At 39.3% G+C, this 144,179-nt stretch overlaps 2 protein-coding genes across 2 annotated transcripts; both read left to right on the top strand.

Moving 5' to 3' along the window:
* The first annotated feature begins 21,461 nt into the window (after nucleotides 1-21,461).
* slitrk3a (SLIT and NTRK-like family, member 3a) lies at nucleotides 21,462-25,363 on the top strand. Its single transcript, XM_063004418.1, has one exon. The coding sequence runs from the start codon at nucleotides 21,483-21,485 to the stop codon at nucleotides 24,099-24,101; it is 2,619 nt and encodes an 872-aa protein (XP_062860488.1). The 5' UTR covers nucleotides 21,462-21,482; the 3' UTR covers nucleotides 24,102-25,363.
* Nucleotides 25,364-56,556: 31,193 nt separating this feature from the next.
* Nucleotides 56,557-139,005, top strand: si (sucrase-isomaltase). Its single transcript, XM_063004399.1, has 47 exons — nucleotides 56,557-56,677; nucleotides 63,723-63,802; nucleotides 64,280-64,400; nucleotides 65,413-65,522; nucleotides 66,553-66,704; nucleotides 73,027-73,198; nucleotides 73,907-74,006; nucleotides 74,718-74,830; nucleotides 75,595-75,720; nucleotides 82,262-82,393; nucleotides 82,578-82,694; nucleotides 84,826-84,939; nucleotides 86,583-86,667; nucleotides 87,226-87,343; nucleotides 87,620-87,791; nucleotides 88,544-88,660; nucleotides 88,799-88,953; nucleotides 89,869-89,953; nucleotides 94,220-94,276; nucleotides 100,630-100,754; nucleotides 103,584-103,672; nucleotides 105,056-105,105; nucleotides 106,377-106,550; nucleotides 107,438-107,587; nucleotides 108,543-108,746; nucleotides 109,488-109,642; nucleotides 110,553-110,721; nucleotides 111,058-111,154; nucleotides 111,271-111,383; nucleotides 111,985-112,110; nucleotides 114,394-114,522; nucleotides 114,822-114,935; nucleotides 115,053-115,115; nucleotides 115,392-115,508; nucleotides 117,096-117,186; nucleotides 118,804-118,942; nucleotides 120,330-120,463; nucleotides 120,804-120,838; nucleotides 122,108-122,224; nucleotides 131,951-132,099; nucleotides 133,888-133,972; nucleotides 135,917-135,973; nucleotides 136,322-136,446; nucleotides 137,155-137,243; nucleotides 137,380-137,429; nucleotides 138,495-138,662; nucleotides 138,783-139,005. The coding sequence occupies exons 1-47, from the start codon at nucleotides 56,557-56,559 to the stop codon at nucleotides 138,849-138,851; spliced, it is 5,430 nt and encodes a 1,809-aa protein (XP_062860469.1). The 3' UTR covers nucleotides 138,852-139,005.
* Nucleotides 139,006-144,179: the final 5,174 nt, after the last annotated feature.

The following is a 144,179-nucleotide window of genomic DNA, read 5'->3' as shown; positions in this document are numbered from 1 at the left end:
CTTCTAACCTTCCGTCGATATTTTGCTGATTGCTTCGTGTAGCTGGATGGTTCAGAACAATACGCAGAAAAACACATTACGTTCACTTGTGCTTATCCAGATGTAAGAAATCCCACTTCTTTGATGGCTTTCTTCTGGGGATCTTCGTCTCCATTAGCTTCCTGGGACTTCATGCACCGCTGTGTTGGCTTATAGCTCAACTCGATCTGAAATATCTGTTCAACAGGGGAAATCAGCAGCAGCGTGCGTGATCTGCATTACTTTCATCCAAGTATTTACTTGCAAGACACTCATTATCACTGTCTGTACGCACTGCTGCTTTTTATTGTGTAGTTTGAATGCATATGTGCCTAAAGTTCCCTTAAGAATTATTGGCACCCCTAGTAAAGATGAGTAAAATGGTTATAAGAAAAATCCAACCTTTTATTAAGATACAAAAAAATCATATATATACACCGATCAGGCACAACACTCACTGTTTTATCAGCTCCACTTACCATATAGAAGCACTTTGTAGTTCTACAATTACTGACTGTAGTCCATCTGTTTCTCTACATGCTTTGTAAGCCCACTTTCACCCTGTTCTTCAATGGTCAGGACCCCCACAGGACCACCACAGAGCAGGTATTATTTAGGTGGTGGATCATTCTCAGCACTGCAGTGACACTGACATGGTGGTGGTGTGTTAGTGTATGTTGTGCTGGTATGAGTGGATAAGACACAGCAGCGCTGCTGGAGTTTTTAAACACCTCACTGTCACTGGTGGACTGAGAATAGTCCACCAACCAAATATATCCAGTCAACAGCTCCCCATGGGCAGCGTCCTGTGACCACTGAGGAAGGTGTAGAAGATGACCAACTCAAACAGCAGCAACAGATGAGCGATCGTCTCTGACTTTACATCTACAAGGTGGACCAACTAGGTAGGAGTGTCTAATAGAGTGAACAATCAGTGGACACAATATTTAAAAACTCCAGCAGCGCTGCTGTGTCTGATCTACTCATATCAGCACAACACACACTAACACACCACCACCATGTCAGTGTCACTGCAGTGCTGAGAATGACCCACCACCTAAATAATACCTGCTCTGTGGTGGTCCTGTGGGGGTCCTGACCATTGAAGAACAGGGTGAAAACAGGCTAAAAACGTATGTACAGAAACAGATGGACTACAGTCAGTAATTGTAGAACTACAAAGTGCTCCTATATGGTAAGTGGAGCTGATAACATAAACAGTGAGTGTAGAAACAAGGAGGTGATTTTAATGAACTTGTAATCAGTAACACCTATTCAAAACAAATGACTACTGTTTCTGTCATGAATGTAACCAAAATGTGTAAAACATGACGTTAAAATGCTAATATATAAATAAAGAAATAAACCCCATAGAAAACATAAGGGCGAGCTAAAAAGGAGAGAACCACAAGAGAGGATCTTGGACCCTCGCGGATCTGGAATGATTCTTTAAAGAAGTATTTTGTTCAGTTCAGTTTGTGTCAGAAGCTTTAAGGTGGCTATTAAATGATGATGATTCAAATGAAAAGAGCTAAGGCTGTAATGTACAGTAAATGTACAAGATTTTTTAAGTGGTGCCAGAGCCACAGTGACCCTGACCGTAATAAAGTGGTTAGTGCAAAAGAATGAATGGTAACAATGAAACAGAATTTGGTTAAGTAATGCTGAAGCAGATGTGTGAGGATCCATAAGTTGTAGAGTTTATTATAAAGTTTATTTTAGAGTTTAATAAGTTCTGCAGATTTCACTTTTTGTCTCTCACTTTGCTTTCCTTTTTCTCTGAACCAACATTTCCCTTGTTGAACCACTAGCAGTGACATACATGACATGACCTTGTCAGGTTAAAACCTCCTTCCTGTCTCTTCTAGTCTCGACTGACTGATGGTTGAAAGTAAGCATCAGCACTCAGACTCAGGAGGAATCATGGGAAAAGGCTCAGGAGGAATCATGGGAAAGAGAAGGTGATCTAGCTGAAATTGAAATTGAGTGCTGGTAAATCCAGGTCTCTCACCCCGGAGGAGAAAGCACGAGGAGTGTATTTTGGGAGGATTCTCATTTTCTGCTCTGTAATTTACTCTCATGCTCCCTTCTCAGCTCAGCACTGGTGTGTCACATCACCCCGGGATTTCTCTTCACAACCGATTACAAAATGAGTAAAACATTCATCTCCTAACCATAAATATTGAGTCTTCATCTCTGTAAAAATGAAATACATACAAACACAAGCATTAACAGCATTTAGAACATCAGAACATCTTCCTTCTGGTTCTGATTTATAATAATAATAATTATAATAATAATTAGGATAACTGCCTTGCCCCCAGTGATTTTGGGAAAATGGGACTTGCTGCACTGGTAAAACACTCATTCTTTGATTTTACCACCACTTAATCCTTTGATGGTCACAGTGGGTCCAATTCATCAGCCAAAAGGTAGGAAACACCCTAGACAGGTCGCCAGTCCAGCACAACACACACACACACGCATGCACACACACACACACACACACATACACAAACATTTACATCTACAGCGATTTTAGTATGACTGTGTGTCATTGAACTGTTGGAGGAAATCGGAGCACCTGCAAGAAACCCACACAGACAAGGGGAGCAATCAACACAGAAAGGATCTAAATTGTTCCACCTGGGAATAGAACTCAGGACCTTCTTGCTGTGAGGCGACTGTGCTACCCATGCTGGTAAAACATGAAAATGAAAAATAAAATTAAATGAAGAAAAATAAAATTAATAATAATAATAAGGATAATAACAATAATAATAACAATAATGACAATAATAATAATAATAATAATAATCAAATTCCATAATTTCGTTTTTTATTGGATTTTTAATGTATTCAATTAATTTCCCTATAACTGTATTGTTTTACTTAAATTTTACTCGTTTGTTTTTATATTCTATTTTTGTCTTTGAAAAACTGCAGTGTAACTGCCTAATAATAATAATAATAATAATAATAATAATATTAATAATAATAATAATAACAATAATAATAATAATAATAACAACAACAACAACAACAACAACAATAATAATAATAATAATAATAATAACACTACTACTACTACTAGTACTACTACTACTAATAATAATAATAATAACACTACTACTACTACTACTACTACTACTACTAATAATAATAATAATAATAACACTAATAATAATAATAATAATAACACTACCACTACTACTACTCTTACTACTAGTCATAATAATAATAATAATAATAATAATAATAATAATAATAATATTAATAATAATAATACTAGTAATAATAATAATAATAATAATAATAATAATAATAATAATAATAATAACACTACTACTACTACTACTACTACTACTACTACTACTAATAATAATAATAATAATAATAATAATAATGATTGAAGATTAACAATAGATATTTTACCCTCGATTAGTGTTTTCCAACCAAACCTATATTTCTATGTTTTTACCTGTATCTGAATATTAACCTGTATTTTATTTTGACTTTATTTAGCTTTAATCTAATGCTAACTTTGCACAGAAAAAGTTTTTTTTTCTCCCAAAACTGAAGCTCAAAGTTATTTTGCACAAATAAGTGCAGAATAAAAACAATTAAGTTTCCTAATAATATTTGAAGTCTAAATGAATTATTTATTGTGACCTTAATAAATTAGCTATATTTCAAAGAAAACAAATCTGGCATATGCTGGGTGCATCTGTGTGTGTGTGTGTGTGTGTGTGTGTGTGTGTGTGTGTGTTATAAAGCACTCGAGGGCAAATCAGACTCGATAGAATTGATGGCTGTTTCTCTAATTTCCCACTAGGAAAATCTAACAGAAGGGGTTGTGTTACTTGAACGCTCAGCAGCCCAGTGTAACACAAAATTACACACACGCACACACACACACACACACACACACACACACACACACACACACACACACAGTAACAGCAGCTGTAAAGACTAGCGGTTAGTCTTTAGCGTTACTGCCTCTTGTGTTGCTGTCTTTACGGTTGGCCTGGTGTAACTGTTTCTTGTTCTTGGCCAGAGAAAAACTCAACCATTAACCACTGATCAGTCAGTGATGGAATGAAAAGGTTAATAATAAGTTTCTTGACATTTTATTTACAACCCCAAATCAGAAAAAGTTGGTACAGTATGGAGTTTTTTACATTTACTTTGACTTTTATTTGATTGCAGACACGTCTTAAGATGTGCAACAGCCTCCGATCCCAGAGAAGTTGACGCCACTTCTGGACATGGTTAACAATAAGCTTCTATTTTGCACAGTAAAGTTTTAAGTGGCATTTGTGCATGTAACTCTGTATTGTAGTTCAGCTTAAGCTTGCTCCCTTGGCCTTTACGCACTGAAATTCCTCCCGATTCCTTGAATGGTTAAATGATATTATGCACTGTAGAGGGAGAAATATGCAAATCCCTTCCAGTCTTTCTTTGAGGTTCATTGTTTTTAAACATTTCAATAAATTTCTCATGCATTTGTTGATAAACTGGAGATCTTCTGATTAGTTTATTCATTGGTGTAACTGTCCCTAGTTTTACTGGCTTTGGAGTTATTCTTTGGTGTAACTGCCCCTGGTCTCACTGAATTTGAAATTATTATTTGGTGTAACTGCCCCTAGTTTCACTGTCTTTGGAGTTATTCTTTGGTGTAACTGCCCCTGGTCCTACTGGCTTTGGAGTTATTCTTCGGTGTAACTGCCCCTAGTTTTACTGTCTTTGGAGTTATTCTTCGGTGTAACTGCCCCTAGTTTCACTGGCTTTGGAGTTATTCTTTGGTGCAACTGTCCCTAGTTTTACTAACATTGGAGTTATTATTTGGTGTAACTGCTCTCGGTCCTACTGGCTTTGGAGTTATTCTTCAGTGTAACTGCCCCTGGTCTCACTGGCGTTGGATTTATTATTGTATGTAACTGCCCCTAGTTTTACTGGCTTTGGAGTCATTTTTTTATATAACTGCCCCTGGTCCTACTTGTTCTGAAGTTATTCTTTGGTATATCTGCTCATAGTCTTAATGGCTTTGGAGTTAATCTTTGGTGTAACTGCCCCTAGTTTTACTGATTTTTGGAGTTATTCTTTATTGTAACTGCCCCTAATTTTACTGACTTTGTACTTATTATTCTGTGTTACTGTGTTTCTGAGTTATTTTGGTGTAACTGCCCCAAATTTGCCCCACGATATTAGCTGCTTGATTCTAAAAGCCCTAACAATCACCACACACACACACACACACACACACACACATCAGATAAAAGGTAAGAAATACTGAGACATTAACATCGTTGTACTTTTAGGGCAGATGTGTCATTCATTAATCATGATGAACGACTGAGGCTGCCATCGGCACTCTGATCTACACAATTAGCACGTGATAGATGTGCTGCATCCGTTATGTTTGTGTAAACGCAGTAACAAGGTCATTACATTCTAAATATGTCTGAAAATACCAGTGTAAAGGATGTGTGTTTATCCACAGCTGTTTAACCTGCTGTACCTGTGAAATTTCACACATTAAATACGTATTTTATCTGAGCAGTATTATTAGCAGTAGTATTGATTGCTAATGGCTAAAGCAAATGCTAGCCACACACACACTCACTGCTGCTTATCCTAATCAGGGTCACTGGGGGTGATGGAGCCTATACCAGCTCTCAATGGGCACAAGGCACACAAAAAACACCCTGGACAGGGCGCCAGTCCATTGCAGGGCAGATTTACACCTTAACACACACACACACACACACACACACACACCTAAGGACAATGTAGTAGCTCTAATTAACCTGTCTGTATGTCTTTAGACTGTGGTAAGAAACCATAGCTCCAAGAGAAAATCCAGATGGACACAGGGAGAACATGCAAACTCTAGACCGCCCCATCCAGGACCTTCTTGATGTGAGGCGACAGTGCTACCCACCATGCCACTGTGTTAAATGTACAGTGGATTCAGAAAGCATTAAGACCCCTGGCTGTGGGACTCCAGATCGTGGTCAGGTGCATCCTGTTTGCTTTAAAGATCCCTGACTCGTGTCCAGAAGTCACATGTTACAAGCCATGGAGTCATGTGATCTCTGTGATTTAACTGTGTGTATATGTGTGAACATGTGTGTGCGTGACCCTGCAGGCATGATTCTACATATTCATATCAGTGTGTGTGTGTGTGTGTGTGTGTGTGAGACCCAGACTTGCAACATCATTATGATGCAGCAGGGTGAAAAGTCCGACAAGGGTCAAAGGCACCATATGCTAAGAGTCGCCAGGGAATTGTGGGTAGTTTCATGACTTTTATGATAACCAAGGTTCAACAAAAAGAGTCATAAATAATGAAATCAATTTTTAGATGGTGGAAATAAAAAGAACCAATAATAAGAATGATGCTAATGAAATAACACTAAATATAAATAGGGTGGCACAGTGGGTAGCACTGTTGCCCCACAACAAGAAGGTCCTGGGTTCGATTCCCAGTTCTCCCCGTGTTTGTGTGGGTTTCCTCCAGGAGTAAGGTAAATACCAAAATTACACCTAGATGTCTGTGTGTGTGTGTGTGTGTGTGTGTGTGTGTGTGCCCTGTGATGGACTGTCCAGGATGTTTCTGTGTGCCTTGTGCCCACTGATAGCTGGGATAGGCTCCAGCACCCCCTGCGACCCAGACTAGGACAAGTGGCTTTTAAAATGAGTATGTGAGTAAACACTATGTCCAAGAGGTCCACTGTGGTTTAAAATGTACATATACACTGATCAGCCCTAACATTAAAACCACCTCCTTGTTTCTACACTCACTGTCCATGTTATCAGCTCCACTTACCATATAGAAGCACTTTGTAGTTCTACAATTACTGACTGTAGTCCATCTGTTTCTCTACATATCTTTTTAACCTGCTTTCACACTGTTCTATAATGGTCAGGACCCCCACAGGACCACCACAGAGCAGGTATTATTTAGGTGGTGGATCATTCTCAGCACTGCAGTGACACTGATATGGTGGTGGTGTGTTAGTGTGTGTTGTGCTGGTATGAGTGGATAAGACACAGCAGAACTGATGGAGTTTTTAAACACCTCACTGTCACTGCTGGATTAAGAATAGTCCACCAACCAAAAATATATCCAGCCAACAGAGCCCCGTAGGCACCATCCCGTGACCACTGATGAAGGTCTAGAAGATTGACCAACTCAAACAGCAGCAATAGATGAGTGACCGTCTCTGACTTTACATCTACAAGGACATCCACTTATACCAGCACAACACACACTAACACACCACCACCAAGTCAGTGTCACTGCAGTGCTGAGAATGATCCACCACCTAAATAATACATGCTCTTTGGTGGTCCTGGGAGAGTCCTGACCATTGAAGAACAGGGTGAAAGGGGGCTAACAAAGTATGCAGAGAAATAGATGGACTACAGTCAGTAATTGTAGAACTACAAAGTGGTATATGGTAAGTGGAGCTGATAAAATAGACAGTAAGTGTAGAAACAAGGAGGTGGTTTTAATGTTATGGCTGATCAGTGTATATACAACAATGGTCATGTGATGGTCTGTTCCATTGTGCTGTAAGCAAATTTTTCTGGTGGTTAGATGTAATCCAGTTTATTTGGTAATCAGTGGTTAAAATGTTCCAGATTTCTGGCAGATTTTTAAGAAGCAGACCCGAAAGATCAAAGACAATCATTTGTCTTTGATGTGCAGATGCCATTTGATCCTTTTTTATTTTTATTTGCTGTTGCGTCAGGGTACTTCTGGGTCAAACCGGCATCCAGTGGTTGCAAAATGCATACAGTTAAAAGTAAAAGCAGAAGATGAGGCTCACTTGACTGCGGACGGTGTAACTTATGTTCTAACAGCTTGTCCAAAACATCACTGCTTACTGATTCATGTACTGAACATACTGTATATAAGTAACATATCTTTAAACTGCGCTTAAATTGTGCAAAATTCCTATATGCTAGTCCAACACCCCGGACAGTTCTAGCCTTGGATTTGGGTCTCAGCAATGCTACCAGCCTGGCCAGACTCTCAGCACAAATAAGGACATGTCTGAGGGGGGAAAGGTTGGATAGAATTCCTCCTTATTGCCTCTGCAACAGCCATTCTTGCAGTGTGGTTTAGGCATGGCACGAGTAGTGGAGGAACCCATTGCACTCTTTACACACAGTGAGTAAACCCAAGAATCAATCGCAGATCCCCACGTTGGCATCATGTCCTCTGTACCAGCTATATGGCTTGAAGTATGTGGACATGTGATCATTCATTACTGTACTAATAGAATAAACATGCCACAAAAGGGTTAAGTCCTGTATGTGCTCAAGTCCTATATGCTAGTCCAGCGCCCCAAGCAGTTCTAGCCTTGGGTTTGGGTCTCAGTAGTGCTACCAGCCTGGCCAGACTCTCAGCAGAAATAAGGACATGTCTGAGGAAGGGAAGATTGCTCCTCATTGCCACTGCAGTGTGGCTTTGGTGCGGCACAAGTAGTGGAGGAACACATTGCACTCCTCACACACAGTGACCAAAGGCAGGAATCAATCCCAGATCTCCATGTTGGTATCATGTCCTCTGTACCAGCTATATGGCTTGAAGTACGTGGACATGTGACCATTCATTACTGTACTAATAGAATAAACATGCCATGAAACTGCGCCCAAGTCCTATATGCTAGTCCAGCACCCTAGACAGTTCTAGCCTTGGGTTCGAGTCTCAGCAGTGCTACCAGCCTGGCCAGACTCTCAGCACAAATAAGGACATGTCTGAGGGAGGAAAGGTTGGATAGAGTTCTCCTCATTGCCTCTGCAACAGCCCTTCCTGCAGTTGCACGTCTCACACACAGTGACCAAAGGCAGAAATTAATCCCAGATCTCCATGTTGGTACCATGTTCTTTGTACCAGCTGTTCCACAGTGCCACCTTAAAACTGGCACATATAGCATTCTGCCAATCAAGGTACACTATATGGTTTGAAGTATGTGGACATGTGACCCTAGATTGTTGGACATTCTCAACTATTTTTGGCTTAAACAGTCTCTATCCCAGGTGGAGCGGTTTGGGTACTTTCTGTGTGGAGTTTGCATGTTCTCCCAGTGTCTGTGCGGGTTTCCTCCGGGAGCGCCAGTTTCCTCCCACAGCCCAAATACGTGCATGTGGGATGAATTGGAGATACAAAAACTGAATGTATTCACAGGATTTTGGAGTGTGAGTGTGGACATTTCTTCAAGGTCAGACCTTAATGTTGGACAGTAAGGCCTGGCTGGCAACTGACATGTCAGTTCATTCCAAAGATGAAGAGTACAGTCATGCTGGAACAGAAAAGGGCCTTCCCTAAACTCTTGGAACAATCTCGGAAGCATATAATTGATTTTTCAATCATTGGTTTAATACACCTGTTTTTTTTTCCACATCTATTTAGCCAGAACGTGTAGGATTGAGTATGTGAGGGAATTCCTCACCCGACATGAGGAATTTCCTTCTCTTTCAGCTTTCATTCATGCCATTAAAGTGTCAGCACATTTACTCACAGGACAGTCAGATGGAAGGTTGTCGGTTTGTATTTTTACTCAATGTCACACACACCAAAAGTATTGCGGCGCATTTCTGCTCTGATCGCTTCAGCACACTGCATTTCTCTTTAATGTGGGAGAAGATGAATGACGCAATGGCAAGTTTTCACCCAGCAATAACAACAAGGACAGAAGCCCTGCTGATACCGGCTTACACACACAGGTACAGTGTGTATACGTGTGTGTGTGTGTGTGTGTGCTTCATGACCTCTAGCTAGTCCATCTGTTGTCACGCATGGCTTTACATCAGAGATGATTCCTCTCCTTCTTGGTTGCACATCAGTAAGATGAACAGCTTGGTGGAGGGTAGCTCATCAATATGTTTTCACTTGCTTCCTGACGGGTGCATTTACATACATCACACCAAACCCCACCTAACTTCACCCCGTCACTCACTCCGGCCAGCATTAAAAAAACTCAGGGCACATTCACATGAGAAGAGGCAAAACCTCACCTTTTGTGCTGATTATGTCATCGTTTTTCCACGTTGAGTTTCCAATTTTTGCACTTGCTGCAGCGCTCAAAGTTCAAATGACTCGGACTCGACTCATGACTCGCAAAAAAATGACTCATAAACAACAAGAGTCAGCATCAGCATGTGTTAACATTAGTTACGTGTGACAATTATATACAGTGGGGAAAAAAGTATTGAACAGATCAACATTTTTCTCAGTAAATATATTTCTGATGGGACTATTGACATGAAATTTTCACCAGATGTTGGTAACAACCCAAGTAATCCACACATATAAAGCAGTCAAAACAAATAAGTCCAAAAATTTAGTTATGTGTAATAAAGTGAAATGACACAGGGAAAAAGTATTGAACACGCTTACTGAAATTTATTTAATATTTAGTAGAAAAGCCTTTGTTGGTAATGACAGCTTTAAGACGCCTTCTGTATAGAGAAACTAGTTGCATGCATTGTTCAGGTGTGATTTTGGCCCATTCTTCCACACAATCTGTCTTCAGATCATGAAGGTTCCGGGGGCCTCTTCTATGAACTCTGATTTTCAGTTCTTTCCATAGATTTTCAATTGGATTCAAGTCGGGTGATTGACTGGGCCATTCTAGCAGCTTTATTTTCTTTCTCTGAAACCACTTGAGAGTTTCCTTGGCTGTGTGTTTGGGATCATTGTCTTGCTGAAATGTCCACCCTCGTTTCATCTTCAGCATCCTGGTAGATGGCAGCAAATTCTTATCAAGAATATCTCTGTACATTTCTCCATTCATCCTTTCTTCAGTTACATAAAGTCTACCAGTACCATATGCTGAGAAACAGCCCCACACCATGATGTTCCCACCTCCAAACTTCACTGTTGGTATGGTGTTTTTGGGGTGATGTGCAGTGCCTTTTCTCCTCCAAACATGGTGTGTGCTATGACAACCAAAGAGTTCAATTTTGATCTCATCTGACTAGACTATATTCTCCCAGTATTTTTTAGGCTTGTCCAAATGTTGTGCAGCAAACTTTAAACGAGCTTCATTATGCTTTTTCTTCAGTAATGGAGTCTTGCGCGGTGAGCGTGCATAAAGGCCATGGCGGTTGAGTGCATTACTTATACTTTTCTTTGAAACAACTGTACCTGCTAAGTTCAGGTCTTTCTGAAGCTCTCCGCGAGTGGTCCTTGGCTCTTGGACAACTCTTCTGATTATTCTTTTGACTCCTCTGTCAGAAATCTTGTGAGGAGCACCTGGTCGTGGCCGGTTTATGGTGAAATGATGTTTTTTCCACTTCCGGATAATGGCCCCAACGGTGCTCACAGGAACATTCAGAAGTTTAGAAATACGTCTGTAACCAATACCATCGGTATGTTTTGCAACAATAAGGTTGCAAAGGTCTTGAGAGAGCTCTTTGCTTTTACCCATCACGAGATGCTTCTTGTGTGACACCTTGGTAATAAGAAACCTTTTTGTAGGCCATCAATTAGGACTAAACCAGCTGATATTAATTTGCACTTATAGGGGCAGGATAGCTTTCTAAATACTGACAGATTTCAGCTGGTGTTTTGGCTTTCCATGCCTTTTTGCACCTCCTTTTCTTCATGTGTTTAATACTTTTTCCCTGTGTCATTTCACTTTATTACACATAACTTAATTTTTGGACTTATTTGTTTTGACTGCTTTATATGTGTGTATTACTTGGGTTGTTACCAACATCTGGTGAAAATTTCATGTCATTAGAAATACATTTACTGAGAAAAATGTTGATTTGTTCAATACTTATTTTCCCCGCTGTATATCTTTCAACCCATCCGCAACACACGCAATGGGTTGTTACAGCCAGCTTTCGACGTAGTGATGAAGCATCGCTCACTTAAAATAGTGGAATACCCTACATAGTGCACTTCACAGGAACAACTGGGTGAATGGCGCTAATGGTTGAAAGAGCGCTTTCTGAACCAATCAGACCTTCTGATTGTAATTGTTAGTAAGAAATGCTGTTATTTGCATTTATTCAGTTTGCGTCACACAGATGATTGTCAATGAAACACTTGATCGGCTTTCTAAAAAGTTCGTGTTTTACCTCACAACCGGGAAAAGTTTGGAGGTTTGTAATTATAAGCACATTTACAACATAACATTCCTATATAGCCTAGTGGTTAAGGTACTGGACTAGTAATCTGAAGGTCGCTGGTTCAAGCTCTACCACTGCCAGGTTGCTGTTGTTGGGCCCTTGAGCAAGGCCCTTAACCCTCAATTGCTCAGACTGTATACAGTATCTGTAATGTAAGCCGCTTTAGATAAAGGCTTCTGCTAAATGCTTCTGCTAAATGCCTAAAATGTAAATGTAAATATTCCTAATTGGACACTGTTATAAATTTAATAGCATCTGAAAGAACATAAGCTAAGGTAAGCAGTGGTAATGATTTTTTTTTTGCTGTGTTTTGGATTTTGGCTGCTGTGCCGTGATTTATTGCTTGCTTTTGTTTTGCAATAAAAAACTAAACGTATCAGTTTAAGCTTTTAACTGGTACCTTCTTGTTATGGAAATTACATTCATTTGCACAATGACAAGGAAAGTAAAGACATGAAGTAAAACGACAAAATACAGAACTCTAGTCTAAGGACCCGTTACTTGACTCAAACTCTAACCTAAAGACTTGTGACTTGACTCAGACTCTAGCCCAAAGACTCGTGACTTGACTCTGACTGTAGTCTAAAGACTTGTGACTTGACTCGAACTCTAGCCTAAAGACTTATTACTGGACTCGGACTCTAGTCTAAAGACTCGTGACTTGACTTGGACTCTAGCCTAAAGACTCGGGACTTGACTCTGACTCTAGTCTAAAGACTCGGGACTTGACTCTGACTCTAGTCTAAAGAGTCGTAATTTGACTTGGACTCTAGCCTAAAGACTCGTGACTTGACTCTGACTCTAGTCTAAAGACTCGTGACTTGACTTGGACTCTAGTCTAAAGACTTGTGACTTGACTCTGACTTTAGCCTAAAGACTCGTGACTTGACTCAGACTCTAGCCTAAAGACTTGTGACTTGACTCTGACTCTAGTCTAAAGACTCGGGACTTGACTTGGACTCTAGCCTAAAGACTCGTGACCTGACTTGGACTCTAGTCTAAAGACTCGGGACTTGACTCTGACTCTAGTCTAAATACTCGTGATATGACTTGGACTCGTATTTTGTGACTTGTGAACAAAGCGGCGTTTTGCTCGTTGTATCTTTGCAACCTGTGCTAAATGCTTTCTCAATATTTACATTTAAATATTACATCTACATTTAAAGTCAAAAGTTTACACACACCCAAAGAAGACTTTGCTATCGTGTGATTTCACCCATTTCTGCAACTGTTTATTTTCTGTAATGATGATGATGATGATGTCTGAACACACTTCTAATCACCCTTAATGATGATGAAAAAATGTTTCTTAGGAATGAATGATCAAATCAAAAGTTAAAATATCTCATTTATGTCCTGTGAAGCTCCAAATTATGGACAGGTGGATCCCATTTGCTTAGATTATCCTTGAGACGTGTCTAGTGCACAACCGGAATCAGCTGCTGCAGTCTGAATCATTGGGAATAGGTTTTTCAGGACAAGAACAGGATGAAGCGTGAAGTCCATGGAACTGTCTAGATCTCCATGATCAAATTGCGGCAAGGTGTATAAACCAAAATGTAACGCTTTAAGTGTTTCTGGGAACCCTCTTGAACCCTCCTAGAAGCTGTACAAAGTTGAATCAGTTTATCTGGACACAAGTTTGTTTTAGAGATATGTTTCGTCACTCATCCAAGTCTGAGCTGGTGGTAAATACCCCAACCTTATATGCAGACGATTTGCGTAACGACCGATCACCACCCATTGCATAACAATGAAACCAGTGATCAGGTCCACATGCAAATCACAGTGACCATTAATTACAATGGCCATGTGTGCCTCCTAGAAGCTGTTTGTCTGGCAAAATTTGACATTTGAGCAATAATAGTTGTTCCAGGAGGTGAAAACACACTGTGGTCACTCTGTAGGAGATTATTTGCAGAAATAGGAGAAAGCTGTGGATGGCCAACCATCTCTGCAGCCTCAATAACAGAGTAGCAAGATGGAACCCACTTCTAAATAAGTGCTCACTTGGAGGACTTGATTCCCTGGACAAAATCAATCAGTACTGATACCAAAATACTTCAGTCTTGTACTCACACCGCTACTCTTCAAGCAGAGTAATGAACCCTATACAATGACCACATAAAATCCTCATTTCTGATTGGCTAACAGTTGTGGAATAATGTTATTATTATCTTACATTTACATTTTTAGCATTTAGCAGACACTTATCCAAAGTGACTTACAGTAAAGTGACAACATACTGTTTAAGCAAGGGGTTAAGGGCCCTGCTCAAGGGTCCAACAGTGACAGCCTGGCAGTGGCAGGGCTTGAACCAGTGACCTTTTGATACTAGTCCAGGACCTTAACTAGATAGATGGACGGATGGACAGATAGACAGACAGACAGATAGATAGACAGATAAAGAGACAGGCAGACAGACAGACAGATAGACAGACAGACAGATAGACAGACAAATATAGACAAACAGATAGACAGACAGACAGATGATAGATAGACAGACAGACATATAGATGAAAGATAGACAGACAGATAGAGAGACAGACAGATGAAAGATAGACAGACAGATACACAGACAGACAGACAGACAGACAGACAGACATATAGACAGATAGATAGATAGATAGATAGATAGATAGATAGACAGACAGACAGACAGACAGACAGACAGACAGACAGACAGACAGACAGACAGACAGAAAGATAAAAGATAGACAGACAGATAGACAGACAGATAGATAAATAGATAGTCAGTCAGACAGACAGACAGACAGACAGATAGAGAGATAGATAGAGAGACAGATATATAGACAGACGGACGGACGGACAGACAGACAAATAGATAGATGGATAGATACTTTATTGATCCCAAAGGAAAGTAAAGACTACTAGGATAAAACCACTAGGATAAAACCTTATTATTTTATAACAGGACAGCTTATTGTCTTATTAGCCTATTATTAGTCTTATTAGATATAGATTTCATATAATCACTTTGTGATGGTTGGCTGCTGAGTAAAGGCACATGACAGCCCACTTGGAGGACTTGATTTCCTGGTCTAATGAGAAACTGGATGGTAACCCCCTTCTTCCAAACATAGTCAAACCATAGCCAAGCCATCGTCTGTGTGGACGTCCGCCCGGCTTATAGCACAGCTGAGATTGGAACCGGGATCTCAACAGCTGGGGGCTAGTGTAACTGACCACACTATATCAAATAGCTTGTTATTTACAGCATCGAGCTACCATGTCCATACATGTCAATGTCTGAATGTAAAAGTAGTAAAAACACTTAAATAGATTATATCTCTAAAAGTTTGTGAGTTTTCAGTAAAGATGTGTTGAGATTTTAAGAAAAGCCTCTTTATTTTAGGTTCAGCTGTGAGATTGGTGTGTGTAGGAGTTTAACGATGGAGAAAACACCAGCTACTCATCATGCAGGTCTCTGTTTGGTGTGAATTTTACCCACACAATGATACCCACTGAGACTGGGCTACCTGCCATATCAAGGCATGGCTTCAATGGTGCCATCACACCCACACAACATATTATTTTGGAGAGCTTCTTCACCTAAAGACACATTGCTGATGCTATAAGTTGACTAAATCCACAGCGCCCGAGTGCTTATTTTAGACGAACGGGTGGAGGAACGTAACTTCTTGACGCAGGTAAAATTAGATTCTGTTCCAGCTCCACAGTTAGTCAGGTCACGAAATCCGAGTCCACTGCCAATAGCTCTTTTTATTCTCTTAAATATCAAATTCTATTTTCTTTTAATTTTTTTAGTTCAGACTTTTTATGCCTCAGCCCTGTCCATTTTTCTTCTTGTCAGTTTTCAGTTTTTAATTGTATTTTTTACATAAATCTCTTTTTCATTTTTATTCCTCTGGTATGAAGTATGTAGACACGTGATCATAAGCCAGTGTGTCTGCAGACATTCATACCCATTCAGTTAAAGGAGCATTATTGAGGTCAGGAGGTGATTTTGGATGTAAAAGTCTGTCTTACAAGTCACAGTCTATTTAAATTGATACATTAGTTGATTGATTTGTGAATGGACAAATAGATTGGAGGTAATTAGTTAAATAATTAATTTATTATTCTATTGCTTTTTTGGTTCATTGATTAATTAATTGATTGTTTATTACTCATAGCTGATCAATATATTGATTTTTTTTTCTATTTATTGATGCATTTTCTCCCAATTTAGTGTAGTCAATTTGTCTTCCGCTGCTGGGGGATCCCTGATCGCAGTCGAAGTGGGTATATTGCTGCCAATCAGGGTCCTTACACAGAGTTTGAAGACCCCACCCACATAGTCCGGTCACCCCGCCCTAGCAGAACCATGCTGCAGGCACTGCCAATTATGCCTGCTAGATGGTGCCAGCCAACTGCTGGCAACGGCAAGTTTCGAACCGAGGAGTTCAGAATCTCGGCGCTGGTGTGCTAGCGGAATATCCCGCTGTCACCTGGGAGCCAATATATTGGTTATTAGATAGACAGACAGTCAGACAGACAGACAGAGATAGATAGATAGATAGATAGATAGATAGATAGATAGATAGATAGATAGATAGATAGATAGATAGATAGATAGATAGATAGATAGATAGACAGACGAGATGTTGGACGAGAAGGCCTGGCTCACAGTCTCCGCTCTAATTCATCTCAAAAGTGTTCTATCGGGTTGAGGTCAGGACTCTGAGCAGGCCAGTCAAGTTCTTCAAACTTGCTCATCCATGTCTTTATGGACCTTGCTTTGTGCACTGGTGAGCAGTCATGTTGGAACAGGAAGGGGCCATCCCCAAACTGTTCCCACAAAGTTGGGAGCATGAAATTGTCCAAAATCTCTTGGTATGCTGAAGCATTAAGAGTTCCTTTCACTGAAACTAAGGGGCCGAGCCCAACTCCTAAAAAACAACCCAAGACCATAATCCACCCTCCACCAAACTTTAGACTTGGCACAATGCAGTCAGACAAGTACCGTTCTCCTGGCAACCGCCAAATCCAGACTCATCCATCGGATTGTCAGACGGAGAAGCGTGATTCGTCACTCCAGAGCACACGTCTCCACTGCTCTAGAGACCAGTGATGGAGTGCTTTACACCACTGCATCCGACGCTTTGCATTGAGCTTGGTGATGTAGGCTTGGATGCGGCTGCTCGGTCATGGAAACCCATTCCATGAAGCTCTCTACACACTGTTCTTGAGCTAATCTGAAGGCCACATGAAGTTTGGAGGGTCTGTAGTGATTGACTCTTCAGAAAATTGGCGACCTCTGCGCACTATGCGCCTCAGCATCCACTGACCCGCTCTGTCATTTTACGTGGCCTAACACTTCATGGCTGAGTTGCTGTTGTTCCCAATCGCTTCCACTTTGTTATAATACCACTGACAGTCGACTGTGGAATATTTAGTAGCAAGGAAATTTCACGACTGGACTTGTTGCAGAGGTGGCATCCTATCACGGTACCACGCTGGAATTCACTGAGCTCCTGAGAGCGACCCATTCTTTCACTAATGTTTGTAGAAGCAGTCTGCATGCCGAGGTGCTTGGTTTTATACACATGTGGCCATGGAAGTGATTGGAACACCTGAATTCAATGATTTGGATGGGTGAGTGAATACTTTTGGCAAAATGGTGTAGATAGATAGTAAACAGAAATCAGGCATTTCTGACTGTTAAAAAGTTATTTTTTAGCAGACTTTTTCACCGGACTGTAGAGAACATCATGGACAGGAGAAGCACTGATGGAGAAACAGTGATGGAGGACGTGAAGAACAGTAAGGCCTGAGAAGAGTGTACTTTAAGTAGAGATTGATGGACATGTTCTTGTTATTTTCTGTACCTAAGCGAGTTCAGGACCACTGATAGAGGAAGAAACTTTGAAACATTTCATGAGGAAATGAGAGAAAAATCCTGTGGAAGAGTCAGTAACATCTTCCCTCCCAAAGCTCTTTTATTCTCCAGAGGACCAAAACCTTAAAAATAGAGAGAGAGACAAAAATCCATCAGTACTGACAGTGAAATAGTTCAGTCGTTTACTTACACTGCTAAAAGCTGTAAAGTGATGACCACACAAAATCCTCATTTCTGATTGGCTGGCAGGTGTGGATTTATTATTATTATTATTATTATTATTATTATTATTATTATTATTAATTATTATTATTATTATTATTATTATTATTATTATTACTATTATTACTATTAATAAATTATTAATAATAATATTATTATTAATTTATTTTCACTTCACAAAATTTGTTAGGGATATATGAAACCAAAGAAAAGACAGAACTGCATTAAGAAATATAAATAAATAAATAAATAAATATAATGATAATAAATAATAACAATAATGATGAAATAATAATATTAATATCCATTATAAAAATAATAATAATAATAATTATTATTATTATTATTATTATTATTATTATTATTATTATTATTTTACTATTATCATTACTATTATTCATTATTTATTTATTTATTTATGTATTTTCACTTTCATTATTTTACATTTTTTTATTTAATTTGGGAGGGATATATAAAACCAAAGCACAGACAGAACTGCAATAAGAAATATATATATTAAGAAATAAATAATAACAACAATGACAAAATAATAATAATAATAATAATTATTATTATTATTATTATTAGTAGTAGTAGTAGTATTGCTGTAATAATAATAATAATAATTATTATTATTATTATTTATTATTATTGTTATTATTTATTATTATTATTATTATATATATTTTTTTTTATTATTTTTTTTTATTTTTTTTTTACTTTCATTATTTTACAAAATTTGGGAGGGATATATGAAACTAAAGAACAGACAGAACTGCATTTAGAAATATAAATAAATAAATAAATAAATAAATACACATAATAATAGTAAACAATAACAACAATAACAAAATAATAATAATAATAATATTAATAATAATAATAATTTTAAAACAATAATAATTGTTATTATTATTATTATTAATATTATTGCTGTATCCTTTTCATCTAAAGCACCATGATAACTGATTTGTGTGTGAGTGTGTGTGTGTGTGTGTGTGTGTAGATGTGAGAGAGCATGAGTTGTAGATCTTGGCCGCCCACTACAGGACGAGTTTAGTACAATAAAGAGCTGCTGCTGAATAGAGATCAGTGTGGAGACAGAGAACCTTTCATAAGTTCAGGCTGCTGCAGCGAGATCGAACCCAGACCCAGAGAGAGAGAGAGAGAAGGATAGAGAGAGAGAGAGAATGCATGAGTGAGAGAGTGAACAAGAGATGCTGCGGGAGACAGAGACTAACAGAGGTTAAGAGAGCATGAGGCAGAGTGTGTATGATAAAGAGAGAGAGAGAGAGAGGAAGGGAGAGAGTAGACGCGAGAATGCAAGAGAGAGAGAGCGTGTACAAGAGAGAATGATTGAAAGAGAGAGCATGTGTGTGAGGGAGTAAAAGAGAGAAAGCCAAAAGAGAAAGAGCACGAAACAGCGCGAGAGAGAGAGAGAGAGAGAAAGAGAGAGAGAGAGAGGTTGAGCATTCCCTCCTCCTACCTTTATTTGCTCGTCCTCCCTCCCGCCTGCTTTCCTTCAAGCCCATTTCACAGCGAGATCTTTCAGCGAGCCGACGTAGCGCATCCTCTCCGTACCGCTCAACACCGTAGCAATGCTGCTCTGGCACTACGTATCCAAGTCGACCTGCGTCTCCGTTTCCTCCGCATCACACCTGCAGCCATAAAGCAGAATCGCAGGGGAAGAGTGTAACCACCGGAGCTTTTATTCCAATCACGTCTTCACTTTGCCTTGTTTGCCTGGGACGACCAAGGAGAAATCAGCACCATGTTAAAGACTCAGAGATCGAAAAAATTTTAAACTCTTTTTCGCCCGGTTCTCGCGCTGACGCTTTTAATCTGCATTCGGGAAAAAAAGAAAAGAGGTGAGAGCTCGCCGAACTCGACGGATGTGGGAGGACGGACTGTCTCGGACCCGTTTTTGGTCTCGAATTCCTCCGTTTGTGATCGGGAACCTGCTCTGTGCTTATTGATCTGTGCCTGATCTAATCTCATCCGGACCGAAAACAAATCAAGAAAAGCTTTTATTTCCATCCCGGCGCTGGCTGAGACGCTGAATATGGAGATATCCGACAGTTTGTGGACTCAATGAAGATTTGTTTTCATTTTTGTTGCAGTGCATGTCTTCATCCAGTCCCCAGCCGCCGGAGCGCCAGTCTCCGCCTCCGTCAAGGCGCAGGAGATGTAAACTTGGAGCCTGTTGAGAAAATCCCAAGTAGGTACCTGCTGCACTGATAATATACTCGGTTATATCTTGTGAATTCTTTAAAGCCTAAGGTTTGGGTTTTTTGGCATAGGATGCGCCTGGTACAATGTGTCCTATTCATCAAAGGCTTTCCAATGAAGTCTTTCATCCGTTCCTTTCATCCAAAGTCGACGAGGAGTGAGGGGGGACCTTGACGCACGCTAGCGTTTAGGACTTGTCGGCTTCCAGCTCCCTCGGCTCACAGACTCCGGCGGTAGATGTGTCGAGAGCTAATCATGTGTGTTCAGTGTGTGGAAAAACAAAGAGACTTGGCTATGCTAGGCTGATCTAATTAAAGATTGACTATCTTTGAGAGGTCATGGTGGTTTGTTTTGGAAATGTCCTGTCCTTGTATTAGACTAGCATTAAAAATAGTTTTCTGTCTAAAATGAGGTTACAGAATGAGGTTTTTATAAATCAAAGCCCAGCAAGATGCATTAAGTTGACAAATGTCTGGTTCATCCCACTAGCCTTGAATCTGTATGGATTTTCATTTGGGTTTATGTGTGTGTGTGTGTGTGTGTGTGTGTGTGTGTGTAGGTGGATGGAGGGGTGGAGGGCTGGATAAGAACTAGATAAATTAGGGGAGACTAGATGAGAGCCGCTGTCTGATCTGATTGACGCAAAAAGCAACATGATTAATTGGACTGCAGGCTGACGGTGCTATGAAAAAATGCAACGTCACTGACAAGCCTAACGATGCAGGCGACCTTCCAGAAAATCTAACCATATGGGATAAATATGGGTGTGTACTTTATTTTGGCAAACCTGAACACCAAGAAAAATGTGCCTTGAATTATTTATGGTCTGAATTGCACTTCTGTGGATGCTGTGGTTGCTGTCAAGGGTTCTGAAACTGTCAAGAAATCCTACGAGTGTCCGAACACTTTAAGCACTAATTCGTCTCTCTGTTTTCATTCCAGTGCTGTGAAGTGGCTGTCTGCCGTAACTTCATCGGGTCCTGGAGGAAGGATGCTGTGGGTAACCCTGCTAAGCACAATAGCTTTAGGGTGGACTACGCCGATCCCACTGCTGGACGAGTCTGAGGAAATCGACGAGCCTTGCTTCGACCCCTGCGACTGCGAAGTCAAGGAGGGCGTCTTTCACGTGCACTGCGACAGCAAAGGATTTACAAATGTCAGCCAGGTCTCCCAGTCGTGGACGAGACCGTTCAAGCTCAACCTGCAGAGGAACTCTATGCGCAAGCTATATTTTAATAGCTTCTTGCACCTCAACAATGCTGTGTCACTCAACCTGGGCAACAATGCACTGCAGGACATTCATGCCGGCGCCTTTAATGGGTTGACTATTTTGAAAAAGCTCTTTCTGCACGAGAACAAGTTGGAGGTGTTCCGGAACGACACCTTCCTCGGACTCGAGAGCCTCGAGTACCTTCAGGCAGACTACAATGTCATCAAGAGGATAGAGAGCGGTGCTTTCCGTTACCTGCACAAACTCAGAGTGCTTATTTTGAATGACAATTTAATACCCACGCTACCCAATTTCTTATTCAGGTCGGTGTCCTTGACGCACCTTGATTTGCGAGGCAATCGGTTAAAGACTCTACCGTACAAGGGGACGTTGGAATACGTAGGTCGTAGTTTAATGGAGATCCAGCTGGAGGAGAACCCGTGGAACTGTGTTTGTGAGATTGTACAGCTCAAAACCTGGCTGGAGAGAATACCCTACACCGCCCTGGTGGGCGACATCACATGCGAGTATCCGTTTCACTTACACGGCAAGGATCTCCGTGAGATTAAGCGGAGTGAACTTTGCCCCTTGCTGTCCGAGGCTGAAATCGAGGCTAAACTTGGCATCCCGAGGATTCCGTTTAATAGCGAGAACACATGGCCCACCAAGCCGTCATCCATGTTGTCATCGTTCCACAACACTGCCTCCTCGGTGGAATACCGAGAGAAGCACGTCAAACCAACGAAGCGACCGAGACCCACGAAAACACCGCCGACGCCACGAAGCATCTATCCCGGTCCCAACCACCCTCCTGTTCCTGGCTACCAAACACGTCCACCTATTCCAATCATCTGCCCAACTGGGTGTATGTGCAATTTACACATCAATAACCTTGGACTTACCGTCAACTGCAAAGAAAAGGGATTCCACAACATCTCAGAGCTCCTGCCACGTCCGCTAAATGCCAAAAAACTTTATCTTAGTGGAAATCTGATTCAAAAAATCTACCGCTCAGATTTCTGGAACTTTTCCAGCCTGGATTTACTCCATTTGGGTAATAATCGAATATCATACGTTCAAGAAGGTGCCTTCGTCAACCTTCCTAATTTAAAAAGTTTGTATTTAAATGGTAACGATATTGAAAGGCTGACTCCGGGCATGTTTCGTGGTCTGCAGATGCTCAGTTACTTATATCTAGAGTACAATGTCATTCGGGAGATCCAGCCAGCTGCTTTCAGTCTGATTCCCAACCTGCAGCTGGTTTTCCTAAACGATAACCTGCTCCGTACCCTTCCTACCGATGCTTTCGCGGGCACCTCCTTGTCTCGGCTGAACCTGCGCAACAACTACTTTCTGTACCTACCCGTGACTGGAGTCCTGGAGCACCTGGACTCCATCGTTCAGATCGACCTGCATCAGAACCCGTGGGAATGCTCCTGCGACATCGTCCCTCTCAAGCAGTGGATCGAGAAGCTGAGCTCCGTCATCATGGTCGGGGAGGTCATCTGCAAGACACCAGAGTTTGCTTTCGGGAAGGATCTTCGCAACCTGGACCTTGAGGTCATCTGTCCCGAGATGAAATTCGCAGCCTCTCCTGGCCTTGACAGTGACGTCACTTCGACCAGTGACTCCGGATTAGGATACGCACCCTCTTCAGGAGCTGTTCCCCTGTCAGTACTAATCCTAAGTCTTTTGATCTTGTTCATATCTTCTGTGTTCGTAGCTGCTGGATTATTTGCGTTTGTACTGAGAAGGAGGAAGGGACTGCCCTTTAAAAAGCGCCAGGAGGGCGTGGATCTCACCGGGATCCAGATGCAGTGCAGGATATTTGAGGAACAACAAGCTTCCTCTCCGGAGAAACCTGCCACCGGGCACGTCTACGAGTACATCCCACATCCGGTTACTCAAATGTGCAACAATCCCATTTATAAACCTCGAGAAGGTGAGATCGATGGAGAACGTTTTGTAGAGACCAAGGAGAACAGCAGTAATTATCGAACTCTGATGGAAAAGGAGAAGGAATGGACGATGGCCGTGTCCAATTCTCAACTCAACACCATTGTGACAGCGAACCAAACTGACAACGTGGCCGGATTTCACGAGAACGGCGTTCTTTGCCCAACGATCATCGACAGCCAGAGGCCTACACCGACCGTCGGGTTCGTAGACTGCCTTTATGGAACCGTTCCAAAATTGAAGGACATGCATGTCGCGCATGCGCACCCTCCAGGAATGCAATACCCCGATTTGCAGCAAGACGCCAGGTTGAAAGAAACTCTGCTATTCACCGGGGGTAAGGGATTTCCCGAGCAGTCCCAGAACGAGTACCTTGAGTTAAGGGCCAAACTTCAGACCAAGCCGGATTACCTCGAAGTCTTTGAGAAATCGTATCGGTTCTGATGATGGAGAGTAAGCTCACTTCCATACTTAGCGTCAAAAAAAGCATGATAAATATCAAAATAAATATATATCTATACATATATCACACATTTCCTTCAAAACGCTTTGGAGGAAAGGCCATACTCAGATATTCAATGAAGTGCCTTTTTTTCAGAGTAGCCAGCAATGACCCTTATTTTTATACGGAACAGATTTGTTTGTGCTTCGGAAGATCTGGAAATCTGAAGATCGGCACGGTCTTTTCGTGGCTTCTCGGATATTTTCCAGACAGCCTGGCACAGCTCGTAGTTGGAGTTTGCCGCATGCATCCAACGGCAGGGGTGGGTACTGTCGAGAATACCAGATCAATCCACTTGATAGAGATACTGTGCAACATATTTCTGTTCGGTGGTTTATTTATTTTATATATTTCCAAAAACGGACGTCCTCTCGGAAAGACGCACCTAAAGGAAAAAAAGGAAAAAAAATATTTGTGAATATATGAAGCTCATAACAAGATATTTTATGAAATTTAATGCACTTTCTTAAGACAAAACCTGTCTCTGGATATTACCACTAACGGCTTTGTAGGAAGCACTTTTAATGTTTTCTCTCTCACACGAAGATTTGAAAAGATAAAGTGTGCATATATTTATTCTGTAATTTCAGTGAGAATTTAATTGTAAAGGTAATGTAAAATCTATGTATAGTGATTATGCGTCTGGTATAGCCTTCTTAATAAAACCAAGGGTTGTGTCGACCCTCTTAAATTAAATAAAAAAGGGTACCAATCAATAACTGTTTGTCAGGTATGCAAGTGGTGTTGTGCTCCCACGATGGCATAGAATCCGCTGATGGTTTTTGCTCCTATGATCTGCAAAGCAAATGAGTAAATGCCTGTAAACCTGCTGAGGTCTGCCACTTTGCATTAAATAAACCTCCTTCTGCTGCTGTACGATGCAAAAAACAGACCTGACATGGTTTAATCTGGTAAAACTTCTGCACTTTATTCATATTCCAGTATAAAACTGTAACTAATGTTTAAATACAGAGTAGATGTGGATCACACCAAGGAACTCACCAAGGCTCACGTAGCCTCTCAGATGGTAAATACAGCTGAACTCGGGCTGTCAAAGCTTTTAGCAATCGACGGTACTTGTCACTACAAATTCTGTCCACAGGAGGGCAACAGCAAGACAGTCTAGAAACCTGTTCAGACAAGCGGCTGCCAAAAATAGATACTCGATTATCTGAGTGAGAAATAAAACAAAAAATGAAACTTTCTTTCTTTTTAATCTTATTTTATCAGTTCTGGATGGATCCCATGAAGGAGTGGGAGCTCAGTTTGGTGTATTGATATCTGAAGGATTAAAATGTACACGTGTATTAAATCTGAGAGCAGCACAGTTCTGAAATAAAAACACTTTCAGGGATTTTATATTCTGGTCTCTGGATGAAGCAGTGATGCCTTGTGGTGCAAAATATTGATGAATGAATTTGTTTTGCTTTAGTAGAGCTTGTGTAAAAGTGGTGTATCAAAAAATTTACTGTCAAAAAAACGTCTTCTATTTTTTTTCGTATCTTTTTTTATCACTAAACTATAATTTTGTGGCAAAAAATTAATAAATTTAAATAAATAAACAAATTATTAATTACTGTTAATTGATTAATTAATTAATGACCAATAATTCAAAATAATAATGACAAATTATTATTATTTCTTTTTAGTTTATGTTCTTTTTTCTGTTCTCTTTATACTTTGTTATTTTTTTCCTTCTTTTTTTCTTTTTATTTATTTCTCATTTTATTTAATTATTGTATTTATTTATTTTTTATTTTATTTTTTTATTCCCCATGATAATCACTGAATGATTCCTTTACAGATATGATTTGAAAATATGTTTTTGCTGATGCTTTAATACCTAAAATTTGTCACATTTCTGATTGATTTCAGCTCACAGTTCAAAATACAACTGATATTTTTAAATACTTAATTTGTAGCTCTTATTTTTAAATCGGAACAGAATATTCAGCGCTGTTTTTTTTTTTTTTTTGGAGCTTGGAACTTCTCTCATCTTGCTCATCTCGTACATCTTGTACATGCATTTATTGGCCATTTCATGAGCTACACCTTCCTACAATTACCAACTGTTTCTCTGTACAATTCATCACCAGACCATCTTGACTTGCATAGGACTGACTGACCAGAGATTATGTTGGTCAGAAATGATTCTCCTCCCAGTCTGTTATTATCTTTTTAAAGTCACTGATGTGCAGAAAATGATCTAAAATAACCCAAATAATATAAAGTTAGGCTTGGCAATGCTAGAGAGGGGGGTCAAAGTGTACATTACAACATATTGGCTGCAGTTGGTAATTGTATATACGCACACCATGCATCTATGTGGTAGATGTGGCTCATAACATGGCCAGTAAATGTGTGTACAAGATGGGTGAACCTGAAAAAGTAGCCAAGTGTACAGTATGTCAGTGAGTGTGAATCAGTATGTTTATACGTATAAGTTAAGTGTATATCAGTAAGTGTATATCAGTAAGCAAATGTAAGTAAGCGTAAATCGGTAAGCGTACATTGGTAAGTGTATATCGCTGAGTGTATATCGGTGAGTGTAAATCAGTGAGTGTATATCAGTGGGCAAAAATTGGCGAGTGTATATCAGTATGTGTATATCGGTGAGCATATATATCGGTGAGTGTACATTGGTGAGTGTATATCGGTAAGCGTATATCGGTGAGTGTATATCGGTGAGTGTATATTGGTGAATGTATATCGGTGAGCATATATATTGGTGAGTGTATATTGGTGAGTGTATATCGGTGAGTGTATATCGGTGAGCGTATATCGGTAAGCGTATATCGGTGAGTGTATATCGGTGAGTGTATATTGGTAAGTGTATATCGGTGAGTGTATATCGGTAAGCGTATATCGGTGAGTGTATATCGGTAAGCGTATATCGGTAAGCGTATATTAGTGAGTTTATATCGGTGAGTGTATATCGGTGAGCGTATATCGGTGAGTGTATATCAGTAAGCGTATATCGGTGAGTGTATATTGGTGAGTGTATATCGGTGAGCGTATATCGGTGAGCGTATATCGGTGAGTGTATATCGGTAAGCGTATATCGGTGAGTGTATATCGGTGAGTGTATATTGGTAAGTGTATATTGGTGAGTGTAAATTGGTGAGTGTATAAAGTAAATTGGTGAGTTTAAATCGGTGACAGTAAATCAGTAAGAGTATTTAGGTAAGTGTATATCGGTAAGTGAATATTGGTGAGTGTATATTGGTAAGTGTATATCGGTGAGAGTATATCGGTAAGCGTATATCGGTGAGTGTATATCGGTAAGCGTATATCGGTGAGTGTATATCGGTGAGTGTATATTGGTAAGTGTATATTGGTGAGTGTAAATTGGTGAGTGTATAGAGTAAATTGGTGAGTGTAAATCGGTGACAGTAAATCGGTAAGAGTATTTACAGTAGGTAAGTGTATATCGGTAAGTGTATATTGGTGAGTGTATATCGGTGAGTGTATATCAGTGAGAGTAAATATCGGTGAGTGTAAATCGGTGAGTGTAAATAGGTGACTATAACAGTAAGTGTATATAGGTGAGTGTAAACTGATGAGTGTATATTGGTGAGTGTAAATCAGTGAGAGTATATCGGTGAGTGTATATCGGCAAGTGTATATTGGTGAGTGTAAATTGGTGAGTGTAAATTGGTGAGTGTAAATTGGTGAGTGTATATCGGTGAGAGTAAATTGGTAAGTGTAAATTGATGAGAGTAAATCGGTGAGTGTATAGTGTAAATCGGTGGGTGTAAATCGGTGATTGTATATCGCTGTGTAAATTGGTGAGCGTACAAAGTAAATCGGTGAGTGTATATTGGTGAGTGTATGCAGTAAATTTGTGAGAGTAAATCGGTGAGTGTATAAATGCCAAAAATGTAAAATGTAAATTGGTAAGTGTATGTTGGTGAGTGCAAATTGTTGAGTGTATAGAGTAAATTGCTAAGTGTATATCAGTGGTTAGAGTATAGAATAAATCGGTGAGTGTGTAGAGTCAATCGGTGAGTGTATATCGGTATATCGGTTAGTGTATAGAATAAATCGGTGAGTGTATATCGGTATATCAGTTAGTGTATAGAATAAATCGGTGAGTGTATATCGGCATATCGGTTAGTGTATAGAATAAATCGGTAAGTGTATATCGGTATATCGGTTAGTGTATAGAATAAATCGGTAAGTGTATATCGGTATATCGGTTAGTGTATAGAATACATCGGTAAGTGTATATCGGTATATCGGTTAGTGTATAGAATAAATCGGTGAGTGTATATTGGTTAGTGTATAGAATAAATCGGTGAGTGTATATTGGTTAGTGTATAGAATAAATCGGTAAGTGTATATCGGTATATCGGTTAGTGTATAGAATAAATCGGTGAGTGTATATTGGTTAGTGTATAGAATAAATCGGTGAGTGTATATTGGTTAGTGTATAGAATAAATCGGTGAGTGTATATTGGTTAGTGTATAGAATAAATCGGTGAGTGTGTAGAGTCAATCCGTGAGTGTAAATCAGTACGTTTATATTGGTGAGTTTATATCAGTAAGTTTATATCGGTAATTGTATATCAGTGATTGTATATCAGTGAATTTGTGTCTATTTTAGGCACTGATGTCGGATGAGAAGGCCTGGCTTTTAATCAGTGTCCAATTTATCCTAAAAGTGTTCAGTAGGGTCAGGGATGAGGTCAGTGCACATCACTAGGGATTCTCTTCACCAAACTTATTAAACCATGTCTTTATGTACCTCACGTTGTGCACATGGAACAGAACAGAGCCTTTCCCTGGTGCTGGTGCTACAAAACTGGAAGCGTATAATTAATTTTTGCTATGAATAGTTTTATTGTAGTTACTTTGGGTTAAAAATGGATTTGTTTTTTAATCCTGAAGACATTTACATTCTGAATGTGAGGATCGAGATTCATTAATGTATCTGCTGCTTTAATCTGGCTCTTATTTAAAATTCAAGCTTTTAAATCTGATAGCTCTGAGGTTGAGAAGATTGATTAGTAATAAGAAGGTCATTGTTTTGCCTCTGTTGGGCCCCTAAAAAATGTCCTTAACCCTTAATCCTACTGAACTATCACTATAGCTGCCAACACATACAGTATAATTTGAGATGAGTATGAGGAATTACTTCCAAATTCTTTAGGGTAAAAAAGGCCCTTTTTTTTAAACGAAGACGTGTGTAATGTGTAACATACCTGCCATTCCCACTCATGGACGTGGTTAAAGCTAATTGTAGTACTACTGAGAAGAGTCAGCATTCCTTGTGCCAAGTGTTATTCCAAGTGTTATCAGCTTCACCTGGGCTAATTACACCAGTGGCCTTGATCAGGGCAGAGTCTCATCCCTTTCCTCAGACCCAGTCAGTAAACAATTTCAGTGGAGCCATCTCTTTTGTTTTCTCAGCTTTTCTCAGGATTTCTATGCTAGCCAGTGGAACTTTTTGAGGTTTTGGGTTGCAGCTTGCCGGTGGATTGAGTAGCTGGCTAAGTCCATTGCTTTATTTCGAGTGTTTTCCTTTGCTTTTATGCTTGATTCTTTCCAGTTGCTTTGTTTGTTTTCTCTTTTGGGCTTATGCATGTTCCTTAAGGTCTGTAAAATGCCGGGCATGGGCACTCTAATGAGGTTCCAGCCCTCACTTCAACCTCATTCACAGAGTTTCTGTTCTTAGTAATTATAATGTTCCTATGTTTCCTGGTAAAGATTGGGCACTTGGGTTCATTTAATTATCAGTCGATATTATTAAAGTCATTGAGTAACATCTAGCACACTCTCCTACTTAGAATCTTAAAAAAGAAAAAAATATATGACCTTGCTTGCTTGTAAAGCCTCGGAGCCTGGAGGAAATGCTAACTCACACCTCACGCTGCTTTCAAGGTCACGTTTGCTGTCTTTTATAGAACACATTGATTAATTATTTCTTCAAGTGTGTGTTTATAGATGGAGATTATTTTTTGCTCATTATCAGATCCCAGGCTGAACACCAGAAATGTAATACTAACATGACTATTGGGATTGTGCTCATCTGACATTTTGTTTAGTAAAGTAGCAGGCTGGGATGACACCAAAAAAGCTTGTAAACTGCTGCCGTTCCTGAGCCCTTGTTGAACGCCCCAGTTTAAAAACAAAAAGTATTAAAATAGAGTGATAGCCGCTCAGCTGAGATGGTTTTTCTCAAGACTTTGAAGTATGTCTGTGAGAATTTATGCCTAGTCAGATTGTAGAGCATTCATATGTCTTGGCAATGATGTTGGTCAAGAAAGTCTCAGTTGATGTTCCATTTCATTCCAAAGCTGTTCTGTGGGGCTGAAGTCATATGTATAGTAAAATTATATAATATATAATTAATTTATAACCCCTGTGAGCAGTCAAAGTGGTTGAAACACAATCATTAAAAATACTATACCAGTACTGGTAACACTATATATATGGGTGGAAATTATTTTTTGCTATATGACCAGTACGGTCCTGTATTTAAACCTGGATCAGATCCCAGGCTGAACACTATAAATGTAATACTAACATGACTATTGGGATTGTGCTCATGTCATCTGACATGTTGTTTAGTACAGTAGTAGGCTGGGATGAAACCAAAAAAGCTTGTAAGCTGCTGCCGTTTTTGAGCTCCTAATCTTAGAACTACTGCGTCTTATTAGCACGTCTTACACCGTGTTGCTCTTGCTGGATGTCCCAGTTCAAAAACCTACAGTATTAAAGTAGAGTGACAGCCGATCTCCCAAGAAATTTAAAGTATGCCTGTGAGAATTTATGCCTATTCAAATTGTAGAGCATTCATATGTCTTGGCAATGATGTTGGTCGAGAAAACCTCAGTTGATGTTTCATTTCATTCCAAAGTTGTTCTGTGGGGCTGAGATCATATATAATATAATTTTATACTATATAATTAATTTATAACCCCTGTTAAAACATGTGGTTAAAACATATCTATTAAAAAAAAAATGAAGGGGTGTCCCAATGCTGTTAATACTGTATGTATATACCGATCAGGCATAACATTATGACCACCTTCCTAATATTGTGTTCGTCCCTCTTTTGCTGCCAAAACAGCCCTGCAACTGTGATGCACAGTGTATTCTGACACCTTTCTATCAGAACCAGCATTAACTTCATCAGTTTGAGCTACAGTAGCTCGTCTGTTGGATCGGACCACACGAGCCAGCCTTCTCTCTCCACGTGCATCAATGAGCCTGAGCCACTCATGACCCTGTCGCCGGTTTACCACTCTTCCTTCCTTGGACCACTTTTGATAGATACTGACAACTGCAGACCGGGAACACCCCACAAGAGCTGCAGTTTTGGAGATGCTCTGACCCAGTCATCTAGCCATCACAATGAGTGTATACAGTATATATATACATACACTGTATCACAAAAGTGAGTACACCCCTCACATTTCTGCAAATATTTTATTATATCTTTTCATGGGACGGCACTATAGACATGAAACTTGGATATAATTTAGAGTAGTCAGTGTACAACTTGTATAGCAGTATAGATTTAGTGTATTCTGAAAATAACTCAACACACAGCCATTAATGTCTAAATGGCTGGCAACATAAGTGAGTACACCCCACAGTGAACATGTCCAAATTGTGCCCAAAGTGTAAATATTTTGTGTGACCACCATTATTATCCAGCACTGCCTTAACCCTCCTGGGCATGGAATTCACCAGAGCTGCACAGGTTGCTACTGGAATCCTCTTCCACTCCTCCATGATGACATCACGGAGCTGGTGGATGTTAGACACCTTGAACTCCTCCACCTTCCACTTGAGGATGCGCCACAGGTGCTCAATTGGGTTTAGTCCATCACCTTTACCTTCAGCTTCCTCAGCAAGGCAGTTGTCATCTTGGAGGTTGTGTTTGGGGTCGTTATCCTGTTGGAAAACTGCCATGAGGCCCAGTTTTCGAAGGGAGGGGATCATGCTCTGTTTCAGAATGTCACAGTACATGTTGGAATTCATGTTTCCCTCAATGAACCGCAGCTCCCCAGGGCCAGCAACACTCATGCAGCCCAAGACCATGATGCTACCACCACCATGCTTGACTGTAGGCAAGATACAGTTGTCTTGGTACTTCTCACCAGGGCGCCGCCACACATGCTGGACACCATCTGAGCCAAACAAGTTTATCTTGGTCTCGTCAGACCACAGGGCATTCCAGTAATCCATGTTCTTGGACTGCTTGTCTTCAGCAAACTGTTTGCGGGCTTTCTTGTGCGTCAGCTTCCTTCTGGGATGACGACCATGCAGACCGAGTTGATGCAGTGTGCGGCGTATGGTCTGAGCACTGACAGGCTGACCTCCCACGTCTTCAACCTCTGCAATGTGAGGGGTGTACTCACTTTTGTGATACACTATATATATACAGTGTATCACAAAAGTGAGTACACCCCTCACATTTCTGCAAATATTTCATTATATCTTTTCATGGGACAACACTATAGACATGAAACTTGGATATAACTTAGAGTAGTCAGTGTACAGCTTGTATAGCAGTGTAGATTTACTGTCTTCTGAAAATAACTCAACACACAGCCATTAATGTCTAAATAGCTGGCAACATAAGTGAGTACACCCCACAGTGAACATGTCCAAATTGTGTCCAAATTGTGCCCAAATGTGTCGTTGTCCCTCCCTGGTGTCATGTGTCAAGGTCCCAGGTGTAAATGGGGAGCAGGGCTGTTAAATTTGGTGTTTTGGGTACAATTCTCTCATACTGGCCACTGGATATTCAACATGGCACCTCATGGCAAAGAACTCTCTGAGGATGTGAGAAATAGAATTGTTGCTCTCCACAAAGATGGCCTGGGCTGTAAGAAGATTGCTAACACCCTGAAACTACAGCATGGTGGCCAAGGCCATACAGCAGTTTTCCAGGACAGGTTCCACTCGGAACAGGCTTCGCCAGGGTCGACCAAAGAAGTTGAGTCCACGTGTTCGGCGTCATATCCAGAGGTTAGCTTTAAAAAATAGACACATGAGTGCTGCCAGCATTGCTGCAGAGGTCAAAGACGTGGGAGGTCAGCCTGTCAGTGCTCAGACCATACACCGCACACTGCATCAACTCGGTCTGCATGGTCGTCATCCCAGAAGGAAGCTGACGCACAAGAAAGCGAGCAAACAGTTTGCTGAAGACAAGCAGTCCAAGAACATGGATTACTGGAATGACCTGTGGTCTGACGAGACCAAGATAAACTTGTTTGGCTCAGATGGTGTGTGTCCAGCATGTGTGGCGGCGCCCTGGTGAGAAGTACCAAGACAACTGTATCTTGCCTACAGTCAAGCATGGTGGTGGTAGCATCATGGTCTTGGGCTGCATGAGTGCTGCTGGCACTGGGGAGCTGCAGTTCATTGAGGGAAACATGAATTCCAACATGTACTGTGACATTCTGAAACAGAGCATGATCCCCTCCCTTCGAAAACTGGGCCTCATGGCAGTTTTCCAACAGGATAACGACCCCAAACACAACCTCCAAGATGACAACTGCCTTGCTGAGGAAGCTGAAGGTAAAGGTGATGGACTAAACCCAATTGAGCACCTGTGGCGCATCCTCAAGTGGAAGGTGGAGGAGTTCAAGGTGTCTAACATCCACCAGCTCCGTGATGTCATCATGGAGGAGTGGAAGAGGATTCCAGTAGCAACCTGTGCAGCTCTGGTGAATTCCATGCCCAGGAGGGTTAAGGCAGTGCTGGATAATAATGGTGGTCACACAAAATATTGACACTTTGGGCACAATTTGGACATGTTCACTGTGGGGTGTACTCACTTATGTTGCCAGCCATTTAGACATTAATGGCTGTGTGTTGAGTTATTTTCAGAAGACAGTAAATCTACACTGCTATACAAGTTGTACACTGACTACTCTAAGTTATATCCAAGTTTCATGTCTATAGTGTTGTCCCATGAAAAGATATAATGAAATATTTGCAGAAATGTGAGGGGTGTACTCACTTTTGTGATACACTGTATATATATACAGTATATACTGTATATACACACACACACACGTTTTCTTCCACACCTACTGATACACGTTTAACTTTCATTTCTTTAATAACTTTTCTTCCTTCTGTTTTACAATCAACCCAGTAAAATTTTTGAGCTGGTGCTTTAATAAATCACGTAGGGTTTCACGGGCAGTGCAGCTCCGGTGCCACCATTCCATTTCCGGGTCTGATGAATATGTTTTGTGCGGCCGGAATGACGGATGTGTTTTCTGTAATGTGAAAATATTCTCTCAAGTGAGTCTTTATCCTAACAGCCGCTAAGCTTCAGAAACCATACGTTTATGAGAGTACACCGCTGTTTACACACACACACACACACACACACACACACACACACATGAGTCTGTGGAAGGTGGATATTGATGTATAAATGTATGACCTTTCCACTGAAATGTAGATGTGAAAATGTTCTTGTTAATTTTATTGTACACGTTTCTGGTCATTTGTTATCTTGCCGACACAAGACTGAGACAGAGAGGTTGGCATCAGCAGTGGCCAAAGAAATGTCTGTGTGGCCAGACGTTACTTTAGATCTACTGGCTTGTTGGATGTACATATGGCTGAATGAAATGGTTTGGCCGTTGTGTGTGGTTTGAGCAGATAGATTTTGTGTTGGCATTGCTTTGCTTTTTCTCTTTCTTTTGTTTCCATTCTTATTCCTGATTGGTGCCACTTGGCCTGTTTTTCCCTGTTTGACATTAAATGACTGTTCTTTCATTTTTTTTAACATTAAAAAGTAAAGACTCAGAGAGAACATGGCAGAGGTTGAAAGTAAGAATGTAGTGATGGGTAACAGTGGTAAATGGGCGGCACGGTGGCTAAGTGGGTAGCACTGTCGCCTCACAGAAAGAAGGTCCTGTGTTTGATCCCCAGGTGGAGCAGTCCGGGTCCTTTCTGTGTGGAGTTTGCATGTTCTTCCCGTGTCTGCATGTGAGGTGAATTGGAGATACAAAATTGTCCATGACTGTGTTCGATATAACATAGTGAACTGATGAATCTTGTGTAATGAGTAACGACCGTTCCTGTCATGAATGTAACCAAAGTGTGGAACATGATGTTAAAATCCTAATAAACAAACAAACAGTAGTAAACAGGCAGACGTCCAGTGTCAGCATACTATGGCTTGTTGGCATATCATCATGACTGTGACTGGTAACACAGACAGAGAATGAATAAATACATTTCTATTTCGATTATATATATAATATATAGTCCTGATATAGTCCTATATATACATATATAGTCCTGATTTATCACCATCTAATTTCCACATTTTTTGACGCTCAAAGAAGCTTTAAGGGAAAGAAGATTTTCAAAAGATGATGATGTGAAAGCAGCGACGCATCAGTGGCTACGAGCTCAACCAAAGTTGGTACGAAGCTGGAAAAATGCATCAGAAGGCAACTGTGTAGAAAAGTGTTGTAGTTTGTTTTTGAAATTCTTAATAAATAGAGTTAAAAAAAGTGTGGAAACTTTTTGAAGAATCCTCGTGTCCATATTTATTTATTTATTTATCTATCTATTTATTTATTTATCTATCTATCTATTTATTTATCTATCTATTTATCTATTTATCTTTTTATCTATTTATTTATTCATCTATCTATCTATCTATCTATCTATCTATCTATCTATCTATCTATCTATCTATCTATCTATCTATCTATCTATCTATCATCTATCTATCTATCTATTTATTTATTTATGTTAACCAGCACAAATACAGTCTGACAGGTTGCTTGTTGTTATGCATGTAAACTGATGCAGTAATTTATTTATTTATTTTGTTTTGTTTTTTTATTTAAGTTTGTTTTATTTGAGATGTAAAGACCCATTGTGTGGCTGAACAGCTTTTTTTCCGGTGATTTACCGGCGCAGTGGTCATAGACATATGATCTGTGACTCTGCTGTCTGGTTGAAACACAAGCAAGAGAGTACAGAGTATAGAGCTGATCATACTCTGGTATCATGACTAGGATCAGGCTTTGTTCTAAATGTGGAGGATGAATTTTGTTTATTGTAAAGGTGATAAAGTCAGTCTGTTAAGTGCAGTGATCTACTCTCATTTGTATTTGCTTCTTATTTCTTTTTATTATTATTAATGATTTAAAACTCATTGCTTTAAAATGAGAAAGGTCATCTCATTTGGCAATGATTCCTCTGTCCTTGCATCATCAAAAGAAGTAACTAATATGTGAAGAATGTTTGCAAGGACAGTCGACTCTATGCCAAGCATGTTTGCCAAATGAGACGTCCTCGCTGGCTGCAGCATCACTTTGATGGACTTTTAGGTGACTTTAAGTGACGCAGATTCAATGCCATTCAGTGAAGATACGCTGATGAGTCAAAGCATTAAAACCAGCCCTCAAAAATGAAAAAGGCAGTGTCTGTTTAACAAGAATGATGCATGAGAAAGACAGTGAGGGGTGCTCTTAATGGTTCTTGAGGTTCTCCGAGAATGCTGAGCTTTTTACACCTACACAAACAATAAGTCCTGCCAAACTAACCTCATTCCTGCCGTCAGCTCATTTTTTATCTACATCCTATGACTGCTTTACCACCATAGTGGTGCAGTGACTGCAGAACTGATCAGATCCACTCAACGATCTCACACTTCTTATTTATATCACTCATAAACAAGGTCACGATGTACCCAAACTCTTGGACCTGGCATAAGTTCCTCCACCTTAGCTGAAGAAAGCAGCTCAACAGAAAAGAAGCATGCCTTGGGCTTGGAGTGCCAGCCTGCAGTTTCTTGCAGATATGCCTGTAAAATGAAGCGAAACCCTGTCTACATGGCACGGCTGGCACATGTGCTGTGTGGTAACTGGAGCGCATCCATAACCTTGTTGTTTGTAACTAGGCAAAGCAGTAAAGCTGAAAATTGTTTTATTTGGCGGGCGGGCGGACTGAATGGAAAATTATAATCCATTAGCCTGTCATGTAGAGTTCACCTTTAATGCCAAGATCTTAATGTGAGGGTGATTTAAATGATTAAAGTCATTTTGAGTTGGCACGGCGTGCAGACCGGATGTTTTTCGGTCCTCTTATCATGTCGGGTCACGACTTCAGATCATTGACGTCATTTCTGAACTATAAGCTTTAATGCACAGAAACAGAAAAAAGACCATCACTGCATCATTGGCAGTTAAATAAAACGTATGTATAATAGCACTATTATGGGTTATAAGGTCCTGAGTCTGTTCCTCACCTCAGTCACTTCTGCTCTTTGAGGAGTTTGGTGGACGATAAACTTCTTGCTGTAAATTGTCCAGAGATGTGAATCTATAAACAAATTGACTGATAATCTGATACCCTGCAATGGATCTGTGTTCACATCAAGAACTAATGCTCGACTAGGTTTAGCTCACAATTAACATGCCAACTCATCCCAAAAAGCTTTACGTGGACCACTGGACTTCCTCCACCTCTTTATACCATGTCTTTGTCAGCATCACTTTGTGCTCAGTCATGCTGGAACAGGAAGGTGCATTATTTTATACTCCTGTTAGCAGAGGGTGTGACTGGAACACCTACAGCAGGTCGCATCACTCCATGACATCAGTTTGTAGATGTTTATTCCAATCACATGATTTGACTTTATTGTTATGGAATCATGTACATTATACTGGGTGGGTGATTTAGAATCAGCTGCAGTTGTGCTGTTGGTCACAGAAGTGAAATCGTAGGTCAAAGTTCAACAGACGTCGCCTGTTTTGATTGGTGAGTTTTATTCATACTGTAAGTTGATGCTGTTTGGAACAATTTAAGCATGGAGTTGTAATGTTGTGATTTTAGTTTTAAGGTTCTTGTGCTAAGCTTGGTTCTGTTTCTGCTGTTTGTCAAGTTTAGTGTCTTGCATAGTGTGTGTGTTTGGGTGTAGGGGAAAAGTTGTGTATGTGTTGGGGTGTGTGTGTAAAGGGAGAGGTGTGTATGTGTTGGTTTGTATTTGTGTGTGTTTGTGTTTTTGTGTACTGTGTGTGGTGGTTTCTGTGTGTAGGGGAGAGTTGTATATGTGTTGGTTTGTATTGTGTGTTTGGGTTTGTGTGTTTGAGTTTGTGTGTGTGTGTGTGTTTGTATTTGTGTGTGTGTTTTTGTATACTGTGTGTTTTTGTGTACTGGTGTGTGTGGTTGTGTACTGTGTGTGGGTTTGTGTGTAGGGGAGAGTTGTGTATGTGTTGGTTTGTATTTCTGTATTTGTATTTGTGTGTGTGTTTTTGTATACTGTGTGTTTTTGTGTACTGTGTGTGTGTGGTTGTGTTTTGTCTGTGGGTTTGTGTGTAGGGGAGAGTTGTGTATGTGTTGGTTTGTATTTCTGTGTTTGAGTTTGTGTGTGTGTTTTTGTATACTGTGTGTTTGAGTTTGTGTGTGTGTTTTTGTATACTGTGTGTTTTTGTGTACTGGTGTGTGTGTGTGTGGTTGTGTACTGTGTGTGGGTTTGTGTGTAGGGGAGAGTTGTGTATGTGTTGGTTTGTATTTCTGTGTTTGAGTTTGTGTGTGTGTTTTTGTATACTGTGTGTGAGTTTGTGTGTGTGTTTTTGTATACTGTGTGTTTGAGTTTGTATGTGTGTTTTTGTATACTGTGTGTTTTTGTGTACTGGTGTGTGTGTGTGTGTGTGTGTATGGTTGTGTACTGTGTGTGGGTTTGTGTGTAGGGGAAAGTTGTGTATGTGTTGGCTTGTATTTGTGTGTTTGGGTTTGTGTGTGTTTGTGTACTGTGTGTTTGGGTTTGTGTGTGCGTGTGTGTGGATGTGTGTGTACTGCATGTGGTGTGTGGGTTTGTGCAGGGGGTTGTGTGTGTGTGTGTGTGTGTGTGTGTATACTGTTTGTGTGTTGATTTGTGTGTAGGGGAGAGTTGTGTATGTGTTGGTTTGTATTTGTGTGTGTGTGGATGTGTGTGTACTGCATATGGTGTGTGGGTTTGTGTTCGTGCAAGGGGTTGTGTATGTGTGTGTAATCTGTGTGTGTGTGGGTTTGTGTGTAGGGGAGAGTTGTGTATGAGTGGGTTTGTACTTGTGTGTTTGGATGTGTGTTTACTGCATATGGTGTGTGGGTTTGTGTGTGTGCGGGGGGGTTGTGTGTGTTTGTGTGTCTGATAATTTGTTTTTTGGTCACACTTTCGTTATGATTTTTCACGTTTCCAGTGTTTTCTTCTCATTTTGTTCATTTATGCTCAGAACAGAAAGGGCAACATCTGGCAACCCAGTGTGATGTGAGCCCACCCCATTCCAGCGGATTTGTGACTGATCACATTTTTGTGAGACCTTGATTTAAATGTTCTTGCCATCAGTGAGGAATCACAATAAAAGGAGCACTTTAGATTAGCTGCTTGACTAAGCATGTTGTGTGTGTGTGTGTGTGTGTGTGTTAGATGCAACATTAATGACTGTGCTGCTGACATTTGCTGTTCTCTGGGAGAATGCTGATTCCTGTGAAGTGTGTGTGTGTGTGTGTGTGTGTGTGTGTGTGTGTGTGTTGTAATTATACCACTAGCATTAGCAGTAGCATTCCCCTATAGTATTTAAAAGGATAAAGAAGTAGAAGAGTGCAGTAATGTTGGACAGCTCAGCGTTACTGGGAATGCTGGGTACTGTGGTTTAGACTGGCATTACCAGCTGAGCTAGGTTTAACGGTGGAGGGAACTAAGCAGTGGTATGTAGTGAGTCAGCGTGGCTTTTTTATCGATGCCACTTATTTTTCTGCAGTAAATAAATAAATAAATAAACAAACAGCTGAAGAAATGGAATTCTTCCTTATTTCAAAAACCCAACATGAACAACCTTGTACAGGGTGACCCAGACTAGCATCGCTGTGTTCTTATGCTAGTGTGTTTTTGAGTGTGTGTGTTTGTATGTAGGTGAGTGTACTGTATGTGTGTGTGTGTGTGTGTGTGTGTATGTAGGTAAGTGTATTTGTGTGTGAACGTATATGTGCGAGTGTGTGTACGCAGGTATGTGTATGTGTGTATGGGTGTGTGTATATGTGTGTGAACGTATATGTGTTAGTGTATGTGTGTATGTAGGTGAGTGTATTTGTGTGTGTGTGCATGTGTGTATGTAGGTAAGTGTATTTGTGTGTGTGTAGGTGAGTGTATGTGTGTGTGCATGGGTGTGTATGTAGGTGTGTGTCTGCGTGTGTAAGTGTGTGTGTGTGTGTGTGTGTGTGTGTGTATGTAGGTGAGTGTATTTGTGTGTGAACGTATATGTGCGTGTGTGTGTGTGTGTATGTAAGTGAGTGTATTTGTGTGTGACCGTATGTGTGCGAGTGTGTGTGTGTGTATGTAAGTGAGTGTATTTGTGTGTGACCGTATGTGTGCGAGTGTGTGTGTGTGTATGTAAGTGAGTGTATTTGTGTGTGACCGTATGTGTGCGAGTGTGTGTCCATGTGTGTGTATGTAGGTGAGTGTATACGTGTCTGTGTGTGTGTGCACGTGTGTGTATGCAGGTTAGTGTATGTGTGTGTGTGCGCGCATGTGTTTGTATGAAGGTGAGTGTATTTGTGTGTGTGTGTGTGTGTCTGTAAGTGAGTGTATTTGTGTGTGTGTGTGTGCATGGGTGTGTATGCAGGTTAGTGTATGTGTGTGTGTGTGCGCATGTGTTTGTATGAAGGTGAGTGTATTTGTGTGTGTGTGTGTGTGTGTCTGTAAGTGAGTGTATTTGTGTGTGTGTGTGCATGGGTGTGTGTATGGGTATGTATGTAGGTGAGTGTATTTGTGTGTGAACGTATATGTGCGTGTGTGTGTGTGCGTGTGTGTGTGTGTGTATGTAAGTGTATTTGTGTGTGCCTGTGTTTGAACGTATATGTGCGAGTGTGTGTATGTGTGTGTGTGTGTGTGTGTGTAGGTTAGTGTTTATGTGTGAATGTATATGTGTAAGTGTTTGTGTGTGTGTGTGAATGGGTGTGTGTATGTAGGTGAGTGTTTATGTGTGAACGTATATGTGCAAGTGTGTGTGTGTGTGTATGCATGAGTGTGTGTATGTGTGTATGCGTATGTATGTGTGTGTGTGTGTGTGTGTGTGTGTGTGTTAGGATTAGACAGTGGTCCTGCTGGTTGGAAGGTGGCTATAATGAGCTGCTACATCCCCTGCTGCTCAGGTTTAGAGTCACTGAGCCACAGAGCAACACACACACACACACACACACACACACACACACAACTTGCCACATGTAAATTATCTGCATTTCTGGTCATGCATGTCTGTAGGAAGAACCTTTGGAAAGAATGGTCCCCATAAGTCATTTTCTGACCAGGTGGGTCTAACAATGCAGTAATGCAAGTGTGTGTGTGTCTTTGTTTAAATGAATAAAAATGAATAATATCAGCGTTCCCACGTGACGCACAGCATCCACGCCCAGCAAACGAGCAGAATATACTAACGGGAAATAAAATATGTATGCACAACACACCATCCTGCTCGCACTCACGCTTACACAGTCAGATTAATATTTATGTGGCACATTAAACGCTTTTACGGATTTGCGGTGAGAGGGTTCAATAGAATGAATGAATGCAGATTAGCACTTGAAGATAAAAAAATGAGTCAATGGAAATTATAATAAAACAATAGAAAGTCTCATAATGGTCATACATTTTGAGCGGTGCTTGAAAGTATGAGTGAAATAGACGCTGTTTATTTTTTAGCTGCTTCTTTTATTATTCATTCAGTTTGTTTGTATCGGCTACACATTTTTTTAACCTAATGTGTCAAATAAATATTATTTAAACTGTTGGATGTCAGTTGGTTCTGGGAGTGGCGTTGAGTTTAAAAAGTGTTGAGTTTCAAGGTATTTTTTTCCCATAGGGATGTATGGTAAAACTGTTAATGTGTTCCATTGTCCATGCATATATTTTAGGCTAATGTAAAATAATGGGGTTGTTTTTGACACTTATACTCTGGAAATAACACAAATATAATATAAACAACACTGAAATACAATGAAAACAGTAAAAAATCAATAAAAATACAATAAAAGCTGCACTTTAGCTTTACTTCTTTATTGTTTTGTTATGCTTCTTAATCATGGAGATGCTTGATCTTGGAATACCGTATTCCATTCACATGAGAAGCGGAAAAAACTGTAAAACTGTAAAACTGTGCCAAATCCCGCCGGCGACCCCTAACGGGAAGAAGCCAGAAATGCCGACCCCGTAACCAACAAGAGGAAGAAGATAGATGTTCCATAGATGTTGGTTTTACCAATGGCCTTTTGGTATTTACATTTCTTATAGATGTTCCCAATGACCTGTAGGTATATCAGTGTTCCACTGATGTTACCAATGATCTATAGGTATTTTAATGTTTCATAGATGTTCCGATGTTGGTTTTACCAGTGTCCTATAGGTGCATTTCAGAGTTCCATAGGTGTTTCATTCCTTTGTCTCACAGATGTTTCAATGTTGGTTTTACCAATGAGCTAAAGGTGCATTCCAATGTCTCGCAGATGTTTCAACATTGATTTTAGCAGTATAGATTATAGATGTTTAAATTTCCCATAATGTCCCAATGTTGGTTTTACCATAAGGTGCATTCTGGTGCCCCGTAGTTGTTCCAATACTGGTTTTACCAATGACCTATAGATGTTTAAATGTCCCATAGATGTTGGTTTTACCAGTGACCTATAGGTACAGCTTTTAAATGTCTTATAGATGTTCCCAATGACCTGTAAGTATTTAAGTGTTCCATAGATGTTTCAGTTCTGGCTTTTTCAATGACCTTTAGGTATTTTAATGTTCCAAATATGTTCCCAATGATCTATAAGTATGTTAATGTTTCATAAATGTTCCGATGTTGGTTTGACCAGTGATCTATAGGTGCATTTCAAAGTTCCATAGGTGTTCCAATACTGGCTTTGACATTCAAATGCCTCACAGATGTTCCATCATTGGTTTTACCAATTACCTGTATGTTTTTTAATTTCCCATAGATGTTTCAATATTGGTTTTACCATTATGTGCCTTCCAATGTCCTACAGATGTTCCAGTATTGGTTTTACCAGTAAGATTTACGTGCATTCCAATGTCTCAACATTGGTTTTACCAGTATACTACAGATGTTTAAATTTCCCACAGATGTTCCAAAGTTGGTTTTACCATTAGGTGCATTCCGGTGTCTCGTAGATGTTCCAATATTGGTTATTACCAATGACCTATAGGTGTTTAAATATCTCATAAATGTTCCAATATTACATATGCAGTGTACCATATGTATTCCAGTGTTTAGTAGGTGTTCCAATGTAACTCTACAATTGTCCTAGCATTTTAATTTAATATACATGTTCCAATATTACTTCACTAATGTCCTTTCAGCATTTTAATGACACAAAGGTCTCCTATAGACACTTCATTGCCCCATAAACATTCAAAGATCACATGACCGCTGTACCTGGTTGAATATCTTTTTTGTTCCAGAGGTGTTCCTGTGTTGTGTAAGTCTTCACTCATCCATACAACAGTGTTAAATGTTTCATTTGTGTGAAATGGTTTCAGAGTAATTCAGGAGAACACTTCAGCTTTTTCTCTGAGCTATTTGGCAAAAATTCAGATCATTCTGACCTTTCTGGGATGGCATAATTTTCTCAGGAATATGAATTATTCTGTCACATAAGACGCTGATGAATAAAATCAAAGCTGAAACTGAAAATAAAAGTCAAATAAAAAGGAGTGAATAATTAGAGACAGAGCTAAAGGTCCTCTGTGTGTGTGTGTGTGTGTGTGTGTGTGTTAGTGATTCATGACCATATCCCCCAATAGCCCTGCCCTTCCCTCTTTTTATCCTATTTCTCTCTTATTAATATGAAGTCAGCATTCCCACTGCTGTACCAGCCTCCCCTGTTCTGTAAAGGATTTCCACCAGATTTTGGAACATGACTGCAGGGATTCACTTCCATTCAGCCATAACAGTGTTAGTGATAGACAGATGCTAAGGAATGAGATATGGTTCACAGATTTAGATGTAAATCATCCTGAAGGTTTTGCAGACTCATGTTTTTAACAACAAACCATTTATTCTTGCTTTGAACTCTGTTTGTACATTGCCATGCTAAAATGTCCACAAACTTTCGCCACAAAGCTGCCCTCTGATGCCCACGTGAAGAAAAAAGAAGAGGACGAAAGACAGTAAAAAGACAGAAGTAATTCCGCTGGAATCTGGAATCTGGAACCTGGTCGGGGGCTGCAACAGCGACCCCTGCTGTCTGGTTCATGCACCAGCTCCAGTTGATGTAAGCTTAGCTTTAGCACATTAAAACCACCTACTTATTTCTACACTCACTGTCTATTTTATCAGCTCCACTTACCATATAGAAGCACTTTGTAGTTCTACAATTACTGACTGTAGTCCATCTGTTTCTCTACATACTTTGTTAGCCCACTTTCATGCTGTTCTTCAATGGTCAAGACCCCCACAGGACCACCACAGAGCAGATATTATTTGGGTGGTGGATCATTCGCAGCACTGCAGTGACACTGACATGGTGGTGGTGTGTTAGTGTGTGTTATGTTGGTATGAGCAGCGCTGATGGAGTTTTTAAACACCTCACTGTCACTGCTGGACTGAGAATAGTCCACCCCGTGGGCAGCATTCTGTGACCACTGATGAAGGTCTAGAAGATGACCAACTCAAACAGCAGCACTAGATGAGCGATCGTCTCTGACTTTACATCTACAAGGTGGACCAACTAGGTAGGAGTGTCTAATATAGTGGAGAGTGAGTGGACACGGTATTTTAAAACTCCAGCAGCGCTGCTGTGTCTGATCCACTCATACCAGCACAACACACACTAACACACCACCACCATGTCAGTGTCACTGCAGTGCTGAGAATGATCCACCACCTAAATAATACCTGCTCTGTGGTGGTACTGACCATTGAAGAACAGTTATGGCTGATCGTTGTATGTATAAATAATTTACAATTATAATAATCCTTATATCCTGGTCAGGGTTGCAGTGGATCCTCGGCCCCCTCCTACCACAGTACTAGCCAATCATGTCTGTATGTAGATGCCACACGGCTGATAGCACCGCTGGGGATTTGAACCCTGTATTTCAGCAGTTGTGGGCAACTGTAATTTATCACTGCGCCACTCGAGCACCAGTGCATTCATTTATTTATATTAACGTAATATACAGTATAAAAGTTCTAATTTTGAATTTGCACATTTACATATGGGTCGTAATTCTGTTTTAATGACTAATATGTCCCAGCAGTGCACACTATATGGACAAAAGTACTTGGACATCTGATCATGAGCTTGGCCATTAAGATTTTGGACTGTGCCTGTAAGAAGTTAGGTAAATTTTGAGGTCTGTCACTGTGTTACACACAAAGGACTGACTGGTACATGGCCACCAGTCCATCACTAAGACTGACTGGTACACAGACCACCAGTCCATCACTAAGACTGACTGGTACACAGACCACCAGTCCATCATTGAGACTGACTGGTACACAGGTCACCAGTCCATCATTAAGACTGACTGGTACACAGACCACCAGTCCATCATTGAGACTGACTGGTACACAGGTCACCAGTCCATCATTAAGACTGACTGGTACACAGACCACCAGTCCACCATAAAGACGGACTGGTAGACAGACCACCAGTCCTTCATTAAGACTTACTGGTATACAGGCCACCAGTCCATCACTGAGACTGACTGGTACACATACCATGAGTCCATCATTAAGACTGACTAGTACACAGACCACCAGTCCACCATAAAGACGGACTAGTACACAGACCACCAGTCCTTCATTAAGACTGACTGGAACACAGACCACCAGTTAATCATTAAGACTGACTGGTACACAGGTCACCAGTCCTTCATTTAGACTGACTGGAACACAGACCACCAGTTAATCATTAAGACTGACTGGTACACAGGTCACCAGTCCTTCATTTAGACTGACTGATACACAGATCACCAGTCCATCACTGAGACTGACCAGTACACAGGTCACCAGTCCATCATTATGACAGACTGGTACACAGACCACCAGTCCTTCATTAAGACAGACTGGTACACAGACCACCAATCCATCATTAAGACTGACTGGTACACATGTCACCAGTTCACCATTAAGACTGAGTGGTACACATCCACCAGTCCATCAATAAGACCCACCTGTATGCAAGTCACCCTTTACCAAGATGGTCAGAATGTGTTCTACATCTGCGTGTGTGTGTGTGTGTGTGTGTGAGTGTGTGTGTTTGTCATTGATGACTTTCTACTTCTCCTCTAACTTTTGACTTAGAGGTTACCCACGATGCACTGCAGAGCAGTCTGAACAGTGTGTGTATCCTCCTGAGGCTTCTCACAATACTGCTCTAATTGAAAAAGACCAGGCACAGACTTTTAATGTGTGTGTGTGTGTGTGTGTGTGTGTGTGTGTGCCACATGTTGTGCACTTAAGCCACGTCATGACTCACCAGTAGTGCTCTCGAGCCACAAGTTGCCAGTTTAAATCACCTATTGTGTTATTGAGTGCACTTGAGTGGAGTTACATACTTGAGACACACTTTAAGTGAATGAGCCACGAGTTCCGTACCTGAGTCACATCGCTGACGTACGTCACATGACACATACCTAAATGAACGGGAGGTGAGACACACACCAGATGTCTCATACTTGGGCCTCATGCTGCCTCCAAATGCTGTAATGGGCGACAATTTTAGTTTTTTATTATATCAAGACAATCAACAATCAACCTTTGCCGCTCAGGTGGCGCAGCGGTAAAGTACTCTAGCTCACCAGAGTTGGGTTTCGAATACATCGTATCAAATCTCAGCTCTGCCTTTCCGACTGGGCTGGGTGGCTGCATGAACAACGATTGGCTGTTGTTCAGGGTTAGAGGGTAAGAAAGTCGGATCATAGGTCCTCATAACTGGTGCGACTGTGGCCCCTGCTGGCGCCTGCACAGGGCTGAGGAATAATGCTGATGGGGGTGTGGCCCTCCATGCACAGTGCCCGTCAAGTGTATGAACTCGACTTGTGCAGGTAAAAAATGCACTATCGGTACTGACTGTGCGTACCGGAGGAGGCGCAAGTCAGTTGAGAGGCTATCAGTATAGAGGACGCATTCAGGGTAATTGGACACGACTAGACTGGGGGATAAAAATTGGGGGGGGAAAGGGGGGAAAAATATATAAAAAAAAAAAAAAAAAAAAAAAAAAAAAAAAAAAAAAAAAAAAAAAAAATTGTAATTGTACTAATTCATATGTACATTTACACATGGAACTGTTTATTTGCACAGCGCACAATTGCACACATAATGTCTATAAACTGCACCTTGAAGGCTTCCCCTCCCCCCCCACCTTTTTTTTGTTTGTTGGTATATGTTCTATATTTTTATATTTTATATATTTATATTCTTTTGATTTTTATGTGTTTATTTTTGCATTGGATTGTTATTATTATTTTATTTCATGTTATTTCCCTACACTACATTGAGTCTATGTATTATTATTATTTTTATTTATTTATTTATTTTATTTTTTTATGCTTGTGATTGTGATTGTAAATTGCTGCTGTAACACTGCAATTTCCCTTCTGAGATCAATGAAGTAATCTATGAAGTAATCTATTAATAAAAAAAAAAGTTGATTAAGGTATCCCTTGATGAGAACCCCCAGAAAGAAACGGCTTTTTATAATCTATCAGGAACTGTAACGTTGCATCACTGATGACTTAGCAGGACCATGAACCTCCAGGTGTGGATAATATGTTCATTAGAGAGTGTTCTCACTTAGGTCCTATAGCACATCCATCATTCCCCAGCCTGGATACATGTCATGTTACGCCTGTGAGAAACATCCAGGATGGTTCATCATTGATGTTTCTGTACTGTGTGCTTTTACAAAGCCATGGTGAGAACCCACCAAAAGTGGTCCAAGAAGGGACGAGCCACCAACCGCCGACAGGTTGTTTGGCGACTGAGACTCATTGATGCCAGAGGACATGAAGGCTGTGGCATGCGGTACGGACCAACAGAAGATGTACTGTGGCTCAAACTGCAGATGATTTTAATCCTGGTGATGAGGTGAATGTGTCACAACACACAGAGCATCAAATCGTTCTGTGCCAGTCAAAGTGCCCATGCAACTTCTGTTACCGGTATAGGAATGGATCCTGTTTTCTCCAATATTATGTGGTTGGCCGGACATTGTTTAGCTGTGGACGAGATGTACCAGGATGTATTATAAAATGACCTGATTCACCTCACAATGTATTTATTTATTTATAATGTATTATTTATTTATGTATAATGTATTATTTATTTATTTATTATGTATTATTCATTCATTCATTTATTTATTTATATATTAGGATTTTCAACATCATTTTTACATACTTTGTTTACATTCAGTACAAGCTTAATGTCAAACACAGTCATGGACAATTTGGGACATTGGTAGCTCAGTGGTTAAGGTACAGGACTAGTAATCAGAAGGTTGCAGTTTCAAGCCTCACCACCACCAAGTTGCCCACTGTTAAGTCCTTAACCTTGCTCAAACTGTATTCAGTCATAATCGTAAGTCGCTTTGGATAAAAGCATCTGCTAAATGCCACAAATGTAAATGTAATGTAATTTCGGATCCCCAATTCACCTCACTTGCACGTCCTTGGACTGTGGGAGGAAACCGGAGCTCCCGTAGGAAACCCATGCAGACACGGGGAGAACATGCAAACTCCACACAGAAAGGACCCGGACCTCTTCACCTGGACTTTCTTGCTGTGAGGCGACAGTGCTACCCACTGGTAATGTCCTGGCATCGTAGACCACATGACACTTTCAGATGTTTTGTCCACTGGAGTTTTGTCCACACCAAACTCATCAAAACAAATCATTTTTATGAACCCTGTTTTCAGCTACGCTGTAACAGAAAAAAAAAAGAAAAAAAAAAGAAAGAGCTTAGAGAAAATGATTTTCCAGATAGCATCTCTCAGACTGATTACAAATACTTAACCTCTGTGTGTTTAATAATTGAGTAAATAAGTTACACACAGAGAAAATAAAAAGTGTTGGTATTAAACTGCACCATCTCCACTCCAGTCTCATTAGCATGAGCTCCATAATTCTTCCACCGTGAACTCAGTTCCTCTCTGTACTCCCAAGCCCTCGGTTCTAGTTCCTTCCTCGGAACGTTATTGTCGGTTCAATCCTGAGTATTGATTTCTCCTGTGTGCATTGCTGCCTACATGACTTAGTCTAAACAAAACAAACAGGCAGCACTCGTGTAGACCTCAATTTTCCACACAAAAGCTCAATTTGACCTCCTGTAACCTTAACATCGAGTTTTAAGTGGCTAAGTACTTCAGGGTTGAGACCACTCATCACTAATCTGGTGTCCATAAACTTCAGCGCTGGCTTTCATTTACTGATGAGTACAGCTTGAAGGACCAGGAATATGCCATTTTCTAGTTGAAAGTTTCTATAAATGTGACATTTACACTATATGGTCAAAAGTATGTAGACATCTGTTCATAAAATTGTTAAACAATACATTCTTCATCCCACAACCTGCCACTGTAAGCAAGGATATACGTAGATTGTGGCTAAAACACCTGAATTCATTGAATTAGCTGGTGTCCACATACTTTTGGTTATATTGTCTATAATGGCAAAGAGGTCAGCAAGACCTTTACTTACAGTCTAATCCAGTGGTGGTGTGTTAGCGTGTGTTTTTAAATACCGTGTCCACTCACTGTCCACTCTATTAGACACTCCTACCTGGTTGGTCCACCTTGTAGATGTAAAGTCAGAGACGATCACTCATCTATTGCTGCTGTTTGAGATGATCATCTTTTAGACCTTCATCAGTGGTCACAGGACGCTGCCCACAGGGCGCTGTTGGCTGGATGTTTAAGGTTGGTGGACTATTCTCAGTCCAGCAGTGACAGTAAGGTGTTTAAAAACTCCAGCAGCCCTGCTACGTCTGATCCACTCATACCAGCACAACACACACTAACACACCACCACCATGTCAGTGTCACTGCAGTGCTAAGAATGATCCACCACCTAAATTATACCTGCTCTGTGGGGGTCCTGACCATTGAAGAACAGCATGAAAGAGGGCTAACAGAGCATGCAGAGAAACAGATGGACTACAGTCAGTAATTGTAGGACTACAAAGTGCTTAAAGCCGATAAAATGGACAATATGTGTAGAAACAAGGAGGTGGTTTTAACATTATGGCTGATCGGTGTATATACAAGAAAGGAGTTCTAATCACTAATCTTTGTACAACACATGTTGCTTTTTCAGTCTTCTTTTGTTCTTGTTTTTTGGTCGTGGCTTGCTTTGTGCCCACCACGTTCTTACTAAGTAGAAATCTGCCCGTAAACATGAACATTTGGCCCGTATTAATTCCTAAAGGTAAATATGACTGTTTCACTCTTACATGCTGCTGCCAACAACTCCTCCACACCACAGCACAGCACTTCTGACTCTCCACAAGATTAAGATATAACCATTTTATTATTGCTTTTATCTTTCTACAATTAGCACAAAAATAGGCTGGAAATTAAAATATGTTCAATGTACTGTTAAGAACCTCATTATAATATGTAATAAAATGTTAATCATTAATGCTGTAGATAATTAGTAATCTGCGTATAACACAATGTTTTATCTTATCTTGATACGTGTTATATAACAGGTAGAATGAACAACTCAGAGTGGATTTAAGGGGAATAAAATGTCTAATATTTAACACCAAATTTAAACTACAACAAACAACTGGGGTTAAAAAAAGATAAAGGACACAACACTATACCTTCTCATCTTTATAATAAATGATACACTTTAAATTATGGTACGTAGGAAGGTGGGTTTGTGTGAAGGCACCTTAACTGGCAGTTCATGTGTTGTAACGCTATGGGCTATGACGAGACAGGAGAGGCGAACACACAGGCAGAGATGTATTAACACAGATTTAATAATAATAAAAGACAAGATACACGACAAGGTTACACAAGACCGGTAGGAACTAGACAAGACAAACTAACAAGACCTATGCTAAATGCTAACCTAAACTAAATATACATGAACAATGCTAATCTAATCTAAAGGCTAAACACTAAGCTAAACAAGAACTAGACAGAGCTAAACTGGACTAAACTGAGCTAAACAGGACTAAACAGGACTACACGGAGCTAAACAGGACTAAGGGCAAAGGCTAACAAAGAAAGACAAAGGCTAAGGCTAACAAACAAAAGCTAACAAACAAAGGCTAAACAGTCCAAACAGTCTAAAAGGCTAAACAGAGTTAAAGGTTAAGGCAAAGGCTGATGGACAGACGGACAGACAGAATCAAAAGCCAAATATCATTATAGCAAACCAAACTGACAGCATTAAATCAGAATCATGCACTGAAGAAAGAGCAAACCAAATCAAAATAGTCTCCAAAGACTGTGCCCCAGCTCCCCTCTTAAATACCCTCATCTGACTGTAGTCCATCTGTTTTTTTTTGCATGCTTTGTTAGCCTCCTTTCATGCTGTTCTTCAATGGTCAGGACCACCACAGAGTAGGTATTATTTGGGTGGTGGTCCTGACCATTGAAGAACAGCATGAAAGGAAGCTAACAAAGCATGCAAAAAAACAGATGGACTACAGTCAGTAATTGTAGAACCACAAAGTGCTTCTATATGGTAAGTGGAACTGATAAAATGGACAGTGAGTATAGAAACGTTATGGCTGATTGGTGTATGTGGAGAAACTCAGAACTAATCTGAAGATGTATTGACGTACTTGTGGCTATATGTTGTGTATTCTCGCAATTTATGACAAGACGTGTTCATGAAAAACATTCCAGTAATTCAGAAGTTACTCATTAATGTGTATTAGATCTTTAATGATCTTTAATGACCCAGATAAATCCAGTCTAGATTTATTGCATGTACAGCTGATTTACAGAAACTGATGATACTAAAAGGAAGAGTCAACCAATTATCGACCAATCAAATCAAATAAAAGGTAATCAAGGGTAAAGTCTTCACTGCAACCAAATTTCATGTCTTAATCTTGCTTTAGGTACATGATCAGAATTATTACAGTTATTTATTACATTATGAATTTTATAAAAGCTCTCGTTACACAACAAGATTCAGATACCAGACTAGTTTCAGGAAGCAAATTAAGCTACTGATAATTAATAACATGAAATAATAAACTAATTTATGTCTCATTCATTTAATTATTTGCTCACTTATCATGATCAAGGTTGCAGTGCATTTAGTTTGGATAGTTTTTGAAAACTAATTCTGTCAAACCCTATTTAATAATCCTATCCCATCAAACTCTATTTAATTAAAGACATAGCGTTACAATATCTCTAGTGAACAATGCAGGTAGATATAAAACGCATTTTTTTTACCCTCTAGACCCTTTCATTAATGACTGCACTGCAGAACAACAATAGATGTTCTATATCACTGAGAAATATAACAACCTGGGAATATCAGAATATCAGGAATATTATACACCTTTGGAATATATCAAATTTAGGACTATAGAATGTAGGACTCTGTAGATGTAATAAAAATAGAATTTAATGTTTGACATATTAAACTCTAAGAATACACTTAACAAGACTACACAATGGTTCATATACACTGTCCATTTTATCAGCTCCACTTACCATATAGAAGCACTTTGTAGCTCTACAATTACTGACTGTAGTCCATCTGTTTCTCTGCTGTTCTTCAATGGTCAGGACTCTCCCAGGACCACTACAGAGCAGGTATTATTTTGGTGGTGGATCATTCTCAGCACTGCAGTGACACTGGGTGGTGGTGTGTTAGTGTGTGTTGTGCTGGTATGAGTGGATAAAACACAGCAGCGCTGCTGGAGTTTTTAAACACCTCACTGTCACTGCTGGACTGAGAATAGTCCACCAACCAAAAATATCTGGCCAACAGCGCCCCGTGGGCAGCGTCCTGTGACCACTGATGAAGGTCTAGAAGATGACCAACTCAAACAGCAGCAATAGATGAGCGATCGTCTCTGACTTTACATCTACAAGGTGGACCAACTAGGTAGGAGTGTCTAATAAAGTGGACAGTGAGTGGACACGGTATTTAAAAACTCCAGCAGCGCTGCTGTGCCTGATCCACTCATACCAGCACAACACACGCTAACATACCACCACCATGTCAGTGTCACTGCAGTGCTGAGAATGATCCACCACCTAAATAATACCTGCTCTGTAGTGGTCCTGTGGGGGTCCTGACCATTGAACAACAGGGTGAAAACAGGCTAAAAAGATATGTAGAGAAACAGATGTCCTACAGTCCATATGAAAATAACTGTTTAATTGAGAAAAATAAAGTACTCTGGACCCTTGGAATAAATAAGCTCATAAATATAAAAGTCTGTGAATACTAAAGACTGATTATATAACAGCCATAGAACATTGGGTGTTGGAAATGAGGACTAATTACTTCTTCCACAAGCAGCACCCAACCAAACGACCACCAGTAAAGCAGGACGAGGCACTGCTGTTAGATTATATAGCTTATTGTAAAAGCGTCACTAACAGCACATGTAATTACATCATTATTTCATTCCTAACTTCTCTGTAAGGGCTTCTGAGTGTCTCTAAGCTTCTCTAATTAAGGATTTTCTTTAGGGTTTTTTGTCCTTGTTTTGTTGCTGCTGACTTAGAGAGAAAATTAATGATTTTTATTGTGAATTTAGAAGTAAAATTCATTTAAGGAGTTTTGAAAAATCATAGTAGATTATGAGAAACATTAATGAGAGCAACAGCTGCCACACACACACACACACACACACGTGCACACATGTTTATTCCTTGTAATAAGTGAAAGAACATGAGCACTAACACCATAAAATATTGTCTGGATTAAACATTATCTGTGTGTGTGTGTGTGTGTGTGTGTGTGTGTGCGTGCATGGACACTGTAAGAAGCTGAACTTTGATAACCGCACTCACACACACTTACAACCCCTCTCTCACACACACACACACACGCACACACAACCACACCCACACTCAGGATTATTACATCAGGACATCCTGAAGTGCAGAAGTTGCTCAAAAGCAGCAGGAATCCTCGAGAGAAGCTTCTTTCTTCACAGCTGGATTGCTGTGAGGCAACAGCAGCAGAAGAGCAAAGGTAGGATTGCGAAATCCAGCACGTAAAAAAGATCTGGCTGCTTTTACGTCTTCATCTATAACTTTACTTTTAATATTAGTTTATTAAACTAGAGATATTTCATACCGATGTTAGGCATTAAACACAATTCACTTGCAGAAACATCTGAAACGTTTGAAGAGCTAGGCTAACTTTGAAGCTAACAGTTGTTGTTTTTATCTATAACATTAATGTTACTTTTGCACCATGCTCAACAATTCAGGGGTTGAAAATACACTGTGGTTAAAAGTATTTGGACACCTGACCATGACCTTGTTGGACATCTCAATTCAAAAACAAATGGTATTAAATTAGAGTGACCTTTATGTGATCTTTTCAGCTAGAACAACAGCCACTCTTCTGAGAAGGCTTCTCACAGAAAAGACTGAAGTTTGTCTGTGGGAATTTGTGCCTGTTTAGTCAAAAGAGTGTTTGTATGGCTGGTACTGATGTTGCTCTAGAAAGCTTCAGTTGATGTTCCAGTTCATTCCTGGAAAGGGCCTTCACTAATTTGGAAGCATATATTTTGCTTATATAATTCATTTATTACACCTGTCAGCAACTGTTGTGACTGAAACACATGAATTGAATAATAAAAATGGGTGTCCAGAAACTTTTGTCCATATAATGTATTTATGATGAGGCATTAAAGATCAGATATGTGGCTGTTACGGTAGCACACAGGTCTAATATACAATCACCACCAAGACTTGACTCTCTAGTTCAGGTCCTAAAAGTACTAACGGTCAGTAGACCCAATAAGTATCTGAGATAGGAGAGGCTGGTTGGGGATTTACCTCCTTGTTGCTGCAACAGTGACTCCTATTACCTTACCGAGGCACCAGCAGGAGCGCTGATGGAATACAGAAAGAGTAAAGTGGTTCTCTGTATGTGCTGGAAAACTTGGTAGGAATCTACCACTGGCTGTTGTGTTAGACTGAAGTGAAGGTTTACTACCTAACCAAACTAGACCTGACCAAATCAAACCAGACTAGACCAGACCAAAACAAAGAAAACCAAACCATATCTAACCAAACCATCCAGAACAGTCCAAACCAAATCAGACCAGTCCAAACCAACCAGAGCAGTACAGACCAAACCAACCAGAGCAGTACAGACCAAACCAAATCAGACCAGTCCAAACCAACCAGAGCAGTACAGACCAAACCAAAACCAACCAAACCAACTAAACCAAACTAGCTAAATTAAACCAAATCGAACCCAACCAGACCAGTACAGACCAAACCAAAACCAACCCAACCAAATCTAACCAAACCAAGCAGAGCAGTACAGACCAACCCAACCAAACTAAACCAAACCAAACCAAACCAAACCAAACCAAACCAAACCAAACCAACCAGAGCAGTACAGACCAAACAAACCAGACTAGTCCAGAACAAAACAAAGAAAACCAAACCATATCTAACCAAACCAACCAGAGCAGTCTAAACCAACCAGAGCAGTACAGACCAAAACAACCAGACCAGTACAGACCAAACCATAACCAACCAAACCAACTAAATCAAACCAGCTAAATTAAACCAAACCAACTAAATCAAACCAGCTAAATTAAACCAAACCTAACCCAACCAGACCAGTACAGACAAAACCAAACCAACTAAACCAAACCAAACTAACCAGGGCAATACAGACCAAACCAAACGAAACCAAACTGAACTAAACCATACTAAACCAAACCTAACTCTTATGATCTCAGTCTTACTCGGACAGGATTAGTTTTGTATAGAAATCTGGAGTAATTTTATTTTGGTAATATTCATGTCCATTCTTTTTTAATTCAGATTAACAACATGCTTATTTAATTATTTTTCAAGCCTTTATTATTATTATTATTATTATTATTATTATTATTATTATCATCATCATCATCAAGTATTTATTTATTTAGTTATTTAATTATTTTTTTATTTTTTTATCAATCCTGGCTGCTGACAAGCATCTCCAAAACAGGATGCCACCGCCACCATATTTTTAGGAAGTTTCATTTATATTGCATAAATGCATCAGACAGACACTTTTACATAAGCAACTTCGAACTGAGACAAAGAACACGCCAAGGAATTAAGGGCTCAATAGTCCAGCGTGTTAACCTCTAAACCACCACTGTGTCAGGTTTATAATGTTTGTTTTCTACACTATCACACTAATACATCTGTGTGTGTGTGTGTGTGTGTGACAGATGGGGAAGAGGAAGTTCTCAGGGTTGGAGATAACCCTAATGGTGATGTTTGTGCTGATTGGGGCTGTTGCTATAGCGCTGATTGCACTGGTTGCCACGGGAACCTCAAAGGAAAAAACACGTGAGTGATGACGATCGTCGCTGGGTTTCTTATTATAATTTTATTAACGTTAAACATTTAGGTCATTTAGGTCTTCTTTATTTTAGTTTAATTGTATGAAAGTTTTAGGCGCTTAGGGTGGCGCAGCAGTAAACACAGACATGATTGCCTAGTGTTATTTGGAGGTACACTGGGAGGTCAGTGCACTCTTTTAGCCTGCTTTCACCCTGTTCTTCAATGGTCAAGACCCCCACAGGACCACCACAGTGCAGGTATTATTTAGGTGCTGGATCATTCTCAGCACTGCAGTGACACTGACATGGTGGTGGTGTGTTAGTGTGTGTTGTGCTGGTATGAGTGGATCAGACACAGCAGCGCAGCTGGAGTTTTTAAATATCGTGTCCACTCACTGTCCACTCTATTAGACACTCCCACCTAGTTGGTCCACCTTGTAGATGTAAAGTCAGAGACGATCGCTCATCTATTGCTGCTGTTTGAGTTGGTCATCTTCTAGACCTTCATCATTGGTCACAGGACACTGCCTAAGGGGCGCTGTTGCCCGGATATTTTTGGTTGGTGGACTATTCTCAGTCCAGCAGTGACAAAGAGGTGTTTAAAAACTCCATCAGCATTGCTGTGTCTTATTCATTAATACCAGCACAACACACACTAACACACCACCACCATGTCAGTGTCACTGCAGTGCTGAGAATGATCCACCACCTAAAAAATACCTGCTCTGTGGTGGTCCTGGGAGAGTTCTGACCATTGAAGAACAGCATGAAAGGGGGCTAACAAAGCATGCAGAGAAACAGATGGACTACAGTCAGTAATTGTAGAACTACAAAGTTGTTCTGGTTTTAAATCGTTGTGTGTGTGTATATATACAGTGTATCACAAAAGTGAGTACACCCCTCACATTTCTGCAGATATTTAAGTATATCTTTTAATGGGACAACACTGACAAAATGACACTTTGACACATTGAAAAGTAGTCTGTGTGCAGCTTATATAACAGTGTAAATTTATTCTTCCCTCAAAATAACTCAATATACAGCCATTAATGTCTAAACCACCGGCAACAAAAGTGAGTACACCCCTTAGTGAAAGTTCCTGAAGTGTCAATATTTTGTGTGGCCACCATTATTTCCCAGAACTGCCTTAACTCTCCTGGGCATGGAGTTTACCAGAGCTTCACAGGTTGCCACTGGAATGCTTTTCCACTCCTCCATGACGACATCACAGAGCTGGCGGATATTCGAGACTTTGCGCTCCTCCACCTTCCGCTTGAGGATGCCCCAAAGATGTTCTATTGGGTTTAGGACTGGAGACATGCTTGGCCATTCCATCACCTTTACCCTCAGCCTCTTCAATTAAGCAGTGGTCGTCTTAGAGGTGTGTTTGGGGTCATTATCATGCTGGAACACTGCCCTGCGACCCAGTTTCCGGAGGGAGGGGATCATGCTCTGCTTCAGTATTTCACAGTACATATTGGAGTTCATGTGTCCCTCAATGAAATGTAACTCCCCAACACCTGCTGCACTCATGCAGCCCAAGACCATGGCATTCCCACCACCATGCTTGACTGTAGGCATGACACACTTATCTTTGTACTCCTCACCTGATTGCCGCCACACATGCTTGAGACCATCTGAACCAAACAAATTAATCTTGGTCTCATCAGACCATAGGACATGGTTCCAGTAATCCATGTCCTTTGTTGACATGTCTTCAGCAAACTGTTTGCGGGCTTTCTTGTGTAGAGACTTCAGAAGAGGCTTCCTTCTGGGGTGACAGCCATGCAGACCAATTTGATGTAGTGTGCGGCGTATGGTCTGAGCACTGACAGGCTGAGCCCCCACCTTTTCAATCTCTGCAGCAATGCTGACAGCACTCCTGCGCCTATCTTTCAAAGACAGCAGTTGGATGTGACGCTGAGCACGTGCACTCAGCTTCTTTGGACGACCAACGCGAGGTCTGTTCTGAGTGGACCCTGCTCTTTTAAAACGCTGGATGATCTTGGCCACTGTGCTGCAGCTCAGTTTCAGGGTGTTGGCAATCTTCTTGTAGCCTTAGCCATCTTCATGTAGCGCAACAACTCGTCTTTTAAGATCCTCAGAGAGTTCTTTGCCATGAGGTGCCATGTTGGAACTTTCAGTGACCAGTATGAGAGAGTGTGAGAGCTGTACTACTAAATTGAACACACCTGCTCCCTATGCACACCTGAGACCTAGTAACACTAACAAATCACATGACATTTTGGAGGGAAAATGACAAGCAGTGCTCAATTTGGACATTTAGGGGTGTAGTCTCTTAGGGGTGTACTAACAAATCACATGACCCATGAAAAGATATACTTAAATATCTGCAGAAATGTGAGGGGTGTACTCACTTTTGTGATACACTGTATATATATATATACAGTGTATCACAAAAGTGAGTACACCCCTCACATTTCTGCAGATATTTAAGTATATCTTTTCATGGGACAACACTGACAAAATGACACTTTGACACAATGAAAAGTAGTCTGTGTGCAGCTTATATAACAGTGTAAATTTATTCTTCCCTCAAAATAACTCAATATACAGTCATTAATGTCTAAACCACCGGCAACAAAAGTGAGTACACCCCTAAGAGACTACACCCCTAAATGTCCAAATTGAGCACTGCTTGTCATTTTCCCTCCAAAATGTCATGTGATTTGTTAGTGTTACTAGGTCTCAGGTGTGCATAGGGAGCAGGTGTGTTCAATTTAGTAGTACAGCTCTCACACTCTCTCATACTGGTCACTGAAAGTTCCAACATGGCACCTCATGGCAAAGAACTCTCTGAGGATCTTAAAAGACGAATTGTTGCGCTACATGAAGATGGCCAAGGCTACAAGAAGATTGCCAACACCCTGAAACTGAGCTGCAGCACAGTGGCCAAGATCATCCAGCATTTTAAAAGAGCAGGGTCCACTCAGAACAGACCTCGCGTTGGTCGTCCAAAGAAGCTGAGTGCACGTGCTCAGCGTCACATCCAACTGCTGTCTTTGAAAGATAGGCGCAGGAGTGCTGTCAGCATTGCTGCAGAGATTGAAAAGGTGGGGGGTCAGCCTGTCAGTGCTCAGACCATACGCCGCACACTACATCAAATTGGTCTGCATGGCTGTCACCCCAGAAGGAAGCCTCTTCTGAAGTCTCTACACAAGAAAGCCCGCAAACAGTTTGCTGAAGACATGTCAACAAAGGACATGGATTACTGGAACCATGTCCTATGGTCTGATGAGACCAAGATTAATTTGTTTGGTCCAGATGGTCTCAAGCATGTGTGGTGGCAATCAGGTGAGGAGTACAAAGATAAGTGTGTCATGCCTACAGTCAAGCATGGTGGTTGGAATGCCATGGTCTGGAGCTGCATGAGTGCAGCAGGTGTTGGGGAGTTACATTTCATTGAGGGACACATGAACTCCAATATGTACTGTGAAATACTGAAGCAGAGCATGATCCCCTCCCTCCGGAAACTGGGTCGCAGGGCAGTGTTCCAGCATGATAATGACCCCAAACACACCTCTAAGACGACCACTGCTTTATTGAAGAGGCTGAGGGTAAAGGTGATGGACTGGCCAAGCATGTCTCCAGACCTAAACCCAATAGAACATCTTTGGGGCATCCTCAAGCGGAAGGTGGAGGAGTGCAAAGTCTCGAATATCCGCCAGCTCCGTGATGTCGTCATGGAGGAGTGGAAAAGCATTCCAGTGGCAACCTGTGAAGCTCTGGTAAACTCCATGCCCAGCAGAGTTAAGGCAGTTCTGGGAAATAATGGTGGCCACACAAAATATTGACACTTCAGGAACTTTCACTAAGGGGTGTACTCACTTTTGTTGCTGGTGGTTTAGACATTAATGGCTGTATATTGAGTTATTTTGAGGGAAGAATAAATTTACACTGTTATATAAGCTGCACACAGACTACTTTTCATTGTGTCAAAGTGTCATTTTGTCAGTGTTGTCCCATGAAAAGATATACTTAAATATCTGCAGAAATGTGAGGGGTGTACTCACTTTTGTGATACACTGTATATATATATATATATATACAGTAAATATATATATATATATATATATTTATATATATATATATATACGTATATCTTAGTGTATATGTACCAATGAAAGTCAAGCCTCTCCTCAAACACAAACAAGCTGCTTGTGATTAAACAGTAGATGCCTGGCACTTAATGATAGCATGAACATGCTGCCCAGTCTGCCCATTATCAAGGACACTAAGTGATGCAGGTCACCAAGCAGCAGTGTAATCCCCTGGCATACAAACATTCCCTGGCCAACACGTGCATACGGGCATCAGAATGCCAGAATCAGACGAGCGAGCTATGACAGCTGCCATTCTTAATTATTATTTAAAGCAGAGACGCCGGTCCAGCTCACTGCTGGCTAAACCTGCACACACATTTCTGCCCTACAGTCACTATGAATGTACAGATTTACATTTTCACTTTATATACACCGACTAGGCATAACATTATGACCACTGACAGGTGAAGTGAATAACACTGATTATCTCTTGTTAGTTGGTGGGATATATTAGGCAGCAGGTGAACATTTTATCTTCAAAGTTGATCTTAGAAGCAGGAAAAATGGACGAGTGTGAGGATTTGAGTGAGTTTGACAAGGGCCGAATTGTGATGGCTAGACGACTGGGTCAGAGCATCTCCAAAACTGCAGCTCTTGTGGGGTGTTCCCGGTCTGCAGTGGTCAGTATCTATCAAAATTGGCCCAAGGAAGGAACAGTGGTAAACAGGCGACAGGGTCATGGGCGGCCAAGTCTCATTGTTGCACGTGGGGAGCGAAGGCTGGCCCACCTGGTCCGATCCAACAGACGAGCTACTGTAGCTCAAATTGCTGAAGAAGTTAATGCTGGTTCTGATAGAAAGGTGTCAGAATACACAGTGCATCACAGTTGTAGGGCTGTTTTGGCAGCAAAAGGGGGGCCAACACAATATTAGGAAGGTGGTCATAATGTTATTCCTGATTGGTGTATGTTATTCACTCATAAAATTCAAATATTACGCAAGATAAATATCAGTTTAGCCAGATGGCTAAAACACTTGGTTCTGATTCACAGCTGGCACATAGCTGGGCACTGACAAACAGTGATTAATCACATTAAAAATACCTGTAGTTCAAGCTTGATGTTTGAGATTTGCTTCTTTAGATTTGCCCTGGAGAAACAAGATCAGAGAATTTACACAAATGAAACTGCCCCACCCAACATCTAGTGCAACATCTAGGGTCTGAAAACCTCATGATCTTACACTCCTGAGAACAAAGCATGACTAAATTCCTAGATACCTTAAAATGCTCCTACTGAGGTATGCTAATTATAAGTGATAATTCGATAATCTGAGCATTCAATGCTTCCTTAGCCGTGAAGGCAATCCCAGCATTCAGTGCGGCACAACTTTTCTTACAAAAGATTCTTAATGATTTTTAATTTGTATAAAGGTGCACAAGTGTCATTTATTTGCACATTCAGGCTTGTCAGGGACAGTTTAACCACAGAGGGAGACGTTAGCTGGCATTCTAGCGGGTTGTCCTGCCTCAGCTCTTGGTTTGAATGTCCTGAGGCTATCTGTGTTAGCTTAGTAAGCTAAAACTGTGGTGACGTAATCACCACAATCTCTGTATAAGTAGTGCATCTAAATAATCTGCCTATTATTATTATTATTTTTATATTTACTGAGGCAGCTGATCAGGTAGCATTAGGCAGCAAGGCAGCTCACTAGGTTTTCAGAAAGACCAGTTGAGAACGTGTCCTTAAATCAGGGGTTCAGCAGCCAGTTACATGAGGTGATATACATGTGGCTGAATGAGATACTGCAACGTGGACTAAAATTCATGAGCTTTTGATGATTGGATTAATCAAATGGCATTCAAGCTTTTGAACAAATGACATTGTTTACACAGCACATGCAAGTGATTTACCTGCTGCATCTCAAGTCACATCAATGTGCTACACAGTGTCTCTAATGTGTACTCGGATTCACATTACACTTCACATGCTGCTTTTATTTCAGTCGTGACTTTAGATGTCATAGATTGGCGTATAAAATTGAACTGTGTTTGGTTCGTGGCCTTGTTTAACTGTTAAATGTAACAGGTCCACCTGCTGTGGAGATTGGCAGGGGGCACGATTTACAGAACCATGCATATCTGCCATACCATTAAAGCCGGCAAGGGGCATGTAGGTGCAGATGATTGACTCTCCACTGAGCATTAGTTCATTCCAGCCAGAGGTCATTCTATTTAATAACAGGTTCTTCCTTACAGAGTTGCTGGTAACCTGCTTTTCTTAAGAAGCTGCGATGCCGGACTCAATACGCTCCGGTTTTTTATTGGCACAGATGCTGGCACTTTTTGTGTATTTTAATGGGAACTCAGCTGTTGTCACTGCATTTTTCCAGAGTGAGCCCTTACATTTTAGCTATGCCCAGTATGGCTGCACCAATTGGTGGAGTGGCTGTCCTGTTTATTTTATTGCTGCCTATGGTTTGTTCTAGATGTTTTCTATTTGCTGAGACATTGGTTGTCACAGGCTTGTGGGTTGAGCATCAATGTGACAATCAGTTTACATTCTAACTCTTTTCCTTTTCTATCTGCTTTCTCCACTGTGGGCTTCGGGTGTGTTGTGCCTTTCTTTTATTGCATTTTATTTTGTTTTGGTCACCCCAGGCATCCTGTAAATTGGGTTCCTTTTTTAATACTTTCAGGTACGTGCCTACAACTGGCCAGTCCTGTTAATGTTAAATATGATTACAAAAAGCTCATGTCCAAATGAAAAAAAAAATTAAATAAAAAAAATTAATAAATAAAAAATAGTAATAACAATAATCATTTAAAATATAATAATTATAAATCAATGAAATCAATTAATGTAACATTGCGATAAGAGGAACAGTGTGTACTTTCCATTTGACTAGATCTTTCTTCAAAAAAAATAACTCACTGTAATTACAATTAAATGTTGCTGTATTACTCATTTTGTTGTTTCATGTCCAACAGTGCCAGACTTTGTACCAGTATGCCCAAACATCCCAATGGCAGAAAGAGTCGACTGCTTCCCAGATGCAGGTGCTTCAAAGGTAAATTATTCGTTTTTATATGTATAATGGATTTGGAAAGTGTTCACACTCTTTGCTGTGTCAATTCAGACTCCAGGCAAAAAGAGCTCTTGTCAGGAAGTTAAGAAAGAACCCAATGGGTCACTCTCAAAGAGCTTCTGTGCAGAGATGAGAAAACCTGTTGGATGGACAACCATTTCTGCAGCGCTCCATAAATCAGGCTGTTATAGAACTTACATTTGGAAAAAAACAAATTTGAAAATATAATTTGCATTGAATTAAATATATTTTGTATATTTTCTTATACAAATAATTTTATGCAAATAGAAAATGTATTTTAGTGTTTGTTTTTATTTTTATTTTTCCTTTATTTTAATAATTATGATAAAAATAATGACAATGAAACCTTGGACAGCTTTTTTATTTTGCATTATCTTTTAAAAAATATATATTTATTGATATAAATATTATATAATTCTTTTTTTTTTGTGCTCTCAGCAAAAATGTCAAGCTCGCGGCTGTTGCTGGAGTCCTTTAGATGAGACCAACGTTCCCTGGTGTTATTTCTCCACCAATCACGGCTATGATGTCATTAGTGAGAATCAGCCCAGCAACACCAGTGAGTTTACGTCCTGTATCAGTGGGGTGTTTAGTCATTGTGGATCAGTGTGATTGAGAGTATATGAGAATGTTATGGGAATAAATCCCAGTGATGATAAAGCCACTGCTATAGTGACACTGGCCAGCTAACTGGAAAAGACTGTATATTCTATAACTGTATATTCTATATTCATTATAAATTCAAGAAACAAATTGCTTAAAAAAATGATGAAAAATTAAAAATGATGTAATGTTAGATCTACTGATCTAATCTTACTGTTAATATACAGGTATTTGCACAAGAATTATGAAAAATAATAATAATAAATAAATAATTAAATCATCTGCAAATGCAGTAAATAATTAATTAATTAATTTATTTCTGTTTTATTATTTTTATTTATATCAACTGCTTAGCGGTAAATAACAATAAGTAAATAATATTTTTTTACATTGCACAAAAATAAATATAATAATAAAATTAGGGTTTTATTTAAATATTTTAATTTATTTTTATTAAAATGTCATAATATGATACATTTTATAATAATTAGATAAAATAAATAAATAAATAAACAAAATAAAAATGCTGGTAGATTGGTGCCAGTAAATAATAAATAAATAAATAAATAACAACAACAACAACAACAACAATAATAATAATAATAATAATATTAATAATAATAATGTACTTAATGTGATTTACATTGTAATAAATAAATAAGTAAATAAATAAATAAACAAATAAATAAAAATGATGGTACATTGGTGCCGGTAAATAATATACAGTATAAATAAATTTAAAATAATTAATTAAATAAATAAATGAATAAATAAATTAATTATTATTATTATTATTATTATTATTATTATTAATAATAATAATAATAATAATAATAATAATAATAATAATTTACTTAATGTGATTTACATTGTACTGATCACTACTGGTATACAGATTATGAACCTGCAGCCAATTTACAGCTTTCCTGTGAGAAGTTTATGGAAAAACAAATCTTAATATTTTTCAGAGCGGGAGGCCAAACTGAGGAGAAAAGATTCCCCCTCTCTGTTTGGTGGTGATATTATCGAACTGTCAGTCATCGCTGAAATGCAGACAGAGAATCGTCTCCGATTTAAGGTTCTGTATTCACTGATATTGACAGACCTTTCAGACACATTTATTCTTATTTTTGTCAGGAAAGGAGAAATACTGTATATAAGAATGATTTCTAGAGTTTTATACAACAGTGAGTTCCGACCTTACAATCTGATTGGTTGAGAAGCGTTCTAACTTTGCTGATATCCGTGATAACAGCACGGCCTTTTCACACCACAATGGTATTACTCCGCTGACACGTTGCCAGTAACGACAAGCTTCATGCACACAAACGCGCACGCAGGCGACACAGCCTTTTTTTCCCGATCGCGTTTTAAATCCGTTATCTGATATACAATCTAGTGCACTGTGTAGGGAACATAGCCAATTGTCTAATATATTGTCTAGTGCACTATGTAGTGAACATGAATGCGTTATCCGATACACAATCTAGTGCACTATGTAGGAAACATTAATGTGTTTGTAACGCGAACAGTTAGCTTAATAGCCCAGTTAGCAGCTCCTAAGAGTTCTGTTCTCACCTATATCCTTTGGTGTGTGTGAGAGGTTTTTTGTTTCTTTTTTTTCTCTTCGGCAATTCTTGACTTTTTCTTCTTGTTGTTCTTACCTCCCTGAAATGAGTTTTTGCAACATGGGATGTCTGCTTTGTAGTGTTAAACTTTATATTCGTTGTGGAACTACTTTTTGGCGGAAGGTATTGTCAATATTAAAGCATATTTAATATGAAATTCAGGGCTTCTTTGATTTATTTTCTTTCTTTATTTTGTAAAAACTGTTGTATAAAAGCAATAGAACACTTGAGGTCGTGTGTTATCGCGAATAACATCATGGCTGTGATGATCTACGGCACTCGCCTTCGGCTCGTGTCTGCGACCAAATCACAGCCGTGATGTTATTCGCGATAACACACTCCCTCTCGTGTTCTATTGCTTAAATATACACAGTTTATGAACAAACACAGATATTTTCTTCATTTGAATAGAAACAACTGCAGTGATACGTTTATTCATATTATCATTCAGTTAGTTATATTTTATTGTTTGTCCTGCAGATCACTGATGCTAACAAAGCCCGGTTTGAAGTTCCTCATGATCATGTCAAGTCTCTGACCAGCTCTATCAATGGACCGCTCAACTACGAGTTTACACTCCTTAAGAATCCTTTCGGACTCAGAGTTCAGCGAGCCTCCAACAAAAAAGTCCTGTAAGTCCGTTATTATAATGTTATAATATTGTAACCAGAAATAAATAAACCAAATTCACTAAACATGTATTCTGAGGGCAGCCACGAGGCGGAAATGCACCAAAGGGCGCCACTCCTTATTAGCCAACTCACACTAACCAACAGAGTAAATTAAGGCAGATCTGAACCCAGGTCCTCAAGGTCCATGATGTTATGAGCCACCCATTTGACCAGCTGTGCTACTGTGCTTTATGTGTTATTGGTGTTTTATGTTATTGTTGTTTTTGCTTAACAACACCTTTCAATAATAATAATAATAATAATAATAATAATAATAATAATAATAATAATAATAATAATAATAATAATAATAATAATAGCAAAACAACGACTAATAAAAAATATAATAATAATAATAATAGCAAAACAACAACTAGTAATAATAATAATAATAATAATAATAATAATAACAATGATAATAATAAAAAAAAAAATAATAATAATACTGTAATAGCAAAACATCAGCTAATCAATAATAATAATAATAATAATAATAATAATTAATAATAACAACAACAATAATAATAATAATAATAAAAATAATAATAGCAAAACAACGACTAATAAAAATATAATAATAATAATAGCAAAACAATGACTAGTAATAATAATAATAATAATAATAATAACAATGATTATAATAATAAAAATAATAATAATAATACTGTAATAGCAAAACATCAGCTAATCAATAATAATAATAATAATAATAATAATTAATAATGACAACAATAATAATAATAATAATAATAATAGTAATAATAATAATAATAATAATAATAGCTAACATTAATATCAGATATTAATGTCAGTGTTAAGTTTAAATGTTTAACCAATATTCATCGTTTTAAAATATCGCTGTAGTTTGGTTGCAGCATGTCAGTTATCAGCAGGCTGACAGACACGATGATTACACTCGTGTCATTAATACACTTCTTTATTCACTTCTTCATACATCAGAGCAGTCACTGCTTTCACAGTCGATCCAAAACAATTAAAACATAATTATTAATAAGCTTCTGTAAACTCCATTAATGCAGTAACGATCGCGTGTGCTGTAAAACATTATTTTCCATCGGCAGTTCTCAGCGATCATGGTTTTCTCTGTCTTTACCAGTCATGTCGATTGCAATAACAACGGTACATGGTTCTAATTACGCAGGAACACTGCCTTCCTTATTAAACTGTACGGCTTTAATCAGTGCTGATGATTATGGCACCTATTACACAAGTGCTCTTAATACAGTCGGGTTTAAAGTCTACATTTATGAGCCACCACTTTTTGGTGTATTTTACTGCAAGTTATAAAATGAACTGCATTTATGGAACTAAGATGAGTCAGTGAAATCTAACAGCACAAAAGCTCTTATAGATTCTTGTAAAAAGTTGCTTGACCATATAGTTTTAAATAGGCCGAGTCAGTTTGGCCCAACGTTACAGTATATATATATATATATATATATATATATATATATATATATATATATATATTTATATATATATCAGTGGCGGCTGCTGGTCTTTCAAAGAGGGGAAGCTCATTGTCGGCTTACATCATAACATTTGTTAATTTATTTGATCATAAATTCTGCCCTCCGTTCCTTTTCAAGAAAATGGCCTGAAATGGGTTGCAGTTTGTCTTTCGACTTCACTCCGCGATGGGACTGAAGCTCCCAGTCATTAAGTGTATTGCTTTGGCAATACGAATGTCCTTATTTGTCGTGCCAATAAAGCTTCTTTGAGTTTGAGTTTGAATAGCTGTCAATCAAAACGGGATTCAGCCTTTCGACTGATCCTCCAATCATCTTGCAGAAGCTCCGCGTCCAGGCCCGCCCACAGCTCCATTCACCCCCAGAGACGCTCAGCGTCCGGGGGCGGGACAAAAACGTGGCATTTATCCAATGACCGGCGAGTTTCGAAGCAATGAAAAAAAAACCTTCCATGCAGTCCCATTGAAGTGAATAGACGCTCAGCTTCTGCGGGCAAATGCACTGATGCTCCGGGAATGTATGAGAAGTTCGAGTCAGTGGATTTGTGATAAGTAGCTGATTCTGAACGAACTCGTCTTCGAGATGAACGTGTTCTAACGCATTTGTAGTCAATGAAATGTTAACACAACTGTACATATTTGACCATTTCATTTTTGACATTTTAGACTTCCCTTGCAGTCTTGCAGAGAAATCGCCACTGATATATACTGTATATATATATATATATATATATATATATATATGGACAAGTGTGGAGAAGAGGAAGTACAGCTGGAAGGAGTTATGGGCAATGGAAACAAGACACCTAAGCTTCATAATCAGAGCTACTTATGATGTCCTCTCAACATCAGTGGTTTGGTAAAGATCCAGAGTGTGCCCTCTGTTCCATGCCAGCCTCCCTCCCTCCGGCACATACTCACGGGGTGCAAAACCAGCCTCACCCAAGGTCGTTATACTTGGAGTCATAACCAAGTTTTAAAGAGCCTTGCGTCCTCATTGGAGAACAAGTGTGTTGCTATTAATTTCTTACCACTGCTAATTTCCAACTCCCCATGGACTTGTTTTGTCCGTGAGGGGGCTAAAGTAACCAGGAACAGTACTATAAGATCGGAGAGAGGCCAGCTTTCTTTAGCCTGCAACTGGAAATTGCTGCTGGATATTGGCCAACAGCTTGTGTTTCCTCTAGAGATTGCCACCACCACACTTAGACAGTGTCACTGCATGGTGCTCTGGTCCCCCTCTCTGGTCCCCCTCTGGTGCTCTGGTCCCCCTCTTTCAAGAAGGTGTATATCATTGAGCTCACTGTACCTTGAGAGGATTCAATGGAAGAGGCACATGAGCGAAAACACTTGCACTATGCCGAATTAGCTGCTGAAGCCCAAAATTGTGGCTGGAGCACAAAAGTCTGCCCAGTCGAGGTTGGGTGCAGAGGGTTTGTGGGAACATCTACCACCAAACTGCTGAGGGACCTGGGAATCAGGGGCCAGAATCAACGCTCAGCAATCAAAGCAGCTTCCGAGGTAGCAGAGAGGAGCAGCCAGTGGCTCTAGATGAAGGATCCCTGCTGGGCCCCAAAATAACATCATAACCTCACCAATTGGGCATGCCAAAATTTTCCAACCTGTAGCATCAGTTCATTGTTCACTTAATGATGTTCACTTAATCTTGCATGTGCTTGCACAAAGAATAGTAACATCTTGTCCTGTGTTTTGGAATATACAGTGTATCACAAAAGTGAGTACACCCCTCACATTTCTGCAGATATTTAAGTATATCTTTTCATGGGACAACACTGACAAAATGACACTTTCACACAATGAAAAGTAGTCTGTGTGCAGCTTATATAACAGTGTAAATTTATTCTTCCCTCAAAATAACTCAATATACAGCCATTAATGTCTAAACCACCGGCAACAAAAGTGAGTACACCCCTTAGTGAAAGTTCCTGAAGTGTCAATATTTTGTGTGGCCACCATTATTTTCCAGAACTGCCTTAACTCTCCTGGGCATGGAGTTTACCAGAGCTTCACAGGTTGCCACTGGAATGCTTTTCCACTCCTCCATGACGACATCACGGAGCTGGCGGATATTCGAGACTTTGCGCTCCTCCACCTTCCGCTTGAGGATGCCCCAAAGATGTTCTATTGGGTTTAGGTCTGGAGACATGCTTGGCCAGTCCATCACCTTTACCCTCAGCCTCTTCAATAAAGCAGTGGTCATCTTAGAGGTGTGTTTGGGGTCATTATCATGCTGGAACACTGCCCTGCGACCCAGTTTCCGGAGGGAGGGGATCATGCTCTGCTTCAGTATTTCACAGTACATATTGGAGTTCATGTGTCCCTCAATGAAATGTAACTCCCCAACACCTGCTGCACTCATGCAGCCCCAGACCATGGCATTCCCACCACCATGCTTGACTGTAGGCATGACACACTTTTCTTTGTACTCCTCACCTGATTGCCGCCACACATGCTTGAGACCATCTGAACCAAACAAATTAATCTTGGTCTCATCAGACCATAGGACATGGTTCCGGTAATCCATGTCCTTTGTTGACATGTCTTCAGCAAACTGTTTGCGGGCTTTCTTGTGTAGACACTTCAGAAAAGGCTTCCTTCTGGGGTGACAGCCATGCAGACCAATTTGATGTAGTGTGCGGCGTATGGTCTGAGCACTGACAGGCTGACCCCCCACCTTTTCAATCTCTGCAGCAATGCTGACCGCACTCCTGCGCCTATCTTTCAAAGACAGCAGTTGGATGTGACGCTGAGCACGTGCACTCAGCTTCTTTGGACGACCAACGCGAGGTCTGTTCTGAGTGGACCCTGCTCTTTTAAAACGCTGGATGATCTTGGCCACTGTGCTGCAGCTCAGTTTCAGGGTGTTGGCAATCTTCTTGTAGCCTTGGCCATCTTCATGTAGCGCAACAATTCGTCTTTTAAGATCCTCAGAGAGTTCTTTGCCATGAGGTGCCATGTTGGAACTTTCAGTGACCAGTATGAGAGAGTGTGAGAGCTGTACTACTAAATTGAACACACCTGCTCCCTATGCACACCTGAGACCTAGTAACACTAACGAGTCACATGACATTTTGGAGGGAAAATGACAAGCAGTGCTCAATTTGGACATTTAGGGGTGTAGTCTCTTAGGGGTGTACTCACTTTTGTTGCCGGTGGTTTAGACATTAATGGCTGTATATTGAGTTATTTTGAGGGAAGAATAAATTTACACTGTTATATAAGCTGCACACAGACTACTTTTCATTGTGTGAAAGTGTCATTTTGTCAGTGTTGTCCCATGAAAAGATATACTTAAATATCTGCAGAAATGTGAGGGGTGTACTCACTTTTGTGATACACTGTATATATACGTATATACACTGATTAGCCATAACATTAAAACCACCTCCTTGTTTCTACACTCACTGTCCATTTAATCAGCTCCACTTACCATATAGAAGCACTTTTTAGATAAGTCTACATATCTTTTTAGCCTGCTTTCACCCTGTTCTTCAATGGTCAGGACCCCCACAGGACCACCACAGAGCAGGTATTATTTAGGTGTGGATCATTCTCAGCACTGCAGTGACACTGACATGGTGGTGGTGTGTTAGTGTGTGTTTTGCTGGTATGAGTGGATCAGACAAAGCAGTGCTAATGGAGTTTTTAAATACCGTGTCCACTCACTGTCCACTCTGTTAGACACTCCTTCCTAGTTGGTCCACCTTGTAGATATAAAGTCAGAGACAATCGCTCATCTATTGCTGATGTTTGAGTTGGTCATCTTCTAGACATTCATCAGTGGTCACAGGACGCTGCCCACGGGGCGCTGTTGGCTGGATATTTTTGGTTGGTGGACTATTCTCAGTCCAGCAGTAACATTGAGGTGTTTAAAAACTTAAACCACTCATACCAGCACAACACACACTAACACACCACCACCATGTCAGTGTCACTACAGTGCTGAAAATCATCCACCACCCAAATAATACCTGCTCTGTGGGGGTCCTAACCATTGAAGAACAGCATGAAAGGGGGCTAACAAAGCATGCAGAGAAACAGATGGACTACAGTCAGTAATTGTAGAACTACGAAGTGCTTCTATGTGGTAAGTGGAGCTGATTAAATGGACAGTGAGTGTAGAAACAAGGTATATATACTGTATGACTGTGACTGTTTCAGCAGAGAAACCGTCATTATTAGTAGTTTATTTTTTGCTGATTTCTGACCAAGGATTTTTTGTTACAACCATTAGAGTCTTAATGAATTTGCCAATTTTGGCTTGGAAGCATTAAAATACATATAGTGTACTTGATGTACAGTGTGTGTGTGTGTGGACTGTAATTTAAATTTCTACTGACTCATGTTTAGACACAGTTGATCTGTAAAATGCTTCAATGTGTAAGATCTAAAGATCTACAGTCCTGATATACCTGAGATCTGTGTGCTTTATGAGGTTTATCATTACAATTAAAGATGCTGCATGGTGCAACTTGGACTTAGACTTTTGGATCCTGTTGTAAATATCATAAATAGCATATTTAACAACTCTCAGAGTACATGGCGGAGCTTTGATTTAGCACAATAAGTTCAAACAGACAAATTAACTGTTTACTTAACACGGTCTGCCGCTGTATCAAGAAATGCAACCACTGCAAAGAGAAATGCAAAGAGAAAACCTACATTAATTACCAGTTTTCTTGGCCCAATCTCCTCTCAGATGGACCAACAGACAGTAAAAGCATGTACTGTGGTTAGATGAGTCCAAAAATCTCTCCTCTCTCTCTCTCTTAGGTTTGACACCAGTATGGGGCCCTTGGTTTTTGCTGATCAGTACCTGCAGCTCTCTGCCAAACTGGGCTCAAGTAACATATATGGCCTTGGAGAACATGTTCACCAGAACTTCCGTCATGACCTCAACTGGAGAACGTGGCCCATTTTCACACGGGATGCGTTTCCCAATGGTGTAAGTAGAGTAAACACATACAGCAGACTTGTTTACATGTAGAACAAGCAGGAATTGCTAGAAATGTGGTGATGAGCACTGATGATGCACTGATCACCCACTGCATGAAACTGTGACTGCACTGGGCAGCTCCTTTAGCGACAGGCTTCTTCACCCGCGTTGCTCAAAGGAGAGACATCGCAGCTCCTTTCTTCCTTCTGCTGTCAGGCTATACAACCAGCACCGTCCCAAACGTAGACAATTACCATCACAATAATTCACTTGGTTTTTAGTACTTCTCTGTGCAATTACTTTTAAATTATGTGCAATACTTGCTGTACCTGCTGTACTTTGTGCAATATTTTTTAATAACTGTGCATTTGGTTAACTTCATCTATAAATACTGTTTATATTTTTGTAATTTTTACTTTTGTAATTTTTTGTAACTTTGCACTTTACTGCTGTACTTTGTGCAATATTTCTAATAACTGCAATATTTGGTTTAACTGTTTATATTTTTGTAATTTTTATATATTCTTACTATTTAGTATATGTGTACATCCATGTAAACATTTTGTAATTTTCTATTTTTTGTATTCTTGAAAGCTGCTGTAACACTACAAATTTCCCCCTGTGGGATAATAAAAGGCTATCTTATCTTATCTTATCTTATGAGCATGAGGGTTAAATACTTTTCTTAATTTTGTATTTGGCCTGTTTTACCTTCAGGGAACTCACAACCTGTATGGCCACTACCCTTTCTTCATGGGTCTGGAGGACGACAGCGGCAAATCCTTTGGTGTTTTCTTAATGAACAGCAACGCTATGGGTAACCACTTAAACACAAACATTATAATGTAGTATAATTCATTTGGAAATCAATCACACAAGCAAGCAATGAATGAATGAATGAATGAATGAAAGAATATTAAATAATAAATAAATAAATAAATAAATAAATAAATAAATAAATAAATAAATAAATAGATAAATAAAATAATTATTATTATTATTATTATTATTATTATTATTATTAATAACAAACAACATCAACAATAAATAAATAAATAATAAATAAATTATTAATAATATTATTATTATTATTATTATTAATATTATTATTATTATTATTATTATTATTAATGATATTATTATTAATAATAATATTTATTATAATTACTATTATTATTATTATCATAATTATTATTTTATTATTATTATTATTATTAACAAACATCAACAATAAATTATTATTATTATTAATATTATTATTAGTAGTAGTATTAACAAACAACATCAACAATAAATAAATAAACAAAAAAATTAATAATAATAATTAATTATTATTTGTATTATTAACAACATGAAAATGAATAAATAAATAAATAAATAAATAAATAAATAAATAAATAAATAAATAAATAAATAAATAAATAAATGAATGAATGAATGAATGAATGAATGAATGAATGAATGCCTGGTGCTTAAATCTAAATCCAATAGCACAAACTGATCTGGTCTTATGTGTGTGTGTTTGTAGATGTGATTTTGCAGCCGGCACCTGCCGTGACCTACAGGACCATTGGAGGGGTTTTGGATTTTTACATCATGCTGGGAGACACGCCCGAGGCCATCGTTGCCGAATTCACACAGGTCTGATATATACAACAATAAATATATAGATTGTGTGTGTGTGTGTGTGTGTGTGTTCCACTAATTCTCCCACTCCACGGGTCCTATCTGTGCAGAGTCTGTGTGGGTTTCCTCCGGGAGCTCCGGTTTCCTCCCACCGTCCAAAAACAAGCAGTCAGGTTAATTAGAGACACTGAATTGCCCTATAGGTGAATAGGTGTGTGTATGTGTGTCTGCCCTGCGATGGACTGACGCCCCGTCCATGGTGTTACTGTGTGCCTTGCGCCCATTGAAAAGCTGGGATGGGCTCCAGTACCCAGGTAACCCTAATTGGATAAGTGGTTAAGAAAGTGAGTGAGTATATGAGTAGGTTAGTAAATGTGTAAGTGTGTGTTGTCTGGTGAGGTATGTATAGGGCAGTTGTAGCCTAGTGGTTAATGTCCTGGACCAGCAATTCAAAGGTCGCTGGTTCAAGCCTCACCTCTGCCAGGTTGCCACTGTTGGGCCCTTGAGCAAGGTCCTTAACCCTCAATCGTCTAGACAATATACTGTCACATTACTGTAAGTTGCTTTGGATAAAAAAAGCCTCTGCTAAATGCCAAAAATGAAAATGTAAACTGTAAATGTATGGGTACAGATGGTGCCAGACTCACCACAACCCTGATCAGGATGAAGTGGTGAATGAGTGAATAAATCCAGGCACCAAAAGCTCATTCCTAATGTAGAATTTGGCGCTCATGGTATTTGGTTTATAAATGTATTGGTGTGTGTGTGTGTGTGTCCAGCTGGTTGGCAGGCCGACTATCCCTCCATATTGGGCGTTGGGCTTCCAGCTCTCTCGCTGGGACTACGGCAGTCTGGAAGAGCTGAAGAAAACCGTGGATAGAAATCGAGCGATCGGCCTTCCCTACGTAAGTGCCAGAGAAGCCATTACTGGTCTTTCCTTCTGTTTCCACCCGAGAACTTCCGCCAAGTTCACCCACAAATCACAAACATTTGTTATGAACAGTCTGTAATTCATCATGTAACATTCATGACGTTTAATAATGGGGTGAAAAATGTGACCACGTCGGGTGCAGTGTGTGCGGCGCCTAATGTTCCGCCTGTAATTGCTGTAAGATGCGCTGAAGGACAATGTTTTGGTGAGATGACAAAAAGGGAATTAGCGCGGCAGCCTAATATGTCTCCATATGATTAGCATTTGCAAAGACCTGGCAGGAGCGGCTCACCATCTGCTGTGGCTTTATGGGAGAGTAAATGCGCCCGGGTAATGAAAAGCAGCAGGCTAACACACTAGCATAAGCAACAGGCTTTGACCATGCCATTCATCAGCGTGTGGATGCTAATGATAGAGGAAAGCACAGCGTCCTCGCCAAGCTCAAGAACTCGGAAAAATTGCCTGAAGGTCGTAGCCACCAAGAATTCGAGTTTTAGTAACTTTTATGTACAGTATGAAAAGCATGAAATAATGAGACGTACATCACAGCCGAGACCTGTAGCAACAGCTAGCTGAGGTAAATGCTGGGGAAAGCACACTCCAACACCTTGAGAGCTGGTGATAGATGCTTCTACTGCTTTGATTTCTGCAAAATTGCAAAATAATAAGCCATACATCAGGGCGGAGGTGTTTAGAAACAGCTAGACAACGAGAATATGGAGGAAGACAGTATAAGGTGAGCTGGAGAGCTGGTAGTTCTTTGCAAAAACACATTTTAAGAGTTTGATAGGGGGGAAAAATCACAAAGTATAGAGACAGATTTATGTTTGGTTTGAGGTCTTTTTAAGTAGGTGAGTTGATGCTGTTGGAAAGTATTGTTGACAACTTAAAGGCTACAGAAACTGGTGTCAGGATGGATCCTACTATCTTTATAAGGCAGCAAACGTTAGCCTGTTGTTAGAAGAGACGGTATATAGAAAATATACCCCCACCCCCAAAAAAAAAACTCAGATTTGTCGGACCACGCAGTCGTCCTTCTTCTGTTGCTCCGATGTCCAGTTCTGACACCTGCGTACCCATTGTGGGTGCTTTTGATGGTGGACAGGCAGTAACATGGGTACTTTGACTGACCCCAGACCTCAGTTTGATCTACAGTAGATTTTATGTTGGTCCGTACCAGCTGCCACAGCATTCATGTCCTCTGGCATCAGTGAGTCTTGGCCGCCAGATCTGGCCCACCGGATTTTCTCCTCACCAAACTTGAAAAGCATTAATTTATGTGCCAACCTTTAAATGTCCTTGCTCAACATATTGCCACAAAGTTAAAAAGTAGGGCTGGCACCGATCCGATACTGGCCCAAATCACTGGATTGGATATCAGAAGGAAAAAAACGTGTAATCCGATACTCTTGCTTAATTGTGTGTAAAGCAAATACACAAAGATACGTTCCAACAGAGCGCCGTTTATTGCCAGCTCACTCGGCAACTGCCGTAACAAGGTGCATCTGGATGACATCCTTAACATGTGCCACTGACCTACAACTCATCTGCCACAGCCATTCAGAAATTAAAACACACTGATCTACTGTACTTCAACTAGCATTTAAAAAAAATCATCTACTACTGCCACATCTAAAAACACTGTTTAAACACAATAAAAATCACTTTATAAATGATAAATCGTTCATCTGAGATAAAAAGACAGATTTATGTTTGGTTTAAGGTCTTTAAGAAGGTGAGTTGATGCTGTTGGAAAGTATTGTTGACAACTTCAAGAAACTACAGAAACTGGTGTCGGGATGGATCCTATTGTCTTTATAAGGCAGCAAACGTTAGCCTGTAAGAAGAGATGGTATTTAGAAACTAAAATACACAAAACTAAGACAAATAATACAAACAAAACATTTAAAATAATAAAACTAAAGAAAGAAAAATCACTTAAAAGATAAAAGAAAAAAAAACAATCAAAACTTGGATTTGTAGGACCATGCAGTCGTCCTCCTTCTGTTGCTCCGATGTCCAGTTCTGATACCTGCGTACCATGGGTGTAACATGGGTAGTTTTACCCCAGTTTGATCTACAGTAGATCTAATGTTATGTTGAAAACGACTGGAATGATTTGGAACGTTGTTTGTGAGCAAGGCCGAGTACCGAAAAGTGTTTTGTTTGGATGAATAGGCATAAATTCACACAGGCACACTCCAAAATCATGTGGAAAGCCTATTCCAAAGAGTAAATGCTGTCAATGCCTTTAAAAAGATTGTGGTGGTGCCACTATATTAATGCCCATGTCTGACAAGTTTGTTGTAATGTGTCCGGACACTTTTGGCCATATAGCCATAACATTAAAACCACCTCCTTGTTTCTACACTCACTGACCATTTTATCAGCTCCACTTACCATAAAGAAGCACTTTGTAGTTCTACAATTACTGACTGTAGTTCATCTGTTTCTCTGCATGCTTTCTTAGCCCCCTTTTACCCTGTTCTTCAATGGTCAGGACCCCCACAGGACCACCACAGAGCAGGTATTATTTGGGTGGTGGATCATTCTCAGCACTGCAGTGACACTGACATGGTGGTGGTGTGTTAGTGTGTGTTGTGCTGGTATGAGTGGATAAGACACAGCAGCACTGCTGGAGATTTTAAATACCGTGTCTACTCACTGTCCACTCTATTAGACACTCCTACCTAATGGTCCACCTTGTAGATGTAAAGTCAGAGACGATCGCTCATCTATTGCTGCTGTTTGAGTTGGTCATCTTTGAGATCTTCATCAGTGGTCACAGGACGCTGCCCACAGGGTGCTGTTGGCTGGATATATTTTCGGTTGGTGGACTATTCTCAGTCCAGCAGTGACAGTGAGATGTTTAAACTCCAGCAGCGCTGCTGTGTCTTATCCATTCATACCAGCATAACACACTAACACACCACCACCATGTCAGTGTCACTGCAGTGCTGAGAATGATCCACCACCCAAATAATACCTGCTCTGTGGTGGTCTTGTGGGGGTCCTGACCATTGAAGAACAGGGTGAAGGGGCTAACAAAGCATGCACTCAGTAATTGTAGAACTACAAAGAGCTTCTATATGGTAAGTGGAGCTGATAAAATGGACAGTGGGTGTAGAAACATGGAGGTGGTTTTAACGTTATGGTTGATCGGTGTACATTTGAATAATTAAATATTGTTGTTTTACATAAGAAAAGAAGTTTCCAAAACTTTTATTTCCTTACAGTTTTAATTTGGTCACAAAACCATCATCAAATCCAGTGTACTGGTCTGTGGGGACATCAACGCTACAAGATTATTTACAAGCCTGAGATTTCAAGAACTCAAAAAGTTTAAGCAGATCTGAAACTCTTTCCCCGAATAATTTCAGTCTGATAGGTTTTAATTCCCGCCTGTATGCGTGACAGTCGCAAAATAATGAGCCTGACAACAGAGCCAAGACCTGCCGCAGCAGCCAGCAGACGCTAACGATCCAGAAGATTAATTAGAAAGCAAGCAGTTGGGAAAAGTCCTTTAAAAAAAAAAAAAAAAAATTATGAAAAATATTGATTTACAGAAACCTGGATTACTGCATTTATAATAAATCAAATTAATGAATAAACTCTGTGAACTATATGACGAAAAGTTTGTGGACACCTGAACATGTTAATGGATTTGCCACTTTTAACCAGTTCGTCCGGTTTCAATATTCTGGAAAGGCTTTTTTACAGAAGCGGGAATTTGTGCTTATTTACTCGAAGTTTGATGAGAAGACCTGTCTCACTATCTCTATTTCCTTGGCTGCTCCCGTTAAGGCCTCAGCATACTTCATGCGGAAACGACGTTCGCCTGGCTTCGGCGACCGATGTGACGTAATCGCGGAGAAAGCGAACAACCGCGGACGTCGCGCAGAGGCTTCGCTCGCCTTGTCGCGCACATGGAAGCTGGGCGAACTCCGCGGACGACGTCACGCCGCGACAACACCTGCGACAGGCAAAACGAAACCGCTAGAAGTATGCCAGCTTGTAAGCTCGCGAAGACGCGTTCGGCTTCGCGTGACGTTTGCGAATTTAGTTTCGCTGGAAGTATGCTGAGAGCTTTAGGGGTCACCGGTGGATCGTGATCTGCATTATTGATTTGGCACAGTTTTTACTCCGGATGCCCTTCCTGACACAACCCTTCATATTTATCCGGGCTTGGGACCGGCACTACATTTACATTTACATTTTTGGCATTTAGCAGACACTTTTATCCAAAGTGACTTACAGTACTGTGATAGTGTATTGTCTAAGCAATTAAGGGTTAAGGGCCTTGCTCAAGGGCCCAACAGTGGCAACCTGACAGTGGTGGGGCTTGAACCAGCAAACTTTTGATTACTAGTCCAGTACCCTAATAGCTAGGCTGCAACTGCACTAGTTTATGCATCCTAGGTACCTATAGGACGATTCAGTGTCTCCAATTAGTCTGGCTGCATGTTTTTGGACTGTGGAAGGAAACCGGAGCACCCGGAAAAATCCCACGCTGGTCAGGGCTCACTGCATCCCACTGGATTTTCTTCTCACCAATCTTAACAAAGCATGAATTTATGTACCGACCTTCAAATGTCCTTGTTTAAAATATTGCCACAAAGTCAAAAAGCATCTATTTTATTTTAGGTCATTAAATTTTATACCTGTTAGCAATGGGCAAGGCAATTACTAGGAGAGGTGGCCACAGCTTAAAACATTCAGTAATAATAATGACGATAGCGCTGATGGACCTCAGATGTTGGTAAACAGGTGCATTTCAGGTCTAAAAACATCTATATCAGGATGATAATGATAACAGGCTGTAATACTAAAATACAACACGGTATCATTTCTATCCTGGAGACGTCAAAGAGCAGAAATTGGAGGGTTTGAGGTGCTTCTCTAGATAATTTGAGTGTGAGAGATTCCTGCGTTTATGTATGACAGTGACAAACTAATGAGCCCAACGACAGAGCCGAGCCCGGCAAAAGCAGCAGCCGGCAGGCGCTAATGATCAACATATAATTGCCAAGCTTGAGACCTCAGAAAGGAGAAATCAAGTGGTCTGAGGGTGCGGTTTCAAAATGTTTAACCATTTAGGGTGATTTAAAAAATAATAATAAAAAATAAAGGTTGCTACAGACCTCCAAACTTCATGTGGCCTTCAGATTAGCTCAAGAACAGTGCGTAGAGAGCGTCGGATGCAGTGATGTAAAGCATGCCACCACTGGACTGACGAATCACGCTTCTCCGTCTGGCAATCTGATAGACGAGTCTGGGTCTGGAATTATGGTGTGGGGTTGGTTTTCAGGCGTTTGGCTCGGCCCCTTAGTTCCAGCGAAAGGAACTCTTAATGCTTCAGCATACCAAGAGATCTTGGACCATTTCATGCTCCCAACTTTGTGGGAACAGTTTGGGGATGGCCCCTTCCTGTTCCAACATGAATGCGCACCAGTGCACAAAGCAAGGTCTCTAAAGACATGGATGAGCCAGTTTGGTGTGGAAGAACTTGACTGGCCTGCACAGAGTCCTAACCTCAACCCGATAGAACACCTTTGGGATGAATTAGAGTGGAGACTGTGAGCCAGGCCTTCTCATCCAACATCAGTGTCTGACCTCACAAATGCGCTTTCTGGAAGAATGGTCAACAATTCCCATAAACACACTCCTAAACCTTGTGGAGGGCCTTCCCAGAAGAGTTAAAGCTGTTATAGCTGCAAAGGGTGGGCCGATATCATATTAAACCTTATGGATTAGGAATGGGAGTCACTCAAGTTCATAAGCGTGTGAAGGCAGACGAGCGAATACCTTTGGAAATATAGTGTATATACACTGATCAGCCATAACATTAAAACCACCTCCTTGTTTCTACACTCACTGTCCATTTTCTCAGATCCACTTACCATATAGAAGCACTTTGAAGTTCTACAATTACTGACTGTAGTCCATCTATTTCTCTACATACCTTTTTAGCCTGCTTTCAAGTGTGTGTTGTGCTGGTATGAGTGGATCAGACACAGCAGCTCTGCTGGAGTTTTTAAATACTGTGTCCACTCACTGTCCACGCCTACCTAGTTGGTCCACCTTGTAGATGTAAAGTCAGAGACGATCGCTCATCTATTGCTGCTGTTTGAGTTGGTCATCTTCTAGACCTTCATCAGTGGTCACAGGACGCTGCCCACAGGATGCTGTTGGCTGGATATTTTTGGTTGGTGGACTATTCTCAGTCCAGCAGTGACATACCAGCACAACACACACTAACACACTACCACCATGTCAGTGTCACTGCAGTGCTGAGAATGATCCACCACCTAAATAAAACCTGCTCTGTGGTGGTCCTGTGGGGGTCCTGACCATTGAAGAACAGCATGAAATGGGGCTAACAATGCATGTAGAGAAACAGATGGACTACAGTCAGTAATTGTCGAATTACAAAGTGTTGGACAATGAGTTTAGAAACAGGGAGGTGGTTTTAATGTTATGGCTGATCGGTGTATATCTTTCTTCTTTTGTTTTAGGATGTCCAGTATACAGATATCGACTACATGGAGGAGAAAAAGGACTTCACGTACGACCTGGTGAATTTTAAAGAGCTGCCGCAGTTTGCTGATTACATGCACACACAGGGACAGAAATACATCCTCATACTGGTGAGTTATCTTTTGTTTTTGACGCACTTCTGCTTGGCCCATTAGCTTTAGGTCTTGTTTTCCAAAGGTAATTTGCTGTGAGGAAAAACAAAAAAAAAGTTTGCCACCTTTCCCACCTGTACTGCTTTGATGAATGGCTGTGAATGGATGATGATTTTTTTATTGTTTTTTTGGGGGGAAAAAGGACCCGGCCATCGCCATAAGCAAGAGAATAAATGGACCGTACGAGGCGTACGACAGAGGGACACAAGCTAATGCATGGGTCACTGAGGCTGATGGGAAGACTCCACTGGTCGGAGAGGTAAATAAGTCTTCAGTGTATGGCCAAAACGACTTACACACCCCTCACTTTTTCTCAACTTTTTCTCAGATACACCATATGGACAAAAGTATTTGGACACCTGACCATGACCTTGTTGGACATCCCATTTCAAAATCAAACACTATTATCAAATAGACCTCAATTACCCCCTTTCCACCGACGTGGATCCAGTTCGCAAACTTGATTTTGAACCGGTTCCACGTGTTTCCACCAAAAAAAAGAGGTTCCAGACAGCGAACTAGGATTCTAATCTGGCACCACAGAATACTTGGTTTTCAGCGCGAACCGTGATGTCATCTGTGGGCGTGTCACAGTGTAGAGGTTTGGGTGCTTTCACATGAGACATTATAAAATTATATAGAATTTAAACCACTTTCATCTTTTAAAGTTCATCTGATTACATTTTGATCCAGTTTGCCGCTGATATCTGCTGATATTTTCAAAGAGATGAACTGTGTGATATGACGTGGTAAAAGTGACCCGGACAGAATAAACGCTTAACATGAAAAATAAAGCGTAACGTGGGTTGTTGTACTAAAACAACTGCTGATGAATTTGGGCAGTACAGAGCACTTATAACCAGTACAGAGCGCTTTTAATCAGTACAGAGCACTTATAACCAGTAATAACAGAGAGAAGTTTAGTGTTTCTGTGTCGTACTTTTAGTACATTCAGCCACGTTATTCTTTATTTAGTTGAAGCTTTTTGCAGATTCAGAGCCCCGAGCTGCATAAACACCACACCACACAATCCAGCTAAACACAGATACATGTGAAGCTCTTAGACTGGATTTGATGGTTGTTTCACACAGATGTTTGTTCATGTTGTGGAACTTTAGTGATGTTTTATCGCTCAAGCCGAGCGCTGAGCAAACCGGATATTTGCGCGAGGGTCGCAGTGAGAGCGAAGCGCAAAATGCTTCTCACGTCAATGAACTAAAGAAAACAACAACTGCAACAAACACGTCTACGTCTTCTTATCACCGACAGTTGAGTGATGATTTTTGCATAAAAACGTAAATCTGTAACAACAGCACAAATGCTCGCTAGTAATCTACACACTCCTCCATCATGTTACTCTTTACTTTCATTGTGTAACGCCCACCGTTGATGATGCAGGCTTGGTTCCCAAAAACTGGTTGAAACACGGGTCGGTTCTCTACAAAACACCAAGGTTTGAAGACACCTGAACAGAACTGCGAACCAGGGTTCTTTTGGTGACTATTTGTGATCTTTTCAGCTAGGACAACAGCCACTCTTTTGAAAAGGCTTCTCACAAGACTGTGAAGTATGTCTGTGGGAATTTGTGCCCATTTAGTCAAAAGAGCATCCGTATGGCTGGGAACTAAAGTTGGTCAATAAAGCCTCACTTGATGTTCTAGTTCATTCCAGAGCTGTTCAGTGAGGCTGAGGTCAGGGCTCTGTGCAGGACACTGACGTTTCTTTAAATGTAGTTTTTGTTCATGTCTTTATAGAGCTTGCTGGAAGAGGTAAGGACTTTCCCTAATTTGTTGCTACAAAGTTGGAAGCATATAATTTCCTTTATATAACTGATTTATTAAACTGAAACACATGTATTCCAAAATTAGAGGGGGTGTCCCAGTACTTTTGTCCATTTAATGTATTATCATGACAACACCAAACACTATTTGGTTATTGTTATTAATATTTATATTTAGACATTATTATTATTATTATTATTATTATTGTTATAAAAATACTAGCTGCCTATTTATATTTAGGCATTATTAGTATTTTTATTTTTTTTATTATTATTATTATTATTATTATTATTATTTGTATTATTTATTTATTTATTTACATTTTTATTATCAGTATCACTGCCTACAGTCAAGCTTTATGTCATACAGGGCTTGCAGCAGTAGTGTCTGTGCTGGAAAGAAGTTTCTGCTCCTGCTTTATGTTTGTTCATGAAACTTTGTTCTTTCTTCTACAAAGTTTTAAACTAGCCGAGACTGAAATGTGCTGATGAAACTCATGCATGTGTTACGTATCGTTTCTTATACACAATCACAAATCCACCGCTGTTTATAAAAGTTTGATGGGAATTAGCTTGTAGTCATGCTGGTTGCATGTGCTTGTTGCTGTAGGTTTGGCCTGGAGAAACTGTGTTCCCTGATTACACCAAAAGATCCTGCATCGACTGGTGGGTTGATGAAATCTCTCGCTTTTATAAAGAAGTGAAGCACGATGCAATCTGGATTGTAAGTAACACTTTAAAATTTCAACACAACGTTAAAAAAATCATTTTATACACTGGTGCACCAAGACAGGCGTTCTACATTTCATAAAGTTATATAGAAAGTTCGGGCTTACATCATTATTATTGTTGTTGTTAATATTATTATTATTATTATTATTATTATTATTATTATTATTATTATTATTATTATTATTATTATTATTATTATTATTATTATTATTATTATTATTATTATTATTATTATTATTATTATTATTATTATTATTATTATTATTATTATTATTATTATTATTGTTATTATTATTATTATTATTATTATTATTATTATTATTATTATTACTTTATTTTATTATTATTATTATTATTTTATTTTTTTTAATTATTATTATTATTATCATTATCATCATCATTATTATTACATTAAGTACATTAACACACACATACAAGTAAGTAAAATTTATTTATATAGCACTTTTCACAGATAAGAATCACAAAGTGCTTTACAAAAACATTGCATGACAAAACATACACACTCATCTACATAATAAAACACAACATAAAATAAATTAAACAATAATAATAATAAATAAAAAACAAATAAATAAATAAATAAAAATAAATAAATAATTCATTCAACATTATACAAATGCCTGCTTGAAAAGATAAGTCTTTAGTTGTTTTTTATAAGAATCTACAGAATCTGCAGATCTTAAAAAGTTGGGTAGTGCATTCCACAATTTTGGAGAGTTGACCTCAAACACGCGATCCCCACGAGTCTAAGCGGGAGTGTGGGACAGACAGCAAGTTCAGCTTGCGAGACCTAAGAGAGCGGGCGGCACGGTGGCTAAGTGGGTAGCACTGTCGCATCACAGCAAGAAGGTCCTGTGTTCGATCCCCAGGTGGGGTGGTCTGGGTCCTTTCTGTGTGGAGTTTGCATGTTCTCCTCGAGTCTGCGTGGGTTTACTCCGGGAGCTCCGGTTTCCTCCCACAGTCCAAAAACATGCAAGTGAAGTAAATTGGCGACACTAAATTGTCCATGACTGTGTTTGATATAACCTTGTGAACTGATGAAACTTGTGTGAAGATAAACTACCGTTTCCTGTCATGAATGTAACCAAAAGTGTAAAACATGACGTTAAAATCCTAATAAACAAACAAACCTAAGAGAGCGCCCCGATACATATGGGTGAAGTAGCTCTGATATATAGATGGGAGCCTGACCATGCAATGCTCTATAAGTAAAAGTCAAAATTTTAAACTGGATCCTATACTGCACAGGAGGCCAGTGTAGAGATCTTAACAGTGGGGTTGTGTGACACCATCTATTTGAGCTAGTAAGTAATCTAGCAGCGGCGTTCTGTATTGTCTGCAACCGATCACAAGCAGACATACTAAGAGCAGAAAACAGGGCATTGCAGTAGTCAATACGAGATGAAATAAAAGCATGTATAATCATCTCTAGCTCAGCATTTGAAACTATAGAAGCGCATACATCAAGTGTGTGTGTGTGTGTGTGTGTGTGTATGCAGTGTGTGTGTGTGTGTGTGTGTGTGTGTGTGTGTGTACAGTATACAGTAGTGTAAATGAGGCAGTAATTAGCAGAGTGAGATAATGAAGCAGAACTAATTATTGTTGCTTTATTAGGACATGAATGAGGTGGCCAGCTTCGTCAAGGGCTCCAATAAAGGCTGTGCTGATAATACGCTGAACTATCCTCCATACACACCCAGTACGTACAATGTTATTCAATATTACTACTATATACTCTAGTGTTATATACTTGTATATCATATGCTTTTAAACAATATACTGTTCTATTATATAATATTATATACTCCTCTATCATATCCTACTATGCACTCTTCTATTATATATTATATACTCATCTATTATATCCTACTATATACTCTTCTATTATATATTATATACTCATCTATTATATTCTATTATACACTTTTGTATTATATAGTATATACTCCTCTATTATATCCTACTATATACTCTTCTTTTATATCATACTATATACTCTACTAGTATATAATACTGTATATCATTCTATCATATCCTACTATACACTCTTCTACTGTATATTATATAGTCATCTATTATATCCTACTATCAAATATCAAATATGATCAAATATGAGAACAAATAATTAACTGTGGAGAATTATTCTTGTATAAATTCTGATCTCTCTCTCTCTCTCTCTCTCTCTCTCTCTCTCTCTCTCTCTCTCTCTCTCTCTCCCTCTCCCTCTTCGTGTGTGTGTGTGTTTATGTGTTTTTAGAAATTCTAGATGCTCAGATGTACAGTAAGACCTTGTGTATGGATGCTCAACAGGAGTGGGGGAGTCACTACGATGTTCACAGTCTGTACGGATATTCCATGGTTCTGGCAACCGATGAGTAAGTTCTGATACAGAAGGTACAAAAGTATTAATTACAAAATGAAAGACATTTTAAAACATCATAATAAACACTATTATAAAGACTATTATTTTTAACTACATTATTATAAATACTATTATTTTTAACTACATTATTATTATTATTATTATTACTGTTTTATTATTATTATTATTATTATTATTATTATTATTACTATTATTATTATTATTATTATTATTATTATTATATACTTTTACTCTATACCTGATGTTTTTGTCCTCTCCCCCTCCTCAGGGCCGTGAAGCAGGTTTTTGGCAGTAATCGTTCGTTCATCCTCACTCGCTCCTCGTTCCCTGGAGTGGGAAAATATTCAGGCCACTGGCTCGGTGATAACGCTGCCAACTGGAACGACATTAAATGGGCGATTCCGGGCATGCTGGAGTTTAACCTGTTCGGAGTGCCTTATGTAAGAACCAAACCTCCATTACAGTCTAGACACCAAAAAATATAAGTTAAAAAGTTTTAGAATAAAATAACATTTTATTCTAAAAAAGATTTATCCTTATTTTTTTCTAAAAAAGATTTATCCTTTATTATTATTATTATTATTATTATTATTGTTATTGTTATTGTTATTATTATTACTACTCTTATTACTATTATTATTATTATTATTAGGCAGCTGTAGCCTAGCGATTAAGGTACTGGACCAGTAATCAGAATGTCGCTGGTTCAAACCTCATCACCGCCAGGTTTCCACTGTTGGGCCCTTAAGCAAGGCCTTTAACCCTCAATTGCTTAGACTGTAAACTGTAAGTCGCTTTGGATAAAAGCATCTGCTAAATGTTAATATTAATAATAATAATAATAAAAATAAGTGATGACTAAAAAATGTATCTTTTATTTGCTATTTTATTTAAATAATTAATTAGTTTATTTATTTTTATTTATTTATTTTATTTTTTTATTTTTCTGTTTTTTCCCAATACAGTTGTTTCTAATTCCCTATTATAGTTTCATTTGCTTATTCTGGCCAAGGAGGGCCACAGACTTTCACGCCCCGCTCCGAAACACATGCTTTTTCTCTTACAGAGAATCCCGCTATGCTCTATAATTTCTACACCACCCGTGCCGGTGCCCAGACCAGTCTTTAAGGTGCTGGTGGAAAATTACGCAATTATTTTGTTTAAAGTAGTGTATTTATATTTATTCCTACAGATCGGAGCAGATATCTGTGGTTTCTTTGATGACTCGAATGAGGAACTGTGTACACGCTGGATGCAAGTGGGAGCATTTTATCCTTTCAGCCGCAACCACAACGCTCAGGGCTACAAAGTATGTACACCCTCTTAATCTCCCAAAATCACACATACAGTCGAATGAATGAATACGTTTTTATGTTATTACTGTTATTACTGTTCTTTATTTTATTATTTATTTCATGTTCTGTTTGTTTCTCTCTTGTTTTTGTAGCCTCAGGATCCTGCTGCTTATGGCGAGGACTCAGTCCTGGTAAACAGTTCTAAACATTACCTGAACATCCGTTACACACTGCTGCCCTACCTGTACACTCTCTTCTACAAAGCTCACACCAGCGGAGACACGGTGGTACGACCTCTCATGCACGAGTGAGTTTAATGTTTACTATAACTCTGAGCATTAGCATTTGCCTGTACTTAATGTTTACTATAGTTCTGAGCATTAGCATTAGACTGTATTTAATGAAGATGACCAACTCAAACAGCAGCAATAGATGAGCGATCGTCTCTGACTTTACATCTACAAGGTGGACCAACTAGGTAGGAGTGTCTAATAGAGTGGACAGTGAGTGGACACGGTATTTAAAAACTCAATCAGCATTGCTGTGTCTGATCCACCCATACCAGCACAACACACACTAACACACCACCACCATGTCAGTGTCACTGCAGTGCTAAGAATGATCCACCACCTAAATAATACCTACTCTGTGGGGGTCCTGTGGGGGTCCTGACCATTGAAGAACAGGGTGAAAGCAGGCTAAAACAGTATATAGAGAAACAGATGGACTACAGTCAGTAATTGTAGAACTACAAAGTGCTTCTATTTATATGGTAAGTGAAGCTGATAAAATGGACAGTGAGTGTAGAAACAAGGAGGTGGTTTTAATGTTATGACTAATCAGTGTACTATGCTATGTAGCAACAGTTCAGGGAAGGTCCCTTTCCTTGTTCTAGCATGTCCTTGTTCTGTGTGCACAAAGCAGTGTTCATCAAGCAGTGGTTTGACATGTTTGGTGTGAAATAAATCCAGTGAAATGCACAGAACTGTCACCTTAACCCCACAACACATTTGAAATGAAATCATATGTCAACAGTGAGCCACATTTTCTTGGCAACCATGAGTTCCTGACCTAAAGTAAACAGAAACGATACAGCTACAATAAATGCCATATTAATACCTGTGGTTTTGGCAGGTCAGGTGTCCATGTATTTTCGACCATGTATTGAGTGTATTTTTAGCTGTGTGAATGTAAAGCACTTGTTGTGTGTGTTGTGTTTTAGGTTTTATTCTGACCCTGCTACATGGACAGTGGATCGTCAGTTCCTTTGGGGAGCAAATCTGCTAATTACACCCGTACTGGATCCTGTAAGTGACATTTATTCTCATTATTTTAATTTTAAGGTGAAGCATTACAAATTATTTATTTATTTATTTATTTATTTATTTATTTATTTATTTATTTATTTATTTATTTATTTATTTATTTATTTATTTATTTGTTTGTTTGTTTGTTTGTTTGTTTTAGTTAGCTGTTATTTATTTATTTACTTATTTATTTATTTATTTACTACTTTATTTATTTATTTACTATTTATTTAGTTATTTATTTATTTACTTATTTATTTATTTACTTATGTATTTAGTTATTTTTTTATTTATTTACTTATGTATTTATTTATTTATTTTAGTTATTTGTTATTTATTTATTTATTTATTTATTTATTTATTTATTTATTTATTTATTTACTTATATATTCATTCATTCAAGAACAATGTCATGACACATCCAAGACACGTATCACATACTTACAAACAAATCTTGTTTGGATAGAAAACCTTTACTGGCCACTTCATTACAAACACCTAATTAATACTGGGTAGAACATCATCAAATCTTTGTAGCCATTCACACATCAAAATACCACCAACACCACCCCATCCAACAGCCCCTCCACCACCAGCCTGAACCGTTAACACCAGGTAAGTTGGTTTCATTGATTCATGCTGTTTACTCCAAATTCTGATCCGACCATCTGATTCATCAGATTTCCAAGCTTTAATTGTCCAGTTTTGGAGGCAGTGGTAGCTCAGCGGTTAAGGAACTGGACTAGTAATCAGAAGGTTGCTCGTTCAAGCCCCTAAGATACCACTGTTGTGTATCGGAGTGAGGCCCTTAACCCTCAATTGTTCAAACTGTATTCAGTCATAATTGTAAGTCACTACATTACAATACCGCAAATGTAAATGGTGAACCTGTGCCCACTGTAGCTTCAAATGTCTGCTTTGGTTCCACAGAAGTGGAACCTGGTTTCATTTTTTCTGCTGATGTAGCTCATCTGATTTACATTTGTGCATTGAGATGCCTTTCTGCTCACTACAAATGTACAGAGCGCTTCTTTGAGCTCCTGTAGTCAGCTCAACCATCCCGGCTGGTACGAACAACAGCGCAGCTTAGCAGATGCTTTTGTCCAAAATGACTTACAATTATGACTGAATACAGTTTGAGCAATTGAGGGTTAAGGGCCTTGCTCAGGGGCCTAACAGTGGCAACTTGGCAGCAGTGGGGTAGCTCAGTACCTTAACTACTGAGCTAGCACTGCTCATTAACTGAAGCTCTTGATCCGTATCTGTGAGTTTCTGTATTTTGCTGCTGCTGTTGATTGGATAATTGCTTGAATGAGCAGGTATGCAGGTGTTTCTAACAAAGTGGCCAGGGTGTGTGTGTGTGTGTGTGTGTGTGTGTGTGTTATGGTGCAGTGATGGTGACCTCCACTGGGATTTTGTGCAGAACGAGAGGGATTTATTCCTCCTCATTTCCCTCCTCCTTTCTTTATCCCTAATGAGAGCGCCGACCTCATTACAGGGAAATTAGAGCACAGATATTATGCGGCCGTGTTCAAATGGGTGATTAATTTCTAATTTATCTGCTGTTATTAAAAAAAAGGAAATAGAAACAGTTTTATTCTGAACAGATTATTGAGAATGTTTTTTCCAGACAGTTCTGCTCTAAAAACGGGCTGAAAACTGGTGGGATAAAAAGAAGAATGTAGCATCAAGACTTTAAAAACCAAATCCATTTATGACTTATGAATGATTGCTATTCCATATTACATGAGTTTCAGAAACACAGTAATTTTTTTTGTTTTTAGCATCAGCACTTTTAGAAGTCAGAATTTATTTATTTATTTATTTTCAAGAAACGTTTTAGATTTCAGGCATCTTTAAAATTATTTATTTATTTATTTATTTATTTATTTATTTATTTATTTATTTATTTATTATTTCATTTTATTTTATTTTTTAATTATTTTATTAATATATATATATTTTATTAATATTAATTTTATTAATATACATAATTATTTTATTAATATATATATATTATTTTATTTATTTATTTATTTTTTGCAAGAACCGTTTTAGATTTTTAGGCACCTTTAAAATTGTTTATTTATTTATAGTTTAATTTGTTTATGTATAATTTAATTAATTACTTTATTTATTCATTTACTTATTTATGAGAACTCAAATTCATTCAGGATATTTTTTTTTCACTAACATAATGATCTACTGTATGTTGTGGTGTGTCTACTTTCACTGGCAAACACTGGGCACAAGCCGAAATACCCTGGACAGGCACCAATCCATCGCAGGGCTTTGGTCACACCGCTACATCCTCAGACAGGCTAACGTTATAGATCGCTGCACCAACCGAACGTCTCATTTTTTATGCAAATAACTACATTTTTAGGATTTCTGAAAGTTTAGGTCTCACTTAACTTCACTTAAGTTATCACTAACTTGCTAGGGAACTCCATATTTCTCCAGATACACTATATGGCCAAAAGTATTTGGACACCTGACCAGCGTGTTGGACTTCTCATTTTATTTTCAGCTATAAAACACAGCCACTCTCCTAAGAAGGCTTTTTCTTAGAAGGTGTGTCCCAATACTCAAGTCCATATAGCATATCTCTGGCTTGTTCTGATGTTAGCATATTAGCATAATTAGCTGCCTTTTCCCTTAAATTTGGGGCGCCAGGTTCTTAAACAAATCCCTCTGTGGTTTATTTTCTCCTTTATAAACTGCTGAAGTGTAACTTTAATGACACGACGGATTAGACTTGCAGATCAGGCTCTGATCTTCTCTGTACAAAGTCTGGCTGGGGAAATCAGAGATCGCCCCTCTCGTACCGCTCACACTTTTCTACTTTTTTCTTCTTTTTGGGTAAGAATTATAGGGACACATGGTGTCAGAGCTCTGACACATTGTAGTTTTTGCTATATGGCAAAAATCTTAGTAGACATCCAACACCCGTATGGTAGAGGTGTCAAAGAGGTGTCCCCACTGAAGAGCTTCTGAATGAATCTGGATGAATTAGAATGATGATGGCAAGCCAGGCCGTCACGTCCAGCATCAATGCCTGATCTTACAAATGCTCTTTAGACTAAATGGACACACTATACCACAGACTCCAAAATCATGTGAAAAGCCCTATACAGTAAAGTCAAGACTGTTATAAGTGCAGAAGGATGCAGCATCACGTTAATGCCCATGAATTAACAATTTGGAATGGTGTGTCCAACAAGCGCCTGGTCACATGACCACATACTTTATGGCTGTGATGTAATCATTCCAAACATCTGATCCTTCAAAAGTTAAAGGGGAAAATTATTAAAAATCCCCAAAATTACCATAAGAGTATGTATGTAAATATTTAACTTCAATATTTTCAGGGGCGTCACGGTGGCTCGGTGGGTAGCACTGTCGCCTCACAGCAAGAAGGTCCTGGGTTCGATCCCCAGAGTTTGCATGTTCTCCCCGTGTCTGTGTGGGTTTCCTCCTGGAGCTCCGGTTTCCTCCCACAGTCCAAAAACATGCAGTTAATTGAAGATACTGAATTGCCCTATAGGTGAATGGGTGTGTGTGTGTATGTGTGTCTGCCCTGCGATGGACTGGTGCCCCGTCCAGGGTGTTACTGTGTGCCTTGCGCCTATTGAAAAGCTGGGATAGGCTCCAGCACCCCCCCACAACCCTAATTGAATAAGCGGTTAGGAAATTGAATGAGTAATTTTTAGGGTAGGCACCCGGGTGGTGCAGACCATTCAGGCATCTACGTACATACAGACATAACTGGCTATGTCTGAGAAAGGGGAGATGACCCTTGTCCTGCAATGAATTGCAATCCTAGGTGTGTTACTGTGTTGCAGCCAGTGATTTGGGGAAACTGGACTCACCGTGACTCTGACCACAATAAAGCAGTGGTAAAACATTAAAAAAATGAAGTAAAAAATGAAATCCAGTGTAACGTCAGTATTATTATTTATGTATTATTAATATTACATGTATGACTGCTTTGCTGCCTATTTAATGGTGATCACCATGTTCATATTTCTGCTCACCATCATGCTAATGAAGCACATTATTCTCTAGTAAATGAATAGATGAAGAGGGAAATGAGAGGATGGAGAATATATTTAAATCCTGACCGATGTTCATCATTAAATCACCGACATTATCATTTGCTCTGTGCACCATCCCACTTCAAACATGTGTGTGTGTGTGTAAATCTGAGCATCTCCAGAGCTTGTAGAGGCATTATTTTAAATCTGATTTATTCTGATGTTTCAGGGTGCGGTCACGGTGAACGCGTACATTCCTGATGCCGTGTGGTACGACTACGAGACGGTAAGATTGCACTGGACGTTATTATTTATGTACATATGAGTCTATGTAGGAGGGAGGCACGGTGGCTCGGTGGGTAGCACTGTTGCACAGCAAGAAGGTCCTGGGTTCTCCCCGTGTCCGCGTGGGTTTCCTCCGGGAGCTTCGGTTTCCTCCCACAGTCCAAAAACATGCAGTCAGGTTAATTGAAGACACTGAATTGGCCGATATGGGTGTGTGTATGTGTGCGTGGCGCCCCGTCCAGGGTGTGCCTTGCGCCCATTGAAAAGCTGGGATAGGCTCCAGCACCAACGCAACCCTAATTGGATAAGTGGTAATGAAAGTGAGTGTGTCTATGTAGGTCCAGGCTGTATTGAGCACCATGATTTGTGAGGGTAGATGTTGAATTAACAGAGCACCATAATTCCTACATGGTTGTCTGTTATTAAAGCGCATTATGGTGTATTATGTTCCCAGGGTCCTGTTCCAAATTCCTTTATTCCCATGGCTCTTTGTTTGCAGACCCTGTGTTCTAACAGCACTCTATCCCCATGACATTTTGTTCCCAGGGTCCTAAATTCTACTGACCCCTTATTTCCAGGTTTTTATGTTTGCATGACCTGTTACCCTTTATTTCCATGACATTGTTCTCCTATTATCTGTTGGACATACACTATATGGCCAAAAGTATGTGGACCCCCCAGCACTTCCATTCTAGTTATTAGGTTCATTTACATTTATGCCATTTAGCAGAGACTTTTATACAAAGCGACATACAGTATACAGTCAACAAGGGTTCAACAGTGGCAATTAGTGGTGGGGTTTGAACCAGCAACCTTCTGCTTACTAGTCCTGTATCTTAACCAATAGTCTACAACTGCCCGTTCATGTGTTTCAGCCACACACATTGCTAACAGGTGTACACAGTCAATTCTACAAAATAAATGATATGCTAATAGCTTCATGGGAACAGTTTAGGGAAGGATTTTTCCTGTTCCTGGATGATTGTGCCCCTGTGCATAAAGCAAGCTCTATAAAGACATGATTTGAGAAGGAACTTCAGTGTCCCACACAGAGCCTCGACCTCAACCCTACTGAAATCATTTAAAATTAATTTAAATATCTAAGCTTAGTCTTATACTGAACATTTCACTGCATTTACCGTGTGGGATAAAAGTGTAGGAGAGACAGATAAACCTTCACTAATGAGCAAACCAACATACTTTAGTTTACAGGTGCTTTATTCCAAATCTAGCTGACAAAACACTGGCCACAGAAACGGAAACTAGATTCTTAAGGCGCTATTATCTCAATGTTCCTGATGATAGAACTGTTTTTTTAAAAAGCTGTTACGTCTTTAGATGTTGTTTTATTCACCAGATTGCATTTATAAGCTTGATCATTTACTTTGTTATCTTAACAAAATTATATGTCTTATCTTAAGGTGATTTTGTAATCTTAAGATAACAGTAATAAAAAAATTAAAAAATAAAATAATGACCAGACTCTTATACTGTATTTGTTTTTAACTAGACCAAGTTTAAATGTGCACAAACATTTAGTGGGTTTACACAAAAAAATTAGTAATAATAATAATAATAATAATAATAATAATAGTTTAGTAATAATAATAATAATAATAATAATAACTAATCACAGGTCTGCAAAAAAAAATTTTTCGAGAGCTGTTTTGGTTATTCCACGTAATCTTTATGTTTTTTGGTGCGCTGAATCCGAAAATGACCTCCGTTTTGTCATAGGACATCACATTTTCTGACAATTTAGGTAACTATGTTAAATAAGGCAATACCTCAAAAAAAATGAAAGTAGACTTATAAAATTAATTTTTTATTACAAATTTTTCATGAAAATCATTTTTTTAACTGGAATGAGCTCACTAACACACACTAAAATTGATTCTTCTTCCCTGTGAGGCTCCTCTTGGTACATTTACGCTTGTGAGTAGCATCTGCAATGTCTCTCTGAAGCGTCCAACAGTAGTCTGCCATCATTGTAATGCTCCATCTTCCCTGGTATCTTCTTTCCATCTCTTTAATGTCCTGGTGGAATCGTTCACCTTGCTCTTCACTCACAGCTCCCAAATTTTCAGGAAAGTTGTCAAGGTGGGAGTGGAGGAAATGCACTTTCAAACTCATCAGGCAACCTAAAGCTTGAAATGCTTTCAGCATTTGTCCGACGATCTTTTTGTAGTCAGGATCTTTGTTATTGCCTAAAAATGTATTTAAAAATAAGTAACTCCTTTTCACGATGTCTGAACCATGAAAATGACACTCCTGGCAACAATAAATTCCTGCTTTTGAGCCTTGATCCGAGTAACTCAGCGGCATCTTTGGGAAGATTCAAGTCTCTTACCAAATCATTCATCTCCTCCTGGGAAAACAATTTTGGTCTTGTATCATCTTCAAAGTCAGAACTTGATTCATCATCTGGTTCAGGTATGACTCCATCTTCATCGGAGCTAGTTATCTCTTCCAAGGTAGCAGGGGCCTTGGGTACTGGTATATCTGTGCCATGGGGGATGGGACGAATTGCTGAGTGAAGATTGGGGTATGAAATGGAATGCCTCCATTTTTAATTATACCCTTTCGCATCGCATGAACAAAAGTAACAATCGTCACTATGGTTCTTTTGCTCTCGCCATACCATAGGAATCCCATAACGGAAAGTTTTTCCTACCCTTGAACCAATTTCGGAGGTCCTCAACACACCGTTTGCACACTTTATGAGGTGCCCAGGCTTTATCTTGATCTCCAAGCTTTAGTCCGAAGTATGCGAAGTATACTTTTTTCACAAAGTCTGTAATATTCAGCTGTTGCTTCAACACTGTATATTCACTACAAATGTAACAGAAACTGTCAGGCAAATTAATACACTTCCGCTGAGCCATAATGCTAATTTTAAGAAACACGGTTGAATAATGACGAGCTAACACGAACTGAGATAAAAAAAAGTGTGAACAGGCGAGAACCAAGAAAAAACTATTGAATCAAGCCCGGGCATGTCAGAGCCTGCGCGTTCAGCTTGCAACATGTTGATGCTGGTTTCATTAGCTCACTGTGAAAGTTCATTTATTTGAAAGTTATATTTTTTTGGCATTGTACATCTTGAATGCACTGATGTGAATTAATTAATAGTAATTTTGACTTTAAATTTGGTTAAAAACCCTAAGATCAAAAAATACCAAGAATTGAGAAAAATTTACTAAATTTGAAGAGAATTTTGAATTTTTTGGCAAATCCTGATGTCCAGGATTTTTTTCAATATTTTTTTCGTTTTCAGCACACCAAAATACATGGAAATTAGATGAAAATAATCAAACAGCTTTTTAGTCGCACACCTGTGGATAATAATAATAATAATAATAATAATAATAATAATAATAATAAAATAATAATAACAATAGCAGTAATATTAATAATAATAACAATAACAATAGTAATTATTATTATTATTATTAATAAAAAAAAATATATATATAATAATAATAATAATAATTGTAATAGTAATAATAATTATTATTATCATTACAATAATAATAATAATAATAATAATAATAGTAATAATAATAATAATACAAATAATAATAATAATAATTAGTAATAATAAATAAATAAAAAAGATTAATAAATTAAAATAAAGGGTCTTGAGTTTTAAGTCTTTAGTCAACTCAGAAGCAGTACCGTAAGCTTAGGAACTCTTATTTAGTTTTTTTTAATTGTGTTTTATGCCTCCAGGGTCCTATTAATAATTAATTATTAATTAATTAATTAATTAATTATTTAATTTATTAATTTATTAATTTATTTATTTATTTATTTATTTATTTATTTATTTATTTATTTATTTATTTATTTATTTATTTTATTTTTTTATTTATTTTTTTTTTATTGTAATAATATCAGATTTTTTTCAGAGCACTTAAATCACAGGGCCTTCTTATGTTTAATTAATAATGACTTCAGTTCCACCAGGATACACTGGGCACAGGGCAGAATTAGCCTGGATGAGGCTCCAATTCAGCACCAGGCTTCGGTCGTGATGGATCGACATAGCCAATCCTGCCTGTGTGGACGCTCGACCTTTCAAACCCAGATCTTAGCAGTTCTAGCATAATAGATCTAGCATAATAGACCGCTGTGCCAACCAAGCACCAAATTATTGGCTCTCTGCTTTTTTACACTCATTTGTAAATTGGGCGTTCATCTTCCCGATCACACATTTTTTTTCAAGGACTTTAATGAGGTGTAGGCTTAAAAGCACACGAAACAGAGGGCAGTTTGTAATAAGTAGACGTGAACTTGTGCAGGAATCGGGGAAAGTTAAAAGACCGGAGCGCTTCATCACACTGATTAATGACACGAGCTTCTCCAGGGTCTCGTTAGAGATTAACGAGTGCTGATCACACTGCAGATAAGAGCAGCTACAGCTCCAGCACCTTGTCATGGTCGGTCCAGGTGGACTTTGTTTCAATCACTCTGCGTGTATGTGTGTGTGTGTGTGTGTTGGGTTTGTCAATTAAACCCACAGTAATTGGTCGGTGGGTGAAAGAGATCCCAGCAGTGATGGATGGACAGTTGTGTAGGCAGGTACTGAAGAGATTCTCCTTCTGCAATCAGGTGGCTACGTAAACGAGATTGGATCTGAAATCGCTAATGAGGGCAGCGTGGCAGCACAGTTGCTAGAGTGGTTGCTGCAAATGCAGCACGGCTTTAGTCATCGCCACTGGAGTTTGGCATGTTCGTTTTACATCTGTGTGAATTTTCTTCTAGCTCTCAAAATCAACCAAGTCTACTCAACTGTCCATCCATTACTGCTGGGATCTCTGTCCACTGCTGGGATCTCTGTCCTATTACTGTGGCTTTAATTGACAAACACACGTACACACACACACACACACACACACACCTTGTATGTTTGTATCGTTTGAACATCTAAAAGATTCAATCGTCTCTCTCTTTGGAAGCCACTCAGATCTTTGTCCAATGTCTTCTATCAAACCTCTCCAACTGATTCAAAATGCAGCTGCCAGCCTGGTTTTCAACCAACCCAGACTGCTGCCACATCATCCCACTGCTGCCACATCATCCCACTGCTGCACATTATCTCTCACTGCTGCCACATTACCTCACTGCTGCCACATCACTTCACTGCTGTCACATCACTTCACTGCTGCCACATCACCCCACTGCTACTACATCACCTAACTGCTGCCACTTCACTTCACTGCTGCCACATTACCTTACTGCTGCCACATCACCTCACTTCTGCCACATCACTCTACTGGTGCCACATCACGTCACTGCTGCCACATAAGTTTACTGCTACCCCATCAGTTTACTGCTGCCACATTACCCCCTTGTTGCCACATCACCCCACTGCTGCCACATCACCTCACTGATTTTACATCACCTCACTGCTGCCACATTATTCCCACTGCTGTCACATTACCTCACTGCTGCCACATCCCCTCAGTGCTGTCACATTACCTCAGTGGTGCCACATCACATTACTGCTGTCACATTACCCTACTGCTGCTACATCAACCACTGCTTTCACATTTTTCCCACTGCTGCCACATTTCCCCCACTGCTGCCACATCACCTTACTGCTGCCTCATCAGTTTATTGCTGCCACATCACTCCACTGCTGCCACATCACTCCACTGCTACCACATCACCTCACTGTTGTCACATCACCGCGCTGCTTCCATAATACCCCACTGCTGTCACATCATTCCAGTGCTGCCACATCACTTCACTGCTGCATTGTCTTCACTGACATACTGTAGCTGCTCACATAAAGTTCGAAACAATGATGCTTGTCTACAAAGCCAAACATGGATCAGCTCCTATCCACCCTAAAGAACTCATAGAACCCCCCACTGTACCACACAAGCCTCAAGCCACAAAGTCTCACTCATCCTGATCCACCTTCAGAACTCGAGGTAGACGGGCATCAAAGCTCTTCTCTGTACCAGCACCCATGTGGTGGAGCAAACTACCCCTGTCTGTTTGAACATCTGAAATTTTTTTTTTCTTTTACCTATGCTTTGGTTCCATGACCCTTACCAGGATGAAGCGGTAAGTTAATGAATGACCAAACCGATAGACAGGAAAGAAAGAAACGGAAAGAAAGAGAAGAAAGAACTGGAGTGTAAAATACAATAATGACACGGCTGCTCTAATGGTCTTTAAGAGAGACTGATGCTGTCAGACTGACGGTGCAATTAACTGAAATACCGAAATGTGACTTTAAAAATAGAAAAATAACATCCTGTTAGCATCTATCAAGCCTGAACGCTGCCATTCTATTCTGTATTATTTATTTATTTATTTATTTATTTATTTATTTGTTAGGAGGAGAGAATCACTGAGAGAAAGCAGCATGTTACGATGAACCTGCCCATAGATAAAATGGGTGTACACATCAGGGGCGGAGCCATCCTGCCCATCCAGAGACCTGCAGTCACTACTGTGTACAGGTAACCCCACCCACTGCCTTTATACACACTTACTGCATAAGAATCATCATCAATAATAATAACAACAATAACAAGGAGGACAAGGGTTCAATCCGCACATGTTCATCTGTTAGCGCTTTTTCACCAAAAGAGCTCTGGTTTTTGAACCGGTTCTGTTCAGGTTTTTTCGAACCTTTGTGTTTTGTAGAGAACCGACCCGCATTTCCACCAGTTTTTGGGAACCAGGCCTGCGTCATCTGGTGGGCGTTACACAACGAAAGTAAAGATTAACATGATGGTGGAGCGTGTAGATTATGTACGAGCATTTGTGCTGTTGTTACAGATGTTCGTTTTTATACAAAAAGCATCAAAGCTCAACTATCGGTGATAAGAAGACGTAGACGTGTTTGTCGCAGTTGTTTTCTTTAGTTCATTGACGTGAGAAGCGTTTTGCGCTTCGCTCTCACCGCGACCCTCGGCGCAAATAGCCGATTTGCTCAGCGCTCGGCTTGAGTGATAAAACATCACTAAAGTTCCACAACACGAACAAACATCTGTGTGAAATAACCATCAAATCCAGTCTAAAAGCTTCACATGTATCTGTGTTTAGCTGGATTTATTTCACATGTGGTGATTCTGCAGCTCAGGGTTCTGAATTCACTTCTTGGGAGCATCAAAAAAGCTTCACCTAAATAAAGCGGAACTTGGCTGAATGTACTAAAAGTATGACACAAAAACAGTCGATTTCTCTCCGTTATTACTGGTTATAAGTGCTCTGTACTGGTTATAAGTGCTCTGTACTGGTTATAAGCACTCTGTACTGGTTATAAGTGCTTTGTACTGGTTATACATGCTCTGTGCTGCCCAAATTCATTGCTCATTGTTTTAGTACAACAAGCCACGTTACGCTTTATTTTTCACATAAAGCATTTATACTGTCCGGGTCACTTTTACCACGTCATATCACACAGTTCATCATGAAAATACCAGTGAATATTAGCGGCAAACTGGCTCAAAATTTTATCAGGTGAACTTTAAAAGATGAAAGTTTTGGCTGAAGCAGTTCAGCAGCTTCTCATGTGAAAGCACCAAAACCTCTACACTGTGACACGCCCACAGATGACGGCACGGTTCATCCTGAAAAAACAAGTATTCTGTGGTGCCAGATTAGATGCTAGTTCACTGTCTGGAACTTATTTTTTTGGTGAAAACACGCGGAGCCAGTTCAAAATCAAGTTCAGGAACCGGAACGGAGCCAGATCCGCATTGGTGGAAAAGGGGTGCTGATCAGGGTGCGTCTCTCCGTACACAGTGCTGATCCGCATTGCACTCGTCAAAGTGTAGATGACAAAATGCATACGGCTGCTGCCCACGTGTTGGAGGGGGCATGGGTTAGCTTAGTTCCCCTCAATCAGAATGGGGATCAGCATTGGTGGAGAGCATGACGCAATCGGGTAAAAAAAAAACAACAACAAAAAAACCTGAAGCATTGCTCCAAAAAACTCAAAGTCTTTTTTTTTTATGTGTCTAAAAATTGCTGCCCATTTACAGTAAAGAGCATTGTAAGGTCAGGCAGGGATGCTAAACATGAAGGCCTGGCTCACAGTGGGCATTTCAGTTCATCCCAGTAGTGTCCAGCAGTTGCAGGCCACCAGAATTCATCCACAATAAAGCTATATCATGTCTTAATGCTCAGAGGAACAGTGTTGTAGAGGCAGAATGGGACTTCCCCAAACTGTCGACACAAATTAGGCATTTGAATTATTTTACACTGATCAGCCATAACATTAAAACCACTTCCTTGTTTCTACACTCACTGTCCAGCTCCACTTACCATATAGAAGCACTTTGTAGTTCTACAATTACTGACTGTAGTCCATCTTCTTTACATACTTTTTTAACCTGCTTTTACCCTGTTCTTTAATGGTCCGGACCCCCACGGGACCACCACAGTGCAGGTATTATTTAGGTGGTGGATCATTCTCAGCACTGCAGTGACACTGACATGGTGGTGGTGTGTTAGTGTGTGTTGTGCTGGTATGAGTGGATCAGACACAGCAGCGCTGCTGGAGTTTTTAAATACCGTGTCCACTCACTGTCCACTCTATTATACACTCCTACCTATTTGGTTCATCTTGTAGATGTAAAGTCAGAGACGATTGCTCGTCTATTGCTGCTGTTTGAGTTGGTCATCTTCTAGACCTTCATCAGTGGTCACAGGACGCTGCACACGGGGCGCTGTTGGCTGGATATTTTTGGTTGGTGGACTATTCTCAGTCCAGCAGTGACATTGAGGTGTTTAACAACTCCAGCAGCGCCTAAATAATAGACCACCTAAATAATTCCTGCTCTGTAGTGGTCCTGTGGGGGTCCTGACCATTGTAGAACAGCATGAAAGGGGGCTAACAAAGCATGCAGAGAAACAGAAGGACTACAGTCAGTAATTGTAGAACTACAAAGTGCTTCTATATGGTAAGTGGAGCTGATTAAATAAACAGTGAGTGTAGAAACAAGGAGGTGGTTTTAATGTTATGGCTGATCAGTGTAAATTATTGTTTTTTATACATTGTTATACACCTGTTGGGAATAGGTGTACCTAAAACTTATATTCATCACAACAGTAACATTTGGGTTCCTCAAACTCTGAGCCACATTTGTGTAATACAGACTCATGCATACATGCCCACCTTACCCAGAACTCCCTGTTCTGCCTGGCATTATGCAAAAATGTAAAACTGTACTTCAAAGGGTTTGCGTTCTTTCCTTAATTCTGTTGAGTTCCTGGTGAAAGTCTAGCGAGAGTTTATGATGATGATGATGATGATGATGAAAGTGTTTGTGTTCCTGCAGTCGGCGCTCTCCCATGGGCCTGATCGTCGCTCTCGATGACAACAGCCAGGCATCAGGCGAGCTTTTCTGGGATGACGGAGAATCTCGAGGTACTAATTAATGCTGAAGAAATTGTTCATTCCTCCTCGTAGCCGTGTGTGTTAGCGAGCGTGTGGGCGTCTTTGAACGTACAGCGGTGTGAAAAAGTAATTCCTCTCTGTCCGATTGCCTCTGTTAGTGCTGATTTGTCACACTGGATGATTTTAGATCATCACATGATGTTACACAAAGGAAAACTTCAGTTTATTTAGGGAACAAAGTTACCCAACACACATATCATCACCTCTAATGACTGCAGCTAAACGTATCCTGTTACTTGTTACTCTTTTAAGTCATTGTGTAGAAATTGGAGCGCCAGTCTTCTTCAAATATATCTTCAGCTGTTATCTTATGGTGCTTGGATCCATCCAGCTGCTTCATTTTTATAAATCAAATGAGCACTGATGTTTCTCCAGATTAGCAGTGGTTTAATCTTGCCACTTTTCTTTTAATTCCTTGGAAGGGTAGCAAGCTGCTAATGTTGCTAAGTCTTTGGAGAAATTTTAGCAGCATGACCACTCCTGGGTAAATTTCTTTCTTTCTTTCTTTCTTTCTTTCTTTCTTTCTTTCTTTCTTTCTTTCTTTCTTTCTTTCTTTCTTTCTTTCTTTCATATTTTTTTTTTTAATTTTTTTTTTTTTTTTAATTAATTTATTAATGTATTAATGTATTCATTTATTCATTTATTCATTTATTCATTTATTCATTTATTCATTTATTCATTTATTTTTTATTTATTTATATTTATTTATTTATTTTTAAAATTCTCTCTGTGATGCCTTGACCAGACAGTAGTCTTCTCTCACTCCCAAAAAATCTAACTGTCTGTAAAGCGTCCAACCAGCACCTTGAACCTGGACCTCCACAACAGTGGGATAGTGTGTTGTACCCGAGCTTGACCCCGAGCTTGACCCTGAAGGTGACAGCTTGACTTGGAGGCAAGATGAGTGAAATATTGATTCTGCAGGGCTGCTGAAATTAAGCCTTACTATAATCAATCAGTTAAATTGGCTTAAATTAAATTTAGTGAACAAGTTGAATCAACCAATAAGGTAATTGTTTTTGCAAGGGTGATTACGTAGAACCACTGGGCACCATGCAGCATCACACCCCAGACACAATGCCAATTCATCACAGAGTCTCGGTCACACCCCAGACAAAGCCAATTGTGTTTTGTATGTAGACGCCCAGCTAGTTGACCCTGGATCCCAGTGATTGTGCCACCCAAGCATTGGTGTGATATGTGTATTGGATAACTTGTTAAAAAAAGGTGGTGAGTGTTTTTGTGGGTTAGATATTTTGTGTAATGAATATATAATATATAATGAACACAGTGGAATTTCGTTTGTGTTCGTAACTGTAATCTTAGTAATTGAACCTGTATGAACTTTTTCAGATACAGTCTTATCTGGATCCTATATCCACTATCACTTCTCTGTCAATCAGGTATGTGTACTGACTGTCATTTACCTTATATTTCAGATGAATAAGAATAAATAATTACAATTAATGAATATGAATGTGTTCTATCAATGTTTATTCCTGATTTAAATAATAATAATAATAATAATAATAATAATAATAATAATAATAATAATAATAATAATAATAATAATACATTGCCTAGAAAATATTGTATTACATAACCAACATAACATTGTCGTCATTGTACTCATATAATATCCAATAACATCTTTATTTATTTGTATTTATTGTTAATGTTTACAAGTCAAAGTGATGCCTAAAAAGTTTACAAAATAAAATAAAATAACTAGTTCATATGGAAACGGTCTATGTAGATTGAATTTTTCACCTTGAAATCTGCAGCACAGAATGACCCAAAGCTTGTAACACACAAACCCTTTCATGTCGTACAAAAGCCTAAATGTATTTGGACACCTGACATTGAGCATGCTGTATAAAAGTGTATAGTGACCTCTGTGTGATCTTTTTAGTTATAACAGCAGCCACAATTCTAAGAAGGCTTTTCACAAGATTGTAAATTATGTCTGTGGGAATTTGTGCCCATTTAGTCAAAAGAGAGGGTGGCACGGTGGCTAAGTGGGTAGCACTGTCGCCTCACAGCAAGAAGGTCCTGGGTTCAATTCCCAGGTGGGGCGGCCCGGGTCCTTTCTGTGTGGAGTTTGCATGTTCTCCCTGTGTCTGCGTGGGTTTACTCCGGGTGCTCCGGTTTCCTCCCACAGTCCAAAGACGTGCAAGTGAAGTGAATTGGAGACACAAAATTGTCCATGACTGTGTTTGATATAACCTTGTGAACTGATGAACCTTGTGTAATGAGTAACTACTGTTCCTGTCATATATGTAACCAAAGGTTTAAAACATGACGTTAAAATCCTAATAAACAAACAAACAAACAGTTAAAAGAGAGTTTGTATGGCTGAACACTGATGGTCTAGTTCAGCTGTTCAGTGGGGCTGAGGTCAGGACTCTGTGCAGGAGTTTCTTTAAATCAAGCTTTTCTTTATGTCTTTATAAAGTTTGCTTTGTGCACAGGAGAACATACAAATTTTGGAAGCACTTTTTTTTGTAGCTGGCAGATTATTTAAACATTAGAAAAGGTGTCCCAATACTTCTGCCACATAGAATAACTATCAACATGTAGATTAATGACACATCATTTATTAGAACAGAAAGACATTACTCTGATGTGAATGAGAATGTGAGTGAGTGTTATAGTAACTTCACTTGTTTTTTAGGGAGCGCTGACCATACGTGCCCTCCACAACGGCTACACTGATCCAAACAACCTGCTGTTTGAGAAAGTCACAATTTTGGGAATGAGCAACCCTCCAGCAAACTTAACTGTTACTGAAGGTAGTGCAGTTACAGCTGTGAACGAATCCAGCATTCAGTACGACCCAGTGAAAAAGGTGAGTGTTCCTCATGATCATTCTGATATTTTGATATTCATGATATTTTGGACAGGGCAGCACGGTGGGTAGCGCTGTCGCCTCACAGCAAGAAGTTCCTGGGTTCGATCCCCAGGCAGGGCGGTCCGGGTCCTTTCTGTGTAGAGTTTGCATGTTCTTCCCGTGTCTGTGTGGGTTTCCTGAGACATGCAGTCAGGTCTTGCCTTATAGGTGAATGTGTGTATGTGTGTGTGTGTGTGTCTGCCCCGTCCAGTGTGTTACTGTGTGCCTTGTGCTAATTGAAAAGCTGGAATAGGCTCCAGCACGCCACCCCCACCCCCCGCGACCGTGATTGGATAAGCGGTTAAGAAAGTGATTGAGATTTTGGACAGCTAATGTAATGGCTATGTGATCAACCCCACATTCACACACAAAAATTAATCATTCAATAAAAAAGTAAATAAAGAAATAAGCTGGAAATAATGTAGATAAAATAAGGAATTCTTGTCAGATTAAAAATAAATAACAGTTGACGGGATGTCACGTTTCCTCAGTTATTGTTTTTTTTTTATTGTACTGCATTTATTGTTTGTTAAACTAGGATTTTTCAGGTTCAGTTTTCAAATCTCAGCCATGCTATTGGCCCGCTAGGCGTCTACACAGACACGAATGGCTATGTGTGAGGAGACGCGGGGTGTAAAGCCCTGCAGTTTATTGGCACCCTGTTCCGGGTTTACCTGCCTTGCAGTTAGTGTTCCCTGACCAGAATAAAGCAGGTCCATTAAATTGAAATTACTTGTAGTAAAGTGTTGTAAATCTATAAGTAGAAGGACAAATTAAATAATGGATGGATATTATTTAAAGCATGTATCTAACAAGTGTTATTTTTTAATATGTTTATATTGTAGTTGCTGAGACTGACAGATTTACAGCTTCACCTGGGTAAAAACTACACCCTCACCTGGGACTCATCTGCCTCCGAATTACAGCGGTTTGACTGTCATCCTGAGAAAGGCAGCAATGAGGAGTCCTGCACTAAGAAAGGCTGCATCTGGGAGGTAAATATAAACACTGCTGATGAAAATATCAAAGTCTGAACTTTCACTCAAACACACTAGAAGCATAATGCATAAAATGCATTAAAAAAAAAAAAAAATGGTCAGAACCCCCACAGGACCCCCACAGAGCAGGTATTATTTGGGTACAGTACTGCAGTGACACTGACATGGTGGTGGTGTGTTAGTGTGTGTTGTGCTGGTATGAGTGGATCAGACACAGCAGCGCTGATGGAGTTTTTAAACACCTCACTGTCCCTGCTGGACTGAGAATAGTCCACCAACCAAAAATATCCAGCCAACAGCGCTCCATGGGCAGCGTCCTGTGACCAGTGATGAAGATCTAAAACTCCAGCAGCGCTGCTGTGTCTGATCCACTCATACCAGCACAACACACACTAACACACTAGCACAATGTCAGTATCACTGCAGTGCTGAGAATGATCCACCACCCAAATAATACCTGCTCTGTGGTGGTCCTGTGGGGGTCCTGACCATTGAAGAACAGGGTGAAAGCAGTATAGCTTCTATATGGTAAGTGGAGCTTCTGACATGCTGAGATGTCACATCAGTGTATCAATAAATTAAGTCCAGGATGCATAAAATTGCTAATCAAGAAATTGCTAATACATTTTATTATTTTATTATTAATATAATTTTATATTTTAATATTATTTTTAATATTGTTTAATCTTTTTTCTTATAAGTATTTTTTTTATATTTTCTCTTTTTATTATTTTTTAATGTTTTTATTGTTTTTTGATGCCACACTAATTAACACATATTAATATAAACTTTAATAATAATAAATATAAAATGTATATTTTTATTTATATTTAATTTATTATTTATATAAATATGTATTTATATATTTTTTTAATATAAATCTTATGTATTGATCACAGTATTTTTTCTTTGTTAGTAATAGCTGTTAATAAATGCCATTTATACCCCCCAGCCGTCGACTCTGGATAAAGTACCATGGTGTTACTACCCCAGCGATTACGGCTACATCGCAGACCCTCCTCAAGAAACACCAACTGGGTTGAGCATTAACATCAGACGTAACAATAAATACCCAACTCAACGTTCTTTATCCAGAGACATCGACACACTGCGGGTGGAAATCACCTACCTGAGCGGCCACTCGCTTCGATTCAAGGTACACAATCACTCAACATGGCAACCACAACAAGTTAAACATTGCATCACATTTAAAAATTACACTATACAGCTATGTATGTATCCATAAAATTATTCAAACTGCATCATATGCCCCCTAGTGATACATATAACAAGGTTTTTTTTGTTTTTTTTTAACCTGATTATATTATGATAATACATGCAAATAAAACCTTTATTACTAAGCGCTCAGGTGGCACAGCATTAAATTGCGTTAGCCCACGACTCCTGAGACCCTGGAATGCTAACAGCCAGTCAGGTGTCTACATACAGACATGATTGGCTATATCTGGGGGATTGGCCAAGGATTAATTAATAGATAATCAAACCTCTTTGTTTATACAATTTTATACACTCATTGTAACACCAATCTCTTTATTTTTATTATTTATTATGTTTTTCCTATTAGATTCATTAATAATTCATTTATGTACTTGACATAATGATAAAGAATTCATGAATGTGCTTCTTACATAGTAGCTGAAATTATGAAATCATTTCCCACATCCTGTAGTTATTCTTAGTCATTTCTATCTTTTCTGACCACTGATTCACTGTAGTGTGGACACTTAACTTGATAGATCGGTTAGAATGAACCAATAAAAGTCCATGAAAAATCATATTGTTCCTGAGCTTTACTGTATAAACCAGTATGACTAACTGGACCTCTTTACTCTGACTAGTTGCTGCATGAATAACGGTGGTTAATTTTCGTCTACAGATCTTCGATCCGGTCAACAATCGTTTTGAAGTTCCGGTTCCTCTGGACCTACCCACCACACCAGAGATGCAGGAGGAAAAGAGGTTGTACACTGTGAAAATCTCTCAAGAACCGTTTGGTATTATGGTGAGCCGAAAGAGCACCGGAACTGTCATGTGAGTAAGAGATGCTTAGTAGAGTGGGGGTGAGCGATTTAGCCAAAGATTTAATGTTTATTTATTTATTTATTTATTTATTTATTTATTTATTTATTTATTTATTTATTTATTTATTTATTTATTTATTTATTTATTTATTTATTTATTTATTTATTTATTTATTTATTTATTTATTTAATAATTATTTATTTATTTATTTTACATTTCAGATCTAGATATGTATTTACATTCAGTTAAGAGACATGAAAAAAAAAATAAGAAAAATAAGAAAAAATAAAATAAAATGAAAAAAGTTAGTTTAATGCTTTATTATTATTAATTTTATTTTTTTATTGTTATTATTATTTTTTTATTGTTAGTGGTATTATTAATTATTAAGTATTAATTATTATTATTATTATTATTATTATTACTGATATTATTATTATGTATTAATTAATTTATTTTTTGTGTAAATGCTACAGAATTTGCTAGGTCAAAAATATAATACAGCACAAACTTGTCATAATGTGTTTCGTGCACAAAAGTTTCACAGTCATGCTGGAACTGAAAGGGCCTTCCATAAACTGTTGTATCAAAGTTGAAAGCAACTAACTGGCAGCAGTGAATGTGGTGGAATGACCTGAACTCATTATCTTTTGCTATATAATAGATTAATTTATTTATTGTAGACTAAATAGGTATAAATAATCCCACTGCAGACACACTTTAATTTTTTTAGAGCACTGGAGACTGTTATAGCTGCAGAAGGGAGAGGAGAGAAGGGGACTTCATGTTAATGCCCATAATTTTGACTAATAAGCTCAGGTGTCCACATAATTCTGGCCCTATAGTGTAATTTAGCTACAGGAATGTTCTGGATAAAAGCTTGTGTAACTGCAGCAGGTGTGTTTATGATTTCCCACAGATGGAATTCAGTCGTTCCTGGCTTCACCTTCTCTGACCAGTTCCTCCAGATCTCCACTCTGCTCCCCTCTCAATACGTCTATGGTTTTGGAGAGAATGAACACTCCAGCTTCAGACAGGAAATGAACTGGCACACATGGGGCATGTTCAGTAAGGACCAACCACCAGGGGTGAGTCAGCTAAATACAAACTGATGCAAAGCACCAGTCTGACTGGTCCTGATTTTATTATTATTATTATTATTATTATTATTATTATTATTATTAATTATTATTATTATTATTATTATTATTGTTATTATTATTATTATTATTATTATTATTATTATTATTATTATTATTATTATTATTATTAATAATTATTATTATTAATCATCCAGGGTTTGAATGTCATGTTCCTGGCATGGGATCTGGATCACTGCAACCCTGACCAGTACAAAATAATAAATGTTTAAAGTGAAATAAATGGATGACCATGTGGGTCCTGTGTTGTGTGTCTGTGTGCAGTATAAGTTGAACTCATACGGTGTTCATCCCTTCTACATGGGACTGGAACCAATGTCTGATGCTCACGGAGTGTTACTGCTCAACAGCAACGCAATGGGTAACACACACACACACACACACACACACACAAAGAATATAAAACATAATATATGTAATAGATAGTATAGATACATAATATTATTGCCCTCAGACTAATTTGCCTTTGTTTTCTAGATGTTACATTTCAGCCGACGCCCGCTCTCACCTACCGCACCATCGGAGGAATCCTTGACTTCTACATGGTGATGGGACCTACTCCAGAACTGGTGGTACAGGAGTACACTATGGTAAGTGTGTGTGTGTGTGTGTGTGTGTGTGGGGTTATGCAACAAATCTCCGACTTGATGAACTTTTGAAGTTAGAATGCAACTGCTTCACCAAAAACACACTTTATTATTATTATTATTATTATTATTATTATTATTTATTGTTATTATTATTAATAATAATATTAGATTTTTTATTTGTTTATTTATTTATTTATTTGTTTGTAGATTTATGGTTAGTTTAGAATAAATTACTCTCACAGTGTTTTAATTATTGTTTGTTTATTTACATTGTTTATTAATGGGTGTTTTATTCAATTTACCAGTTATATTATAAATATGAATATAAATATAAATATTTATATATAGAGAACAGAGTTCAATTTTACCACTTTATAGGCTTCATTTTACATGAATGGCCCTTTTCAAATATGAATTAATGAATTGCTTTGCATCTTGTGTGTTAATTTTAGTTTTTAATTGTATTTATTTATTTATTTATTTATTTATTTATTTATTTATTTATTTATTTATTATAGATTTATTTATTATAGATTTATGTATTATTTATGTATTATGGATTTATGTATTATGAATTTATTTTTTGTGTGTGTTTTGACAGATGATTGGGCGACCAGTTCTTCCTGCTTACTGGTCTCTGGGATTCCAGCTTTGCCGCTACGGCTATGCTAACGATTCAGAAATTGCGGAACTTTACAGCGACATGAAAGCAGCTGGTATCCCTTATGTAAGAGTCTCACAACTCTTTGTTTTTATTAGGATGACGATTCGTTCTAACTGTATCATGCTGATTAACATACAGAATGTTCCAGTTTTAGCTGTTATGAATAAAAATACCAGAATAAACTAACAGATCTATAATACCAGGGGAAATCAAACAGTGGAACAGAAACATGAAGGATTTTACTGTGCTGGATTTTACTGCTCTGTATGAACTGTTTACATGTTACACAGCGCTCGTCCCTGCATCCTCCTAATGAGACTTCACACATTCACCAGTACACAATAAAAACCAAAGACAGGACAGTTAAAAAAGTCCATAAAATGAAAGAACAGAGGCAAGAATTGTAAAATAAAAAGGGTAATGAAGCCAAATGACAGTAACGTTAAAAAGAGCAAAAGTAAAAAAAAAAATGTGAGGAAGAAACAGAATAATAAAACCAAGCGATGGTAAAACGAGCTGCATAAGAAGTACAACTGAATCTAGAGCATAATTAAATACTTATGTATAAAACAAAACTGAATCTATTCTAAGAGTGAATTGAATACCGGGTAAAGAAACTAAGAGCTTACAGCTAATTAATCATTTCCAATAATAATAATAATAATAAAATAATAAATAACCATGATAATAATAAATAACGATAATAATAATTACAATAACAATAATAATAGTGTCAATACTACTACTACTACTACTACTACTACCACTACTACTAATAATAATAATAATAATAATAGTGATAATAATAAATAATAATAATAATAATAACAATAATAATAATAAATAATAATAATAGTAATAATAATAATAATAATAATAATAATAATAATGATAATAATAAATCTACAGGATGTATAAGAACTCACAACACAATACAACGCAGTGCAAAACCACTGGGAAAATAAAGAAAAACAAACAAACAAACAAACAAATAAATAAATAAATAACTTGTATTGGGCACCAATTCTTTACTGGGCTCTTCTCTGTACTCTGTGCTTAAAAACTAGAAAAGCTTCTTTTTTTATTTTTACCCATATTTTCTTTCATCGAGGTTTCAGTGGATTTCTTCTCTTGGACTGTTCTGTACAAGAATAAAAAGATTTCTGAGGGAAGCACTTCTTTAGTTGCCCTGTAGACGAGCATTTAGCTGTTTTCTAAATGCTGTAAATTACTTTTTACATTTATAATTTCACATCAAATTTAGCAAGGATGTAAATTAAGCAAAATAAATAAATACATACAATTTAAAAAAAAGGAAGCTGAAAACATAAGCATTACTCACCTTTACTTATCTAAGATGAGTCAAGTGTATTTTGGGTAGTGCAGGACAAAATTCTAGACATATAAATTCTATTTTTATTTAAATATTTTTTTATCAGCGTGACTGAAGCTATTCACATCATCTAATACAGTGGTACCTTGAAACTCAACGTCAGTTGGTTTTGGGAGTGGCATTGAGTTTAAAAGGCGTTGAGTTTCAAGGAATTTTTTCTCATAAGGATGTTTGGGAAACCTGTTAATGTGTTCCATGGTCCCGTTGTTTTTGACACTTATACACAGAAAATAACACAAATATAATATAAAAACACTAAAATGCATCTGAAAACAGATAAAAATCAATATAAAATACAATAAAAGCTAAACTTTAGCTTTACTTCTTTATTGTTTCCTTATGCTTCTTAATCGTGGAGATGCTTGATCTTGGAATACCGTATTCCGTTCAGTACCAGCGCATTCACAAGAGAAACGGCACATTAGATTTTGCCATGCTTTTTAACGATAAGCGTTTTAGACTCTCAGAAAAGCTGATTCTTACAATTTCTCAGAACCTCGAGCTGTAACACAAGTTTAAGATTGAAACAAGAGAAAAATCCAGATAAACACAGATACAGGTGGAGCTTTCAGAGTGAATCTGACGGTTATTCCACACAAATGCAGATTCGTCTCATATTCCCACTTTGATGAAGTTGAGCGCTGAACAAAGTGGCTGTTCATTGTTAATTTGAAATTAAATATATTTTTTTATTTTTCAAAAAACAAACTGAACACGTTGAGTTTAAGGTTGTAGAGTTTCTGTATGTGCTGGATACGTGACAGTTTCAAAGATTTTGAGTTTAGGGGACGTTGCGTTACAAGGTACCACTGTATTGAGTATCACTCTCTATGTAAAATAAATGAATAAATGAATACATAAATAAATAAATAAAATAAAAATAAATGTGTTTTTTTACACCTGGAAGCATGCTGGTGAGCTCTATTGTTTTTGTTTTTTCTTGACCCCGGCAGGATGTGCAGTATGCAGATATTGATTACATGGAAAGGCAGTTGAACTTTGTGCTGGATAAGAATTTTACTGGACTTCCCGCTCTGGTGGATGACATGAGAAAGGAGGGCATGCGCTTCATCTTTATCCTGGTACTGCTATCGTTCTATCGTTCTATCTTTCTTTCTTTTTCTATGAAACAAATGCATTTAAATATTAAAAAAAAAAAATTTTCTTATAAAGCATCTATAAAGCATCTGTGTACTCTTAGTGTGTAGTTATCTGTGTAGTTATTTACTCTAAAAAAAATCCCTTTAAGAACAGTGATATACATATATTATCGTAAAAATATATAATATATACATTAAAAATATGAAGAATATATTACATATTGCACATTTTGTATTGCACCATAGATGTGTAAGTGTAATTATTTTGGATCTTTTTTTAGGATCCTGCTATTTCAGGAAATGAAAGCTCGTACCCTGCGTTTGAGCGAGGTGTAAAAGATGACGTGTTTATTAAATGGCCTGCTGATTTGGGCGGTACCATCGTCTGGGGAAAAGTAAAGTATCCAAATTTAAATATATATATCAAATTATATCAAATGTAAATATATATATATCATTTATATATCAAGATGTATTTTTAAATAATGTTTGGTTGTGATTGTTAATTTTAGGTGTGGCCGGACATTCCAAACGTCTTTGTGGATGAATCTCTTGACTGGGAGACTCAAGTCGAGGTAGACGCTCATCTTTCTTTCCCATGTTTTTAAAATGGACTCAGACGACTATCTCTGTGTAATCAGAGAACAGTGTGAGAGTTTCAAATTTTTCTTTCGGTTAAATCATCACTACAATGGCGTGTAATTGTGAAGACGATGGCGTGAGCAGGGATGATTTGGGACATGCTACGTTGCCCTGGATCCAATCAGACCACAAAGGCGTGATGGGAACTCATCACAGCTGACCCAGCACGGCCATAATCAACCGTCTTTATCTCTCTATTTTTCCCTCAGATTTACAGAGCCTACACGGCATTTCCAGACTTTTTCCTAAGCCGAACTGCAGCGTGGTGGCATCAAGAAATCTTTGAATTCTACAACAACACCATGAAGTTTGATGGCCTGTGGATTGTAAGTCTTTAATATAATAGAATTAAATGAATTTAAACACATTTGTTTTTACTTGTTTTATAAAACAAGTGAGCAAATACTTTTGACAGCTTGCCAAAGTAATTAGTAATCATTTCTTTGACTATGGATAATAAGTGCATGTTTAAAACTGTCAATTATGTAATTAATAATTACGTTTAGGTTTAAGTTGTAGCCTCACCCATCACTAACAGGTGTAACAAATTCTAAATTTATGGCATAAATTTGAGGAACTGATGTGGTAATTTGAAAAAGGTTTCCAGATTCTCAGAATTTTCCCCCCAATTTTCTCCCCTAATCTAGTTGTATCCAGTTACCCTGATTGTGTTACGCTTCACCTTTACCGATACAACTCTCCACTGCTGGCCGAGGAGCTTTGCGACTGACACACGCCCCCTCCCTTCACCTGCACAAGGCGAGTTCATATGCGGATCAGCCTTGTGCACAGCATTATTCCCCAACTCAGCCAGCAGAGATCGTAATTGCACCAATTATGAGGAACCCTGGCCCGACTGATCCCACCCAGAACAACAGCCATTCTTTGTTCATGTGGCCGCCCAGCCGGATGTCAGAGTATTATTATACAGAATATTTTTTTTTTATTAAAAAAGATTATTTTTTTAAATCCTTTTTATTTAAGTAAAACTCTGTATGAAATAGTGTTAGGAATGCTTGAAACCCAGAGTGGGGAGTTTCTTAAGCCTGGATAGAAAATTTCAGTATTGGTTGTAAAAGCTTTAAGGCTGAGTTTCTGATACTGGACAGCTTTGATTTAGAAGGAGGAGAGTAATTAATTAATTACTTAATTACTTAATTACTTAATTACTTTATTTATTTATTTATTTATTTATTTATTTATTTATTTATTTATTTATTTATTTATCTATTTATTTATTTATTTATTTATTTAATATTTATTTATTTCATTTTATATTATTTTCATTTATTATTATTATTATTATTATTATTATTATTATTATTTTTGTATTATTTTGTATTTTTTCATTTATTATTTTTTTAATTATTTGTTGTATTATTTATTTCTTTTATTTTATTATTTCTTTTCATGAATATGTGTAGGGATGACATTGTCCTCGACATTCTTTTGATAAGTTTTGGATATAATTGTGGTTGAACTAAAAATTTTTATTAAAGACTGTATAAAAATAAGAATTAAAAACCTGTTATTTTGCATCTGTGTACAGGTTTGATGCTTTTTGAGCAAAACCTTGGATATAATATGAAGCCTTTTTCTCTTTTAACTGAAACCAGTCTTTGTAGTTTTTCTTTAATAGTTTATGTAGTTTAATAATCTGGCGTAAGAGATTGGAGTCTTTGCACCATGACAGAAGGCTTTTTCTTTTTAGGCTTATAAAAAAAATGGTATGGCCAGTTTGCCCAGCTCAAACTCCAATGACCTGCACAGAGCTCTGATCTCAATTCCGATTCTCTTAATACCCAACAGGCTTATGGTTAAGTGTCCCCGTAGTCCCCAGTTGCATGGTTGATACTAGACTGATATGATGGATGTTGATAGGATGTTCTGTTGCTGTCACAATTTTCTTCCAGGACATGAATGAACCCGCCAGTTTTGTCCACGGCACTGTCGGAGGAAACTGTGAGGGACCAAAAACATATGATTTTCCACCGTACATGCCAGGTATGAGTCAGCTTGTTTAACATAAATGTTACTATTTAATGTTTTGTTTCTGTACAGGGGTGGGTGCGCTTTACCACAAGTGTTGAACCCAATATGCAGGACGTTTAACCAAGGTATAACATTACTATGGCTACAAATATGGGGCCTGCTCTGGAAAATGCTGTCACATCACCTCTGTGACAGTTTGTTAGTTTAGGGTGATTCCCATTGACTTCCAGACTCCCAAGTGCCGCAACACTGGCTGAATTCTCAGAAAAAGGTAAAGGTGTAAAGGTGTGCTGGCCTCAAAAAGCTGGCTGAATTCTCAGAAAAAGGTAAAGGTGTAAAGGTGTGCTGGCCTCAAAAAGCCGGTTGCCAACAGAGGAGCTGGCAACTATGTAGAAGAAACAGTGATAAATAGAACCTGGAACCATTGTACACTCAACACGGCACCACCATATTGCTTTCATTTCAGTTAGCCATTAAAAAATGGCTGAAAAATGTCTCTGTGTTTTGGATTGGCACCCTGCATCCAGTCTTTCTGTGAAAGCTCTGGACCCACCTGAGCCTGACCTCAACCCCATAAAAAAACCTGTTAGTGTCATCAATGTGTCAAAACAAGACACAAAGACACACCTAAGTGTCTCCAAAGCCTTTCCAAAGAAATGGAAGCTTACATAGCTGCAGGGAGGTTTTAAATGCTTATGCCTAACAAGCTTATATTTATGTGTCCATATATTTTTGACCATACATCTATCAGCCATAACATTAAAACCACCTCCTTGTTTCTACACACATTGTCAATTTTATTGGCTTCACTTACCATATAGAAGCACTTTGTAGTTCTACAATTACTGACTGTAGTCCATCTGCTTCTCTGCATGCTTTGTTAGCCCCCTTTCAGGCTGTTCTTCAATGGTCAGGACCCCCAGAGGACCACCACAGAGCAGGTATTATTTGGGTGGTGGATAATTTTCAGCACTGCAGTGACACTGACATAGTGGTGGTGTGTTAGTGTGTGTTGTGCTGGTATAAGTGGATCAGACACAGCAGTGCTGACAGAGTTTTTAAACACCTCACTGTCACTGCTGGACTGAGAATAGTCCACCAACCAAAAATATCCAGCCAACAGCACCCCATGGGCAGCGTCCTGTGACCACTGACGAAGGTCTAGAAGATGACCAACTTAAACAGCAATAGATGAGCGATCGTCTCTGACTTTACGTCTACAAGGTGGACCAACTAGGTAGGAGTGTCTAATAGAGTGGACAGTGAGTGGACACAGTGTTTAAAAGCTCCAGCAGCACTGCTGTGTCTTATCCACTCATACCAGCACAACACAAGCTAACACATCACCACCTAACTAATACCCGCTCTGTGGTGGTCCTGTGGGGGTTCTGACCCTTGAAGAACAGGGTAAAAGCAGGCTAAAAAAGTATGTAGAGAAACAGATGGAAAGTCAGTAATTGTATAACTTCAAAGTGCTTCTATAAAGTAAGTGGAGCTGATAAAACAGACACTGAGTGTAGTAACAATGAGGTGGTTGTAATGTTATGGCTGATCAGTGTATATTAAATGAATCCTACATGTATTAAACCATTCTGGGTTCTGACAGTGGTGTTGCTTTTGTATCTTCAGATCTGGAGTCTAAGGATCTCGGTCTGATCCACAAAACTCTGTGCATGAACAGTCAGCAGTTCCTGCCCGATGGTACTCCGGTTAAACACTACGATGTCCACAATCTGTACGGCTGGTCCCAGACTAAACCCACCTACGAGTAAGTACAGCACTGTACACACACTGTACATCCGACTCAATCCTAATATGGACTGACTGATGCGCCATGACGTAAGTATATACGCTAACCATAATGAACCACATGAACCTTTCAGATAGTTCATGAGTACAACAGTGTATTTTAAGCTTAGAGAAGTTGAGCTAACATGCTGAGCATAATAATGAATTCATTTTACATACAGTTAGCTGTTGTGTTTCACTGGAGCTGTACATTTCTGTACATTTTATTCTAGTGCATTAAAATGTTTACAGTACATTTGCTTTGGAGATTATTTTCTCATTTTCTTTCACAAATCAGATTACTTTGTGTTTGTTTGTAATAAACAAATGCAGTTTCTGCTAAAATGTTACAGTTCTTATTGATTGTGGTCAGTATTATATATTTATTAGGGTTATTTGTATCATGTTGTGCTTCCATTATTGTTTTAGTTCTATTTTTAACACAGCAAATAGCATTAAACATAATGAACACACATACCGAATCACGTAATGTTTACTACAAGTAGGAGAAAAAAAATGTCCAGTGGTACATTCATACTGGGATATGAAAGAACCTTCCTTCATTTTTTGCCACCACAGAGAAAGCAGTGTTATTTATTCCAGCCATCCTTCCATATAACCAAACTGAAGCTCTGTTCATTTTAACATTATGAGAAGAACCTAATCATGAAAAGACAATGATACTTGGAGGATGGCCAGAAGAAGTAATTTCAGGTTTATAAAAGAGCTCAGACTACAGGACACCAAACAAAAATATATCTGATGGAGCCACCAGAAGATCTGAGCATGGCTAGTCTCACAGTTAAGCCTTGTACTGCATCACACTAGTCAGTAGTAATTACTAATATTAACTTCATAGTTATTACACTGTAATTACAATGCTGCTACACTGTATTAAACACGTGTGTGTGCGTGTGTGTGTGTGTGTGTGAGAGAGAGAGAGAGAGAGAGAGAGAGCGAGAGAGAGAGAGTAAAATGCAGTGTTATTTGGCACTAAACAGACACTACAGTGCAGCAGATTATCTGAGCACAGTATCCGACCCTAAATTAAGAAACACCTTGACGAGGTACAGACTGTGAGCGCACATGACCTGGCCGTGGAGACGGGGCAACACACCCAGTCCTGGCTGCCCCAAGAGGAGAGGCTGTGCCAGCACTGCACTCTCAGAACAGTAGATACCTTACCCAATGCACCAAATACCACCACATCCGGGCCCAATTCTTTCAATTCTTTCCCCGATACTTACCCCCGCAATACGAATGCTTTGACGATACGAATGTCCATATTTTGTCATGCCAATAAAGCTACGTTTGAGTTGAGTTTGAGTTGAGTGTGTGCTTATGTGTGTGTGTGTGTGTGTGTACAGTGCCCTGCTGCAGGTGACAGGAAAGCGTGGTATTGTGGTGACTCGTTCTACGTACCCATCCAGTGGGCGCTGGTCTGGGCACTGGCTGGGGGATAACACGGCCGCCTGGAATCAACTTGACAAGTCTGTTATAGGTGTGTGGACATGAAAGATGAATCAGTACTTTGTTCCAGTACACACATATAAAAACAGATGCCTTGTTTTCTCTCATTCACTCACCCTCTCACTCACCCAGTCACTTACTCGCTCACTCACTCTCCCATTCACTCATTTATTTACTGTCACTGACGTTCTCATGTATTCTGTTCTCATTTACTCACTCATTATTTTACTCACTTACTCAGTCGCTCACTTACTCACTTATTTACTCTTATTACACTTATTTAATCACTCTCACTCTCAGTTACTTACTTCCTCATGTAATCCTTTACTCATTCACTTACTTACTCACTCACTCCCTTTTTCTCTTTTTAGGAATGATGGAGTTCAGTTTATTTGGGATTCCTTATGTAAGTACCCTTCCCCCCTTCCATACTAGTCATTTAAGATTTTAGTTCATTTCTGCGTTTTGAGTTTGTCAATGCTGGTGCTACGTTGGCACCTGGGTTTTGTCTTATTCTTTAGTCACTGCCTATGAGAAATTTGGCATTTTCTTACTATGTCTGTGTGTTTCCTCTTTGCACTACAATGGATTTTCTCTAGATTTGAGTAAATAGCTAAATAACTAAAGTATGTAGATAATGTCAATTCACTCCAGGTGGAAGGCTTTCTATATATCACAGTTTGTTGGCTAATCAGCTTTTTCTCTTAAACCTATCTCATTCCGGTCTGGTTTTCCACTGCCGTGCAATGGCAGTATGCTTATTTCTTTCTGCGAATTTGCCTAGTGTTGTGGGTTTTTTTGGGCCTCATGACATAACTTACCATATATAAGCACTTTGTAGTTCTACAATTACTGACTGTAGTCCATCTGTTTCTCTACATGCTTTGTTAGCCCCCTTTCAGGCTGTTCTTCAATTGTTGGGACCCCCACAGGACCACCACAGAGCAGGTATTATTTAGGTGGTGGATGATTCTCAGCACTGCAGTGACACTGACATGGTGGTGGTGTGTTAGTGTGTGTTGTGCTGGTATGAATGGATCAGACACAGCAGCACTGATGGAGTTTTTAAACACCTCACTTTCACTGCTGGACTGAGAATAGTCCACCAACCGAAAATATATCCAGCCAACAGTGCCCTGTGGGCAGCGTCCTGTGACCACTGATGAAGGTCTAGAAGATGACCAACTTAAACAGCAGCAATAGATGAGCGATCGTCTCTGACTTTACATCTACAAGGTGGACCAACTAGGTAAGAGTGTTTAATAGAGTGGACAGTGAGTGGACACGGTATTTAAAAACTCCAGCAGCGCTGCTGTGTCTGATCCACTCATACCAGCACAACACACACTAACACACCACCACCATGTCAGTGTCTCTGCAGTGCTGAGAATGATCCACCACCTAAATAATACTTGCTCTGTAGGGGTCCTGACCATTTAAGAACAGCATTAAGGGGGGCTTCATGCTGTAGAGAAATGTAGAGAAACTGATGGACTACAGTCAGTAATTGTAGAACTACAAAGTGCTTCTATATGGAAAATGGAGTTGATAAAATGGACAGTAAGTGTAGAAACAAGGAGGTGGTTTTAATGTTATGGCTGATCGGTGTATATATCAAGTGTTGCTTGTTAATGAACGATAATGAAGTGTGTTTGTGCTGTTGTGTGTTGTGCAGACCGGAGCTGATATCTGTGGGTTCTTTAATCCATCTGAGCGTGAGCTGTGTCTGCGCTGGACACTGCTCGGAGCTTTTTACCCTTACTCAAGAAACCATAACGGCAAAGGAAATCCGGTGAGCTCATACACACTTAAATTAAAGTTTACATACACGACAACTGTTCTTTTAGTATGAATGAATGATTTGAACACACATTTCTGTTCAAACAAATGTATGTGAGATTTTCTTAGAAGTTGTTGCATACAGGATATACACTGATGATCCAAAACATTAGAACTATCCCGCACAATGCCATGGCAGTGCCTATTTGGTAGCAATAATGCATGTGACTCTGAGAGATCTATTGTCGGGTTGATGGCGGTTCACAGCAGGTCTGAAGACCTAAGAGACTTCGATAAGGACTAGATTGTTATGGCTGGATGACTGGGTGTCACAGGCAGCTGTAGTCACAGTGGTCTGAGGAGGGACAAGCCACCAAACCGACAGGTTGTTGGGCGACCAAGACTCATTGATGCCATGAAGACTGTGGCGTCTGGTACAGACAGACAGACAGACAGATAGGCAGGAAGACAGACAGACAGATAGATAGACAGATAGACTGACAGACTGATAGATAGATAGACAGACAGACAGACAGACAGACAGGCAGATAGGCAGGAAGACAGACAGCCGGATAGATAGACAGATAGATAGATAGATAGATAGATAGATAGATAGATAGATAGATAGATAGATAGATAGACAGACAGACAGATAGATAGATAGATAGATAGATAGATAGATAGATAGATAGATAGATAGATAGATAGATAGATAGATAGATAGATAGATAGACAGACAGACAGACAGACAGACAGACAGACAGACAGACAGACAGACAGACAGGCAGGCAGATGGATAGACTGAAAGACGGATAGATAGATAGATAGATAGATAGATAGATAGATAGATAGATAGATAGATAGATAGATAGATAGATAGATAGATGGATAGACTGATGATAGATAGATGGATGGATGGATGGATGGATGGATGGATGGATGGATGGATGGATGGATGGATAGATAGATAGATAGATAGATAGACAGACAGACAGACAGACAGACAGACAGACAGATGTCTATGTACAGCACTGCATAGTCGCAAGCCAAAGTGCTAAATCCTGTCCACCTGGACACTGAAGCAATGGAGGAAGTTTGACTAGTCTGACAAATCATGTTTCTCTAAGATGGTTTAACTCTGAAAGAGATACACCAGGATGCACTGTAGGACGATCCTGCTCATACTGTACAGAAGTTGAAGGACCTGCTGATAACATCCTGGTACCAGATACCACAGGACACCTGTAAATGTGTTGTGAAGGCTCTGTCTGTAGAGTTTTGCAGTGACCCTAAAGATGTGGTAAACAAATCGAAAACTATTTATGACATCCTCAAATGTCCGAATGTTTCCCCTCCAGACCTGCACTCAGAATGTCTGAAAGTTCAATATCACACCATCAGTGCTGTGTGACGGCTGGAGAATTGGCGTGTGGGTTGGGGGGCTGATGTCAGAGCTCGACAGCCGCCGTGTTGTCAGGTATTCGACGTGACATTCGTTTAAAAAGTGACCTTTGTGAGGGCGAAAATCCAATATACCCTGAGTGTTGGGGATCGATGTGGCACGGCTGAATTTCCTCATTGAGCAACGCCATGACTCCGTCGCCAACCGCAAGCCGCCGGTGTAATTGAATTTTCCAAAGTGATCTGAGCTGTCGATCCATCAGTTTCAATCATTTAATAACTTGTGCAAATGGATGTTTAAGCAAGTTGAAGGGTGAAGTCAAAAAAGCCAGGAGTGAGATCAATCACAAACACATTCAATACCGTGTTCTTCAAATGTTGAGCAGAGTCTGAACAGGAGCTCCATCAATATTAAACTTTAATGTTACAATAACTGTCTAAATTTTATGACTTTATGTCCAAAAAATATTTATTGATGAATTAGGCAATAGCCTTTCAGTGTAGATGCACTTGTACATACTGACCACACTTTTTTTTAAAACATCATCTCAACTCTGAGATACTTTATTCTCTTGTGCACTTTTAAGACCTTTGTTGATTGCACAACACCTACCAGGCTGCAGACTAGCACATGCCTCCTACACATGTAAAGCAGCCAGGAGCATTTTTATTTGAGAGCCTTAGAGGAGTCATTGTTGCAACCTTATTCAGTTCACTGTCCATCAGACACGGCTGACTGTGTCTGTTCTGTGCTCTGCCAGTCCATGGGTACCACTCAAACACGAGACTCAAGTCTGACTGGTGGTGAGCTAAAGTAATAGACTAGTGCATTACTGGATGGAAAATCCATAGATAGACAGACAGACAGACCGATAGACGGACGGACGGACAGACAGATAGACATACAGATAGATAGATAGACAGACAAACAGAGATATATAGATGGACAGATAGATTGATAGATAGACAGACAGACAGACAGACAGACAGACAGACAGACAGACAGACAGACAGAGATAGATAGATAGATAGATAGATAGATAGATAGATAGATAGATAGATAGATAGATAGATAGATAGATAGATAGATAAATAGATATAATTTTATATAGAATTGGATGTCCAACAAGCTCAGACGTCCACTCACTACTGGCCAAAATTGTGTATATGAAGGTAGTTACGTTACATCTGTTAAAGCCATAATTGAATAGTTTGTTTGTATGGTTGTGTTAGCTGCCTAAAATTACCTATTGGTTTCACCTAGTTAGCTTCTGTTTTTTGCCGCATGAAATAAAATTGAGCTAAATCCAAATCCAATCAATTTCTATGTATTTATTTATTAATTAATTTACTTTTAATCCAACTAGAGAAATCATTAATTAGCTTAAACAAATCAGCTGTATCTAAATATCAAGTATTGTTATTCATTTTTCTTTTTGCTATAAAAAGTCTCATCATTATTGTAAATTTAATCTCAGATTCAACTGATTAATTTAGCAAAAGAACATATCTCAATCTGACAGGAGCTAAATGTAGCATAGCTTCTAGCATTAGCGTATCTGCAGGACTGCAGAAGTCATCAATTACAGCTGAAGTAACAGAGCGTTACCTCACCACCCTGTTTATTCACTCTAGCACTGTAATTAACCCAGCAACATAACATTTGTGCTAATGCAGCTAAGCTAACAGCCTATTTACACACCAAAGGAAGTCGGCAAGATGGAAGGTCATTCAAATCCTGATCATGATAAAGTTAGAGGCAGAGAAGTGAAAAATTAAACTAAATCTTGCAGACATGTGACAAATAACAAACCAGAAAAGTTGGGACGTTTGTAAAATGCAATAAAAAGAAGAATCTGTGATTTGTAATTACTCTCTAAAACCTTTTTTAACTGATAAAAGTAGAAAAGAAATACAAGCCAATCAACTTTTTGTAGTTTGTAAATATAAACAAATTAAGAATTTAATGCCTGCTACACACTCCAAAAAAGTTAGGACAAGGGCGTGTTTAGCACTGTGTTTCATCACGGTTTTGTGAACTTGAAACACTAATTGTTGGAGATTTGCAAGTGGATTGTTTCTCCTTTCTTGTTGATTTGAGATTTAAGCTACTCAAAAGTCTGTGGTTGCTGTCATTGGATTCTTGGAGTCAGATCTGGACTGCAGGCAGGCCAGTCAAGCAAACACACACGCACACACACACTGTGTGCAGAATGTGGCTTTTGCCCCTGATATTCTCTAGCTAAAATATCCAGGGACCTCCTGGGAAACGATGTTGCCTTGGTGGCAGCATGTGCATTAATACAAGTCATGCCGTGAACATTCTTGTACCCCATACCATAACAGATGATGCGTTTTGGACATTGGACTTTTCATCTTTGACTTAGAGTACCTACTGTCTGTTTTTTTCCTGAAAATACGCTAAAATGTGGACTCATCTGATCACAAATCATGTTTCCATTTTTCGGTCCATCTCAGATGAGCCCAGACCCAGAGAACTCGGCAGTGTTTCTGCATGGAATAGATGTTTGGCTTTCTTTTAGTGTAATCAAATTTCAGGTTGAATGTCCTGGTTCAGCGATGGACTGTCCCCCCGATTTTCTTCCCTAATCTAGTTGTATCCAATTACCCTGATTGCGTTACGCTTCACCTCCACCGATACAACCCTCCACTGCTGAATGAGGAGCTTCGCAACTGACACACGCCCCCTCCGACACGTGTGCAGTACCGACTGCCTCTTTTCACCTGTACGAGGCGAGTTCATATCCAGACCAGCCTTGTGCATAGAGATCCACAACTTGATCACATTAATCCCCAACTCTGCGCAGCCGCCTCAGTTATGAGGAACCCTGGTCTGGCTTACCAACCCTGAGTGAACAACAGGCAATCGTTGTTCATGTGGCCTCCCAGCCCAGCCGGATGGCAGAGCTGAGATTCGATACAATGTATTCAAAAGCCCAGCTCTTGTGTGCTAGCGTGTTTTACCGCTGCGCCACCTGAACGGCCCGGACTGTGTTAAGTGAAAACTTTTTTCTGAAGTACTCCTGAGCCCATGTGACTATTACAATTGTATGATGGTTTCTCATGCAATGTTGTTAGAGTTTGATGTTTACCCTACATTAACTGAGATTTTTTTCTGATTACTTGAATCTTTTTACTATCATGTACGGTAGATGGTGAAAGACCTATTTATTTAAAGTCTTGCATTGAGAAATGTTCTTTTTTAAATGACTGACAAAAGTTCACATTAGTCACCAGTAGTCCAATATCTGTTTTACTATCATAAAGTGGCTTTCCTTTCACTGTGCTTCAGATGGGTCTTAAAGCCAGTTTGATTTATTTCAGCATGTTCTTTATTCTCAGTTTATCTATAGACCAGCCTTCTTTTCATCACCAGCAAGTACCAAACAACAGTCATACTGCAAATCCATAATTCAAAACAAGTAAAGGTTACAAGTGTTGTGACTTTCACTAAATGACCCAAAGAAAACCTTCAAGATGTAAGACAAAACTTTGCCAATCTTTGACATCAGACTATGTTATCAAATAACAAAACATCAAACTCCAAACATGTTAAACTTTTAAAATCATTCTTCCCTCCCTACTTTATACTTAGATTACAGCTCCGTTATTTTAGCACCAGTTTATTTTCCATCGCAGAATTTACTGCAGCAGTTTTCCAGACGCGAAATTTTTTACTGTTTTTTTTTACTCAGTAACGGATGTTATTTAAAATGTAGCGAATTACAATTCTTAATACAAAACATACTTAAGTAAAAGTAAAATTACTGGTTGTAAAATCTACTTTAAAAAGTACAAGTAAAAAAACTACTCAATTACAGTAACTTTCCACCTCTGCATTTTAGCCCAGTGTTCCTGTAGATGTAACTGGATTTAAGTTCTGCACTAAAACAAGCTTAGTTCAATTTAAATAATTGAATTAGCTGACCAATTAAATTTGGTTAATTGAATAACCAAATGTATCTTATAAAACTCTGGATCTAGACTAGAAGGAACAAAAGAAAGAGAAAGATAAAGAGCGAGATCACCTGGTCCAGCTCTAATGTCGAGCGGAGTCATTTTCCGGTGTAAATTCAGCCGTCTATATGACCGAAAGAGATGCGCTTCTTCCAGACAGGCCTGTTTGTCCTCCCGCTGTTTTTGGTGGAAATGAGGCAGCCCAAGGCCCGTAGGTGGTCTTCCATCACATTCAGCTCGTCGCTAATGGAGTCGGAGCCGAGTACATTCAGTATAATTCAGCCTTTTGTTTGAGGAAAGCGGTTAGCCCCAACAGTGGAAGGTCGACTACGAACGGCGCGGCGTAATGTGGAAATATGAGAGCCATTTCGGTGCTATGAAAATTTGTTCTCGTTGCCGTAGAGGCCAATAGCTTTCAAGACAAATGAACCGTCCACAATTTAATGAACAAGTAGAGCGAGACCGGGAGTCCTGTCCAGGTCTTTATGAACATTTTAGGTTCTTTATAAAAGTGCCACACTGTTGCATAAGTTCAATTGATTCTATATGAATAAACTTTGCTTTATGAGCAGCTGAGCCTGAAAAACAAAAGCAGCAGTCAAAAGTTTACATACACTCATAAAGGATATACACTGAAATGCCAGTAAATCCACGAGCATGCGGAAATATTCTGTAGGCAATGAACACCATACTTCCTGCAGAATGGTCCACAATTCTGTTGTATTCCGAGGTGTAGGACTTCTGTGTTCCACAGCGCGTTGCATGGCATCCCAGATGTGTTCGATAACACTTAGGTGGGAATGGCAAAACCCCAAACTCAGATGAGTGTTCCTCTAATCATAATTTGGCGTCTCTTGACGTGTGTGGCGACTATTGTCTTGTTGTAAGAGGCCAAACCCATCAACATGAATGCAGGACATGAACGGGTGTTACTTGTCAGAAAGGAGGCACACACTGGGGTAACAGGGGTCATATGGGATGCCAGCTAAACAAACCCCGTACCATTATGGAGCCACCATCAGCCACTACTGTCCACTGTAGTAACAGTTGTGTTGCTGGAGTCAATCCCAGCTTTTTATTGGGCACAAGGCACACAGTAACACCCTCAATGGGGCACCAATCCATTGCAGGGCAGACACACATACATACACACATCCAATCACCTATAGGGCAATTCGACCTGACTGCATGTTTTTGGACTGTGGGAGGAAACCGGAGCTCCTGGAAGAAACCCACACAGACAAGGGGAGAACATGCAAACTCCACACAGAAAGGACCCGGACCTCCCCGCCTGGGGATCGAACCCAGGACCTTCTTGCTGTGAGACAACAGTGCTACCCACCGAGCCGCCGTGCCACCCCGGTCTGAGATCTGTATTTCAATTTTAGCAGTGCTATCAGCCAGACAGACATCTACACAGACATGATTGGCTGTCTGGGAAGATGGTTAAGGCCCTAAGAAAGAACTAGCACCGAGTATTGCTGCCATGCAGCTAGCGTATCCTGCCGCGACCCTGACTAGGAGAAAGCAGATAATGAAAATGTAGTGAAAATGAAAATATAATTTTACTTTGGGTCATGGGTTTCCTAATACCTTATTAGTGATTGTCGTTGATCATGTGATCAGCATGGTGATGTAACGCTTGCTTGACTGTGGACAGTGTGATCTTTGTTCAAGATAGCATTCATTATGTGGACAGATCCTCATGAGCTTGTCGGACATTACATTTCAAAACTATAGGCATTAATATGATTATCTCCTAGGATTTCAAGTGGAGGCTTTCTACTAGAGTTTGAGGTGTTTTCCTGTGGGGATTTGTGCACATTTAGTCAAAAAAGCACTTGTGGAACAGGGAAAGGTTAGATTTCAATTCCAAATGATTGAAGACCTTCCTCAACAAACTCCAGGACATGCAAATTCTGCACAGAAAGGACCCGGACCGCCCCGCCTGGGGATCGGAGCCAGGACCTTCTTGCTGTGAGGCGACAGTGCTACCCACTGAGCCACCGTGCCACTCTGGCTGAAACTCATAATCTCATTTAATAGAAGGAGTGTTTACGCACTTTTGGACATACAGAGTTGAGTAGACTGTTTAAAAAAACTAAAAGCATCAGTGGAAACAGACTTTGCAACACTGTGTCAATTTCAACTTCCAAACAAAGGTTTGCAGTGAGGGGCGTCCTGGTGGCGCAGTGGGATATTCCGTTAGTACAGCAGCGCCGAGATTCTGAACTCCTATCTAGCAGGCATAATTGGCAGTGCCTGCAGCAGACACGGTTCTGACTATGACTATGTGGGTGGGGTCTTCAAACGCTGTGTAAGGACCCTGATTGGCAGATAGAGAGGCACATGTGCAGAGTGCATGGGTGAAAAAGGGTTCCGTTAAGGGCTGTGCACGGGTCGGAGGAAAAGTGAGCAGCAATATACCCACCTCGAATGCAATCAGGGATCCCCCAGCAGTGGAAGACAAATTGACTACATTAAATCAGGAGAAAATCTGAGAAAATGCGTAAATAAAATAGAAAAAAAGAAGTTTGCAGTGAGATCCTGGTGCAGAAAAAAAGAAAGCAAACATGCATGCTAGTTTAGAAACAAAATGAGCTAAACTATCTGCTTTAATAAGCAGAGTAAAAAGTGTAAAAAGTGCTTTTAAATTAGCTCCAAAGTGCAGCTTCACGTCTTCGAAACGATAAACCCTACTGTTGTTTGGTGATGACAGGTTCGGAACATGCTTTACTGTTAGCACCTGAAAGCCTGTTAGTGCTTGTTAGCATGTTACACATGTTGCTCAGCGAGCCATTATCAGTTTCTTCGCGTCTCCGTCCCTGGTTGTTTTTAAGGAGCAAAGTGTGGATCGCCATCTCGCATCCCTGCACCATTAACACTGAGCCGTGCGAACACACAGAGGAGTGTACGCTCAGGCTAACTGTGAGCTTTAAGTGCTAAAAGACAACACACACACACACACCATGATGTTTTGGCTGAGGTGTTTTCAATTCTTAGCAAAAAACTTAGCAAACTGATGCTCTACATCATAAAAAGAGATAATCACAAAATAAATCAGGTGACCAAAATAAAGGAAACAATAAAAAATTAAAGACACAAAAACATCTGCAGTCGCAGCGGAGAAAGTGGACAGAACAGAGACAGAGCAGAAGCAGAGCACAAGGCTCTTCTTGACGTCTGCGACAACCCAGTTCTCGGAAAAAAAGGAACAATAGGGAACCACCAAAACTGGCCAAGATCATCAAACAATTGAGGATGAGGTATTGGGCCTCCTCTTTGTGAGGCTCAAAGAGAAGTTCCCAGAAAAAAATTTGCATACTGGCATCACACACCAGTGGAAAATCGGACCGTACCGAGCAGTCCGAGATTACAGCTTGAGAGAAAAGCAAGTGTGTCAACAAAGATAAGGTGAAACCGTAACATATAGAAGAACTTCCACCTGGAGCGAATTAACGGCCACAATGCACAGATGATTGTCAATTAAAAAGAACCAAGATCAATCATCTGTGCCTCTGTGCTCCCTCTGCCAACAAAAATGGAAATGCAGAAGGACTTTTGGTTAGACTGTATAACCAAACTAGCAGTGGACTGTATAACCAAAATAGCAGTGATCAATCATCTGCGTCTCTGTGCTCCCTCTGCCAACCAAAATGGAAATGCAGAAGGACACGACTCCACCGGCCGACCAAAATGGAAATGCAGAAGGACACAACTCCACCGGAGTCCTTCTGCATTTCCACTTTGGTCGGCAGAGGGAGCACGGCGGCGCAGATGATTGACCACTGCTTAGCTCATCCAGCAGCCTGCGACACCTTAAAAAAAAAAGAAGCTGAGACAGGGTTAGTTTAAAACTCAGAAGCTCCAGCACTCCTATATAGAACACTTAGCTACATTTACTAGCCTATTTAATGAGTCTACGAATTCACTAGCCATTATATTTGCTTGTTTTTGCTAGCTTTAGCAAACAGGCCCATATAAAAGCAGTTAAAGCAAAACACATACTGTACACATGCAGAAAGTCCATCTTTACATTTTTTCGTCCAAAGTGACTTGTGGAGTACTGTGACAGTATACAGTCTAATCAATTGAGGATTAAGGGCCTTGCTCAAGGGCCCAACAGTGACAACCTGGCAGTGGTGGAGCTTGAACCAGCGACCTTTTGATTACTAGTCCAGTACTCTAACCACTAGGCTATAGCTTTTGTATATAAACAGGTAGTTATTTCTTCTTCAGTCATCTCTGGAAGGTGAAGTGGGGCACAGTGTGGGATCCAGACCGGGTCCTGGGCCCTGGGTTCGAGGGTTCTGTATGAATAAAATACTCTCTGTTTCTCTTCCCATGTTGTTTGTTACAGAGACAAGATCCAGTGGCGTGGGATTCAGCTTTTGCTGATGCATCTCGAGATGTACTGAATATCCGTTACACCCTGCTGCCGTACCTCTACACACTCATGTTCGAGGCTCACGCCGAGGGCAGCACCGTCGTCCGACCCATGCTGCACGAGTGAGTGTCCGATCAGCTGTATCAAAATAAAATGAGTTCAAGTGATTGAGCTTTTTAATAATGTGATATTTAAATATGTAAATACACAGATTATGCATAACATTATGACCACCTCCTTGTTTCTACACTCACTATTCATGTTATCAGCTCCACTTACCATATAGAAGCACTTTGTAGTCTACTGTACAATTACTGACTGTAGTCCATCTGTTTCTCTACATACTGTTTTAACCTGCTTTTACCCTGTTCCACAGGACCACCACGGAGCAGGTATTATTTAGGTGGTGGACCATTCTCACCACTGCAGTGACACTGACATGGTGGTGGTGTGTTAGTGTGTGTTGTGCTGGTATGAGTGGATCAGACACAGCAGCGCTGCTGGAGTTTTTAAATACCGTGTCCACTCACTGTCCACTCAATTAGCCACTCCTACCTAGTTGGTCCATCTTGTAGATGTAAAGTCAGATACAATCGCTCATCTATTGCTGCTGTTTGAGTTCTAGACCTTCATCAGTGGTCACAGGACGCTGCCTACGGGGCGCTGTTGGCTGGATATTTTTGGTTGGTGGACCATTCTCAGTCCAGCAGTGACAGTGCTGCTGTGTCTGATCCACTCATACCAGCACAACACACACTAACACACCACCACCATGTCAGTGAAACTGCAGTGCTGAGAATGATCCACCATCTAAATAATACCTACTCTGTAGTGGTCCTGTGGGGGTCCTGACCATTGAAGAACAGGGTGAAAGGGGGCTAACAAAGCATGCAGAGAAACAGATGGACTACAGTCAGTAATTGTAGAACTACAGAGTGCTTCTATATGGTAAGTGGAGCTGATAAAATGGACAGTGAGTGTAGAAACAAGGAGGTGGTTTTAATGTTATGGTTGATCGGTGTATGACAAATAAAGGCGTTCTATGTAAACTAATCCTGAGGCAATAAGTACAACAGGTAAACTAGAATGATCTAAACAATCAAGCTGCTCCAGCAAATAAAGTTCTTGGCAGAAAACTGCTTATACAGTGTATGGACAAAATTATTGGAGCTTTTCTATTAATTACTGAACTCATATGTGTCAGCCACAACAAATGCTAACAGGCGTAATAAAATAAGTAGTTTAGGGAAGGTCCTTTCCTATTTCAGCATGACTGTGCCCCTGTGCACAAAGCAAGATCTATATAGACATGAAGAAAAGCTCGATTTAAAGAAACTCCAGTGACCTGCACAGAGTCCTGACCTCAGCCCTACTGAACAGTTCTGGAATGAACTGGAACATTAACTGAGGAATTGCTGACCATACAAATTCTCTTTTGGAATGGGCACAAATTCCCACATGCATACTTCAAAGTCTTGTGAGAAGCCTTCTCAGAAGAGTGCTGACTGTTCTAGCTGAAACGATCAAATAAAGGTCACTCTGTTGTTTGAAATGAATTGTTAAACAGGCTCATGGTCAGATACGTGTCCAAATACTTTTGGTCATATCATGTACATTGATCAGAGCTCAATTATTTAATTAGTTTAGATGCAACTTGCGGCAGCTTTAACAAATTGAACATAATACTGTATCAGGTGGAGAAAAGTGTTGAGTAGCCAGAGGTGGCTCAGTGGTGTAGATACTGGTCTGATAATCAGAAGGTTGCTTGTTCAATCCCCATCACAATTCCAAGTTTTCATCATTTGGCCCCTGAGCAAGGCCCTTAACCCTAAACTGCTTGCACTGTATTTTGTCATACTTGTAAGTTGCTTGTAAGGAGCAGATCACAGATGATTGTGTTTGTGTTGCAGGTTTGTGAATGACAGAGTGACATGGGACATTTACAAACAGTTCTTGTGGGGTCCAGCACTGCTCATTACTCCTGTTATGGATATGGTAAAACACACACACACACACACACACACACACACAATAAACAATCAATAATCAAGCAAATAGAGCAGCAGCCCAAAGCTGGGTTTGAACCTGGGTGGTGGGGATTCAAAGCCAATCACTCAGCCAGCTGTATCAGATCAGGAAGACACACCAAAACCCAAGTGCGCTGAGAAAGACTAAAAAAATCCAAAAGCCGAAATAAAAGCAAGAAAAAGAATAGAAAAAAAGAGAAGTTTTTGACACAAAATAAAACAAACATCACCAGCTACTCAGTCCACCACAGGTTACATCCAAAATGCTTTCTGACAAGAAAAAAGGGAATCATGGGTATCAGTTTGGACACGGATAGCAACCAGATTAGCAGAAGTGGCCACAATGACTATAGAGAACAAAAAAAAATACAACTACACCATCTAAAAAATAGTGGAATAAATTTCGGTTTTCTTCCCACAGTTCAAAACATGCAGTCAGGTTAATTGGAGATACAAAATTGTCTTAGGTGTGTTTGCCCTGTGATGGAGTGGCAACCTGAAATCCAGAAGCAGAAATAAAAGCAGGAAAGAAAGGAGAAAGTTTGTGACAAAATAAAAAGAACATTTTGGTGCAACCTCACCAGCTACTAATAGTGCTTTTACACCAAAGGAACCCTGGTTCTTGAACCGGTTCTGTTCAGGTTTCTTCGAACCTTGGTGTTTTGTAGAGAACTGACCCCCGTTTCCACCAGTTTTTGGGAACCAGGCCTGCGTCATCAACGGTGGGCGTTACACAACAAAAGTAAAGATTAACATGATGGTTGAGATGTAGATTATGTGCAAGCATTTGTGCTGTTGTTACAGATGTTCGTTTTTATGCTAAAAGCATCAAAGCTCAACTATCAGTGATGCGAAGACGTAGACGTTTGTCACAGTTGTTGTTTTCTTTAGTTCATTGACGTGAGAACAAGACGTGAGCGCTCGACTTGAGCGATAAAACATCACTAAAGTTCCACGACACGAACAAACATCTGTGTGAAATAACCATCAAATCCAGTATAAAAGCTCCACATGTATCTGTGTTTAGCTGGATTTACTTCACATGTGGTGGTTCTGCAGCTCGGGGTTCTGAGTCCGCTTCTCTCGAGAGTCGGAAAAAGCTTAACGTAAATAAAGTGTAACGTGGCTGAATGTACTAAAAGTACGACACAGTAACACTAAACTTCTCTGTTTGTACTGGTTATAAGCGCTCTGTACTGGTTATAAGTGATCTGTACTGCCCAAATTCATCGGCCATTGTTTTAGTACAACAAGCCACGTTACGCTTTATTTTTCACGTTAAGAGTTTTTTGTACTGTCCGGGTCACTTTTACCACGTCATATCACACAGTTCATCTTTTCATTTCTTCATCAGTGAATATCAGCGGCAAACTGGCTCAAAATGTAATCAGGTGAACTTTAAAAGATGAAAGGGGTTTAAATTCTATATAATGTTATAATGTCTCATGTGAAAAGAACCCACACCCACAGATGTTGTCACGGATTGCACTAAAAAACCAAGTATTCTGTGGTGCCAGATTAGAATGCTAGTTCGCTGTCTGGAACCTCTTTTTTTTCGGTGGAAACACACGGAACCGGTTCTAAATCAAATTCACAAACTGGAACAGAGCCGGATCCGCGTCAGTGGAAAAGGGGTATCAGTGTGTTTGCTCTGTGATGGAGTGGCGACCTGTCCAGAGTGTTTTCTCCTTTTCATCCAGTGAACTGCACCCACCACAACCCTGATCAGGATAAAGCCGTGGTAAAACAGACAATGAATGAATGAATGAACTATTTATTTGTGCAAAGCTACAATAGTTGATTATTTGATTATCAGTACTGTGCTGATTGCATTTTCTTATTGTTTGCGATGTTGTTCTTTTAATTATTGATGTATTATTTATTAATTTATTTATTTATTTAACTTTTTTAGGGACAGACTGAGGTTAGAGGCTACGTCCCAAATGCTCGCTGGTATGATTACCACACGGTATGTGAACCTGCACCACACTGCCTCTTTATCTCACCACATGTACCACTTCATGTAAAGCTTCCAGTGTTTCAAGTTTCTCTCAGTAAAAATCTGCTGCTTTATTTACGTTTCATTACGTTAGAATACGTTTTTGCTCATGAGTGAGGATGAATGATCCACTGTGGCCACACCTAACAGAGGGAGCTTTAAAAAAAAAAAAAAACTTTCATTCTGTGTTACTCAGATTGTTTGTGATGTATAATTAAAAAAAAGAACAATAAGGTTCAAATATTTTGTACCCACACTGTACATGTGTATAATGTGTATATAAAAGCATGCTAATCATTTTGGTATTTTACCATTCAGGCAGTGAAGGTGAGTGTGAGGGGCGAGTTCATCACCATGCACACCCCACTCGAACACATCAACCTCCATGTAAGAGGAGGATTTATTCTACCATGGCAGAAACCAGAGAACAACACCTTCTACAGGTAGGAACCTGTCACCCTCTTTCATCTCAATCCCTAAACATAAACAATGATATTAACATCTACACTCGTTTACACTGTTGTTTACACTGTTATTTACACTGTTGTTTACAATGTTCTTGTTTGTGCTGTGGTTTACACTGTAGTTAACACTGTAGTTTACACTGTGGTTTACACTTTTGTTTACAATGTGGTTTACACTGCTGTTTACACTGTGTTTTACACTTTTGTTTAAACTGTATTTTACACTGTAGTTTAAACTGTAGTTTACACAGTCATTTACACCCGTGGTTAACGCTGTGGTTTACACAGTCATAAACATGGTTGTTCACACTGTGGTTTACATTGTTGTTTACACTGTTGTTTACACTGTAGTTTACACTGTAGTTTACGCTGCTGTTTATACTGTTGCTTACATTGTTGTTTACACTGTGGTTTACACTTTTGTTTACAATGTGGTTTACACTGCTATTTACACTGTATTTTACACTTTTGTTTAAACTGTAGTTTACACTGTACTGTGGTATGCACAGTCATTTACACTGTAGTTTACACTGTGGTTTATACTGTTGTTTACACTGTGGGTTACATTGTAGTTTGCATTTAAAAAATAATTCGTGTTTACATATAACTGTAAATGTATTTATTTATTTGTGTGTGTGTGTGTGTGTGTGTGTGTGTTTGTGTGTGTGTGTGTGTGTGTGTGTGTAGTCGTAATAATCCTATGGGTCTGATTGTTGCTCTGGATGATGACGGAACAGCTAAAGGTTCTTTGTTCTGGGATGATGGAGAAGGAATCGGTGAGGATTTTTACTAGTGCACCCTAAACTATCTATCATCTATCTATCTATCCGTCCGTCTGTCCATCAATCCATCCATCCAAAAATCTACACCTTTAAGTTTTTATTGTTGTAATGAATGTTTGTGTTTCTGTAGATACTTATGAGAAGAAACAGTATCTCCTCACAACCTTCAGTGTCGACAAGGTACAGAATCACTCACTCACTCACTCATTTACTCATTCACTAACTCACTCACTCACTTCCTTACTCACTCACTCATTTACTCATTCACTCACTCACTCACTCACTCACTTCCTTACTCACTCATTTACTCACTTACTCATTCACTCACTTTCCCCCTTACTCACTCACTCACTCACTAACTCACTCATTTACTCATTCACTCACTCACTCACTCACTCACTCACTTCCTTACTCACTCACTCATTTACTCACTTACTCATTCACTCACTTTCCCCCTTACTCACTCACTCACTCACTAACTCACTCATTCACTCACTCACTCATTTACTCACTTACTCATTCACTCACTTTCCCCCTTACTCACTCACTCATTCACTCACTCACTCACTCATTTACTCACTTACTCATTCACTCACCCCCTTACTCACTCACTCATTCACTCACTCACTCACTCACTCATTTACTCACTCATTCACTCACTCATTCACTGTCACTTACTCATTCATTTACTCACTCACTCCCACCCATTCACTCACTCACCCATTCACTCACCCATTCACTCACTCACCCATTCACTCACCCATTCACTCACTCATTCACTCACCAATTCACTCACTCACCCATTCACTCACTCATTCACTCACCCATTCACTCACTCACTCACTCACCCATTCACTCACCCATTCACTCACTCATTCACTCACCCATTTACTCACTCACTCACCCATTCACTCACTCATTCACTCACCCATTCACTCACTCACCCATTCACTCACCCATTCACTCACTCATTTACTCACCCATTCACTCACTCACCCATTCACTCACCCATTCACTCACCCATTCACTCACCCATTCACTCACTCATTTACTCACCCATTCACTCACTCACCCATTCACTCACCCATTCACTCACCCATTCACTCACCCATTCACTCACTCACTCACCCATTCACTCACCCATTCACTCACTGACTCAATTTTTGTTTCTCTGTGACTTTTACCTTTAGACAGTTTTTTCCTGAAATCTATTTGAAAGGTTTTGATGTGTTTATTTATTTTCAGAACATGCTGTCAAACTCTGTGATACTGAACGGTTTGGCTCCAGCTGATCAGCTCACGCTCGGTGTTGTGAAAGTTTGGGGTGCTGGGAGTCTCCCCATCATTAGAGTTACCATGACGACAGGAGAAACTGAGAGACCTGTGCCTTTTAACTACACTCAGTCAACAGAGGTGAGATACAGATTACAATATTATTATTCTATTTATTATTCTATTTATTTGTTTAATTTTTATTTGTGTGTGTAAATTATAACTAACATTTAGCATAATTTGTTTTCTTCTGTATTTTAGGAGCTGATCATCGACCCTACAGCTTTCTCACACCCGATCTCAGAAGTCTTCTCCATCAGCTGGAGCTGAGTGGCGGAAAAAAATCACCAAATACAACAAACAAATCCACTCACAACTTCTGTTGATGTAAACTTAAAGCTGTGTTTAAATGGACGATGTAAATTGATTTTTGCTTGATTAATTTAACAGACACAAACACGAAATAAACTTGTACATGAACGTCCCCTTGTTGAGGCTTTATTATACATCCTGTGAACTACAGTGGGTCACCTGGGGTCAATCGTTGCTTACAGTCATTGTCTAAAAGGTTTAGTGTGAAGGAACCTCAGTGGGCTGAACAAAGCCCTGACCTCAACCCTAATAAACATCTGGGTTAAAATAGAACCTTAGCTGGAAGATGTGAGGGACTCATATCTTCATGGTTTCAGAGTGTGATGTTATCATGATTAGTCAAAAAAAAAACAAGGCTTAGTACAAGAGCAACAGCAAGAACAAGTCAATGTTTATCACTTTGCTAAAACACTACACAAGCCGATAGTTAAAAATAACTCATATCAATACATACACAGATCAGCCACCTTCTTGTTTCTACACTCACTGCTCCACTTACCATATAGAAGCACTTTGTAGTTCTACAATTACTGACTGTAGTCCATCTATTTCTCTACATACTTTTTTAGCCTGCTTTCACCCTGTTCTTCAATGGTCAGGACCCCCACAGGACCACCACAGAGCAGGTATCATTTGGGTGGTGGATCATTCTCAGCACTGCAGTGACACTGACATGGTGGTGGTGTGTTAGTGTGTGTTGTGCTGGTATGAGTGGATCAGACACAGCAGCGCTGCTGGAGTTTTAAAATACCGTGTCCACTCACTGTCCACTCTATTAGACACTCCTACCTAGTTGGTCCACCTTGTAGATGTAAAGTCAGAGACGATCGCTCATCTATTGCTGCTGTTTGAGTTGGTCATCCTCTAGACCTTCATCAGTGGTCACAGGATGCTGCCCACGGGCGCTGTTGGCTGGATATATTTTTGGTTGGTGGACTTTTCTCAGTCCAGCAGTGACAGTGAGGTGTTTAAAAACTCCAGCAGCGCTGCTGTGTCTGATCCACTCATACCAGCACAACACACACTAACACACCACCACCATGTCAGTGTCACTGCAGTGCTGAGAATGATCATCTTTTGGATCGAGCCACACGGGCCAGCCTTCACTCCCCACGTGCATCATTGAGCCTTGGTCGCCCATGACCCTGTCGCCGGTTTACCACTGTTCCTTCCTTGGACCACTTTTGATAGATACTGACCAGTGCAGAGTGCAGACCGGGAACACCCCACAAGAGCTGCAGTTTTGGAGATGCTCTGACCCAGTCGTCTAGCCATCACAATTTGGCCCTTGTCAAACTCACTCAAATCCTCACACTCGCCCATTTTTCCTGCTTCTAACATCAACTTTGAGGATAAAATGTTCACTTGCTGCCTAATATATCCCACCTACTAACAGGTGCTGTGATGAAGAGATAATCAGTGTTATTCACTTAACTTGTCAGTGGTCTTAATGTTATGCGTCAGTGTATTTCGTTTTGGGTCGCTTTAAAAAAGTATGAAAAACCCTGCTGTGGTGTCTCACTACAAATGTAAAGTATTATTGCAAAACTCGTCATCTATAAAATGTGTTCTGTACGAGTGTCTGTGAACATTTGGCTTCATCTGTGTAAGTAGAATTTCCTTTTAAACATAAAGCATGTTGTCAGAATTCATCCTACAAGGTTTGAACTTACAGTACAGATAAAGTCGTTGGCATCGTCTCTGACAGGATGATGATAATAATAATAACCCCTAATTATCAACAATCAGATTTTTTTGGCCGACGACCTGCCAGGCCGACTTGACGCATGGTTAGGCTTCAGCTATAATGATCCGATGATCAATTATTCATTCCACAATAAACACATAATGATATCAATTTAGCAATGGGGACTGCAAATTGATTTCTGCTCTAATTGGCAATCAGCATGAGGTGTGTGAGATATGGGAGGTGTGTGTGTGTGTGCGCGTGTGTGGTGTGTGTGTGTGTTTATTTAGAGGGTGAAGGTGCCCTAGGTGGTCGCTAATGAAGATTATAATGGAGATATTTCCTTCCCAAGATGGCAGAGATCCGACTGTGCTCATAATTATTTGAGGGTGAATTTCGAGAGAAGGTGCATTCAAACCAACTATTTAATTAGCGGAAAACAGTGGTCTCGCTTCCCTGGTACGAGAGACTGGCGCTGCCATGGCAGGATGCTCAAACAGTCAGGATGCTCGTGCACACAGCTTGTTAGGTAGAAAGTTTTAGAAATAATGTGCAGCCAGATCAGGTGGGTTTAACCTCATAACGTCCACATACTCCAATAGTGTGGAGTTAAATATCATTGTCTTTCTTCTTGTAATGACCACTGTAGTCTATTGGTCTGCAGCCTTTATCATAAAATCTGTGGGATGAGCTAAAGAGGGATGGTCCATATGAGAGACATTTAGGAACCTGGAGGATCTGGAGAGGTTCTGAATTAAGATGCCATGTTTGGATCCCTTTTTCTGTATTCTCCAATCTCTTAGAATCATAATATGTTCCTAATATTGTGTTGGTCCCCCTTTTGCTGCCCCATACACAACAAACTGTGATGCACTGTGTATTCTGACACCTTTCTATCAGAACCAGCATTAATTATTCAGCAGTTTGAGTAGCTTGTCTGTTGGATCGGACCACACAGGCCAGCCTTTGCTCCCCACGTGCATCAATGAGCCATTGCCGTCTATGACCCTGCTGCTGGTTTACCACTGTTCCTTCCTTGGACCACTTTTAATAGATATTTACCACTGCAGACCGGGAACACCCCACAAGAGCTGCAGTTTGGAGATGCTCTGACCCAGTCGTGTAGCCCACTCTTTCCCAACCTTTTCCGGGTCTCGACCCCCTTTTTCAGTGGCCAAGTAGGCTGCAACCTCTGCCACAGCTACATTAGGAGGCATTATTGATAAATCCTAAAAAGGTTTTAGACTTAGAGTCCTGTAGCCTTCTTAGGTCTTTTACAACTAAACAAAAACACAGTGAAATAGATTTTTCAAAACACAATTCTTTAATTTAACAGTTAAAAACAAATATTAAACTGTAACAGAACTAATATTAAATAAATAATAATATAAATTAATGACGCTTAAGTTTTGAAGGTTTCATTGACTCTGCACTAAGAACAACGTTGCACAAAACACACTTTGGCTTCTCTATTCCATTGCTGGTCAAAATCGTAAAGCCAAATTGTAGGCATTCTTCTGAATATTTACATTTTTTCTCCATTGGTGTTAATTTCCATGACAGCATATGCAATTTAGATTTACAAGCAATCATTTGTAACGACTTAAAAAAACCAAAATGTAATACAGTGGACCCTTGATTTACGAACCGTTTACCATACAAACAAATTTTGGATTACGCACTGAAATTCGCGAAACATGTGACGTCACAAACAAGTTGACTCTGACCGTCTCGCTCTCTCTCTCTGTATATATATATATATATATATATATATATATATATATATATATATATATATATATATATATATATAGATAGATAGATAGATAGATAGATAGATAGATAGATAGGTAGATAGATAGATAGATAGATAGATAGATAGATAGATAGATAGATAGATAGATAGATAGATAGATAGATAGATAGATAGATAGATAGTAAGCGAACATTCGGACAGCGGACAGTGTTCTTTTGGTGTTTTCTTTATATTTTGTAAAAATTCTACATTGAAATGTCCCCAAAGAATGTGCAAAGAAAGCAAAGTGTTGAGAAAATATAAGAAAATGTGTTGTTGTATAATTACTCCTGCCAGTAGGTGTCACTGTGTATCAGACAGAGGGGACAGTGAGTGAGAGAGAAGAAGAAAGTTGGCTCAGTAAAGTATTCTTTCTCTCGTGCAAATTACACAATACAACACTACTGAAATAAAGAAGAAAATAGTAGAGAAATATGAGAGTTATTGTTGTTTCTGGTAGATGCTATTAAAAAAGAAGGAAATGTATTATGGTGTATGGTACAGCACACGTACTGTATTGAAATGTGGTGTGTGTTTTATGTACAGTACTACTGTGTATTGTTGTTTATTATTGTTTATTACAGTAATGTCTACTCTATAATTTAAGATGAAGGGAAAATATACTTGTATTTATAACAAAAAAGAGCATTTAATACATTAGAGAGGTTAGGTAAGGGGGGGGTTTGGGAGGTCTGGCACGGATTAATTCTATTTACATTATTTTTTATGGGAAAAATATGTTTAACTAACAAACATTTTGACTTAAGAACAGCCCTTTAAAAACAATTAAATTCGTAAGTCAAGGGTCTACTGTATTGTTGTCTGATTTACGCATCGAGTAAACCCCCCCGAAAAAACCTTGGGAACCACTGGTCTAGCCATCACAATTTGGTCCTTGTCAAACTCGTTCAAATCCTCACGCTCACCCATTTTTCCTGCTTCTAACTCTGAGAATAAAATGTTCACTTGCTGCCTAATATATCCCACCCACTAACAGGTGCCGTGATGAAGAGATAATCAGTGATATTCACTTCACCTGTGTGGTGGTCATAATGCTATGCCTAGTCATTGTAAGTTATAAGTTTAAGGATGCAGATGATTTTTGATGAATTAACCACAAAGATAAATTATATGACAAAGTTTGTTAAACAGTGATGTTTATTTAAGCTTATCAGTCAGTATTCATGAGGAAAAACTCATCTGACAAGCTTTCAGGAACTTTTACTTAAAACTTTGTTCACTGATTAAAAATAAATAATAATAATAAAAAAATAATAAAACTTTGATTGGCACATTTAATGCTCATAAAGTCCACTACCGGTTAATTTTAGAGTAAAAAAATAAAACACACATGGGCAGTGGGGGAACGAAAATGGAAATAAATTACATGCTTTCACCTCAGGGGCAATTTTCTTCCAGCTGCTGCTGATTTAAAATTGTGATTTTATGCAAATTTTTTCTTTTAATCCTTCACGAACCTGCCCTTGTTTTCTCCTCTATTTCCATAAGCTAACATCAGTCAGAGCGTGAGCTGTTACGACAGTGAGACAATCTGATTTTCAAACAAATCAAAGCAAACACAATGTCTTTTTTATTCAGCTCGAGTGAAAAACAAAGCTTCATTGTGGGTTGAAACGGAGCCCAGACAGACGTGGTTAAAACAGAACATTAAATAAAAAAATAAAGATGAAGAAGTCTGAGAGAGGAAATGTACATCAAGTTCAAAGAGCTGACGTCAAATTCTGAGTTTTATGTTGCTGGATGACATTAGGAGCAACACTGAACAGAACAAATAGCTGACAGG

Source organism: Trichomycterus rosablanca, chromosome 11 (genome assembly GCF_030014385.1).
Source record: "Trichomycterus rosablanca isolate fTriRos1 chromosome 11, fTriRos1.hap1, whole genome shotgun sequence".
Classification (NCBI taxonomy): domain Eukaryota; kingdom Metazoa; phylum Chordata; class Actinopteri; order Siluriformes; family Trichomycteridae; genus Trichomycterus; species Trichomycterus rosablanca.
This window is presented reverse-complemented; position numbering and strand designations above follow the sequence as displayed.

Bases quoted from the DNA above. Each gene is read 5' to 3' on its own strand.
- si (XM_063004399.1), top strand. From the start codon at position 56,557: ATGGGGAAGAGGAAGTTCTCAGGGTTGGAGATAACCCTAATGGTGATG. The intron at 74,831-75,594 runs GTCTGATATATA...GTGTGTGTCCAG, and splicing joins TCGTTGCCGAATTCACACAG to CTGGTTGGCAGGCCGACTAT. The intron at 94,277-100,629 runs GTAAGATTGCAC...TTTATTTGTTAG, and splicing joins TGTGGTACGACTACGAGACG to GAGGAGAGAATCACTGAGAG.
- slitrk3a (XM_063004418.1), top strand. From the start codon at position 21,483: ATGCTGTGGGTAACCCTGCTAAGCACAATAGCTTTAGGGTGGACTACG.